The sequence below is a fragment of the Peromyscus maniculatus genome, chromosome 3 (genome assembly GCF_049852395.1).
Source record: "Peromyscus maniculatus bairdii isolate BWxNUB_F1_BW_parent chromosome 3, HU_Pman_BW_mat_3.1, whole genome shotgun sequence".
NCBI classification, from domain to species: domain Eukaryota; kingdom Metazoa; phylum Chordata; class Mammalia; order Rodentia; family Cricetidae; genus Peromyscus; species Peromyscus maniculatus.
Window position 1 is genome coordinate 68,023,795 of NC_134854.1, and position 144,179 is coordinate 68,167,973.

At 45.0% G+C, this 144,179-nt stretch overlaps 1 protein-coding gene and 1 long non-coding RNA gene across 9 annotated transcripts; one reads left to right on the forward strand and one right to left on the reverse strand.

Moving 5' to 3' along the window:
- Positions 1–43,709: 43,709 nt before the first annotated feature.
- LOC143272335 (uncharacterized) lies at positions 43,710–52,500 on the reverse strand. 3 transcript variants are annotated; one of them, XR_013049811.1, is made up of 3 exons: positions 50,252–52,500; positions 49,822–49,991; positions 43,710–47,274 (listed from the first exon to the last, which is right to left on the reverse strand). It is a non-coding gene; the product is annotated as an uncharacterized LOC143272335 (long non-coding RNA). The 3 variants fall into 3 exon arrangements; XR_013049810.1 differs by having other exon boundaries at positions 50,128–51,013; XR_013049809.1 differs by having other exon boundaries at positions 49,822–51,013.
- On the forward strand, positions 52,137–105,613 carry LOC121827958 (uncharacterized). 6 transcript variants are annotated; one of them, XR_013049807.1, is made up of 4 exons: positions 52,137–52,529; positions 53,562–53,648; positions 103,552–103,667; positions 104,058–105,613. XR_013049807.1 is itself a non-coding variant. In XM_042273270.2 (3 exons), the coding sequence occupies exons 1-3, from the start codon at positions 52,498–52,500 to the stop codon at positions 59,961–59,963; spliced, it is 1,083 nt and encodes a 360-aa protein (XP_042129204.2). In that variant the 5' UTR covers positions 52,368–52,497; the 3' UTR covers positions 59,964–60,529. The 6 variants fall into 6 exon arrangements, 4 of the variants coding, with proteins under 4 accessions (XP_042129204.2, XP_042129208.1, XP_042129205.1 ...); XR_013049808.1 differs by lacking the exons at positions 103,552–103,667; positions 104,058–105,613 and adding an exon at positions 58,160–58,878 and having other exon boundaries at positions 52,150–52,529; XM_042273270.2 differs by lacking the exons at positions 103,552–103,667; positions 104,058–105,613 and adding an exon at positions 58,995–60,529 and having other exon boundaries at positions 52,368–52,524.
- The last annotated feature ends 38,566 nt before the right edge of the window (positions 105,614–144,179 follow it).

Below are 144,179 nucleotides of genomic sequence, written 5' to 3' on the forward strand. Positions count from 1 at the left end.
TTTCTAGGTAGTTATGTAAATGCTTATGATGCATGAGTTTCCATATATGAAAACGAAAACTCGGTCAAACGATTGAGCCGTCATGATGTTCAGCAAGGTGAAATGTTGCTGTTTTCCTGGCACACATTGCTTCCTAATAATTATTGTAGAGTGCTTCATTAAGTACCTGTTCACTTATGCTCTCATTCAATTCTCATGGTGACTATTGTGCATTTTCAACATTATTACCAAATCGAGGGGAGACGATCAATGACTCTTTCTAAATTATGGACTGAGTGAGACTGAAGTGTCTTTAATCTAGGTTTACCATTGTGTTATCCTCATCAGAGAGTCCTGCTTGATTTATGTCTCTGACCAGTGGGTTTTACTCTGAACCTTGCCTCTTTAATATTGGAAGAACAACCTCAAACACACATTTATTTTATTATAAATCACTTGCTTAGAATTCTCTTTCAGGTGAAATGAGCGTAACTATGTAGATTAAGACATCTCTTTGTCCTCGCTGGTGAGTTTTGGCACATCCTGGTACCCTACACCCTACTGTCCTCCCAGGATCAGGGGCGGAAGCCTTGGTATGTCCCTATAGCATTACAAGTTTTCTTCCAGCCTCACATCCAGCATGCCTTTCTTTATTTCTTCATGTGGCTGCCTCTGTCTGTCATTCATGTTACTCTTTTTGTGATGGTAGATAGAGAACGAATTCTTAATTTTAGAAATTCTCTTCATTTGGTGTGTGTGTGTGTGTGTGTGTGTGTGTGTGTGTGTGTGTGTGTTGTGTATGTGTAAGTCTGCACGTGTCCTGGCACAAGTGTGACGGTCAGAGAATAACTTGTGGGATTCAAGTTATTCTGTGGCCTTACTCCCTGACTGGCCCGTTCTGACACTTTCAGGTGGATGCCTTCCCTTCTCACATGCAGAAGGTCTTGAAGGCAGAGGCAGGTGCTTAGGGAAATCATAGGAGCAAGTGGAAAATTAGAGAGATGATCAGGATTAGATCCAGGGGAAGAAAGAACACAGGGCATGGATCTTTGTTTAAGATAAAGAATAAGGGGGGTCAGCACGGCATGGGGCGGGGTGGGTGGGAGGAGGAATGTTGCTTTTGCTCTAGGACATACGAGTGAAATGAAAGATGCTAGTGTGAAGGGGAAAGGAGACGTGCTTTGGAGGGCAAAGGAGACAAGGGAAGTATTGGAAACACCCAGAAGTTAAATTGTGTTTAATAACCTTCAAGGGTTGCCAGTAGAGTTAGAAATTTTCTTTGTAATGAGTTTTTCTCCTGTTCATACAATGCTTTTAAAGTTATGTGCATAGAGCTTTCCTGGTGAGAATCAAGTGAATCATGACTTCAATAGGGAGCGACTGCATCTCGACTAGATCCTCCTGGAGACAGAGGAAGGAGAGGTCCGATGTACAGGCCTTTCTGGCAGGGTGTGGATAGTGCAGCATTGCTGGATGTAGGGAAGGCTCGGTGCCACTACAGGTGTCATAGTGAGACTCGCGGACTTCCCTCCACTCATCTTTATTTGCAGAGAATGCAGCTTTCACTCTGGGTTGATGTCAATCATGGCATCTAAAACTGTGGCTCATGAACCCATATGGGGTCAGAAAAGTGAACAGATAGGTTGGGAAAATTTTTGCAATAGTGAAAGAATGCTGAATGCACAAAAAATTAATTCAAAATGAAATCTGTAATGAACCCGGGGTATCTATGGCAGTCCACACTCATGCTATATCATGTGACTTCTGGCAGCCTTGGTCCCCAGCACACAATAGGAACACTTTGCCCTGTGCATGCCACAACAAGGAAAGACAGTGGACACTGCATGAGATACCTTGGCTCAAACTGGGCCTGTCCTAGACTTTGAACTACCCTGTTTACTTAAAAGCTTTCTGTACTTAAAAGCTTTCTGCTCTTACAGAAACATAATGGTTTAAATATGGAAAATAAATACTTGAATATCTTCCTGCCATCACTTCTCAGCATATACATAATCAAATTAATACAGCTTCAGATTCTATGATCATTTAATGCTTGACTTTTTAAAAACTATTGTTTGAGTTGCCGACTTGAATTTCATTAAAAAGAAATCTTACAGTGAAATTTGGCTGGGATTTAGAACAGCATTTCCAGCAATTTCTGAAATGGCCCTAAGCATACTTCTGCCATTATGTGCTACATATTTAAGTGAAGCAGCATTCTTCACACTGACAATTATAAACCCGAAATATCTATCAACTGTAAAATGTTAATGATGCCCTGTCTCCTACAACATCGAATACTCAGCTAAAATTCAATTCTTCATGTAAAAATAAATAAGCACATCTCTCATCTGTGTGCAGATTTGACTTTTTATTAAATGGTAAAATCATATGTATGGAAAAGAACTGTTTTACAATAAAAGTTCCTTGTCTTTTTTTTTTTTTTTTTTTTTTTGAGAAGCTATTCCTGGGCTCTAGACCAGACTGACCTGGCCTTGCTATGTGGCCCAAGGTGCCCAAACCACGTACAACAATCCTCCCAAGTGCTGTGAGTAGGAACCTGAGCCATCATGCCTGGCTAAAAATAAATTTATGATTTGTTATCATTAAAATGATTAATCTGGGGGTTGGGGATTTAGCTCAGTGGTAGAGCGCACTTGCCTAGCAAGCACAAGGCCCTGGGTTCAGTCCTCAGCTCCAGAAAAAAAAAAAGAAAGAAAAAAAAGATTAATCTGTACACAAATTTCATAAACCTATATTATGGTGGTGGTGGTGGTGGTGGTGGTGGTGGTGGTGGGTCACATAAAACTGTCTTGGGTGAAAAGTTGGTCAAAATTTTAAAAAACATAAGAAGCTCAGCTGTAGACATGGAGTTACTGACAACCCTCCAACCTCTGCAGAGCTCCAAGTTGGCCACCAGGAGGCAGTGTTGTTAGGTTCTGGGTCTAGCCCTTGGCTCTGGGTGGTGATATTTCAGAGGGGTTCTGGGGAGCTCCTGTGTTTGGAATCTGTTGCTAAAGGAGCAGAGAGAGGAGGACAGGGCTGAGGACTGAGGTAAGCACTTAGGGGAAGCGTGGCAGGTGTGATGTCAGAGAGAGGGTACCGCTGTAAGAATCCTGACACTACAAAGTGGGCTTCTTATGACATGAATTCCCATCTCCACCAGAATTTCAGAATTTCAGAAGGAAGCCCATGCCAAGGGCTGATTCTTACCGGAGTACATTGGGCTTCCATGGTTTAGTCACGTGAATACGATGAGATATTTGCTAAATAAATGTCTAGGGATGTCAAAATAGTAGCAAGCCATTGTGAGCTGAGGGTCCAAACTGCTGGAGAGGCTCCCCCTTGATTTGTGTCCTGGGCAGCTATCTTCGGGTTCACGAACAGACTCACCTGCTGCCTACCAGAAGTACAGTAATATGTTTGCTGTGGAAACTGGTGAGATTCTCCCTGAGGACCTCACCACTCTTACAACGCTAGCTTGTAAGATGCCTAGGGGTTAGAACTTTATTCCATCACCAGTAACTCTTGCTCCATAACTCTCCAGAGATGTGCTCTCTGGCCAGGGCTCCATGGCAGGCTCTCCATGCTCACACTCACCCATTTGCACCACAAATCTTGAGTGAATATTTTTCCTTGATGTAGTCTGTCCCTTTCCTTCTGTGTTACCGCCTAGGCAATCTCCCCATCCTGTTGTGTGACATGTTCCTATGAATCTCAACATTCTCTCTAAAGTGAAACATTGTCCCTGGAAGGAGGGGGACATGTACCAGCATCAGGTGGCAAACAAAGGGTGGCTTATCTGGGAAGAAAAGAAACCTGGAAGTTCTTGGGGCTCCCTCTCCACAGTATAAGAGTAGCTGTGGTCATGGTGTCTCTTCACTGCAATAGAACACTGATTAAGACAGTTCACCAATCTGGACATTGGTGCAATTGTTGTTTTGGTCTATTGTGGGCTCCTTTTCCGTGGTGAATAGGTGTGAGCATGCGTGTCTGTCCGTCCGTCCGTCCGTGTGTGTGTGTGTGTGTGTGTGTGTGTGTGTGTGTGTGTATGTTGAGTCTCCCTAGAAAAATTCACACAACACCTCTACGTCTGTTCCATTGTGCCTACCTTGATGAGCCCATTTGTCCTTTTTGAAGGGTTGGAATGTCAGAGCAGCTTATGAGTTTTGATCACCTATTCCTTTAAGAGCTGTCTAGCTTCTCTGAAGTACTATGAGCTCGGTGAGATGCATTCACCCTCAGCATCCTTCATCATTATGGCCAGAAAGAGCATCCCAGAAAGTGTGTGTGAAGTGCTCTGCGACTGAGGTGGTCCACGGCTCTGCTACTGAGGATAAAACTGGGATCGTGAGAGCGAGCTCTGCCAAGAATAATTTTTGTTTTCTCTAGGAGAGACACATAGAAACACCAACATTAGGCGCATGGCTGTTTATGTAAGATACTCTTGCATGAAACTGCAGCTTAAATACATAGAAATTCTGAATAGGCAGAACAAATACTGCTTTTCTAAGGTCTTAGTTGACAGATTAAATTGAGCCTTACAGTGGCTAAGTGATGGCCAAGGTCACGTGGATGATCCGTGATTGCTCTTGACAAGATATTGATAGCTCTCAGCTTGGACTGACTGCCTTTTCCCAGTGAACCCCATGCTTCATGCTTTGTTGAGTGAATGATTGACAGATTCACATGCCTGGGTACTTAAGATGTGGCTCTCTGACCCTCCCCACAGAAGGAAAGGGTGGAATTATTTGAATGTAGGCTTAAGGAACAGGTGCTAACAGGAAAATGAAGTGATGAGATGCCTTCCAAGATTCTTCACCAGAAAACAAAGTGCTGGCAGTTAATGAAGTGAATGTGGAGGTACATTGTCCCTACTGATGAATGACACATTGCTTTGGGCAAGCAGGTAAACTCAAGGAGAGTGTCTTTCCCATCTACACTTAAAAAGTTTAGCACATGAATAATTGAGCAACTTCCTGTCACACTCAATATTTATTTGTTTGACTGCTCAGGGCAGAAAAAAGAGGGGGAAAACACTTTGAAAACAAGCTGTGCATTAGCTTGGAGGTGGTGTGCCTGCCATAATTATATTTGCAAAGGAGTTTATTGGTATGTCTTGTTATTTTCTTGTTGATACACTGAAGTGAAATATAACATAAAAATAAGAAAGAAGAGCAGGGATCTGCTTGCTTGATGCATGTGTGGGCTACAGATTAGAACCTGCAAAAACCTGCCTGCTCACTCGTGTAGTCTTTATCCAGTGCTCAGTCCACGACATCGTTAGAGTGAGTTTTTAAACCCAGTGCTTGTCTCAGTCAAGGCCAAAAGAGGACATGGAGCTTTGCTGGTACCCAGTGCTCCATAACTTTTTTATCAGGAAAATGTTAGCAGCACTGGACTGTTTAAATCTGAGCTGTGTGCACATAAAGAGGCAAGAGTTTGTATCTGTTCCTAGTCTATCTAGCAAGGCTAGGAAGAAGGGCCTCACTCACAGAACACTCCACTAGACTGCCTGGTTCTGTTAGCTCTCTCTAGGGTCCTAGGTCTGATGGTGAATTAAGGTCATGCTTGTGGGAGGGAGAATGGTTTCCAGCAATAATAATAGACAATCCTGCTATACATATACAAAGGAAAAGAAACTGGTGTGTGGAAGAGAGGCCTATCCTCCTGGGTTAACTGTGGCATGGCTCACAAAAGTGTTAGCCCAGTTGTTTTCTCTGCAGGAGTGTGTTAAAACAGAGACCTGCTCCTAACTTGGGCTTTTAACAAGCAAAGTTAAATAGAAAGGTCTAGACATTAAATACTGATTTTTTTTTATCATTTTGACATTGCATACTTCTCACTTCCTCCATTTCACACCTATAATCTATCTGTGTACCCATCTATCCATCTCCCCATCCATCCACCATCACCTACTTATCAATCACTCATCACCCACCTTCCTGTCTCTTTGCCATCCTCCTCATCATCTCTGATGCCGTTGGTTTCCCACTGACATCCCAGCTTGCTTCTCTTCTCTATACAGGTGCTAACTCCACTAAGTCAACATGGATGCATGTGATAGTTTCTTAGCCTGGACAGCTAGATTTTTCAGAAACATGGAAGACTGACAGATGAGGGAGGCAAGTTTTCCCATCAACCATACTTTAAAGCTTTATCTGACTGTCTTTATCCCTTCCATCCTTATTCACTCTCTTGCCTTCTCTGTTCTTGTGGTGTGTGTGTGTGTGTGTGTGTGTGTGTGTGTGTGTGTGTGTGTGTCTGTGCGCATGCGCGCATGTGCAGTAGAGCTCAGTTATAGACCCACATCACCATGTTTTTACCCTCTGAGGTTAGGTCAGTTGGCTGAGTGCAGAAGGAGGAGAAGGAATGATTGATAGATGTTTGCTCACAGAAGCTGATCCTGGCCGCCTGGGACTCTTGTTCTACTTTCCTTCCTGGTCCTGGCAGTGGCCCTTCCCAGCACATGGTCAGCTCTGCTGGTCAGTCCCCTTCCCCCACTCCAGCTCCTACACCATGTCCTCTTTCTGCCCCACTGTCCTGCCTCTCACTGGCGAAAGTCCTTTGCACTTCAGCCAGGGCCCAACCTCCGTCCAGCGCACTGTTGCAAACCCTCCCTAGAAGGCCATTTGGGCAGGCCTTCTGCTCCCTGGCCAGGCCTTGTCCGAATGGCAATCTGTGTGGATAAGATATCAACAGGAACGCTACCTATTTTGAAAACTATACATATGTGACTTAAAGAAAAAAAAAAAACATGAGGGATTTGCTTGTGACTCCTTACTCATCTAAAGCTGTTGCCTCAGTGAACACTCGTTTATAATTCCTGTTTCAAGGGGTTGTTTTTTAAAACCACTAAGAATCTGGGCTATGCATTTCCAGGTTCTTTGTGTCTTATTCAGGGAGCTGAAGTAAATGCAAACAGATTTGCAAGGAAATTTTATCCAAAGCAAAGCAATAATACAGCTAAGAAAAGAATATGCTGCCAAGAGTGACATCAGGCCACATGAGTGAAGGCGCTCAAGGGTCCTGATTACTGTTTGGGGCTTCGCTTTATGGAATTCAGGCGGAGTTTATTTACTGAGGGGCATCGTGGGGGTGATTCTCTGTTTTGATTGACAGACTTGAATATGTAAGCTATTGCTCCCTGCATGTGTTCCTTCCCACTGTACATCTTATTTCAGTCATATACTAGTGCAGTAGTGATATACACAGACATAAAACGGTAAACAGGGTGTTTTTTTCTCTAAAAGTTCTTTCACAGTGGACATTTTGCTTCCTGCCTGTGGTGGTTGGCATGAGAATGGCCCCCACAAGCTCAAATGTTTTAATAGCTGGTGCCTGGTTGGTGGAACTGTTTTAGAAAGGGTTAGGAGGTGTGACCTTGTTGGAGGAGGTGTGAGGTGTGCCACTGGAGACAGGCTTTGGGGATTTCAAAAGGCCCCATCATTCCCAGTGATATATTCTCTCTCTCTCTCTCTCTCTCTCTCTCTCTCTCTCCTGCTTGTGCTTCAAGATGTGAGTTCTCGGTTGTTCCTGCCACCTTGTCTTTGCTCCACCATCATGGACTCTAACCCTCCGAAGCCATGAAGCATAAGTTCCAAATTCAATGCTTTTTAATTTTTTTTTTTTATAAATTTCCTTGGTCATAGTGTTGGTCACAACAATAGAAAGTAACTAAGGTGCTGCCTACACACTCAAAGATGGTCTAGGCTGTGTTGCCCACCATCTCCCATACCCAGATACATTTTTAAAATGTATTTGAATTGAAATTAACTGTAAAAGGGAGTTTCTGATGGTTGCGGCGGGGAGGAGAAACTTCATCTGTTGTTTGGAGTGGTGTGTGTGTGTGTGCTGCTTAATACAGATAAGTGTCATAGATTGCCAGTGTGTTGCTAGACACATGGCTGTAAGAAGGGTCCATGTGGATAGTTCACGGAAATGAGATGGACTTCTTTCCATGTCCCAGAACACTGGGGAGGAGCAGAGAGTACAGTGTGGGTGACTGACAGGGCTGTACTTGGAAGCTAGGCATGGTGAAAGGTCTTGAGGAAGGAGCAGGCCAGGGCAAGAACCAGCATGTCCCCTCTACTTGCTACAACCTTGACCTTCTGCAAGGACGGGAAAGACGTGTGGGAGTGGAAGATGCAGAGGAGGGCGAAACTGGAGCTGGGCAGACAGGAAGGACGGCAGACGGCCCCGGGAAGCAGAGGGCGCCTCTTGTCACCACAGCCTGCTATTAAGGTGATTTTCCCAAGATGCTTTTTGTTCCCTTCCTGAGGATGCTCTCCCTCCTTTGGAGCAGGAGGGGAAACATGGCCGTCCCTGTCCCTGTGAAAGCCCATCATTAAGACCAAAGATAATCGGAAGAAGTAATTTTTCCTTTAAAAAAAAAAGTAAAACTAAAAACGAAGGTGAAATTTAGGTTTCTACAATTTAGAAAGGGGGTGGTGGTGGGGAGTTAGTCTTTCCTTATGCTGACTCCTTGTCCCTTAGAGCTGTTCCTAAACTCTAAAGGAACATTCCAGTACTGATATTTATATCAACTCATGGTCACTCTTGGTGCATGTTACTTGATCTATAGGTTCTTACACTGCCTCTGCTTCCCGGTGGGAACAGAGTCAGGCAGCCTGGAAGGTGCTGGGTGGCCTACCCAGTCTTTCCCTGCCTGGCTCTGCCTCAGTGTTTCATCTTTCCCTCCCTTGCTGTCTCTCTGCCCCTCCCCCCCATCCTATGCTCACTCACAGGGGTCCCAGGAATGGAAATGCTTCCCCCACAGCATCTGCTCTTGGCGTCTTTGACCTATCTTCAGTGAGCCCCAGAAATGGAAAAGGCATTGTGGGAAAGAAGGTGCCTGAGCACTAGCTGTGTGCAAACAGGAGCCACGGTTCACTGAGAGATGGGGAGAGGAAAGGGAGGTGGCGAGGGTGAGAAGAACGGGGTGTATAAGACAACAGGGAGGCTGCTGGTGGGGAACAGTGTGGTTTTAAGTTCACCTATTGTAGCTTTAGACAATCCTGAGCTTCCTCTGATAATCTCCCCCTACTCCCCATGGCCTCCATGCTGGCCCAGGAATCTTTCCTGAGACCCTCCTGCCTCTGGAATCTGGGGTTAACACATGTGATTGGAGGAGGTGGTGCTGGGCTTTGTTCACATTTGTAGTTTTGAATATGAGAGGGTAGAAGCCGCAGGAAGGGGCAACCCAGGCTGGACTTGGATACCTGTGCCAGAGCCCAACAAGGTGGGGTGTTGATGACCTTGAATTCAGGTCCGTGGAGCACAGGATGCTGGTCATTGATGAGCACCTATCCCACTCCTGGAGTCATCCCTAAAGCTGGTATGATTTCCAGCTCCCCTAACAGTGCTGTGAGTTATAGATGAGTCCCGTTTCACAGAACAGAGGAGGGCTGGAGACCGTCGCCTACTCGCCTGATGTCACGTGCCTGTCACATGTCAGGACCGGAATCTAAAGCAAGTCTGGCATGTTCTAATGGACGAGTTGCTGCTTCTCCCGGGACTCACACTGCTCATCTGGGAGCCATCCTACACTGGGCTAGACCCAGGCAATGGTGGGGTGAGGCTTTGTGAACTGTGCATGCTGGCCCCACAGCCCCACTGCCAGGGCCATCGTCCCAGATGGTGGGTCCTGAATCTGGACAAGGGTAGGAATTGGCATTGGCGCGCCCAAGGTTCTGCACCTTGTGCTCTCTTGTTCTCCCAGAAGATTCTTCCTGGACTCCTGTGGGACAGAGGAGCCCGTGGGGGTGGCGTGCTCACTGTTCACACAGGCTGCTGTCGACGGACCTGAAACTCAAGCTGACTGACGAAGGTGGAAGATAACCCTGCCTCCATCGTCAGGAAACAGCTAAAAATAGACGCCCTTTGTGGCCTGGCAAAAAGCACCCAGACAGGGAAGGCGTCCTGGCCACAACCCTGACAGGAAACCTTCCATGCTCAGCTTCTGACCTGCACTTCAGTCCCGAGTGACCCTGATTCTGAACAAGGGTTGAAACCAGGGCAGGAATGTCACATGATACAAAGTTTCCAGAGCCCCAGTGTTCAGGCTGCCTGGGTGATGTGAGCCCCGGAGGAAACTTTTCCTATCTTCTCCCAGAAGCTCTAGGGTGAAGCCAGGAGAATGAAAGGAGAGGCTGCTGACCCCAGTGAGGCTTTAGGGTCTCAGCATGCTCTGCGGGTGGATGTCACCCCCATACCACAGTGCATGTCCGGTGCATTCCTGGCTGCACCCAGGAGATGTCACCCTGACCAGAGGAGGCACTCCCTCAAGGAACTTAGTCCTGGGTGGGAGGCTTCTAAACAAGCCAGCCCCACAATGGCAGGCACCATTGACCTCTGAATAAAATACAATCTGGGGATACAATGTGAAGGGTGGGTGATGAGTTTCTCAGGAGCGTTTGAAAAGACTGGTCAGTTGTGGAGATCTTTGAACCAGAAACTCAGTGGCAATTGGGCCCAGTGTTGGGCAGGACTGGAAGGAGATGGAGGGAAAAGGCTGAACCAATAGGCTGTGGAGAGAGTGAGGACGCGGGCAAGTGGGACCAGGCAGCAGGCATGAGGATGCTTGGCTTTACTGCCGCTCCGAACAGCATGCTGACTGCATAGACTCTCCCCTACAATGATTCAGATCATCCACCACTGGCAAGAGCTGTATCCCTGTATCCATGGGCAGGAGGCAACAGAGGTCAAGGGTGAAGCAACCAGAGCCTCTACAGCCAAGTCCAACCCAGGTCGCCATGGAGTCTTCCCTAGACCCCCACGCTCACCTTCCCTTCTGTTGGGCACCTGCTGTCTCTCTTCCCTCTGTGCCTTTTGTCCCCAGAGTGTGAGCAGCTGAAGTCACCTTCTTCCCAGTATACACAACAGGCTGCCCATCGACCTGCGCATAGAAACCAAACACAGGAAACCAATATGCCCGTGAGGGTGCATGGCCGTGCATGTGCGTAATTGAACTTGAATGGAATGCTTGAGAAAAAGAGCAAGAATGAAGATTTGACTTTGTTGGGCTAAGGCCTGGCCAAGCTTACTCTTCTGCCTGGACACTGTACTGCACTGGGAAGATGCTCTTGCTGGGTCCTAAGTGCTTCGGGAAAACATGTTTATTTCCCCATTGTAGAAATTCATATCAATCATAAAAATTAGGAAAATACAGAAAAGTCAGCAAAGTAGCTGCTGTTAATTACAGCCAGTTTTATATTCACTTTAAAAAGCCAGAAGGAATAATAGGGGGAAAATATGATAAAACAGTAAGAGATAAAGAATGGCCACTGTTATAACCATCATTTTATGGCTGCCTATTAGTCCCATAGAATTGATGAATCGTGGTTGATTAAAAATCCACCTCACTGTTGTATATTTAAATTACATCCAAGTTTTTCCATTTTTTTTAAACAGAGTAATTAAGTAGCATCCCCCTTGCTTACAATAGTCGCAGAATCTCTGGCTCTATTCCCCCCAAATGCCATCACTGAATGAAAAAGTGCTAATAATTTGAAAGCTCTGAATGCTTATCACCAAAGAAAGTACTGGGTTATGTGAGAGCCGAGGACTGATTTGCCAAATAGACCATGGGGGTCCTCATTGTCCACTAACCCCTGGGCGTGTCTCTGAAGGTCTAGCCAGAGTTCATGTTACCCTGAGTGGAGGTGGTGGCATCCCACAGACTGGGGTCCCAGACTGAATAAAGAGACAAAGCAGAAGGGCAGCAGAGCCCAGCATTCATCTCTGCATCCTGCCTGTGGGTTTGACCTGCGACCTCAGGTCCACACTGCCGTGCTCGCCCCATGATGAACTGCACTCTTGCGGCTTGTCAAAGCAAAGCTTCCTCTTCTTAGCTGCTTTTTGTCAGCTTTTCTGTTATAGTAATCAGGAAAGTCACTAACACTCAGGGCCACCCCTGGGCAGCCTGTGCGGAGAAACCAAGGCCCAGACATGGAGAGAGGTGGGGCGAGGTTGGTGTGCCCAGAGGCGTTCCCATGATACTGAGACACCAGCCAAGGCCCCAGAAGGACAAGGTTCTCAGATATAACACGATGTAGAATGGACCCCAGATGAGGGTCTGGCTGCTCCCTGTAGAACTGAGTTCAATTTACTTTCAGTGGGAAAAGTTTAGGAAGGGTGTGGGGACTGTCCTCAGTTTCTCTATGTGTGTTTCATCAGCAAGATGAATTGGGTGTCCACTGTGCTGCCAAAATTAGCTCCGTTACTTAAATCCAGTCCAAGGCTTAGAAGCTCTTGACTGCAAATGCTACCTCCATCTAGAAATTTTCAAAGAAGACCAAGGTACAATACATTTCCCATTTAGGGATTGGTTTCTTGGTCCAGAAAGATAAATTTCCATGCTGCCGACACTGGGAGATCCACTCTGGTGGTTAACCTTGGCTGTCAAATTGGCAGTCACCTCTAGGGTCCCCTACAAGGCAAACTTCTGTGAGGAGGTTTCTGGATTGGGTTAAGTGAGGTAGAAAGACATGCACTAAACATGAGTGATACAATTCTGTGGTGTCCTAAAAGACTGAGGACTCATTGCAGGCTGCTTCAGGGAGCTGCACAGGTCCTTACTTCGTCCCTGATGCCACTGACACTTCAGCTTCCTGTTTATCATACCTGTTTGCTGGATATTCAGTTTAACAGACTTCAGTAAAAGTATTACAATAGAGAATGTTGGGGTGGTGGGTGACAATGGCTTTGGCCATTTTCCCATTTTTCATTTTGACATTAAGATGCCTTTGGGTGGCTTATTTTCCCCGGGGCAGTGGAGTTTATGAGGTGAGCTGACTACCCGCACAATCTGGAGGTCACTGTTCGGGTTGACAAGATACCCGTGGTAGATCACTGTGTTCTCTTCCCCCGAGACCACACCTTATCAGCCCCTCCCATCCCTGTCCCTTGCCTCTCTGGGCTCCTGATCCAGCCTCGCTGCCATCCAGCCCACCACCTCTCTCTTCACCTCTGCGGCCGCCTGCAAGGGTCCCATGAGCCTTCACTTCCACCAACCAGCCCACAGGCTGGGACACCTCCCCTGGAGCCTGTCTCTCCACTTTCTTCTCAGGACAGTTTCCTTCCCTCCCCCCCCCTCCTCTCTGATGACTTCTGCTCTCCAGGGTTGGTCACCTTCATTGTCATCACAGCACCCTGCAGGTTTGGGGCCCTTTTGTTTGCTTTGGAGTTCATCTTCAGAGCCTCTGCACAGCCTGGAAAATGTCCCAGGTGCCCCGAGAGCAGGAGTCAGGGTTTGTTTGCATTTGTGTGTTTCTGTACCTGTCAAAGGGTTCAATGAATACTGAATGGCACACTCGCCAAGCTCCTGAGCTGCTTTAGAGCTGCAAGTTGCCTGTTGCCACTGGGGGGATTTCAGTGAATCCAACCAGCACGTGTTTGCTATTTCTGCATTTTCTATGTTTGTGACACATTAACTGAGTTTATGTATAGATGTGTGTGTGGCGTGTGCTTGCTGCGTATGTGCTAAGTACATATTTGTCATTATGTGCATGTGCATACGTTTGTTGCTCATGCTGTGCGTTTTATTGTGTACACTGTGCACAAATTCCCATAGACTGCAACTTAGGTCCCCTCTGAACTTAGCTGTGTGTTGTGAGAATTGGTTCCGCCCATGGCTTTGGGGGTACAAACCCTAGGGCGTGGCTTTCTGTCTGCCTACATGACCTCTTAAGAGCAGAGGGAGTCAAGGGGTGCACTCTCTCTTGGGTGGGGAAGACCAGGTCAGGCTGCTTGAAGTAGTGTGTGATCAGTCCCCAATTTTGCAAGGACTCTGCAACTAGATTTACCATATCCTGTATTCATCAGCGTATTTCCCCCTTTCATACCTTAATAAATCTCTGATACCCCTTAAACAGACTCTCATGGATTTCGCTTACAAGTGGCATCCACATGAACAGACCCCACACACCCCGACTGGGCCTGTTTAAGTGGCTTCCTCCCACGGCCTCCACAGCTGCTGGCACACTTCTCACACCAGCCATCAGCCTCCAGTCGCTGTTTCAGAGGACTTTCCCTACCCGCGGCAGGCTTGCTCAGACCCACCCCAGAGGCTGGAGTGCTCGACACATTGGGATGCACGAGATGCTTGGGACTGAAGGGCAGTATTTGTGATACTTTGTTTTCAGGAACCCTAACAGTTGTGCTGAGGAGCTTGGGGCCTGGGAAGTGCTGTCTCCTGGCTTCTCTGTGCTAATATTGCTTCTGTTTCCCTTGCCCCGCCATCTAGCCAACCTGTTCTCTCCCAGAACTTAGTCAGCGCTCCACCCTGCCACACCCCAGACAAAGGTGGAGGCTGGGTGAGCGCGCACTTTGCCAAATGAGCCGTCCGCAGGCAGCAGGGCACTCACCTGAGCAAACTCAGTAGACTGCCGGCATAGCATCACAGGGGCATGGAGTCACGCTGGATGCTCTTTTGGGCACATAGTGAGTGGCATTGGGTGGGATGTAGATGGGCATACAGCATCCTTGGTGGCTTATCTCTTGGGCTGCAGGTAAGATGCCAGGGACCTTTCCTCCAGGGCACCTCCCTTGCTAGACCTCCTGATCTTCCCTCTGGGTGGAATAGCACAGCACAATCTTGAAGGGTATTTCCTGGAGGGGATGTGTATGAAGCGTTTAGACTAGTCTATGAGAAAGATCTATGACCTGAAAAGACTTGGCTTCAAATAGTGTTTTTGGTACTGTACCACTGTCTTTATCATTTGTGCTAGGGAGGTGATGGGCACCAGGGACTATAAATCATCGTCTCCCTGTATGAGAGAAACAGCACGGAACATATTTATTTGCGTGTCTCTGTTAGTTATTTTCCTGTAGATGTGGGAAAATACCTTGACAAAAGCAACCTTAGGGAGAGGGGGTTTGTGCTGGTTCACAGTTCCAGGACACAGTTCCTCATATTGAGGACATCACTGGCAGCGAGATCTGGAGATGGCTGGTGACAGTCAATGAAGAAAAATGAACGCTGGCGCTCAGCTTCCACTCAATCCAGGACCCGAGCCCCAGGACTGGTACCACCCTCATTTGACCCAACCAAGCCAGTCCCTCACAGGCATGGCCGGAGGGTCGTATCCTCAGTGGCTCCAGGTCCCGTGAGGCTGACAATCCATTTGAACCATTTCTCTCTGTCAGTGTACTTCCTGGAAATTACATTACTTGACTTTATTTCTCTCAGGAATCTCACATCCTCTGTTCTTTTTTTTTTTTTTTTTTGCATCCTGCTGGCTGTCTTTTTAATTCTACTTTTTAATCTGTAGGTGGATTTACAGACTCATCCTCAGAACGTTGCGCTTTAACCTGATCCCAGGCGTAACTCTCTTGTCACATAAATTTCCTCTGTCTGATAGCATTGTGTCACCAGGCATTTACAGACAGAAGCCCCTGGAGAACGTCGGAATCAATGAGATTAAATGTTAAGAACGACAGTCACTTGATTTCATAGGGAACAGCAGTAAGTGGCAAAGGTTATTAATTATACAAAACATGTTTCCCACAGAGCAGTCATTGTCAAAGCAAGCTGCCTGTTGTGGCAAGCCTGTCAGGCTGACTGACGAAGGGTAGAGAGGTAGCGAGGGCCTCCATGCTTTCTTCAAGTTCAACTGAGGTCTGTAAGAAGATGGAAGAAATACTAGAACTCTTGCCCTTGAGGCTGGGTCTACATGGTGCTGAGGACACTTCATTCTGGTTTCTCAGCTTGACAGCTCAGTTTTATCTATGTCAACAGGTTATGACGGTCACCAGTATTCAGGTACCCTGAACACAACTTCAAACAAATCTTACATTTCTTTTAACTTTTCCCTTTATTTTTATTGTAAGTGCATGGGCATTTTGCCTGCTTGTGTGTGGACTGCCTACGTGAGGTGCCTACAGAGATCAGAAGAGGGCATCTGATTCTCTGGGACTGGAGTTACATATGGTTGTGAGTTATCATGTGGGTGCTGGGAATTGGACCCTGGACCTCTGGAAGAGCAAGCAGTGCTCTTATAACCACAGAGCCATCTCTCCAGCCTATTTATTTATTTATTTATTTATTTATTTATTTATTTATTTATTCATTCATTCATTCATTCATTCATTCATTTATACTGTTTGGAGAATTTCACACATGCATCTTATGTGTTTTGTACAGGTCTACCCTACTGCCTCCCCTCCAGTTCTTTCTTTATTCCCCCCACCGACTATTTCCTCCAGATTTCTCGTGCTCTCTCTCTTTTAAACCCTGAGTCCATCTAGTGTTTTCATTATGTGCATGGGTGTAGGCCCATCTACTGGAGCATGGTGACTTCTCAAGGCCATGTTCCTAAAGCAAACTAACTCCTTCTTTCTCCACATCTATCTGTTGTCAACAGCTCCGCAGCTAGAGTTGGCACTTTCTGATCACCTACCTACCCAGCTCCAGATTGTGTCTGGCTTGATCTTGTCCAGGTTTTGTGCATATGGTCACAGCCACTGGGGTTTCCTATGTGCAGTTGCACTGTTGTGTCTGGAGAACACTGTTTCCATTGCCTATGGTTTTTATAATCTTCCTGCCCTTTCTGTGATGATCTCTGAACCGTGGGAGGAGGGGGTATGATACAGACATCTCATTGCAGGATGGGCACTCCATACCCTCTTTTTCTCTGTACCTTGATCAGTTGTGGGTCTCTGTGTTAGTTGTTGCCATCTACCACAAAAGAAGCTTCTTTGATGAGGGTAGAGAGATGCACTTTTCTATAACACTAAGTCTTTAGGAGTCAGTTCAATACTGCGCCCACTTAGTCAAATAATAGTAGTTGGTTCTCTTCCTAGAGCACATGATCTATGTGCAGTTTTAGATTCTTGGCCCTGCTTTGGTGCCAGACACAAGTTCCTTCTTGTGGAGTGGGCCTTAAATCCAGTCAGAGAGTGGTTGTTGGCTCCCACAACAGTAATGCACTGCTGTCCCAGTGAGCACATCGTTCAGGCCAGATGTTACTGTAGCTAGCAGGATTCACAGTGGTTAAGTTTGTTGAGTACTTTTCTTCCACAATATCATAAATAGAAACTTCTGGTACTATGAAAGTTAGCCAGTGGGGATGATGTGTCCAGGTGGTTACCAGATTGATTTCCCCACATTCCATGACCTAAATATGTGGTGTTTTCAGTGGTAGTGTCTTGCCATCACATTCTGGAGGGTAACCAAGAGCACGGCAATAGGCTGCAGTGTTTGGGGGCCTATGGGCTTCCATTGATCAACAACTGGGCTTTTTATTTGGTAGCTAATGTTGTTATGTCTTACACTTTTTAAAAATGGAAAAAAGTAGCTATGGATACCAGCTAAAACTATGCAGCCAAGTTCCTTTTTGAGGACAGGTAGACTTAAGTAGCTGGGACCATATTTAAGTTAAGTGAAATCAACAGGCCTTCAAAGTCTTCCTCTTATAAGCAAGCTTAATTCCTTAAAACCTATGCAATTGCTAACTAGAGGTGATAACAAAGACGTATTTCTTCCCACCATGATACAGCTCCTCTGCAAACCAAGTCAACAACAACAACAACAACAACAACAACAACAACACAAGTTGAGTCTCTTTACAAAGAAGCATATGGGTTCCTAGCATAAGGTCCATGCTAATGTTTGATTTGGATCTCTCTCTCTAGAGAATACCAAGACAGTTTGAAACATCAGTTTTATCTACTGCGGGCCTCCCCTTGAATCTATATTTCTGTTAACCTATTGATAGAGACTTCTAACTTAATAATTACAGTGCGAAAGTCCAGAGTATTTTAATGTGATTTTAATTTATTATTTGTGAATTTTATACATGTCTAAAATGAATTTTGGTCATATTCATCCCCCTACTGCTGCCTTCCACTGCTCTGGGATCCCCAAATGCCCACTTCCTAATTTCATGCCCTCTTTTTAAATAATCTTCTGAGTCCAGTCAGTGCTGCCTATGTTATATGGGGGTGGGGCCATACACTGGAGCACAAGCAGGGCCCACACCCATGAAGAAAACTGACCCTCTCTTCCTCAGCAGTCATCAGCTGCCCATAGCTCCTCAGCTAGGGGTGGGGCTTTGTCATCCTCCCCAATCCACATTGTAATGTTAACTGGCTTGATCTTGTTCAGGTTTCCTTCAGGCAGCCACAGCTGCTGGGAGTTCATGAGTGCAGTGGTCCTATTGTGTCTGGAAGACAGTTTTGTAGCAGTCCTCCTCCACCTTTGACTCTCACAGTCTTCCCGGCCTACTTTTGTGATGTTCCCTGAGCGTTGCTGTGTGTGTGTGTGTGTGTGTGTGTGTGTGTTATAAAGGTCCCGTTTATGATTGACCACTTTAGAAGCATGTATTCTCTGCAATTTGACCAGTTGTGAGTGTGCATTAACAATGATTCACTGCAAAAGGAAGCTTCTCTGATGAGGTTAAGTCCAAAATCTTAATTTATGGGATTTATATTTGTAAAATTCACTGGATACATTTTTTATAGATCTTCAACCATTATTCTACACTACAGGGGTATGTGAGAGGTGTTTATGTAGATTAAACATAGGGCCATACACATGATAAGCAAGTGTTCTACCACTGAGCTATATCCTCAGTTCTACTATTTCACAGTTGAAAATCTATTCCCACTCAGATTCTGCTCGCCAAAGCTGGAAAACATCATTTGGTTCTTTTGGAGGCTGGCATATGTATTAGTTACTTCTCTGTTGCTGGGATAAAACACCATGGCCAAGAGACTTAGAGAAGAGGGAGTTTATTTGCAGTTATGGTTCCAGAGGAGAAGAGTCCATCATGGCGGAGAAGGAGAGCAGCAAGTGGCAAGCACTGTGGCAGGAACAGGCAACGGAGAGCTCACATTCTCAAATATGCACACAGAGCAGAGAGAGTGATCTAGAAGTATGACAAAGCTATGCACTCTCAAAGCCCGACCCCAGTGACAGACTTCCTCTAGCAAGGCTGTACCATGGAACCCTCCTCAGACAGCCCCTCCAGTTGAGTGTTCCAATGCCTGGGCATTTTTCTTTTCTTTTCCCCCAGAAATAAAGATGCTGATTTGGGGCTATATTGTGTGATGCTTCCTCTGGGAGTTCAAATCCCTGAATTTATCCTTTTTTTCCTACATTTTTTGAGGACAGCCAATTCCCTGATGCTCCTTATTTTGACTAAAATATTTAAGGTGGCAAGTCACCTAGAAATCTTTCTTCTCTACGAGTCTGATTATAGATGGGTTTAAGTAGTGTGTTCATGTGTGTGTTTGTATTATACTTGTGTATGTTTGAATACATATGTATAGTGCATATGTGTTCCACCATGGGGAAGGACACAGGACTGACACTACCAACACTGTTGTGTTCTTTGAGTCCTTGGACAGAGGAACCTCAGGACAGAAGTCCTGAAGGATGAAGGATGGATGAAAACTGGCTCAGGTAGGATCCGTTGAGCACTGGATCATGAAAGCATGTGGTTGGCACAAGACACTGAGGAACCTAACTCAAGGCTCACTGACAGACTGAAGGCCCAATGCCCAGTCAACGTTTCCCCTCAGTTAAAACATTCCAATGCACCTTGCCAGAGTGAACCAATGTGGTCTCAAAATTCTGAAGGTGTGTGACTGTTCTTTCCTCTTCCACTTGATTAGCTTGGGTACAGTGTGGTGCTGAGGGTGGTTGGAGGATTTTGAGACCTCTAAAGGTTCAATTCCCAAATCTTCAGTATCTACAGATTCAGTCCTAATTACCTCCTCATGAAACCTCTGAATTTAGCGTTCTGCTCCTTCCCTAGTATTCTGGGGTCAACACAGCATGGAGCCTTCGTTCCTACTGTTAACATTGATGTCCAGTCTGCAATCACATTATGTAGTTTTGAACTTGACCTGGGTTTGTAATAAATATTTGCTGAGCATATAATATATATACACATACATACATATGTATATATGATAAAGAAGGCTTTCTTTCTTCAGAAAAAGTGAAAAGCATGACTGGTGATCCATTTCCTCCTGACTGTCATTGACAGTCTCAGGAGAGCCACTTGGGAGACTATTGTTAATATGCAGTCGTTGATTTATAACTGTGATTGTGAACTGAGTTCAAGGGCTAGGCTAAAGTGAGCAGTCACCATTAACATGAAAAAAAAAAAACCTAGTCTGCCACCAGATAGGATGGTTACAAATAATCAAGAATTTTGTAAATCCGTAATTGAATTGTTTGCATGTGTATATGTCTATGGCATGCCTGTCTGTATATACACATGTGAATTTGAGCAGAGGGTATGTGTATGTAGGTAAGGACACAGGGGTGTGCGCATGTGTCTACAGGCTGACAGAAGTGTCAGGTATCTTTTTTTTTTTTAATCACTCTCTGCTCTATGTATTGAGGCAGGGTCTTTCTCTTAAACCTAGATGCTTTTCCTAGTTAGCCAGATTGCTCATGGGATACCCTGTCTTCACCTCCCACATGCTAGGATTGCTGTGGGGCCATTTATGTGGCTGCTGCAGATCTGAATGAACTGTGGCCCTCACCCTGGCTAGGCAAGCACTTTACCTACTGAATCAGCTCCCAAGGCCCCACATAGAATTTTTGTTAATGAAAACTATGTGATAGAAACAGGACCAGAGCTGAGGGTCAGAGTGGAGAACACACAGGTCAATCCTGTGTGCAGCCTGCATCTTGGGATGTGTGGGGTCCACCAAACTTCCGGGGACTGAGTGTTCACCCACACTGGGCAGCTGTGAGGATTGGGAGGCCCTCTGAGGGAATTGGAAGGGCTACATCTTCAAAGAAGAGATGGAGGCTGAATCTACCCTATGAGGCTGGAAGGTCAAAAGGAAACTGAAGACCATGATGCAAAAGGCTGAAAATCCTTTCTGCTCTATTTGCATGGAAAGCACAAACAGGGAAGAACAGCCCTTCAGAGTTGTTCCAGAGGCCCATAGCTGCACTTTCTCACCCAGAGGCTTGGGGCTCGAAGTCCTGAGATGGCAGCTTACAGCCCTAGCCATTCAGACAGAGGCTAACAGCTGTATGATGGATCTAAGAACTCAGGTCAGAAGCTTATTGCTCTGGGCTTTGAGTGGCAGTGGCTCAGTGCCCAGAAGGTAGTATTGATGCCCCAAGCTCCTGGTTCAGGGCCCCGGCCCTCATTCTTGGAGACCCTCTGTCTACAATCCCCCTCCTCCTGGGATCTTGAGATTCTCTTGTCTTGTGGTGGTTTCAGCTCTTCTGTTTTATTTCCCTGGAGTTTTCAGCCTTATGTAGTTTCTGAGTCTTTCATGGTCTCTGTTGCCACGCAGTCTTCTGCTGCCTTAGGTGTGAGTAATCTGGGCCTTCTGGATTTGCAAGTCATTCTGCAGCTCCCTTCCAGCTGCTTATGCTCAGTGTCTAGGAGTGGAAGCCCCAGAGTTTTCTCCTCTTCCACCATCTCATCTTGTACTATCTGAGATAAAGACCATGGTAGGCAATAAAAGATCACCCAGGGGAGGCGTTTGTTGAAGTCTAATGTCGCAACACAAGGGGAGAAGTATATTAGAAGGAAGTTTCCAGAATGACCTGAGGAGGCTGAGAAGCAAGCTTCTAATATGGCCAGAAAATGCGTGTGGTGGGCTTGTGCCCAGATTCCAGTTCTACCAATCACAACACTGCATACATACAGCCTTCAGTCCACCAATCACAACACTGCATGTGTATAACCTTCAGTCCACCAATCACAGGCTTTTTGAGTCACAGGGGAGGTAGTTCTTCCCTGGCCTGAGTGAGAAATGATATAAGAGAGCACCATCTGGAGCTGCTGGAGGTGGGGTCACGCAGAGGTCACCAAGCTTATAGCCGAAGTGAAATCCTTTGGAGTTGGTATAAGACGCCTGGAGCAGTTGTGACTGGAACAAAGCCCCCAAGGCAGAATCATGGCTTCCGCAGCAGCTAGAGTCTTGACAGCTGGAGTGGCATTTCATCAGTGTCTACAAAATGTGTAAAGCCGTTTGTCTGCTATGGAAACAGTTTGGCTGGTCACCAAAGAAAGGGCTTTTTCTCTTGACAGTTTCTCACTCCAGGCAGTGGGCACAAGGAAGAGTGCAGCAGCTGTCAATCAAGGTGCTAATAAGCCCCTCCCAAGAGTATAGACTGTAGACAATCAAAGGCCATTGCTCAGATCATGAGAAGGTAGAACTGTATACACGTTCTGAAATATAGAAAGATAACATAAAATTAATAAAAAGTGCACACCCCACATTAATAACCTTACTGTCTCTAGGAAACTAACCAGAATGTGAAACAAGATTTCTGTTTAATCTGAAATATTTTAAATTTTCATTTAAAACAGACTAAAAGCAAATAAAATTGTTGACAGCAGGAATATAGGTTGTTTCTCATCATTCATACTATTTTGTATTTTTTGTTTCTAAATTTAAAAATAAATAAGCCAATATTATGAAAAGTGATACTAAATATTAAAATGTTACATCTAATTTTAAAATACTAAATTTAATTAAAATATTAAAAATTCATGAATCATGGAGATAAAAGGAGAGTGTCCACTATGTGTTTAATATGAGTCTTAGGAGAAAGAAACAGAAAGGTTAGTGATCAGGCCATCAACCTTTTAAAATGCAAAAGTGATAATTTTTCAGAATTGAAATCCCCAAATCCTCAAATTTAAGAAATCTGGTATGGAAGATATAAACAAAAGCCTGTCACTTAGAAACATGCTACCCAAAGTACAAAATAAACATCGGTGTGGAAGGTGACAATCTTAACATTTGTCAAGAAGATGAAGATGGAGCAACACGGAAGGAGAATAGTCTGTGAGCAGACCCCATGAGGACAATAGTAAAGATCAAAGGAGATTAAGAGTCTCCAAAGCCCCTGTCACCCAGGTTCCCCAGCACTTTTGCTATGTCCTTCCTGATTGTGACCAAATCAAAGTGTCCCTAGAGAAGCAATGCTGACAGAGGTCGGTCAACAGACCAGCTGTAGACCAGCGTGGACTCCTGCAAGACAACCATTTGGAAGAAGGAATTTAAAGTCAGAAGCAAAAGGTGTGAAGGCAAAGCTTCATCAGAGGTTGGAAAGCTGCTAGTCTGTCCGTATTCTGGTTAGAGAGGGGAGGAACCCAGGGTGGGGGCTCCTTGTGGCCGTTTGGGACTATCCTGGGCTTATTCCGATCTGGGCATGGGATGTGACGGCTTGTTTCCTCTTAGTTCTCCTAGAGCCATTGAGAATGCCAATGGAAATCCAAGTCTTCACACTCACTCTAGAGGGAGGAGCCATGGAAAGGGCCGTTATGTTGCCCAGCATCATCCCAGCCTTGGATCCCCTAATGATGGATTCAAGATGATTTTTGATTTTCTTGGCCTTCAGGTTCTGAGCAAAGGGGGATATACCTACATTTCACCATGTGACCTCAATGAGCAAGAATCCTACCATTACCCTGTAAAATCCTCCTCCTAATAATTGTCAGCAGAGAACCAAGGGAAGTGGATTCAGACCAGTTTCTCAGCTAAATAGTGGACAAGGACTTGGTGCTCTCACTTACTTAAAGTTGGGAAGGCAGAGAATATTGGAGCATTCTGACTGGAAGGTATCTTGCTTAACTTTAGCTATCAACTTTGACACAACCTAGAATTCTCTGTGAAGAGAATCTTAATGAATTGCCTAGATCAGACTGGTCTGTAGGCATGTCTGTGGGGATTGTCTTGACTGATAATTGATATGGGTGGATCCTGCCCACTATAAGTGGCACCATTCCCTAAGCAGGTAGCCCTAAACTGTATAAGAAAGCCCGCTGAGCATAAGATTGCCTGCTAGCTGGCAGGCAACATCTTGCATAGTTCCTGCCAGGCATCTTTGGCCCTGAAGTGAGTTTCTTGGTTTGAGGTAATGCTCTATGGAATAGTAAACAGTTTGCCTTCAGATTCCTGCTCTGAGTTCCTGCCTTGGCATCTCTCCATGACGGACTATGACCTAGAACTGTAAGCCAAATAAACCTGATCTTTTTGGCCAAGGTATTTTATGACAGCCACAGAAATGAAACCACAGCAGGAGGGTCATGCTCCTTGATGCTGTGGGACAGGGAGAGGCAGGTGCCTGGTTGCCTGAAACAGATAGGAGAATACACAGGAGGGTCGGGGAATGCCCTGGGCTGGGATTTAGAACGCAGAGGCATCACCCACTTTGAGAATATAATCTCACATCAAGATGGGACCTGTCACACTAGCCACTCATTGTTTCTTGGGTGCAGGCCCCATCTGACCTGTTGAACAGTACAGAATAGGGAGTAAGGATTGAGAAATAATAAATAGGAAAAACAGAGACATATACATAAAAGAGAAAGACAGAGATACAGAATAGCTTCAGGTGGGCTCTGAGTCAATACCACAGCAGCCTCAAGTTTGTTTCTCAGAGTCTTTATACCCAAAGCAGGGGAGGATAAAAGACCTCCCCCTCTCAAGGACACCATGGTTGAAGGTATAGACAAGCTTAAACACCTCCTTAATTCTCAAGACATCAGGTAACCATGCCTTACCGTAAAGCATCTCGTTATACAGCCTTGGAGAGTAAGACATCTGGTAACCACGCCTTTGGCCAAACATCCTGTTATCCAGCCTAAGAGAGCAAAGAACAGCTTAAACTCTCTGACCTTGAGTCAAGATGGAATCAAGTCATAAACTGGGGTCCTTGTGGGCTCCCACATCTGGGGATGGAAAGGTACAGAAGTGGGAAAGGACAGAGCACTCCCTGTCATGGGGTAGTGTTTCCTAGAACAGAGGAAAGACAGTGAGCTGAGCTCTCCATGGCCTCCTGCAGAGAATGGCTGGGAGCTTTCTATGTAACAACTTGTGTTTACACAATTCAAGACCTGAAGTAAGTCTGAGTCTTGTCCTTCTACCAAGCCAGCCCTATTTATTTCAATTTATAATTTTGGCTTGCTTTGTGCTATCAGATATCAATAGCAATGCTGAGCACTGGGGATGTCCAGAGGTGGAGAGAGGTTCTGGTTTTAGAGCAGCCTGACCAGGAGCCCTGGAGTGCTCTGGCATGGGGAGAGCTGGTTCCCTCTCTGCTCTTAATGAACAATCCCCGGCATCTGCTTGTCATGAAATTATCTGGTGTGCACACTTGTTTCTAGTGTCAATAATAGACGACAGTTTCTAATTCACGGGGGGTCACCTCCAAATGAGGTGTTCCTTGCTTATACCAGGAATTGGTCATTCTCGAAACAATGTAGAGAACGCAGCCAGTGATCTGAAAGCCCACTTCCTATTTACAGTCTTGATGGCTTATTTGTCTTCCTCTGAATTAGTAACAGACCCTCAGGTGCCTGACCCTGGGAGCTATCTGATTCAGAGGGTTAAGCACCACGTTTCCAGGGGATGTTACTGGCTTTCTTTCCCTTTAAATTTTATTTTGACAGGGTATAAAATGAATTTGCTAATTAGTTTTTCCTTTCTGGCTTGCATTGTCTTATTGCTATAATCTGTCTCCAGTGAGACCAGCCAAATTTGTCAAATATTAAGCAGCAGTAGCAGCAGCAGCAGCATCTACAACAAAACAACAACTTGCAGACGGTATGTTGTTCAAGGGGAGATGGGCCAGGTGGGTGTCTTCCCTTCCCCCTTCAGCACAAGAGCTATAAAGGATGTGTCATCACTAGGGTCCCTCCACCTCCTGCTTGTAAGAATAGTTTCCCTAACTCACTTGGAACTCATGTATACAAAACAACCTAGCCATTCACAAGAACCGGGGATGAGATCTTGTCTCTATATGTTGCTCTTAACAAACACTGACAATTGTGTGTGTGTGTGTGTGTGTGTGTGTGTGTGTGTGTTTCACTTGTTTATAATTTTTGGAGGATGGTTAGAAACTCTAGTTTAGGAGGATAATTCTTGGTTCATATTTAGAAATGGGAAAGCAAGGCTCTGGAGTTCCCAGGTGTGTGACTGCTAGTTAACATGAATTTAAGTGGGAAATTAATGTATATTTATTTTTAAGGGGCATTATCCTTGTGTGTTTTGGGAAGCATGCTGTGCCAGAGCTGGGCTTCATTCCAATGTGTTCTCCAAGTGTTAAATTATAAGTGGAGATGGAGGGCAAAACTTCACCAGGTGAGCCTTTTCAACGTATAGTAGTACATCAGCTCCTGCTCTAGAAGGACTTTTCAGACCCGCCAGTTCTGCCCTGTCTATCAGAATGAGATGCTTACTTACTGCCATGTGTGTGCTTTTTAATACCTAGGTACATAGACTTTTAGAAACTTGCGGTTGGAAGGCCATTTTCCTCTTATTGAGTACATTCTGAATAAGGCCAAAGCTCACTTAAAGAGAAAAACCATCATCACTGTTCATTCTCCCCCGAAGCAAGAGGCTCTGCTGTCGAGACAACCAGAGCTGGGCCAATGATGTCCAAGCCATCAGCTCATCCCAGGTAGCTATAGCTAGATTCTGGAAATGTGCCTGCTGACCTGAACTGTTCACAGATAGGGCTTGGTAATTTGCTTTTAACACAGAAGAATGAGACAATCAGCCAAGTTCAAGAACTACTGATCCATTCCACTCTCAACAAATGAGTGAACTCAACTGTGTAGTCACAGTGACTCATCAATCAAATTTGCGGAGGCTGTGGATTTGACTACAGCAGTGACTTCTGCTCTCTGTGAATGTCTTATGAATTCTCCTGATCTGACAGAAAGTGAGGGGTGCTACCATCGCCCGCAGCTTGAGAAGCCATATGGAGCCAGCAGCAGGTTCTCTAGTGATTTCCACTCCTTGTCTGCATGTCCTTCTCTCACATCCTGTCAATTAAGATCAGCTTCCAATCACGGAGTTATTTATTATCTCTGAAGAGGGGGGAGTGTTGAGGTGGGTAAATGTGAGAGTGGATGGTTTACTGCAGTCATTGACCAATAATGGTGCCCTGGGATAAGTAAACAAAACACAGAGAGTTGAAACAAACAAAATTACGGAATCATCATGGATTTATTCATGATTATTTTTCCTCCAAATCACTAGAAAAATAGTGAAGCTTCAGAGTGACTTCTAGTGATTCCCGAGTCCTTGGCATCTGTTCCCTTGGATGGTGCTCTGCACAATGAAAGGGCCAGGAGAGCCGGCCGCAGCAGAAGTCTGTGGTTTCCAAGGTTAGATCATAAAGGGTCTGTGGTTTCTTCTCGGCTCTCTCTTGTTTCTGCTCTAGAACCAGTCACAGCATGTCAAGGACAGTTCTGAAGTCCCAAGAAGAGTCCTGCATGGTGACTAACCACGGCCTCTGCAACAGCCGGCATTCTCTCACCAGGCTCCTGAGTATGTCATCTAGGAAAGCGTCCATCAGGCACCCCATGGACATCCTCTCCTGCCGAATCCCCCCATGTAATTCTGGAACAAGGAAATTGCAAGATAATAGCTGCTTTTGGCTTTAGGTCTAAGTGAAGGGATAATTTGTTATGTAGTAGTAGATAATTAATGTGAATGTTGAATGACTACCTCCTATGATGGTAATCTTGTTTGCCAAGGAATAATTGTGAGTTTCTAGAATTGAATACAGGGAAAGGCCAGATTTGCAACATGGAAAAATCAAGGCCAGTAGGAGAGATTCCTTCCAGGGCAGGGCATAACATCTCTACAGAGATCACAACTGCTCAGGGCTTAGACTCTCTACAGAGATTACAACTGTTGGAATTGAAAAAGAAGGAACATGAACAGGGATCTGAGTCCTTAACTCCTAAGGAAACAAGTATCATGACATCTCTTTCCCTCAACAGTCTACGGCACTATTCCTTTCATGAACCACAGGGAGCATTTTATTCCTCCTGGGTAGTATGGAGAACAACTGTGCACCACAGAAAAGCCATTTTGTGTAGACACTTCTCTCCCAGTGACAGAGAGCTGGGCATCAGGGAGAAATGACCTTCCTGGCGAAGAACAAGGCAGTGACTACCTTCACCTGGAGCTTGGTGCTTCCAGCTTCCAGCCAGGGACTTCTATGCACATGTTCGGTCCTATCTTAGTCATATTAGGAGACACTGTCCCCTGTGACTACTGTTAGCAGTTATCTCAGACCGAGTAGTTTGAAACTGCACATAATTACCTTGTAGTTCTGGAGCTCAGAGGTCCCACAGTACGCAGCAGGCCCAGAGTCCAGGTGTGGCAGGGCTGGTTCCTCTGGAGTCTCTAGGAGAGGATCCTTTTTCTGAAACCTCCAATTTCTTGAGGTTGCCCACATCCCTCAGCTTACCTCTTCCTCTGTCCCCCAAGTGAGCAGTGTGGCCTCCACCAACCTTTGGGGTAAAAACCCTCTTATTGCAGCAGGGGTAGACTCTTCATTTCTGAGGGGCTGAATGGCCAGTTAAGGCTCTCCTGGACAGTTCAGGATATCCATATCATAGGAACTTGAACCACATCTGCCAAGGGAGGTCAATATTTATTGGTTACAGGCTGACCATGACAGCTGTTTCTTTTTTTAACATATCAAATTTTTATTATTTATCTTTTATTGTTTTTAAATTGTGTGTTCTGTGTATGGGCATGCTCATGTGGATGCAGGTGTCTCTGGAGGTTAGAGGCATTGAATTCTTTGGGGCTGGCGACACAGGCAGATATGTGCCTCCTGATATAGATCCCAGGAGAGGAATTCAGGTCCTCTGGAAGAGCAGCAAGTGCTCTTGACTGCTGAGCCTTCTCTTTAGTCCTCACTTTCAATTGTAAAAATAAAAAATCATAACAGGTTCTCTAATGATCTACCCCAGGACAGCCCCTTCCTCAAAGTCAAATCCTTACATCTTTTCTCAGATTACTGTCTATTGAATAATGAATGCTTCCATCTAAAAAAAAAGTACCCTGTCTCTCTGTACTCGATCTTCAGAGGGTGCCTGTGCCTATGAATCATGCCTGATTTTCTTGGAGGTCCTGATTGAATTGCTTCAAAGAACTCACCTTGTGTCTTTGATGGAGTTAAGAAAGCCACCCTAGGACATCCCTCGGTTTTAAGTGGACATCTATAAGGACTTATTCTTAAGGCTTAGAACACTGCCTCCAACTTGGGGCATTTCTGGGTTCCGTGAAGAACTTGCCTTTGCCTCTGTTTGGCTTCCCACTGTGGACTTCTCTCTGTTGGGGGAGGGGTCCTCTGTGTCATTACTGTCTCCGTGATAAAATATCTGACAGACTCAACTTCAGGGAGGAAAGATTTCTTAGTCTCAGTCCAGCAGGGAAGGCATGGTGGTGGGCGTGAGTGGCAGAGCTCTTCACACCAGGGTTAGGGACGGCTGCGAAGCTGGGAAGGAGACCTCCACACCCCATCACCTAGAGCAACCCACCTCCACCAGCCAGACCCTGCTCCTCCCAAAACAGCATGGGTGGCTGGGGGTCAGGTGTTCATACACATGCGGGGACATGGTGCACTCAACTAATAGAGTGACCATTTTCCATGCCCCCTTGCTAGTCAAGTTTCTGTATGGTTATCTCCCCGTTAAAATGCTGTCTAATATTTGTTTTGTTTTTCTTCTGTGATTGTGTTATATTTTTATTAGTTGACAGACACTTCTGGGGCATAACAAAGTAAATACATGCCAATCCAACATGCTTGCTCAGAGGCTTTGTCTAGAATTGTGGGCACACCTGAACTCTTAGGGAGATCAAACAAGGAACAGGATCAAATGTTAGATCCTGGTCTCACCCGAGCATTCCCTGCCTCATTCTGCACAGGGATCCTCCCTGGGGCTGGATGCTATCCCTACCATTCTTTTATTATTATTTTTAAAGATTTCTTTTCATGCATGTGTCAGAGTCTGTGTACCACATGTGCGTGGGTACCTGTGGTCACTTCTGTGTTCACATCACTGCCCCACACAACCCACCTGTAGTTTCCCATTGCCTGCATCCTGGAACCTCACTTGCCTAATGTGGCCTTTGAAGCAACATGCATCACTTTTGATGATTTCTCCTGTCCCCTTTATGTACAAAGAGTTGCAAGGGCTGGTCCAAATCTAAGGGAGAGTCACTGAGTACAAGAAGGTAGCCAGCTCATGATGGCCCTTGTCTGTTTACTGTTGTGGGTCTGGTCTCAAGCCCCTCCCACACATTCCTTCTGGACCTTTCATGCCCTGTGCAGACACCCCTGATGCTGCCTTCCTGACTGGAACAGATCCAAGCCTTCCCTGTTTGTCACTGCCCATTACCAAGGATAATGAGCTCATAAGAGATACAAAGGTGTGTTCTTCTGTCTCTCCTCAGTGCCCTCTGTGATTTTTATGGAGAATTGAAGTTGCCACTAACCTGTTTGTCTCTCTAGAGGGTTCTAGAACATGTGTTCTCAGAATAAGGAAGCAATGCTGGTACTTGACCCAGCGTCACATAGGAGACAGGCCAACAGCAGGGCATGGCTACCTCCTCTCTGACATCTTGAGCTTGGGGGAGAACACCTTCTTTTTCTTCTATTATTTCAACATCCAGAGAGGTCCCTCACCATCTGTCATCAGTGAGCAGCACGGATAAGCTTTGAGATCGGTTCAGCCCATGTTATAATTAAGAATCATAAAAATCCCCTGAAACCAGATCATGTTCTGATTTCTGCTCTTTTGGAGCTAATTGAAAAGGAAAGGCTATGACATGACATCTGATTCCTCCTTTATGGAGCTAGAACCAAGGATGAAGGATAGACAACAGAGCCACATACATGAAAAGATGCAAAGATAGTCTAAGTCTATTTGGTATTGTTAGGAAACCAGTTTCTAAGCCAAAGTGATGCCTACTCTGTTTCTCCACTGTTAACTGCCCCTTTATCCTACTTGGGAGAAGATGCATTGGGAATGACTGTGGAGATACCCTTTCTCTGCTTCTGCCCTCTTCGTCTAATTTTACCATTGATCAGGACCTTGCTCCCCACACCCGATTTGCTGTGCTGTTTTAATGGTGAATGCACTTTTCATCTTTCATATTCTTTCACTGTAATTCCTCTACAGGAAAGAGCCCACACTTCTCCTCTTGAGTTTCCTGTTCAGGCATCTGTGTCTGTCAGCACTGGCATGTGGGTGTTTACTTTACTCTCTGCGTTCAGCACCACAGGATATTTTCAGTCCTCTCCCTTTCCTTGTTAGTAAATTCTTTCCCCAACACTGAGAAGTCTAGTTCTCATCATCTGCAGAACTTTTGTCTGTTTAACTCCAGAGCACAAAACAAAATAGTTCCCAGACTCTTGGGATTTTCCTTATATTTGCAGCTTATGAAGGACTTTGTCCTTCAAAAGGCTATTTATTTGTCTCCTCTGTTTTCTTTTATTCCTTCCCTTTACCCAAAGCCCAAAGTCGAAGTAGTAATACTTTAGACCAAAAAAGCATGGAACTGTAAAGGAAGCTTGCTGTGTACATCAAACATAGACACTCACCAATACATTTTGTTTTTCATCCCTCATCCCAACTACCTTGACATTAGTTTTCCAATTCACAGCCAACCAAGTCTTGTGGCTAGCCGGTCCAGGCCTTCCATTTTCAGAGCTTGGGATTTCAGCTATCTATGGACACAGGACTATTGTCACAAATGTAGTGTGACAGGGCATCTGCATAGCAGTGGGTTGTGCTGCTTTGTCAATGAGATGACCTCTGAGCTGCTGCCCTTCCCTCCCACAGAGGAGATACCCTTTGCCACCTAGCTGTCTAGTCAAGGGTCTAGACATGGAGCACAGAAGCACGGATGGAAAACAAAAGCCCCAGAGTCCCCACTTTATGGACCCTTCTTTACTTTTTTTTTTCTTATTTGTGTGTGTGTGTGTGTGTGTGTGTGTGTGTGTGTGTGTGTGTGTGTGTGTGTATGGATGCCTCATGTGTGCAGGTGCTCACATGGCCCTGAAGAAGGCACTGGATCCTCTGGAGTTAGAGTTACAGGTGACTGTGAGTCACTTGATGTGGGTGCTGGGAACTGAACCTGGGTCCTCTGCAAAAGCAGTAAGTGCTTTTAACCATGGAGCCATATTTCCTGCCCCATGAAATATCCTTTGTGTGCAGAATTTTTCCAATATGGAGAGAAATACAAAGCCATACAATGAAATTCCCACCTCTTCATGCATGAAAAGCTTGAGGGAAACATCTGATATAGGAGATTCCAACGAAAAGAACCTAAACATTTCCAGAGTCTTCTGTTTGGTTTCTCAGCACACAGAGAGTTTGGTTTGCTGGTGATGGGCGTCACACAAAGTAGCCAGTGGCAGTGGGTTTTTATCTAGGCTTCTTTAGGAAAATAGAAACAAGAAAGATTAGCAAGTCTATAAGATCTATAAGCAGAACTTGTCCTACCTATTTAAAATCAATTCAGTGAATAAAAAACAGTTTATGCATCAACTAAATGATTACTATGCATTTTTCTCGTCCCTCATGTGATACAACTGCCTCCTCAATGCTGTCTCACAACATTAACCTAGAAACATCTTTAAAAGTATTTTGCAGATAACACTCCATCTCATGGAACTTTCAAGGGGCAAAATATAAGAAAAGGTTACTCCAAGCAGCAGACTAATTTCAAGTAAAGAAGAGAAGGGCTGTTTATGTGCCAGAGAAAGACCTCTGAAGAAAGGAGGCAGTTCACATCAGAGGAACTGGAAATCACACACATTGGGTTGTTTGGGGTTTTTTTTATCTATGTAGTTTCACTTGTGATATTAACATAAGATATTTGTATGTCACTTAAAACACAGCCAAGCATTGTCCCCAGATTCAGTTACACTCCATGGTCGTCAGACTTTCAAACAAATAAGCAAACAAACAAAACAAAACAAAACAATAGGTTGGAGAGATGGCTTGGGAGTTAGGAGCAGATACTGCTCTCCCGGAGAATACGAGTTTGATTTTTAACCCCTCATGTTATGCATTCACAACTTCCTGTAACTCTAGATCCAAGTGTATCTGACACTACTGGCCTCTGTGCACCTGTACTCACATGCACACACTCACACACATGTACATAACTAGATTAAAATAACTAAAGCACCATCACAGAGACGTAACAAATTTTATCAAATATTTTGGTCTATAAGTAGAATCTGAACGAATAGCTGGTTTGATGTATACATACATGTAAAATGAAACACCCCTCTATAACATGACTTCATAGTTGCTGATCACTAATCCTAAGAATCAAGAGGCGGCTCTTCCACAGGCAACAATTCTTAGGAAGATTTCCAAACACATAGTCTAATTTTCTGTCAATATTTTTAAAGAATAGAATTAAGTTTTCAGTCTGCATTAAGCCATGATTCCATATACTCCAGATTGCTGAGGGTTAGGGTATCTTCAAATTCAAGCTGATTTATTCGAAGCCTCATTCACTTGGGCATCTCTTCCTTTAGTGTCTTATTTTAGAGCCCTCATCCTAATTATCTGTGGGCCAGGCTCTGAGTCTGGCCAGGTGTGATGGCTGTTAGCAAAGGTGCCATCTTGGGGCCTGTGGGGAGTCTTCATCTCTTCTACTGAATACTACTTTTTGGCAACTCTTTGCTGCATTTTCTGTTCATAGCTCATTTTTCTTTCCCCTCTTACCATGTCCTTATTCTCTCACCCTGCAACTTACAGCCTCCCATTTCCCTTAAAGACACAACACAGTACTTGTTTCAAAGCCCATGAAGATAGTGTCAGGAGACATTTTCTATTCTAAGCCATTAAAAATTCCATTTTGAAGATGGGTAATTGTGGAAATCTTCAGTACAGGGGAAGTTTAAAATGTTTCAAATAAAATGTATAATTTGTTTTCTGTGACATTCAGGAAGTCAAAGATCTGTAAAAGAGGTATTCTTTTAGTAATTTATAAGGAAGGGGGGGGTTTCTAGAAACCAGATCATAAGGAAATGATAGAACCTTCAGGAATATCAAAGTTTTTATGTTTCCTGCTCTATTATAAATTCAAGGGCGATGGTGTAGATGCAAATGTGCAACCACACTGGTATTAGAACTGACACATGAACAGGAATAAAAGAGACATCACTGGGAAGTACTGGGTGAGCCACAAGTTACCATTATTAATATGTAGATCATGTTCCATAGTTGCTGAAACCCAGCCCTGTGTCTAATTTTGGAACTGGAGGTTGAGATGACTGAGAAGTTTCCCACTGTGTCTGTTTCATGTCTTTCCTATTCATTAGGTGACAGGCACTTGGTAGTCACATTTCTTGGCTAATGTGGATGGCATTGATGAGAGCATGTGAGCACACCTCTGACACACTGGCTCTGTGTCCTTTGGATCTGTACCTAGGAGTGTGATTGCTGGATCTCATGGTGGCCAAGTCACTGTGTTATGAGTAGCCTCCTTTTACTTTTCCATAATATCAGGATGTTCATGTGTATGATTTTTGTTACTATGTATCAGTGAAAATTAATTTAACTAAAAAAAAAAGTACCGTAAATGTGGTCATAAGCTTATGGGGCTATAAGCCATGTGTGAACCTACTACAATTATGCAAAATGGAAGGAGTAGCAAACTGTCTACAAGTTCCTAGGTGTAAACCCATGGATTAGTGCAGCTCTCAGACCTCATCTGTGGAAGGTGGTTAATAGAGAAACTCACAGTTGGTCAAAATGCAGAGAATAAGTACCTGTGGAGTGTTCAGCCACAAATGGGACATCTATGCCACCCCCTTCACCCTGATCAGGGGCCACCATGAAAGAAGAGCAGAGAGATTGTAAGAGCCAGAGGTCAGAGAGGATCAGAGTGCTCTTCTGGACATGAGCAGACTGTTGCATGCAAGAAATCACAGCAGCTGTGCCTGCCTGTACAAGACCTGTACAAGATCAAGCCTTCAGCATTCCAGCATAGAGGGAGAGGGGCTTGTGTGCTATAATTGCTATCTGAGGAGCTGTGAGTAGTTGGTTTCTGCTGAAGGATTCAGTTTTTTTTAAAGGGTGTGCCTCCTGGTAAGTTTACAATCCTCCAGTGGATGGTCCCATACCCAGGAGGGTAGATCTAGAAGGAGTTAGGGAGAGGAGTGCGGGGTAAATATGATCAGAATACTTCGTGTGAAATTCTCAAAGAATTAAAAACATTTTTAAACAATCAATTAAGTAAACGGAAAATTGAAATAGCAACATACTCAGATTCATTACAACCATTGAGTGCAACCAACACTCCTGTGGCTGTTTTTGCATCTCCAGACTTTACTTGTGAACTGGGGCATCATAGTCCTGAGGCAGATGGAAGCCACTAGGTCATGTTGTGGTAAACAGCTGGATGGACTACAGGTAGTCCAGCTGAGGCCCCAGTGTCCAGGAAGCCTGCATCCACACCTCACTTCCTTTTCCATCCCCAGCTGCTGCCCTTCATCACTTCAGGTCAGGATCCAGGACCTGCTCTGAAGGTTGCCCAACTTGTGAGAAGATCACTGCTAAGACTCTGTTAAATGTAAGCACTTGATTCTTTTCATATAAATGTGAAAATACTGACCTTCTCCACTGGACTGTGAAGTTCCCCCACACTATATGGTCATCTTGTCTGTAGTCCTAGTGGGTCCTGGGTCCCAGTATTGACCACCTGGGAGGTATTCAGTTCTGGAATATGAGAGCTCTGGCCATTCATATGGGCCCCATTCACTAATCAGGCACAAATCCTTCACATTTGACTAATATCAGGTAGCTGTTTATTTGCCCAGCATTTTTTGCTTGGTACGTGGGGGTTTTGTCTAGTCGAATGAAACCTCTGTGGCTTGATGTTCAACTTCTTGTGTCTACACATACAGGTGTTTCCCGGGAGCACTTTTGTGGGAGGATCCTAAAGCCAGCCCTGGCTCCTTCATGCTTTCCTGGGTTGATAGGAGACAAAAGCCAGGAAAATTTGAGAAAATTTCTCCTCCTCCTACAGTTTGGTAAGTGGTGCTAGCTGCAGCTCCTTTCACATCTCTGTGGTTTGAGGAGGTCCATCTTTGTCCTCTATCTAGAAAGTTGCAGAATGCTCTGTTTCTGAAAACTTGATGTTTGCTGGAGAGAATAAAACCACGCAGAAGAACCAAAGTTGTATTTCTGGTTTCTAAGACAGTGGGCCTCTGCTCTGTTTGAAAACTGGTGGGGCCCGAATTCACATGCTGTGATCTTATAACTCCAGAAATGATGGAATGGGGCCTTTGGGAGGTAATGACATCCTGAGGGTGGTACCCTCATGAACAGTTAAGTGCTCTGATGAAAGGTCACCTTGGGAAGGTTCATGAGCCAGGAAGTAGCCCTCAGCAGACATGGAACCTTCCAGGATGTTGAAATTGAACTTCAAGCCTTCAGATCTGTGAGAAAACAATTTCTGTTCCTAAGAAGCCACTGGCCTGGGCTATCTTGTTATAGCAGTCCACACGGGTTCAGATTGTCCCAAGAATGAGGAGACTGGAGACACTGGGTGAATTCCAGGGAAGGAGCACTGATGGGAAGCACCATCCTAGTAAATGTCTAAGAAAGGAGGACCGAGCTTCTGTGTTCTTGATGTTTGTGGGTGACTTCAGTGAGCTTCAGTCCCTTTCAGGAACAAGTGATCCTGTAAATACAGGAGGCAGGAAGCAAATGCTTTTGACATATCTTATAGATCCATGTGTACATTTCAGTGTGTGATCTCTGGCCTTCATATATGTAGCTATAGTTTTCCTGGCCCATGATCAGGACAATTCTCTCTTACCTGCCAGTCCCGCAGCTGCTCAGACCCAACCAAGTAAACACACAGAGACATATTTCTTATAAACTGTATGGCCATGGCAGGCTTCTTGCTAACTGTTCTTATATCTTAACCCATTTCTATAAATCTATACCTTGACACATGGCTCGTGGCTTACCAATATCTTACATGTTGGTACTCATGGCGGTGGCTGGCAGCGTCTCTCACCCAGCCTTCCTGTTCCCAGAATTCTCTGCTTGTCCCGCCTATACTTCCTGCCTGGCTACTGGCCAATCAGCATTTTATTTATACAGAGCGATATCCACAGCACATACATGCACAGTTAGGAAGATGTTGGTAGCTTGGTCATCAGAACAGTAGCATTGAGAGGTAAGTATTTGAGGAGATGTTCCTGTTCTCATCCTCATGGAGGACTGGCGTCATTATGGTAAGGACTTGTTAGTGTGAATTTTCCCTCTTCTGCAATGTAACAACATGGTATGTATCACTCACTTCTGTTCTACCATTTACCATGAGAGAGGGCAATAGCAAGGTATCTGAAAAACCTAATTCCAAATACCGGCATCTTGCTCTTTATCATTCCACCTGCAGAACTGAGAAACTAAGTGAAAGTACATTTCTTTCTTTCTTCTTTCTTTCTTTCTTTTTCTTTTTCTCTTCTTTCTTTCCTCTCTCTCTTTTCTTTCTTCTTTCTTTCCCCTTTCTCCTTTCTTTCTCTTTTTTCTTTCCTTTCTTCTTTTCTTTCTTCTTTCTTTCTTTTTTCTTTCTCTCTCTCTCTTTTTCTTTCTTCTTTCTTTCCTTCTTTCTTTTTCTCTTTCTTTCTTTCTCTCTTTTTCTTTCTTCTTTCTTTTTCTTTCTTTCTTTCTTCTCTTCCTTTCTCTCTTTTCTTCTTTCTTTCCTTTCTTCTTTCTTTTTCTCTTTCTTTCTCTTTTCTTTCTTTTCTTCCTTCCTTCCTTCCTTCCTTCCTTCCTTCCTTCCTTCCTTCCTTCTTTCTTCTTCCTTTCTCTTCTTTCTTTTTCTCTATCTCTCTCCCTCTGTCTGTCTCTCCTTGTTTCTCCTTTCTTTCTGGTCAATTTCTTACTCTATTATACTGTGTTGAAACACATAATCATATATAATTTCATAACTTTATTCTGAAATTTTGATGTGGAGCAGAGGCCACAAATAGTTACCACCTTTGTCTCCAATTCTTTTCTAAGTTTAAGTGCCTTCATTTTCCTAGTTAAGCCAATGTTTTGATACATTATCTGCTTATATTTTTAGTACTGTAGCTATTGACTTGAAAGGTTCACTGCTATAGTCTATTGCCATTGACCTTGAAGGTACACCAGAAGTTGATGTTAAGATCTTATTGCTGGAAATACTACACAGTGTGGTCAAAGGACAGAGAAAAATCAAATGGGTCCTGAACAGATGGTTCCTCCATGCTGACTGGCTGCTATAGTACAGAAATATGCTACATAGTTTGCTGGAGTGGCACACTAACAGTCTCCCTGGGATGTGCACCTTTGAGCTATAAAAGACAGCCAGTGTGGCAAGATAGACCTATTGTGGCCATAGTGGCATGAGTGTCATGGGAGTGACTGTCTTAGTTACCTTGCTATTGCTGTGAAGAGACACCATGAACAAGGAAACTTATGGAAGAGTTATTAGGAGAATAGAGTTTCAGAAGGTGAGTCCATGGCCTATGATGACAACAGACTGGCAGGCATGGTGTTGGAGCAGCAGTAGAAAGCTCACAACTTGAGACGACAACCATGAGGCAGAGACACACCTCAAAGTCCACCTCTAGTGGCACACCTCTCCCTCCCTATAATGCCAACACCTCCTAGTATTTCCCAAACAGTTGTCCCAACCGGGGTCTAATTATTCAGGTTTTATCAGCCTGGGAATATTCTCACTGAAACTACCACAGGGACCAACCAATTTCTGTTTGGAATTAAGGTGCAGCCCACAGGAGGAAAAGTATGCTTCATACTGTAAATCTGGAGAACAACATTGGCTGGCAAACTCACAGACCCCCAGCGTGACCCTACCACAATTACTATGGTAAATGGCCATATCAAACTGCCCTCTGAACTCACATCTCTATATTCGTAGGTTAGTGAACTCTCATCCATCATCAGAGAAGTTTCTTAGTTCAGGGAGCTGTACAAAACACTGGAAACAGTAAAAAGGCAGAGAACGGAGTTCCCAGTCACATATGTCATATTTATATACACCTTCCTCTGAGTTTCAGAGACCATTCTGGAAGAGGGTGTGTAAAGATTTTAAGAGCCAGATGTCCAAGGAGGATTGGCATAACGTGGCATCTTCTGGACATGACAGTCCTGTTACACTTAGGAACTCTGAGGTCAAGCCAGTCAGTCTTCTAGCATGGAAGGGAAAGGAGCTCACTGGCCCCTCCCCCAACTGAGAAGCTGTTGACTGTTGATAGTTTCTGGAGGAGGAAGAGTCAGTTTTCTTTAGGGTCCTGATGCATGAGTAGGTTGAACAAAACTCAGTGGATAGCCCCACACCCATGAGAATACGGACATGTAAGTTGACCTTGGTAGGTTACCAAAAAAAAAAAACAAAAGACACCAACTTTGGTGAATGTGAGATCAGGGAGGATTTAGAAAAAATGAAGGGGAATATGATACAAATACAATGCATTTACATATGAAATTCTCAGATACTTAATTAAAATGTATTATTTAATAGTTCATTGTTTAATGCTAAAATTTTTATGAAATCTTTCATTTTTAAAGGGAAAGCATGTGACACTCTCACTGAATTCTGCTCAATGACATTGGAAATCACTGGCACTAAAGTTCAGCTCTATGCACATTGGACTGAAGATTTGGCTGTGGAGCCAGATGATGGGTGGGGCTCAGTGATGCTTTTCAACCATTTTCTTCAATCTTCAGAAATGTGAAATGCTGCCTTGTGATCCTTAGTGAGGTCTTTGACAAATGTTTCATCATCTTTAAGAAAAATTGAATGTTAATCACCATTTGATTTTCTTAGTATTTTGGGGAGTACATACCTTGACTGTGAAGTACCCTGAAATCTGAATGAAACATGAAAAAATGGAAAGTCATGGGACTCGGTTACTTAATTTTGAGAAGATTCATTATTTCTTCTCTCTACCCCGAGGGCCTTGCAAGAAAGAGCACTGGGGCATGGCTATTGACCCCTGTAATTGTTCAGGTGAACTATTCTGGGCATAGTGGGAGCAGAAAGCCTTTGCCACACTGTTCTGGAAGCTAACCATATGTAGTGGCTGATTTACAAACTCAAATATAGAGGCCACGCTACTTGTCGAATAGGTACAGTTGCTAAAAATATAGGTCCATAGAAGATCGTTAGAATGCTTTTAAGAGCTATTTCATATATAAGGTATAACCATACAAGCTATCAATTTTCATCAACTTGTATATGAAATTTGAGTGAATAGCCTTGCTGTCTGACCCCTCTTCTTCCATGTCCAGCATACATAACCTTTAGGTAGATAGGCAGAGGAGCTTGGTTCCGGATGTACTGATGTATATCCCACTTGTTCTTGACCTCCTTGTCACTACAGAACCTTTTCCCAGCCTCCACGTTGAGATCAGGTGTGAAGATTGCAAGCCTTGTATGCTAATGTATTTCCATCTGTAGCTGTGGCTCTAATGGAAGACATTAGGAACAGAGCCAGCAGGTGGCCCGAGTCTCATCACTTGAGGGACAGAGAAAGGAGGAGTGATGTAAGCTCAAGGCTAAGACTGCCTATATTGCAACACCTGGTCTCAAAAATCCAATCGAATATTAGAAATGAACACATAATGATTGACTGAACAGTTAGAAATGTTGGATATTGAAAACCATATGTTAAGAAGTCTCCTATGATTTGGGTACCCAAGATCCTAGCTGGCACATAACATGCAACGATACAGGCATTCTTTGATGTAACCAGAGCTTCTCATTTCTTTCTCACAGTGAATTATGCACATCTCTAAAGTTTTATTCCTGACATGGACCAACTAACCACTTGATTTGCAAAAAAATTGAAAAATATGTATGTGGATAGCACAAAATCATTATTAAATATATTTGAAGTATGGGAAAATAGTTGAATATATCTCAATCTACTTTCCTTTGGTCATCGAGACATGAAACTTAAGAAGGTATGTGCAGGATAGTTCCTGACTTTCTCCAGTCTGGAAGAAGTAGGTACTTGTATAAATCTGAAACAAAAGGCCGACCAGGGTTTTGCTGCTCTAGTGAGAAGCAAGCATGCTTGTAGGGCTCTCTTCTGTATTTTTTTTTCCAGATGAGGGCAGCACAGTAGGGATTGGTTTAACATGAGATATGGGGCTTGGGGAAATGTGTGGGTCACATGGGGTTGTAGGAGAGGATAAAGCAAAATACCCTGGGATGTCTGCTGATTTAAAGGCTCAAGGTATTGCTCTGTGTCACTACATGTCCAACATGATGCTGTTATGTCTGTGATTGTGACTCCTTGTAAGAAGAGAGATCAAGGGGTGCAGGCACAGAAGTGCCCAACTAAAATAGGCATACATGAAATATGTGTCATTGCATAAATATTATAATATTAAGTATTGAACCCAGCATAAAGCTTCCATTAAATAATTACCAAAATTTATTTTACCATTTTTAAAATAAAAATAAAATCACATCATTTTCACACTCCTTTTTTCTCTCTTACCGTTTTAATTCTCGTACCCTCAAATTCATGGCCCTTTTTACTTAAAATTTATACTTATCAAAAATTGTGTAAATGTATACCAACAATATGCTAAGTCTGCTCAGTAATGCATGTTATATTTTTAGGTCTGAACTAGGTATTGGATAGTCAGTTAGGGGGCTCATCTCTGGGAAAGACCAATTATCCCTCTTTCAACAGTGCTTAGTTGCCTGCAGCTCTTTGTCTAGGGATGAGTCCCTATGAGGTTTTCCCCATCCACATTAGCATGTCCAATGAAATTGTCATGGTTTCCGTCTCATTTAAGCAGCCATATCTTTATAGATTCGTGGGTGGAGCTTCCACACCATTTCTAGGCTACAACTGCCCTGTGGCTATAAGGATAAATATGGAGAATATGGTCAGGAATTACAATGGTTTAGTAAAATGTCATAGTAGTTTATGCCATAAGATCCCTGACTGCAGTAGCCGTGAGTAATTGGCTAGGATAACAGTAACAGGCAATATTTCCATCCTGTTGAACAAAGAAAGCCTTAATTAAGTCCAATTACATAGACAAGCTATTGCCAGACATGAGTGCCACTGTTACAGCCTTTAGGACACCCTTCCATGTTGGTCATTTTGTGGTTAATGGGCATCACTATTGATTGCATCCCTCCCTCGGCAGCCTTTATAGCACCTGTGAAAGCTAGTCCTCTGGAGGAGGTTTTAGTGTGACATCAGCCCATATTATCTGAGTCCCATGTCCTAAACGCCTGATGATTTCAGCAATCGGGCCCTGCCTTCAATTTCTGGGGGAGTGAGCAATGGCAGCAGAATTAGCCCATATTGTTTGGGGAGTCTCTTGAACCTCCATGAGCAGCAACACATAAAAGAGGTTCCTTATGCCAAGGTCCCTGTTTGGTTTCAGGATACATCCTTGCCTCCTTTGGGGACTTGGTTCATTCTGGGATAATGCAGGGTCAGGGTTTGATCCCTGACTCCTGGGGTTTAGAGTGTGCCCCTGACTGCTATGGGTTCATATTCTGACAGGGCCTCTTTGCAGTCAGGCTTTGTCCTGAAGTTCTCTTACTTAGGTTTCATCCAGGCTCCATTGATTTCAGGACTTAGCCAGGTATTCTTTTGTATTAGGTTTGAGCCCGTGCTCAGAAACCCAAATAATTTGTGGTAGAACCTCCATGTTCACACACCAAGGCTCACTGATGGAGTTCTCACCATTTTTTGAATCACGAAATTAATCCATATATAGGCAAATGGGATGTGATAAAAGCTTTGGTTAAGATGATCCAGTACTATCACTAGGAAAGGTGACCCCTTCTTTGGGTGGTCTGTTTTATGTATAACTACTGATATTTGTGAACTGCAAACATCCTTCCCTCTGATGCATAACCAAGGGCATTGTATCCAGAGTTTGAAAGCTCCTGTCCAGGAGTAGGGGCAGTCAGCTAGCTGCAGCTCAGAACTCCTTAGAATGCCACCTGAAAGTCTATGCAAGAGACAGTGAAACATTTGATTGTTGGCCTTTGTTTCCATACTATCTGATGGGCTCTCTTATTTCTGAAGGGATAGCATATGTGCAAGGTAAACAGAGTGAATCAGACCTAGATGGAAGGAAAAGACCTGAGTCCGTGGATGTCCAACTGTAAAGAAGGGCTGTTGATTTACCAGATCATTAAAAGCCACAGGATGTTTTCCACAAAAGTCTGTAGGGTCCAGAGAGGAATGTACATTGACAAAGGCCAGGGGAGGGGAGGCAGAGATCTATGTATTTTTCCAGTGAATTCTCCAACAAATCTGCCACCTAAACTTTGTAAGATCATCAGGGACAAGTCTAAGAGTTGCAACATGTCAGCCTCTAGTTCCTCTAATTGAAGGAGCACAGCACATTTCACTGTTCCTTTAACAGGAATCTGGACCTGTGTTTAGGGTCCATGCATGGGATTTCACTGGGAGTGCATTCGTCCTCATGTGGAGTCTCACTGGGAAACTTTCCAGATTCTTGGTGCCCTGTGGCCCACACAGAACCTTTGTTCCTTCCCTGCCTTGCAGCCCGTCATCAGCAACTCTCTAGAAATTGGTGCTAATCTGATTCTGGAGCCGGAAAGCAGGGATAGCAGCCCCTCCCATTAGGAAATTTTATCACAGTGATTTCATGACTAGGGAAGCACTCCTGCCTACTTAGACCTTTTCTTTAGTTTTCCTTGAGAGACTCCAGCTTAAAGATATAAAGCATGGATAGAGGTGCAGTGATCTTCAGGATGAGGTCTGAGTATTCAGATATGTGTTGTCTACACGGACACAGCAGGTGAGAAAGAGATGTGCTAGCTACCCACACTTGCTGTTTGTCAATGACCGTCACAGCCTGGTCTTTAAATCTTCAATCCAATTCTGAAAACCTTCTGTTAGAAGTATAGGGAAAGGGCCAAAATGAGCATTCCAGGATAAACCATGGTTGCAGATGAACCTCATGTTTATTGAATACTGTATACACAATGCTACAGCATGAAATGCACAATAAAGAATAATATAACACTACACTGCTTCTGAACTGTTTTATATACAGAATATGAAGACAGAGATTTGTAGAAATCACTATATAATTCCATCTTTCTTTAGGTAGGCTCTTTTGAGATTTTGAGGAATACTCAGTAACTACTTCTAGACAGTGAACAAGCCAAAAACATTCCTCCAGAGGAGGGCCTTCAAGATTTCTCATTACTCATTAGCATTAAAGTTGTCTGTACTTCTGGTCCATCACCTTCTTAACCCAATGGGTTACTTGATGTTTCTAATCAGGTCAGGTTGAGGACCAAGGTCAACAGGGAATAGGAAGGGAACCTGGGATGTCAGGCTAAGAGGGTTTGGACCACAGTCTGGTGAGGCTTGTGAAGTTTATGAGGCTGATGTCACATAGCAGACCACTCATGCTGGCTGTTGTGGTGGTTCCAATTGCCTGTGAGGTCTTGGTGTTGCCTAAGTCACACATGAGATCATCTTGTCCTGGGTCTCTTGTAGACAAGATAGTACCTGGACAAATAATGACACTTGGGTGCGGCCCACACACCCATCATGGCAAAGTCTGCCCAGGTTGCTTCTCTAGTGTGACCCAGACATCATGAAGGCCATGTTTTGTGGTCCTGGGTCCTCTTAGTTAAGCTTATCTCTTGAGTTTGATGAAGAGAGGTGAGGTCCACAAGCCTCAAAGTTAATTTTGACCCAGGCTTCATGGTGGTAAGTTAGCTCCCAACTCACACTGACATTGATTGGCTTGGCAGGATCGCATTGATGTCACTTCATGGTCTTTTTCCATGATGTCATTCTGCAGACCACCACCCCATGGTGTTAAAATGTGTCCAACCTTCCTGGAGTAGTATGTGCTCTAGGTCACACTTGAGATCAAAGTGCTGTTCTTCATCTGTTGTAGTCCTGATGAACCCTGGGCACAGGGATTCCTGGGTGCGGCCCACACACCCTCTATCCAATGTGTGCCCATGTTATTTGATTTTCAAATGTGACCCAAATGGTCACGAAGGCTGTGAGGTTGTCCTGACTCCCTGATTTGAGCATGGTTGCCTGAGCTGGGTGATAGGTGTGTGTAGTCTACACATCTCTAAGGTAATACGTGGAAATTCAGTGATTAAACCACCAATGCTTTTGTTAGTACAGTGGGTCCATTCTTGTTAGAAGGTTTCTTGTGGGCTAACTCACATCATCTTCTCCTGTATTTCTTGGAGTCCAGACAGCATGTGGTCAGACTTGAAATAAAGGTGTGGCCCACACACCCCTAAGTACAAGGTCTGCCCATGTTGGTTGATGGTCATTTGTGGCTTGGACACAGTCAAGTATGTCATTTGGTCCTGGCTCCCCTGTATTGGTAATGGAGTCTGGGTTGGAAGAAGAGAACGTGTGGCCCAAACACACTTGAAATTTGACCCAAGGTTCTTGGTGGTCCAACAGCTCCTAACTTCCATTGATGTCCTACAAAATAAACTAACATGAAGGTAATGCCTAGTGGTCAGACCAGGTCAGGGTCATGGTTATGTCTATTAAGGCGAGGCTTGGTCCCTTTAAGGCATCACTCCTTTGTGGTGGGATTTTGTCCTGGATTGCATAGAAAGAAGGTACAGTCCACACACCCTTGATGATGATATTAGCCCAGGCTCTTGGGGTTCAAGGAGCAGCCGGGGTCCTTTGAGGTCTGTGTAAGTCCTTGCACCTGTATTAATCATCAGGTTATCATCAAGATCTGGATCTTGAAGGATATGATGTGTCCAAATGTTAGTTAGAACAAGACCAACTATGATTAGTCCAAGGTTCTTGGTTACAGGCTGTGGCCTGAGGTACACTTGAGAAATACTTCTTTCTGAAACAACCAGTCTAAGTCAAGATAAGTCCTTGTGTCAGACACTACAGGGTGCAGCACAACACAGTTTTAGGTATTGCATGTCTACACTGATGTACATCATACACTGATGAGCCCTTGTCGTATTATGGTGAGGGTATCATGCTTGCTCACATGTGTTGAGGATGTTGCCTGGATTGAATGAAGTTTCTGTGTGAGAAGCACATATTTGATACTCAGGTTGACCATATCAGTCATTAGTACAGGCAGTATTGTGGGTGAGTCCAAGGTTATCAATGTTCAAGCTGGCATATGTCTGCATTAATACCTGGTTGGTTGTATCGTACCAATTGAAACTAAGGCCTTGGATCAGAGAGCCTCATGGTATATGCTCTAACCACATGTTTTTCACTTTAGATTTGGTGTGGGCACAGTGCTCTGTTTGGGCCCAGGTCTCTTTGGTGAGGAGTTAATCCAGAATGATTTTACTTTCATAATTGTACTAGGAATCAGGGATTGAATTTGATTGTGCTCATTCTTTTCGTGGTTTCCCTGGGCCTCTGTCATTTCAGGTGTTGGCCTAGGCCCACAAGTCTTCTTGCTTTGGGCCCGGGCTTCTCAAGGGTAAGGTATTAGCCCAGGTCCATATCTTTTCTGGCTTTGGGTCTGGGCTTCTTCAGGGTTAGGGTTTGGTCCAGGCATTTTCCTTTTGTAGTTTAACCTGGGCCTCTTCCATATTTGGGATTGTCCCAGGCCCATATATCATCTCTTTTAGGCCCAGGCATCTTAAGGTTCAGGGACTGGCCCAGGCCCATATTTCTTCATTTGGGCCTGGGATTCTAAAGGGTAAGGTATTAGCTTAGGCCCATATCTCTTCTTGCTTTGGTCTTGGGATTCTTCAGGGATAGGGTTTGGCTAAGGCATACATTTTTTTGTAGTTTAACCTGGGCCTCTTTATTTCTGGGATTGTCCCAGACCCATATGCCATCTCTTTCTGGGCCTAAGTATCTTAACTTTGAGGGATTGGCCCAGGCCCACATTTCTTGCTTTGGACCTGGACTTCTTCAGGGAAAGGTATTAGCCCAGGCCCATCTCTCTTCTTGCTTTGGATCTGGGCTTCTACAGGGTCAGAGTTTGGCCCAGGCATGCCTCTCTTCTTGGATTGGCCTGGGCCTCTATAATTTGAAAATTTACCCATGTCAATATATTATCTGTCCATCGACCTGCCCTTTTCGTGGTCAAGGGTTGGCCCAGGGTCCACTCTATTCTAGATTTGGGCCTGGGCTTCTTTAGGGTCCACTTTCAGCCCACTCAATACTTTTTTTTTGTGCAGGCCTCTTTCACTGCAGGGTTTGTCCCAGGCACACTTCTCTTCTGCATTGGGCCTTGGCAGGACAATGGTCCATGAGAGACCAGGAAACGCCTCTTATTTGAGTTCCTGCATCTTTAAGTTTATGCCTATACCTGGGCTACTTTCACCTCAACCTTTAGCTCAGGATTCTAAAGGTCCATATTTGGCCTTCACTACTTTTGATAGGCTTTTTAGTGTCCAGATTTTAGCCTGGGTACATTGCCCCATTGGATCCTGTACCTGTTTCTCTTCAGGCTTGAGGTAGTTGAATCCATGTATGTCCAAAGCTACATTGTCATTAGCCTTTGTCTATGGTCAGATTTTCTGAAAATAAAAATAGATAGATTGATATTGACAGAGGAAAATACTTGGTGTCCTTTTCTGTCATGTCAAATGTAATCAGAACATCATTGACCTGTCCTTTAGGAACACAGAGACACACAGCACACAGTCCAGATGAAATAAATTATACATTGTACAAATACATCAAATATGTAGGAGAGAAAGTGGTTGGGAAGTCTTTCCTGATATATATCTGACTCTGCCTATAGGTGGAGAGGCTTGAAGAGCTCATGTGGGAAGATTATTGCTTCTAACAGAGAGAGCTAAGAGAGTCCCAACAAGGGGTCATGCAGCCTTTCATCCCGTTCTGTGGTCAGATCCCATGACAGAATATCACAGGGAGTTCAAGGAAACAGCAGAGATTTGTTCCTTATGTGTCTAGAGGATGTCTTGCTAAGGCACTAGGGGCTGTGCAGATCTTCACAAGGCCTCTTTCCTGTGTGGGGATGGTGTCCTCTCCCTGCATGTCATGCATAGCCATGCTCAGTGAGGTGTCTCTCTGCTCCTTTCTAATGCAACTCTTCTTAAGACCACATCTGTCTTGTATATCAAAAATCCATGACATGGAATTGTGACTTAGTCACCCTTTTTCTATAATGCCCCTCACATGTCCACACACTGGTGTGAGATCACATTTTCATCCAAAGAATTTTCTGCAGTCATTTACCTGAAATATATCCCTACCCACCTTCTTCTGGGTATAAATCCTAGTGTTGCCCTCAGAAGTAAGTCACAGCCATAACCGTGGCAGTGACCCTTATGTGAGGTCATAGAGGCCAGGACTCACTCTGTTTGGGAAAGGCTGTCCAAGCCCATGGGTGTCTTTTGGACTGGTACTAGGGGAAGTACCAAAAGGCTTCCCTTATGACCATTTCTGGGAAACAGGCTCATAACTAGTTTTCCTTCCCCTGCAGGGATCACCACCCCCGGGAAGAGCAAGGCCATGGGGATGTGTCATACTCTGCGCCAGTGTGCAAACTTCAAATCTTCATCTATCATTTCTGCTGATTTATTTTATCAGCAAGTTTCTCTAGTCAAGAGACTTGGAGAATGCCATCTGTAGGATCCTGTGGTAAACTTGGCCTTCAACTTGTCCCTTCATCACCATTCAATCCAGCTTGAAGGAGGAGGGCACTGAAAGCAGAATGTCATGAGATTTCCCAACCTGGCTCTCCCATAGTAGTCAATGGCCTCTGAGAATGTCATGAGATTTCCCACACTGGCTCTCCCATAGTAGTCAATGGCCTCTGAGAATGTCATGAGATTTCCCAACCTGGCTCTCCCATAGTAGTCAATGGCCTCTGAGAATGTCATGAGATTTCCCACACTGGCTCTCCCATAGTAGTCAATGGCCTCTGAGAATGTCACTCACTGGAGAACAGTGTGACAGCAGAGCTCCATCCCATCACAGTTTGGAAACTGGATCCTGACATGGGTGCTGGCTCTGCCTCAGCTGCTGTCACCTTTTCTGACAAATACAGGTGGGGGTTAGTAGAAGAAAAGAACTGACGTGCCTGCACACTATGGCTGTCATAGAGGACCGCTGTCCCTGGCTTAGGGCACAACAACAGAGCTTTATCCTGCCCTGGTCTGTAACCTAAAGTCTTTTCACATGGTACAGACTGGGGTCATCCTGTGACCTCATTCTCTGGTGAATAGTGGCTGTGATCTCCTTGAGTCCTTGTTTGGCTAGTCCTTGGAGCATGTCTGCTGATACTTACCGCAACTTTTCCTAGTGCTGTAGCTGAGGCCCTGCTAAAGGTCACTTCAAGGACCACATTGTGTCTCACACCTTTTATCACCTCCACTTCTCTGAATAGCATAAGGAGTTTAAATTAGGCCTTCATCCCAAGAATCCTGTATGGATTCATCCCACCACTTAGCTCCAACTTACTTTCACACCTGAAGTTCCATCTGAACCCCACAGCCCACCCCAGTAGATACTGTGCTCCCTCCCATGAAGACCACAGCTGTTACCATGGCAGTGAGCTATCATATGAGGTAACAGAGGCCTGACCACACCTCTCTCCAGCTTTTGCCTATGTGCCTGAGTATAACATGAAGTGCGACCACGCTTCCCCACACTGTGCTGAGCACACTGTCCCAGCAAAGTGGGATGCTTAAGATGTGGTGATGTTGTCATCTTATCAACAAAGGCTGAGCATAAATTTACCCTCTGTCATATATGTTGGTAGAGGAAGACATGTGACATTATCAGTATCATCTACATGCACTTTCACACATGGATGTGAACCTGCAGACAGGAGCACACACCAATAACACACACACCAAGTGAAAATGTGTATGTAAGTACAGAATTAGAGGGGAGAGTGCAGCCATGGTGTTCCTGTGACAGTGACATTGAGTTTGTTCCCATATTTGTCAGCTATCTGAGTACAAATGAAAAGATTGCTACGCCAGGGAAGCTCAGACGTCAGCACCCCAGAGACTTCCTCTACCATCCCTGGACACACTATGAATGATGGTCATTGTTGGGCATGCAAACAGGAACCCTCCATCCTTCCTTACCTAGGCTGGAGGTTGGAGTCCTGGTCCAGATACATCTGTGTGGCTTTGTTCCAAGGCCCCTCTCCCTGGTGAGTCCAGAGTTTTTTCTCCCTGGGTTCTTGAATGGCCAGTCCCACTGCTATGGGAACCCTGGTCCCTGCTGTTTCTAGTTCTTCCTAGGATGAGCTGCCCTAAGTAAGAGACATTTTAATTATCTCACTATGTCTCAGTCTCCCCATTTAAAGCCCCAATGTAGAAGTGCCTCCCACTGACTGAGTCACTCAGATTAATTTTGGGTAGTATCCAACCCAGAAAATAGCCCCAAACCTTCAAGACACTTGGGCCTGCTTTGACGCCCAGCTGTCCTTGCTGGACTCTGTGTTGCCCTCAGGCCAAGACCACTGCTGTCACTAGGGCAGGGACTCACCCTGTGAGGTCACAGAGGCCTCACCTCATTCTGAGAATCACAAAGGACATCCAGGCCTCAGTCCTCTCCCAGCACGGCCCATCTTGTTCTCTGCTGTGCAAGCATCCCCAGAAGCACTAGCTTTGGGGAATTACGTAGAGGCGTTTCTCATAGACCGTTCTTTCCCTGGGAATCATCCACATGCGTCTCCTGTCAGCCCTCCATTTTCCCACGTGTACCGTCAGCCTTGAGAGGAGGAACACAGTTGACTATTTTGTTTCCTTATCTCAAATCTCTGAACTTCACACTCTGCCTCATCACCTCCGATTCTCTACAGCCATCCTGGTTCATGGCTGTCACTCAGCCTGCAAGGTGCCATCTAGTGGCCCTTGTATCTGGCTCCAAATGTAACCATACACACCTTGTTTCCTAACTTGACCTCTGGGCACCATTCGTCTCTTGGCTTAGTTGGGTTATTAGCTGAATGCTTGCCTGGAATCCCGTGGTCCTGGGTTTTAGAGTGAATAGTATGTAAGTACATAGATGAGTAGTGAATCACTATACACTGTGTGCAGGAGTCACCATAGATGGTGATGCAGCAGGCCAGCGTGTAAGATAGACTCCTGGGAGCACCTGCTTTTCCTTGTGCCATCCTCAGCCAACCTTCCACCTGAGTAACTGTGTGGCTGGGTGATGATGCTGTCCAGAGTTGTGTCAAGCTCTGTCCCCATGCACTTTCAGATCATGCAGTGGTGGGCTGGTTCTGTAAGCCTGCTCTGAACTGGAATCTCAGTCAAGTCCATGCTTCCCATGTGATGGAAATGCAGTCTCTCCACCACCAGTTTCCAGTGTTTCTCATGAAGGGAAGGTGGATGTAAAATGACTGACGTCCAGTACTCAGGATTGCTGGCCACTCATGGCCATGGACTACCATGAATTCTCAGAATGTTGCAAGAGTCTACCATTGATTGTGAAAAGTGTGAAACCTTTGGCTTAGTTAGCCTGCCTCTGTCCTTGGAGATAGAAAGTGCAGCTTCTGGCATGAGGATGTTTAAAGTGAGTCACGTTGTGTGTTTTTGCATTCAGATAACCTCCCATGTAACATGACTCATGAGCATGAGGACCCCATGGGTGTTCTTGGAGATGTGGGGAGTCAGAGTGCCTGGTGGAAGGACAGGCTTTCACAGCAGGTGAAGGAATGGCCACTGTTGTGTCCTGAGCCTGGCTGTGTGCTGTCCTCCCCCTGAGCTCACTGTGGCTGTTGCTGGCTGTCCACTGTGGAACATAGTTTATACATGGCAATTTGGACACAGACAGGCTTGTATCATTTACAGTTGACCTCTCTACCCAAGGCACCACACTCTGCATGGGGTCAAATTTGGTCCAAATCTGATTAAAACCCTGGAATGAGAGCTTGAAGTGGAGTTCATTTTCAGGTTACCTGTTCTAGCATCAAATGGTACACTGGTGTGTCAGTTCTGTGTTGAAACTCACAGTTACATGTGATTCAGGTTAAGTTCCCCCAGGAGTTTGCCTCTCAGTGAACTGAACATTTGTGCCACTATTCAGCCAGCCTGATCTCTCCCAGGATCTGTAGCTTCAAGTCACTGCAGTAGAAATAGTGTGAGCCTAGCTGCCAACCAGTTCCTCATGGGGATTCCACTGCCCCTTCCCACATCATAAAGAACCCCAATTATGTTTTAGAAAGCTCACTTTCTAGAAGAGACCTTGTTACTAGTGTGCAGTTAGATCTGGTCCTCGCTCCCTTCCATCCTGCAGGGCCTCTTCTCATGGATGTTTGCTGTGGACTCTTAAGGGCAGCGGGACCCTTTGGGGCCTCTGTATGTACATGCACCCTGAGCTACACCAAGCCTCAGTGGTCTATTTATCTGGGGACTGTTTTGTCCTCACCCTCTTGGGACACCTCTTCCAGTCCATATTCAGACACAGTTCTGCCTGAGGGCCATGTAGCCGTCCGTTCTCCAGATAAAGAAGTTGTGGGTGCTTCGCTCTGTTAGAGGGGTCAAGCAGACCTCCCCAGTTGGATTTATCAACCTCTGACTGGGTCTGCTGGACACTGAGCTTCCTGTGTCCATCACAAAGTTGTTAGGTCATCTTCTGAACAATCTTCTATGAGTCACAGTTGCCAGGCTCCGTGTTCCTGGGTGGTTTCATGTCTGGAGTTCCTGGATCTGTGAGAGGTGGGCTGGAGCAAAGGCATTTTCTTCAACTCCAAGGTCTCATCACCTCATGGTGCCTGTGGCTCTTCCTGTGGAGTGGTTGAGTGAACAATGGAATCTCTGCCACTGGGGACCAGAGTGAGGCATGTTCTGATGTATTTTGTACTTCCTGCTGCTCAGCCTGTCTCATCTTCACAGAGATGGAGGAGAGTGGCTGTTGCACCAGAGGCTCTGTAGTCTGTCCAGGAGTGGGAGGAGGTGTCCGACAACCTTCTGTAGCATCTGTACCATGAGTGACTTGTGGATAGAGCTTGATAGGAGCTGGTTCCTTATCATGGTGGTTTCTCAATAAGCTACAAATGGATCTACCATATGATACAGTCATAGCTATCATTCCTGGGCACAGAGCAAAGGGCTTCCTTGCTGTGGACACCTGCACATCCGTTTGATTGGCACTCTATTCCTGATCACTAGGGAATGGAATCAACTGCCTTGTTTAACCCTCTGCCCTTTCTGGCTAGCACCCCATGTGAACTGTGCAGTTGCGGCTAACATGATGGGCAATCCCAACCTCATAGCTGGGGAGGGCTCTTATGGGGGGACTCACTGGGAAATACTTCTGGGGGGGGGTAAATATGCTGATAGGCACTCAGGCTATTTGCTCCCAGCTGAAGGCAGCATGAAGCCAGTAGGCGGGAGGGTGAAAACAGGGCAGAGACAGCAGGGTGACGGGGGAGCCAGAGTGATGAGAGCCACAGAGGAGACGTGAAGTGTGTGGACACAGAGACCTTCATGCCTTCTTGTAAACCCGTCCCCTGCAGATGGTGTCCAGTGATCCTGGACTTGATCACTTTAATGTGTTGATCTGTGTGCCTGAGAACTCAGCCTCATTATACCAAACCACATAGAAATAGCTCCCAATCAAGAAGGACCCTAATGGTGCTGGTTTGGGTATAATCTTAAAGGAAGAGACATGGAAAGGCCAGGAGCTCTGATGGACTCCTGTCAAGCCAGGCTTGCCCTCCCCACTCCAAGTCAGGAGAGCCTTTGCAGCTCTCTAGTCCTGGCTTTCCATCTCCCCCGCATCTTCAGACATTCAAATGTCTGGCCTTCATATGGGCAGGTTGGACTGTCTTTCCTTCGCACTGATCCAGATCCACCCTCCTCCTTCACAGGTCCCATCTCCCACACCGGCCACCACTCCAGGATTTGGTGCACACCTCTCACATGCTTCTCTTTGGATGTTGAAGCCTCCTGAGTGTGTGAGTGATGTCCTACACTCCTCTGGGTTTGCCCGGTGCTTTGTTGAGAATCAGAGTAATGCGAGATAGCTGAGATGTAGCTCATGTCAAAAGCGGCTGCAATGATGTTTTCTCACATAGTAGATCACTGTGAAGGTCAATGACTAAGTCAGAGTCTAAGTTCAGATCATCTGCTACTTCACCTGGGGGTCCTTTACCCAGGCACGGGAAGCCTGCCTCCTCTGAACTCACTTTCAGGAGCTGTCTCTCCAGCCACAGTTGACCTGCTATTCTGAGTCTCCATGTGTACTCTGGCTGCTTTTTCCTATTCTTTCCTCCCCTGGAATGTTCTTCTATTCTCCCAGGACTCCCTAAAAATATCCAAAGTCCCAAGACTCTCCATGTACATGGATGGAAGGCATTATTGACATTAGTCATGGAGTTAGAGAGCAAGATGTGATCAGAAACCAGGAGACCACAGCTCTGGTTCAGTTTTTCCTTAACCTTGCTGTCTCTATGGCCTTAGAAAAGTCAGGTGACTTCTCTGGGCCACAGTTTAATCACAGATGGCTTAAAGTCCATTACTGTTATTGTCAGCGTCTCCGTTCTCACCTGAGTATGAAATAAGCACGGGCGAGGAAATATTTTGCAACCACTATCACCATTAGTATCACTGTGTGAGTGGAGCCCTTCTGCACATCCAGGTCTGAAAGTCATGGCCAGCTTATGAGATCTGGAGAGGTCTACTTTGCTAGCATATGTGAGTTTCTGGAAAGAGATCAAAAGACTGCATTGCCTTGCCACAGAAAGGGAATTCCTAGTTCCAGGCATAACAGTGAAAATGAGCAGTCTCTGCCCTAGAACTTGTCCAGGAAAGATGCAAATCTCATAAAGATTATGACTGAGGCAGAACCATTAACCCCAGTTCCCTGCTGGGGACAAAGTCCTCACTGGTCCCCAATGAACACAAAATGCCAGTTAAAATCAGTCTGTGTGAGCGCTTAGGCAAAAATTTGGCCGCAGCCTCTTGGGGGTCAAGCTTCTAGCTTTGGTAGTTTCTAAGCTCCACGTTGGGTTGGAGAGGACCCAGGACCCACCCCGGCCTTATAGCTCAAAACCAGAAAGATCTTGATTAGAAGTAGAGCTCTTGGATGTATTGCTGACTCCTCCAGAATAGTGACCTGAGTCTTTCTCAACCAAGGATGGGAGTTGGTGTGCAACTGAGGGTCAGATGGAGCTGGATTTTCACTGTTGTCCTGAGGGTGATCAGCTTTTACATGCTAGATGGAGGGAGCCTGCCCGGCTTCCTGAGGGTGATCAGCTTTTACATGCTAGATGGAGCCTGCCCGGCTTCCTGGATGTAGGTTCGAAGTCGTCAAGTGTCGAATCACGTTAGTGCAGTCATTTCATGAGTGAGTTCAGCATTGGTTTGGAGAGGTAATGCTCTCTGGGTACATCAGTTATTAGTATTGTGTATCCCATGATGCAGTGTGGGTGTGTCCCACCAAAATCGTGTCATATGCCTTCATTAACACCTTCTCAAGTGGGCATTTTATCCAGCGCCCATCTTATGAATAAGAAAACAGAACATGGAGGAGCTTGACACTTTCGGTGTGTGTTCATGGGAATGTGTGAGCATGTGCATATGAATATGTGTGGAGGCTAGAAATCAACATTCCATGTCTTTCTCGATCGCTTTCCACCTTATAGAGACAGTGTCTCTTACTGAACTAGGAGCTCACTGACTGGCTCCATGGATCCACTTGTCTCTGCCTTCCCAGAGCTGGGATTCTAAGTGTTCCATGCCATAACTGGCTTTTCGGGAGCTGGGGATTCAAACCCATGTCTTCATGCTTTTACAGTAAGCACTTTACTGACTATGCCAACTCTCCATCCTCTTAAATAATTCTTGAAGCTACAGAGCTACTAAGATATAGTTTCAGAACAGCACCAAAGCCTGTCCTCATCCAGCAGTTGCCTAGACCTTGGCAGTGCTCTGACGCCGTGGGAGTGAAAGCCCCTGCCTCCTAACCTCCCCTTTGCACTTGGCATGCCCTGAGCTTCCAGGAGTGTTTTGGATTGACTCACCAGTGTGGCATCAAGGTGGAAGCAGAGCATCTGTGGCCCAGCATGAAAGGGAAATGAGCTGGAGCAGAGCCTCAGGAAGGGACAGTGGTCCTGAAGCTGACCCAGGGAAGGATGGGGAAATGGGAGCCACAGCAAGCTAAAGAAGAGATGGTGGAGAGAGGTGGAGAAGGACGGTGCAGCCAGGGTGAAAGGAGAGAAGGAGCAGAAATGAGAACCAGGCCTTAGAAAACCTTTTATGAACCTGGGGTAGACATCTTATCCCAGGCAATGGCTCATTGGTGTCTCCATACTGAGGTGTAGCTTTGGGTCAGGCACCCTGGCTGACTGGATGCTCGGTGGGCAAGCTGCCTGCTCATTTTTCTAGCCTTGTCCACCCACCTCTTGGCCCTCTTTCCATGTGAGAAAGGAAGTTCTTCTGTGGCCAAGAGGATATGGATCTCCAGCAGATGACACTCAGGTAGCAAGATCCCTGCAGACTCAGGGTGATTTGTTCCTTATGAAACAGGAGAAGGCGTCAAGGACCCCCATTCCTTCATGGACTCAACCACCACATCAGAATCCTCAGCTGATCCTCCCACTTCATTCCACACTCAGGTGGCAAGACCTTATAGGGAGATCCAGACACAGGACCCCTGGACACAGCAAATATCTCACAAACAATTGCATTTTATAAATTTTCCCACATGGCCAAGGGAAATGGCTTATCTCATTCAGTAGGCAGGAGGTGGAGAAGGAGGGTGGGGGAACCCCCAGGCCCAAAGCAGCGGAACTTTCAGGAAGTTACCACATGGCAAAACAGAACCAGCCCCAGAGCCTCCTTGTCATAGGGCCAGTAATGCCAATGTAGGGACCCCATATCCTTATGACATCATCTGGTCCCCACTTCTTCCCAAATTCTGTTTCTGAAGACCTTAGAGATGGAGTTTGAGAATGGATTTGTTGGAAGACAAACACCCAGATCTCAGGAGCCTGTGCCTTCAGTCCAGGAGGGTAAGGCTTTCCTGGAAAAGGGATGTGGTAAAAACAGAGAGCCTGGGATGGATTCAGTCCCCGTGGAAAGGCAAGTCCTGGAGAGGACAGATTGGCTGTGAATGTGAGGGGTGCGAGAGGAGGAAGAGGGTGGAGTTTGAGTAGTCTCTTCTCGGAGAAGACAAGAAAGGGGCGAGAATAGGTGAGCTGAACCAAGGTCCCCACCCCCTCACTATGCCACCAGCAGAGCTTGGGAGATAACACAACAAACCAACCCAACCCAACCCAAACCTACGGGCACTGCTGAGAATGAGAACAGACTCGGAGTTTAGGGAATTCATATTCATGTCTTATATACAAAAGTATCTTAGTAAGGGAAATATGTACACCTTTATAAAAGTGGAAGTTTTGGTCTTTGGTAAATCTACTAGGGATATCTCTCTAATGGGATGGTGTATTTGGAAATAACTCTTCTGCAATTACCAGTAGATGGATGAATATATATATATATACACACATATGTGGCTTTTCAAATTCCACAACCCAGAAATTAAAGCATCAGAAAAGCCCCAAATGGAGCTAGTCATTTGCCCACAGTGCAGCCTGTGAATATTGAGAGAACGATTCTGTTAGCAGTTTGACCTAACCATCAAGTTAATAGGAAACTGACCTATCAGGTTACCAGTCAGGAATCTGACCTAACTGGTACTTAGAAGCAAATTAAACTTCTGAAACAGTGCAGTATTCAGTAAGGGGAAAAGTGCAAATGTACAAGATCTCCATCACACATTGTTTGATACAAGTGTGAAGACTGTACAAGTCTGATTTAGGAAAGACAGGCCTGTGAGGCTGGCGGGCCTACTGCTGTGTGCTGTGATATTATTCCCAATGTACCTACTTGGTATGTATGCAAATGTTTACAGTATAACGTACCAATTCTTATTTTGATAGTATTATATTAAGTGTTTTTAAAGTGCATGTGTGTGTGTGTGTGTGTGTGTGTGTGTGTGTGTGTGTGTGTGTGTGTACATGTTACTGCAGTTCCTGCAGGAACCAAAAGGCCGTTTTGGATAGACCCTGGAACTAGAGTTATAGGCAGTTGTGAGCTGCCCAGTGTGGGCACTGGGAACTGAACTCAGGTCTTAAAGAACAGTAAGCGCTTTTAACCACTAAACCACCCACTGAGTCACTTCTCCAATTTAATGCCTAGCATTATCATATTTAAGGTGGAGGAGCCTAAGAGGGGAAGGCAGTCATTCCGTCTTGAAAATGAACTGATTGAATCATCATTTTTTGTTCCTGTCTGCATTTGAGAAGTGCTTACGTCAGTTGGCCAAGGAGACAGGATTTTAGACACCAGGAAAGAGACACTGTGTGCTTGGAGGTGGTTAGGGGGCGCAGGTTTGTGCCCAGGAGAAAGAGAACAAAGGGGCACCTTTGCATATTCTTTAAAAATGAAAATGTCTTCCCTGTAGACGCCTTTGCACCTACGGCATTCAGCAGAGCAAATCTATGTGCTTAGGAAGTATTTATTGAACTGAAGCGCACACACAGATGGAGATGAGGTTGTAATTTTGCTAAGTTGGTCTGGAAGGGCAGAGGCCCAGACAATGGACTCCTTCCTGGCTGTTTCTGGTGGCTGCCCTGTGAGCTTCCGAGCCCCTCCATGCCTTGGAAGAAACCCCAGTCAGAAAGACTGCACAGTCATGACTAACTGGACACTAGGGACTTCCTGTGCCTGGGGAGCTGAGGTGGAGGAAGATCCACCCACTCTCTCCTGACCAAGTAGAAGAGCAGGTGTTGAGCCAGCTGGTCAACTAGGTCTGGATGGTTTCTTAGGTCTTGGGATGGCAGGAGCACCCCCCAATGAATTAGAACAGATGATGTTCTAGAAGCCCCAACAAGGAGAATGAAGAATACCTGCTTCACCCCCAGCCTATTGGTTTGAGGGTTTTGAAGGGGATGCAGTGTCTTCAAGTGAGAGCCAGGCTTCATTCAGGGGGAGAAGGCAGAGGAGGCGTTCAGAGAAGAGACAGGTGTGGAGAAGGCTGGGGTGGTGACAGATGGAAAGATCTGAGGTGTCTGGAGTCTCAGGAGGTACAAAGTTAAGTGGGCAAGCTTCCACTTGATAAGGGATGGTTTGGGAGTCAGTGGCTGAGGCACACAGGTTGACGGACAGGGAATGAATCTTTTGCATGTTGGAGTGGTGAGACCACGGCAATGGGGAACACGGCTTCTCCAGAAGCCAGCAGGAGCCATCGCATCTTCAGTCCCGTCGGAGGAGTCATCACATCTTCCGTCCCATCGCAGGAGTCATCGAATCTCCAGTCCCATCCCAGGAGTCACGGCATCTCCAGTCCCACCGCAGGAGCCGACACATCTCCAGTCCCGTCGCAGGAGTCATGGCATCTCCAGTCCCATCCCAGGGGTCATGGAATCTCCGGTCTCATCGAAAGAGTCATGGCATCTCCAGTCCCATCGCAGGCATCATGGCATCTCCACTCTCATCGCAGGAGTCATGGCATCTCCAGTCCCGTCACAGGAGTCGTTGCATCTCCAGTCCCATCGGAGTCATCGCATCTCCAGTCCCGTCGCAGGCGTCATCGCATCTCCAGCCCCATTGCAGGAGCCGTCGCATCTCCAGTCCCGTCGCAGGAGTCATTGCATCTCCAGTCCCATCGCAGGAGTCGTTGCATCTCCAGTCCCATTGCAGGAGCCATGGCATCTCCCGTCCCATCGCAGGAGTCGTTGCATCTCCAGCCCCATCGCAGGAGCCATGGCATCTCCAGTCCCATTGCAGGAGCCATGGCATCTCCAGTCCCATCGCAGGAGTCGTTGCATCTCCAGTCCCATCACAGGAATCGTCGCATCTTCAGTCCCATCGCAGGAGTCATAGCATCTCCAGTCCCATCGCAGGCATCATGGCATCTCGACTCCCATCGCAGGAGCCATTGCATCTCTAGTCCCACCGCAGGAGCCATGGCATCTCCAGTCCCATCGCAGGAGTCATTGCATCTTCAGTCCCATCGCATCTTCAGTCCCACCGCAGGAACCATCGCATCTTCAGCCCGAACACAGGAGCCATCGCATCTCCAGTCCCATCGCAGGGGCCATCGCATCTTTAGTCCCATCGCAGGAGCCATCACATCTTCAGTCCCATCGCAGGAGTCATCACATCTTCCGTCCCATCGCAGGAGTCATCGAATCTCCAGTCCCACCGCAGGAGGGCAGTTTGGAGGCTGGGGGAGCTGTGACACACTGAACTTTGACATCCTCTGACAGCCTGGCCAAATAGGGCTTCCTTGGTTGTGCATGTTGAACAGGGACACATCCAGGGGAAGCTCGTGACATGTGTTCACTATGAATGGTGTCCTGCACGAAGAAAGCTCTTTACTTGTAGACAAGAGCTCCAGGAGCACACAGTGCTTAGAGTTTCCACTTTTCTGCCGAGAAAACTGAGGAGCACCAAAGTCCAGCACCTTCTGGATTTCAGTCCTATCATTAATGGGATCAGATTTTGATGCCAGCCTTTGAAGATGCCATGAATCTTGGATGTGAGGTTTTCAGTCCTTGTGCAGTACGAACACCAGAAAGAACCAAGCATCGGAATGCTTCTGAAGGGAAGAAGGTGTCTTAGGGATACAAGAGCAACATTGGAGAGTGACCTCTGTCCTTAGCCACAGCTTAGCCTCTAATTTTGCTGGGCTTTGGCTTCTACCAATAGAGAAGAGTGGAGGGCAAAGGTGACTGGAGACTCGCTGAGTGCAAGGGTTACACTCGGCTGTTGGACTGGGAGCTGGTCACCGTGTTGGTGAGGCCACATATATTGGAGTTTGAGGATCTTTCATCTTGTGCTAGCCTGTTTCTCTTGGAAGGCCTTCCAGTGGTCTTCCTGGGGGTAAATATCCGGCCACCAGCGTCCTCAGAGGGAAGCAGAGAAGTATACTGAGGTGTTTGTTTATTTTTCCCCAGCATTGACATTTTAGAAAAGCACTTGCTTTGGTCCCCTTTGAAATGTCTTCCACTCTGCTGGGTTCCCTGAGTCCATAGCTTCAGCTCTGTGTCCACATTAGAGACTCGGTTGTCCCATATTTCTCCTCTCAGGAGACCCTTGCCCTTGGACAGAAAAGATGACCTGGAGTCCTAGTCACATAATATTCTTGGAGGCACCCGCATCCTGAACATTGTGGTAGTGCCTCTGTTTGTGGCTCCCTACCCCCCACGTTTTCATTGCTTAGACCCCTTTACCTCTTCTTGGTGGGGTTGTATTCCCAGGTAAACTGCTCCTCTGTGTGACCTCATCTCAGGCCCTGCCTCCAAAGTACCTTAGGAAGTTACATGTCTGGGGATTTGGAGCTTGGAGAGTGGGCTGGCCACCTGGCCAAGCTAGAAGAGGTTCTAAGTCTTCCTTATACAAACTGTTCCCCTGTCCCCTGTTTTCAGCCCGCCCTTCAGTCCTACTTTCCATGGATCCTGGGGTGTTCAATTCCTGAGGCTTTTTCACAGCTCAGTGGTGTGAAACGCCTGGCTTTTTATTGCTTTCTTTCTCTGCAGGGTATTGGGTTTCAGCATTTTCCGCTCTGATGTATTATTTAGCACCCATGCATCTACTTTCCCTCCTCTGAGATTTTGTTGACTTTGACACCCCTCATCTGGCATCACCTCCTGGGCACTTTCCTTGTCCTTGCAGGCTCAGATTCAATGCCACACAGGGCTGTCTTTCCACTGGACCCCTAGGGAGACCATAGGGAAGATGAAGGCAGCCTTCTACACCAGTGGTCACATGTTCATCAGGAACTCAACATTTCCTTGAGGCCCAGTGTAAAACAAGAGCCTGAAACCTGAATGCCACTTCTATGACACCTACAATTAACTGTGAGATCTGGAGCCAGACAGCAAATGCCTCCAAGCCTCAGTTTCCTCTTCTGTAAAATGAATTGGTGGATCAAGATCCCTTTCAGCTCAGAAGTGCTGTTGATTATGCAGTGTGCCACATCTTAAGGGGACGTTTAATTAATTTGTGAGTTTAAGGAGATGGGGCTCTGTACCTGCCTCCCAGAAAAATGCCTAGGTGATGAGCTTGCCTCAGGCCCAGAGGTGGCCGGTATGCCACCCAGCGTCACCTGATACTTTATTATCTCTTGTGGGCATGCAATGGCAACTGTGCAGAATACAAACCTGCCAGCACATGGGGTCACCTGGGCTTTCACACCGATTGACTTCTTTTTCTAAGATTCCCTGTTATCCAGAATGCATGTAGATAGAGAGGTAAAAAATCCAAGACCTATTTAGAGAACAAAGATGAAGTGCTGAAAAGGAAGAGGCAGAAGACAGGGAAGGAGGAAGGGAGAGAAGGACACACAGAGAGAAAGCATGATATTTTATTGTTTCCAAGTCCTCTGCTCTCACTTGTGGCATTGAGGTCTGTTTATACACTGGGATGGGCATGCCAAGCTTCTTTCTATGGCATCCATTAGTACTCAGCTCTTTGCTTTCCCATCCCTCTTTCCTTTCCCTACCAAAGATGCTGCATGTGTTGTGCAGCAGCTCTGAGAACCACACTAGATTCTTATCTGAGCAAAAGAAGGGAATTTTCTCAAGAAAGAGTATTTTCACTACTTAAAACCTAGGTTTTCACTGTCTCAACCCAGAACCTCAGTGTCTCTATACAATCTTTGCCTTGAGCTCCAGGACCACTGTGCAAATCATTTTCTCTGTTGTCCCAGGCTAGGTCAGATTACCTTAGAACTCTATAGTCTCCTTCCAGATAAATATCAACATGAATTCATCATTGTATATGGTACAAGATGTGAAAATGAGACCCTTGTTCACTTTGTCTGTGATTCCAAAGGCTGGACATACAAAACAATGTTCTTTCACACATTAAAGAAAAGGACCAGATGAACTGTTCAGGGATTACAGTTCAGGAGTGGACTGTAACTGCCTATGTCAATGCTACTGAATCTCTCCTTCCTGCCTGTAGAAGAGGCTGTGGGGGCTGGGGCTGGGGTCAGGGTTTGAGTATGAAATGGCACACATTGACTCATGTGTTTGAACTCTGGGTCCCCAGCTAGTCCTGATGTTTAGGGGAGGTTATGAAATCTTTAGGAGGTGGAGGGTTGCTGGAGTAAGTATGTCACTGGGGGTGGGCTTTATGGTTTATAGCCTGGCTTTGTTTGCTGATTTCTGTTACCTGAATAAAGACACAAGTCAGATTCCTGCTCCCACTACCATACCTCCCTGCCTGTTTTTTTTTTCTCCTGTCCAAGATGGATTGTATCCCTCTGGAACTGTAAGCCAAAACAAACCCTTCTTCCTTAGGTGGCTGTTGTCAGGGTATTTTTTTATCACAGCGACAAGAAAAGAAACAAATACAGATGGGGAGTGGGGGTGAATGACAGTCCTAGAGTCACAAAAGTATTGTGGTGCCTGATAGACTCTGGGTTAGTTCAGCATAAGGGGATGAATGGGGCTGGGACTTGGTGACTGGGGTCAAGGCTAATGAATGGGCTCTTGAGGAGAAAGCATCATCTCTTCAGACCACTGGACAGAGCTTTGGATTTTCTGAGCATCATTCTCCTGAGACGCACTTATGGGTTGTCTACTGACAGATCCATGCTGAGGGAGCCCCCGTCAGAGAGCTGGCCCCCAATAGAAAGCTGGGATAGGGGTGCTCAGGACACAGTGGAGAGCTGCCAGGGCCCCCTGAGAAGAAGTTTGTGGGGCTGAGGATGTCTCTCAGATACAGAGTGCTTGCCTACTATACGCAGAGTTCTGTTCTCAGCACCGAAAGGTGAGGCTTTGCTTGGTGGAAGAAAGGGGGTGACAAGACCTGAGGATGCAGTGGCTTGAGCTGTTTCTGAAACTCAGCAGCAGAGGTAGAAGGAAAGAGGTACCCAAGAAACAGGTGAGACAGAGATGGACAGAGAGAGAGCGAGAGAGAGCCGGTAAACCAGCATTTTAATATTTGTACAACCCAAGGCACTGACATCAGAACCACAGCTGCACCTTCCCTGCAAATAAACAAACCTTCCCCTTCCCCTAGCCTTGGGAGATGTAGGAGCTAATGTAACGGGGACGAATGACCTGGAGAATAGTCAGGAAGCGACCACAATTTCCTCCTGGTCTCACCGGGCCCAGTGACACTCCAACAGTGTAAGTTGGTCCTTTTTAGTTCACCCATCTCCCTTTTGTTTTGTTTTTAGTTGGCACAATCTCTCATTAATTTCTCACCCTTGAGCTACCATTTACCCTCCTTCTTGCAATAGCAAAAGCACATCTAATGGGGATCCATGCCTGCACCGTCCCGCTCTGGAATAGCCTAGCCATGGTCAGTGCTTGTCTGTCTGGGGAAGAAATGGAAGATGAGAGTCCTACAGCACTCTAGGAGGGGTAGAAGAGGCTAGGCCACTGAGGATCTGGACAGAGCAATACAGGAGGGTGCAAAATCCAAGTACCATGAGCAGTTATGTGCTTGGGTTATGGTTGGGAGAAAACCCCACATGAGGGGGTGCAGAATTCAGGTCCAGCTCTGATACCAAAAAATCGTCACAGCTAGGCTGTCCTCTTGGAACCCTTAGGGCTCCCTCCTGGGTAGTGCTGCTGACTCACAAGAGCTCCTAGGCTGGTTTTGAGAAGTAGGCTTAGTGCCTAGGGAATAAGACCTGTGTGTAAAGAATGTGACATCTCTGTCTCTCCACTCTGTTGTTCAGTTGCATTCAAGACAGTCGTGAACATCAGACTGACAGCATTGTTTCAGAGCTTCTTAAGACACAGATACTTGGGGCTTACACTGCTGGTGATGTGAGAGTTTGAGGTGGGCTTGGGAATGGACGCCACCATTCTATCAGGGCCCCCAGATCACTAAGCATGTGGCCAATTCAACCAATTTGCACACACTAACTGCCTGTAGTTGACTTCATGTCTCCTGCTTTTCCTTCAGAATGTTATGTAATTAAAACTGAGCTCGTGGGCGAGGGACTCAAGAGGGGCAGGGAAGGAACAAGGGTGCAATTAGAGGTTTCTCCAGTACCCTGACAGAGGGTTATTTCAGCCTGTAGTGCAGCAGGTGGGGTCCCTTCTGACAATGCCAGAACAGCTCATGAATCTCCCTCCCATCTCACTAAATGTTTGCCCACACGCAAGACTCTCTTTGCTTCTTGGTGATGATGCTGTGAAACCCTGCCTCCTCCAGCCCTGCCTGCTGAGTAATTTATGGGACCCAGAGGACAAGGAAAGTAATTGGGTTTTGTTTTCCCCACTGTCAGGCTCCTTCTGCTGCAGAGGAGTTCTGATTTCTGGGAAGTCTACTGGTCTGTCACATTCACAAGGAGAGGAGGAGGGTGTTTACAGTCCTCGGAAGAAAAAACAACTTCCAAAGCTGTGCTTTCTTTTCTGCACACAGTGGTGATTAAAAATAGAAGCCAATTAGCCCTGGAGAAGTTGGGTGCCAAATAGCTGGGGTATCTGAAGAAAAGCCCACTCTCCTTGCTATTTTTGGTGATGGGAGCAGCATTTCCAACAGGTGGAATTCAAAGCAGTAACAACCAGTGGTGATTCTGTTTCTCTGAGGCTCACTTGTTCCCCGGATACTTCCTCCTGAAGGATTGGCTGCTAGGTTGGAAAGCAAAGGGGATGCTGACTAGCAGGTGCAGATGGACTTGAACTGTGGCTTTTTAGGTGTCTTCGTGCTCTGTTCCTGTGAAGAGACACCATGACCAAGGCAACTTTTATAAAAAGGAAGCACTTAATTAGAAGCTTGTTTATAGTTTTAGAGGGTTAGTCTATGATCATCATGCTGGGAAGCAGACAGGCATGGTGCTGGAGCAGTAGCTGAGAGCTTCACATCCTGATCTGGAGGAAGTAGCTAGAGAGACACTGGGCTTGGTGTGGTTTAAGCCCACCCCCAGTGACACACCTTTCAAGGACACACCTACACCACTAAAGCCACACTACCTATTTCTCCCCAACAGTTGACCAACTGAGAGCCAAGCATTCAAATATATGTATCTGTGGGGGTGATTCTTATTCAAACCACCACATTAGGCCATGAGGGGTTTCTTGTACAGCTCCAGTGCAGGATGAAACAGACTAGCCTATGGTGGGGCTGAAACTATGCAATTAACTCCATGAGTCTTGTGGGTCAATAATATCATTCATTCACTCAGTTTCTGTGTTCATGCATAAGCACTCATGCATGTGAGGCCATTGGTCAACCACAGGTGTCATTCCTCAGGATGCCATTCATCTCAATTTCAGAGACGGGATCTCAACATTTGGAATCCAACAACTCAGTAGGGTCCTATTGAACCTCAGGGATACACCTGCCCCTACCTTCCCCATGCTGGAATTATAGCCACAGGCTACCACAGCCAATTTTTACACTGTGACTGACCTTGGGTTCTCATGCTTACATGGCAAGCTCTTTATTTAGCTATGATGTCGCCTTAGCCCCACTTGATACAAGATGAGGAACCCTATACCAGGTGTTTCTTTAAACACTTGGGTGTAGTGCCCACAAAATGCCTCATTGTGTGTGTGTGTGTGTGTGTGTGTGTGTGTGTGTGTGTGTGTGTGTGTGTGTGAAGCTGCAGTTTGACTTCCAAACCCTTGTTCTACTGGTTTGGGTATGATCATAAATCTTATAAAATGTCCTGATCCCAAACTTCTTCATTTGCCGAAAAAGTTCCAAGGTCTATCAGTGTTTCTTGAATTTTCCTGGCCAAGAATCATCTGGAAGGGCCTGTAAACCCAGGCCTCCCACTAGAGACTGGTTCTGAATGCCAGGCCCAGCCTCATTTGCCAGAAACACTGTGTGAGCAAGACAGGGAACATTAATTCTGCTATCTCTCATTTAATCTAGTGTACTCAAAATGAATATCCTTTCAATAAGTAATCAATATCATGTAACGAGAGGCCTCCTGCTCTTCTTTGTAGTGAGTCTTCAAGCTGCACTGTGTGTCTGGTACCTGTTGCACCATTCACTATGGGATAGGCACTTCCAAGTGCTCACTGCTACCCAGGACCAGGGCCTTCCACTGGACCATGCTCTGAACCCTAGAATCTGGGCTTCTGACTTGTGTTCCAGGAGGTTTGGGAGATAAAGTCTGGCACTGCTAAGGAGCTCCACCAGTTCCACACTGTGTTAGAACACATGTATTGTGTATTAGAACAATGTTGGGGGCAGGCAGTTATATCAGCAGGTGGACTCCTTCAATGGGTAACTAATGTGCACAGGTGTTCTCAGACCTGCCCCTCCATTGCTTATTTCAGTCTCCCGTTACCTATTTATTGTCTCTCTGTCTGTCTAATTATTTTGAGACTGGGTCTCGCTGTGTAGCCCTGCCTGATTTGGAACTTACTATGCAGACCAAGCTGGCCTTGCACTCACAGAGATCCACCCACCTCTTTCTCATGCCCCTCAATGCCTGGATAACCCTCCCCCTCTCCAGCTGACAATCATAAAGACATAATGGTGCCACAGACGATCCGAAGAAGAGAAGTTTAAATGATCAAAGGCATAAGGAGGCTGGCTGGTGAAGACAAACTCGAAAGTACAAAGGACTTCAGGCTTGAATGAGGAGGCTGAGAGGCGCTGGTGATCAAAGGCTGCAGAGCTAGGAAGCAAATGGAGAGGCTGAACATGAATGCGGGATGATGATCTCCAAATAGCCCAGCCTCAGGGAATGATGGGTGGATGGGAAGAGCTTGCATAGCAAAGACAGGGACAAGTGGTGTGCCTGGCTCCCTAAAGGGCAGGAGCTCAGGCCCTGTGATGCAGCAGTCTCTGTGACACAGATTCAGGCAGTTTGGTTTGAGCTTACAACATCCTAAAGCCTCCCATATTTCCTAAGTAAAAAGTCAAGTTTGTTTTTATAAAGAATGTTTTCCATCTGTCTATCCACCCACCCCACCCACCCATGTTGATTAAAATTCATAAAGGCCTATGCTGTGAGATGAATTTTGTTGCAGGTTTTAACATGTAGAAAGTCACTTAGTATACACAATTCTGTAGAGTAGATGTTGCCATCTGTACTTCGTGAGGTAGACATATTTCAAGAGAGGTTAGGGCCTTGTCCAGATGCATGCGGCAGGCACTCTGCTTTGAAAGCCAGAAGATTAATCCCCATCTTAGCTACTTTCCTGTTGCTGTGCTAAAATACTTTGGTAAAAGTCACCCGAGAGAGAAAAGGTTTTTCCTGGCTTACAGGTGCAAGGTGACACAGTCCATCACGGTGGGGAAGACATGGCAGCAGGTGGTGAAGGTGCGGTGTTGGCAAGAGCAGGAGGCTACTTGTCACGTCACATCTGCACCCATGAAATGGAGAAGGAACAGGAAGTGAGGCCGGACTATAAAAATCCCAAGACCTATTTCCTCAGTGAGCCACTTCCGCCTATGAGATTCCAGCTCCTGAAACTTCCCCAAGAGTGCCACCAGCCAGGGACCAAATGTTTCAATACTTGAGCCTGTATGTAGACCTGTGGCTTGAGACTTCTTTGGGGGGCCAAATCATCCTTTCACAGAGGTCACCTAAGACCATTGGAAAACACAGATATTTGCATTATGATTCATATCGGGGCAAAATTATAGTTATGAAGTAAGAACAAAAATGTGGTTAGGGGTCACTGAAGTGATGCTAACCAGCTTGAGCATGGTGAGCATAGCTCTGTCAGGCCTTGCCTTTCTCCCGTTCTCTTTGCCTTGATGAAAAACTGTTTGATTAGATCCCTGAAGCTAGCTCCTAAGGTCCATTTCCTTATTTGGCCACTTTCTCCCCCTGAGGCTGACTCCCAAGGTCCAGCTATCAAAGTATTGAAGTTCAGCAATCAAAAGTGCCCTTTGGCTCATTTAATTAACATGCCCAATTAAAATGAAACACTTCATCCTAACACAAGATTTCCCCTTGTACCTTTATAAACTGCCATTTTCCTGTGTGCCACATCTGCCTCCTCTCTATCCAGAGGAAATTCTTTGTCTTTGGCTCCCCTGGGGGCAGGGACAAATACCCCTTCCCCTTCCCAATGGTCCCCTTTTCTTCTCCCACATTCTCCATCTCTTGTCTTTGCCTCTTATTCACTGCCCTCTGTCCCTCTGGATCTCCTTTGTGCTAAAAACTTGGTCTTGGGGTCCTGAGCTGAGACTTGTTCTTTAAAAAACTTTCTGTGGCCTGGTCACAAGCCAGTGTTTCAGGGAGGCTTTGGACTGCTGTTACTCAACTGCAAATGTGTCCAATTAGTTTTCAGTGGAAACAAAGAGAAGACTACCTTTAGATGTGCCCCTATTAAGAACCATGCACTTACACACTGCTATACTTATTAAGGAAATCTTTTTCAACTTTATAGTTCACAGTAATGGCCCCCCTGCTGTGTGTCAGTGACAACATTGGACTCAGGCTAGGATTAGAGCCAGCCTGCCTACCAGCCTGCTTGCAAGTCTGAGGTTTCTCCAGCTTAGTATCTTTACAAGTAGTGACCTTTTCTTGCTGTCAGGTATGCAGAGTAAGTCAGGATTTGACATTTTATTCTTGGCATTTGATTGAGATGCCTGAAATATGTTACATGGACCCACAGAATCGTTAGGGTCGGTAACAGGGAGAAGTGGGTGGCGGCTCCCGACCAAAGGCTGAATGTTAAACAACAATCACTCCGGGAGACTCTGGAAGAGGGGCTCGGGTTTCTCCCATTTACTTTTGGTATATCCCACATTTGGGTTGTTTTCACATGGTAACATCTCCATCTGGAGCAGCCTCTTTCCACATTTGAGTCCCATTCTCAATGCCCAGTGCATTTGTTAGAATAGAGGAAGGTGTGCTACAGTAGCAAATGCATTTCAGAATTTCAGCCATGACATGGAATGACTTTATCCCTTTTAGTGGTACCTGCTGAGGACTGAGTGGACTTCTTTTGAGAGTCTCTTCTGTAGGGCTTGTTGCTATGGGTCTCCTGTATGGGTCTCTATCGTGGATCTCTGGCTTGAGCATCTTGCTAGGTTCTTGGGTGTGGGCCCCCTGCACAGGTACCCTGCAGGGCTCTCTTGTAAATCTCTTCTGCCGGGCTTCACTTTGTAGCCCTCCTATGGACATGGGCTTGCTTAGCGCTAGTGGCTCAGTGATCTATCCATTTCTTTACTACAGCTCTGCCATGTTAGAGCCTAAACAAAAAGCAGGAGAATGGGGTGTGGAGGGAGCTGAGGGAGAACATACATGTTCATAATTGACTTAGACTTCAGAAGGGAAGGCACACTGTATTCTATTCATGTCCCCCTTGAGAATGTCAGGTGACCTGGTTCATATACCCTAGGTCTGAAGATAATGAAGAACATATAGATACTTTGTGAGTAGAAATAGTCTCTGTGGTGCCAGATCTGGCTTCAGCCCTCTGGAGTGCTACCTTCTAGCAGTGTTCCCAGAGAACTCCACCTCCTCAAACTTTGCATCGGCAAGGTTAACTGGAAGTATCAAACTGGCAGGACTTTGAACTGTCCTCTGACCTACACTGGCCTCAGACCACTGTCCGGACTGTGAGCTCTGTTCAGCAGGAAACTTGCCATTTTCTCCTCCTGCATGCTGCCCTCACACAGAGCGCCTCATTCTCTGTCCGTGGTGCTGAAAGTTTGGTTCATTCCCCAGTGTGGGATGGTAAATACTTCTCTCATCACATAGACAGGGATGGGCGTCCTGGCTTCTCAGCCACATAGTGGGAAAGGCCATGGAAATTTAGTTCACTGTGAACACACTAATCTTTGGTCAGCAGCGTTGAGCTAACCATGCAGACTAATTCAGGTACTGGCTCTGACAGTTCGTCTTGATTACTGATTGAATGTGGACTCAACTAAGAGTCATGGTCCTGAGTGGGTCTGTGATATCATTTCAGGAAGGATACCTGGGGCATGAAAGACCCTCTCGCAGAGAGAGCAGGTGCTCAGATGTGACAAGTGCCCAGGGAAAGCAGCACTTCTTAAAAGCCTACCCTTGGTTGTTGATAGTGTCTGTGAATTGCTGTCACTGCTGCTGTCACCCCCACTGCCCTCCAGTTCTGATCCTTCTGCACACATGCAGTGTGAGAGAAAAGACACACGAGTCTATTTTATACTTAGGGAAAGCTTTCTCTCCAACCTTCAACTCTTTCCCCGGGCTGCAGCTATGATGTGTTCTAGGCTCCACTGTATGAGAAGGACTGAGCTGGTGGCATGATGAGGGACTCAAGGGTGTAGCTCTTGTGAGTGGGTAGAGGGAGGAAGCATACAGCTTCAGTGAAAGAATAAAGAGATTTCAGAGAAATGAGAATTAACATCTGGAAGAAAGCATAGGCTAATTCCAAAATATGATTTACAAATATGATTCCAGTTATTAACAAAGTACTAGAGAAAGGACAGCTTTGCAAGACCCCAAGCCCAGGGGAGGGATCATAGCCAGTCATGATGGGAAAGAGACTTGTGACCCCAGAAACTGGGTTAGGGACTAATAGATGTTGGTGTTCTGTGTGGCCTACTCTCCCAAGACATGCAGAACTCCCATGTAATATACCTGCAATCAAGGCAGAAGAAGAAGAAGTATGAATATGTCTATCCCTGTTACTTCATCCTAGCACTCCATGGGATGTCTCCATCTAATGATGGGCTGAGCCTCAGTAGTCTGAGACTGGTGTTTAAACCTTCTTTCCACAAAACTAAGTAGCTGTGGGAGACCTGAGGCAAGAACCAAAAATGACACATTGCAAGGTCACTGCCATTAAATGACAAGGCTGGGTATGAGTGGGAAGTAAGCATTGCCTTTAGGGATGGTGCTTTGGAGGATGGGTCTTGCTTCTCCCCAGAAATCACTGCCTATAACTCAAATGATCAACTTGTGATTTTCCCAGATCTACAAGCTAGCCATGCCCAGGCTGTAGTGGCAACTGAGTATTGCAGGGTCCAAGACTGGCTGGCAGTGTGGCCCACACAGGGCTAAGTAGTGACTGAAGAGACCACATAAGAAGTGACAGGAGAAAGAATCCAGGAAAGTGAGTATGAGATCATCTGAATTCTGCTGTTCAAAGAGGAGCCCAACAGATAGATCTGCCTGACAGTCAACTTTGGGTCAACTTTGCTATAGAATGACATTCAGCTGCTTAGGAAAACTATTCTGGGTGTTTCTGTGAGATTAATGTTTAAACAGGTGAACTTTGAGCAAAGCAGGAGTACCTTCCCTAAGGGTTCATGTCCTCAGTTGAAAGTCTTGCCCTTCTCAAGTCTGAGAGCGAATTCCTCCTGGCTCCCTGTTCTGGTCAGCTTTACATTGCTATGACAACATGCCTGAGAAAAGGATTGGGCTGACAGTTCTGGAGGCAAGAGTCCAAGATCAGGTAGCCCATAGCTTTGGGAATGTACCAAAGGGTAGGCATCCTGGCAGAAGTATGTGACAGAGCCAAGAGCTTACACAGGAGCTCATGAGCTAAAGAGATGAGCCAAGGTCCCAGGTCTTCTTGAAGGCACCATTTCATATGCTAAGGACCTCCACTAAGCCTGCCTCTAAGGCTCTCCCACCTCTTATCTCTCAGGGACTGCATCATTACCACACAGGAATGCTCCTTTTCTAGATTTGGAGCTTTGACTTCCTGCTTCTGCAGTTACTCCATGGTTTCACATGGGACTATCCTATAGGACTTGGACTTAAAGTCTGCCTCCCTCCTCCCTCTGTCTGTCTCTTATATTGGTTCTGGATCTCTAGTCAACCCTGATTAGTATGGAGTGTTTACTGATTAGCTTGTCCCTCCAACAGTGGAGCCTGGTGGAAGCCTCTTCAACAGATGCAAGGTCTCAGTGAGGAGCGGGGAGTAGACCAGCATAGTTTGTCTACTTAAGGTTTCTTTTCCTGTTGTTTGGTTTATTGTTTGTGAGTCACTGAAACAGCTTTTATTCAACAGAAGGGCATTAGAGAATCTTTTTCCATGGGCAGCATCAGACACTTGCAGACAGGCTTTCAAAGTGCCACCTACCGTCTTCACTGGCTTTTTCTTGAGGCTCTCCTGAAGCTTTATCTGGGGGAGTATCGGATTCACAGGATTCTTTACCCAAGTGGTGTAGCTGAGGTCACTAGATGTGGTTTATTAGGCAGAGTTCCCAGAGTACAGCCCTCTTTCTGAAGATGTGAATGCAAGAAAGAGATCACATAGTACTACCATCCTACAAATCACCCATGATGCTCAGAACAATAGCAATAAAGGTTATTAAGGTTATCTCATCATGTTCAGTTTTTCCCCATCCCCATCCCCTCCTTCTCCTCTCCCTCTCTCTTCTCCCCTTTTTGTCCCCCTCCCTTATTCATTCCCCTTCTCTTTGTCTGCTGGTATTGAGAATGGATGATATCCAGGTATAATGATAAATATTGTCAATTTGACAGAATCTAGAATCATCTGAGGGAGGAGCCTGAGCATGCCAGAAGGGGGAAATCTCAATTACATTAAATGATGTGGGTAGAATCATCTTAGCTGTGGGTGGGACCATTCCCTGGGCAGGGGATCCTTAGCTATATAAAACAGAGAGAGCGGGCTGAGCTGAGCTGAGCTGAGCTGAGCTGAGCTGAGCACTGGGTGTGAATTCAATTCATTGCTCTTTTCTGACTACAGAGAGAACATGACCATCAGCTTCAGGATCCTGCTGCCTTGGCTTCCCCACCATCACGGACTGTACCTTCAACTCTGAGCTAGGATAATCTCTCTCTCTCTCTCTCTCTCTCTCTCTCTCTCTCTCTCTCTCTCTCTCTCCTCTCGTTTTTCGAGACAGGGTTTCTCTGTGTAGCTTTACACCTTTCCTGGATCTCGCTCTGTAGCTCAGGTTGGCCTTGAACTCACAGAGATCCGTCTGCCTCTGCCTCCCGAGTGCTGGGATTAAAGGCGTGCGCCACCACCCCCCGGCTCCCTTTCTCTCTTAAATTGATCTTCTCAAAAGTATCTTATCACAGCATCAGGGAAAGGAGCTGAGGCAGCAGGGCATCTCGCATGCTGGGCAAACACTCTGCCACTCTACTTAGCCCAGTACCCACCTCTCCCTGACAATGCTTGTTTTCCCTTCTGTTTCTTCCACACTGTCCTGTCATCAGTTGCGCACGTCTGTGCTGTTGGCTTCTCTCACACCACTCCAAGATTTCACACGGTCTCGATCTCCTCCCTTGTTCCCACTAATATGTGACAGTATCCACTTGTGTACACCCACAAGAAACACGTCTAAGATGTGAAGAAAGGTAAAGACACAGCTGGCAGTTGTTCCTAAATTTCCCTAACAGCCCTTAAAGACCCATGGAGGTATGCAATTAGCTGTGAGAGAATGCAAAACGCTACGTTTCAACTGTGTGTTTTCTCCTACCTTGCTGTGGAAGTCAGACCATGTGTTTTGAATACAAGAACTAAATGCCTCAAGGAAAGTCTGGAAACTGAGTCTGAACATAGAGGTACCATCATCCTATGGACCTTGGAGCTGTGTGGGGAACAGTAAGCATGCGCTGTATGCACGGGCAGTGATCTAGTTCACAGCGGCTGGCTGCCTTGTGCTGGCGTCCTTGAAGGAGCTAGAAACTTCACGGACCGTATTGTAAGCTTTCTCAATCTTCTTCACATTGAAAGGTAGTTTTTGCAAACGTGGGGCTCAAAGTGCTGAACAGTCAAATAACTTTCACTTCTGGGGTGTGAATGCTGTCTCCTTTGAATTTATTTCCAAGCCTTCTGTACAAAATTCCTGTCAGCCATTTAACCTGGCTGCACTGCTCTCCAGCTCTCCCTGACATCATCAATTTGCTGCAAATCATTTTGAAATCTGATGGTTTATTAATGTGGTATGCCACTCTGATCCCTTCTAGTGGTCTAAGACTGAGAGACCCTGAGGTGGGGAGGGCAGAGGCCACTGTACAATTCAGCCGTCTTTCCTCTCTCATGAGTCTGAGGGCTCTCACCTTGGTCACTCAGATAGTACCTGGGGTACCTGGAGCCTCTGAGTCACTCTTGTTTCTGCTTCTCACACAGCCTGAGGTTGGGTGCACAGACATCACTCACAGTTTATTCTCATGGACCATGTTATTCAGACCTGTCTGTCCTTGAATAATGAAGGAGAGGAGAGCCTCTGTATGCCCCAAATGTCACCTGTCCTTCCAACAGTGACCTTCACGTCCAAAGGCCATTTGCTCAGTGTACTCTGTGAAGTGATCCCTGTGTCTGAGGCCTGTGGAAGGCAGGGCAAGCAAGGAGGCCTCTACAAGCAGAAGGGTGGAAGGGAGGAGGGACCTCACACCCCAGACTGAGAAGAAGCTGGCGGTAGGCATAGCCTGTCTCTGAACTCACTCTGAGTCTCCAGCCATGTGGAGTCAGAGGACCTCAGCTAGGGTGTCTGTCTGCAGAACTGGGTTCTCATTTGGGGTTGGTCAGAAGCAGCATGTGGGGAAGTGCTGTTCCCAGGTGCCTGATTTATGCCGTGTGGTTGGCGGGGGTAACTCCCAGCTCATCTCTTTTGTGAGCATGGACAGTGAGGAGCCTAGTCTTCATTTGGTACCAGCCTTGTGACACTGTAGCTAATTCCTCCACCTTCTCTCACACTGACTCCTCCACCCATGTATCAGCTTTTTTCCACCTCTGTGACAAGAATGCCAGACAGAAAGACCATGAGAAAGGAAGGCCGTGCTGCTCATGGGGTTGCCAGAACATCATGGCGGCAGGAACCTTGGCATAGGAGGCTGTTCACATCATGGCTGACAGAAAACAAAGCTCAACGTAAAAGTGACCAGTAGGTGTCAATTTTAAAGGCTGTCACTCCCTCCAGCCAGGCCCCACCTCAGCCTCTTAAAGGTTCCACAGCCTTCCAAAGTAGAAGGAAGGAGAGAGAGAGGGGAAGTTTGAGAGGGAAGGAGAAGGTATGGAGAGGGAAGGGGAATGTGAAGAAATGGTGTGGAAGAGCAAGACAAAACTCAGAATCCCTTACCTCATGCCTGTGTTTACCAGACTGGTGGAGGCTGACACCCTCCTGAGCCCACGCTGCCCTCCAGAGGTTAGCACCCTCCTTCACTTGCACACCTGAGATTCTCCCCAGCCTGGCTTGCTATACTTTCCTAAATCAGTCTATACGTATTGTCAAAAGGAAAGCCCAGTAAGGAAAACATTTTTTTTTCTTCAAGTAATTTACTGGTAACGGGATTATGGGTAAGCCAAGAGGACAAAGAAATCCACCTTAACACATCCAACAAGCATTCCGTTACCCCAGCCCATGGCTTTGCCTCCAGTCTCGGCTCTCTGCCTTCCCAGGCCAGCGTGTGCACCTTCACTGCCCCTGTCCCAGGGTTCGCCACCATGCTCAGCCAGCCCCTGTGCACCGCAGGCTGGTTCTCAAAGACCTTGTCACCTCTGTCCTTGTACCGCCACACCTCCCCCCTCTTCCCTCATAGCGCGCCACACCATTGCCCACTTAACTTTACGATGATTTAATTATGATAATTTAACAACGTTTTCAACCACCCTAGACACAAGTAGAGAAAGCATTCCGTTTTTGTTCATCTCGTCCCATTTAAAATAGCACACTGTCTAACAAAATAGAATACGCTCAACAGATATCCCCTGAGTGCAAGAGCAGCTAAGTGAGTGGAAAATTCTCAGATGGATCTGAACCAGAAAGGAAGGTGAAACTAAGTAGATGGGCCCTCACATTGGTCACCCCTGCCCCATCATTCCCCACAGCATAGGGACCCAGTGTGTTTTGTGTTCACCCTGGTGGCCCCCACAGCAAATAAACAACACCACTCACACAGCCTTGACACAGCTGCTGAGCCTTTCAGCCTCTGATGCTATGATGCTACTTGCTGTTTTTTAAGCAGACCAAGGGCTAAAGCAGTGGTTCTCAACCTTCCTAATACTGTGACCCTCAGTTTAACACAGTTCCTCATATTGTGGTGACCCTCAACCATAAAATTATTTTCATTGCTATGTCATATCCTTAATTTTGCAATTGTTATGAATTGTATTGCAAATATCTGATATGAAGAGTATCTGATATGTGGGGTCATGAGCCACATGTTGAGAACCACTGGTTTAAGGAGTCATACACACTTTGTTGTGAAAGACAAGGGGGCATCTGAAATGCAGGACTTCCACAGTCCAACTTGAAGGCCCATGCTTTTTACTCAGCTAGAACCTGTATTTGGCATCTCTCCAGCCTTCCTCACTTCAAAGACACATGTTTGTTGGGCATACTGCACACTATTGTGTTCTGTCGTTCTTTGGTCTGTGTTAGTTGTGTCCTCCAGCACTTGGCTTCTCCTCTGCCAGGGGAGGCTGCTTCTTGTTAGCAAATATTTGGGTTTGACCTGTGATTTGCTGACATGGAGAAAGCCTTTTCATACATGTACACATACATGCACACACATACACACATACATATACACACTCACATACACACACATACATATACACACACACACATATGTATACTCACATCTCAAGACTTGCTCTTCCTAATAACACAGCTTGGATAATTTTAATCTTTTGTTTCTGAAAATATTATGACTGGGTCTGGAGCGACATCAATGGCCTAGCAACGAAGAAACTGTGCTGCTTTTCCAGAGGACCTGAGTTCAGTTCCCAGCACACATGTCTGGTGGCTCATGACTACCTATAACTCCAGCTCCAGGGGCCTGATGCCCTCTTTTGGATTCCAAGGGCACCTGCAGTCACATGCCTATACTCACAAGCACATATATACATAATTCAAAAATAATAAAAATAAATCTGAAAAATACTGTGACTTGATTAATTGACCTCAAAATCCACTATTGGGCTGTAACTTGTAGTTTGAAAAGCTGTAGCTTTGTTGACCCAGCGTAACTATTGCAGATCAAATCTGGTACTCACAGGCCACAAGATGGGCATTGATAAAGGATGCAAGATAAACACAGCCCAGAGCATTTCCTGAAGGGTGCTGAAAGGTTCAGCCTCTGTCAACCTCTATTTCGTGAGCTTCCTGCAACAACACGTTCTTCTGAGAACCCCTAAGTGGAACATTTGTGATTTCTGAGGCTCTTCTTGGTTTAGTTTATTGTGGTTCTTAAGTTTTGTTTACATCTCTGGAATTTCCTTGTCTCTGGCTGTCCTGTTCTGTATCCTTACCAAGGTCCCTTCTACCCTAGTCCTCCCAGTGGCCAAGAAAATCTGGACATCCACCTTCAAGCCTGGCCCCTCTGTCTGCTCACAGGTACCTGAGAGGAAACCACTTTTAAGAAATGGTTCTCTAGCACCCTCTGGGTGATAGTTCACAGATCCAGACAGCACCATTCCAGGTACTGCGGACACAGTTGGATCATTGATGGTCTGGGAATCAGACAGACCCCCCAGCTGTTGAGAATTATTAGTATGTTTTAGTGAGTGCTGAGTATGCTCTGAGCAAAGGCCAAGAAGACACCAGTTATCTCTACAGGGTCTCCTTCCTCCTTGTTAGGCCTAAGCATGGCATCCCACAGAGCTTTTGCATATTTGGCTTTCTTCAGTGGAGTGAATGATGGGACCATGAGGGTAGTGGGTGCCATAGTGATAAGATGCTTTACCCCTTCATAGGGGTTCTGATGGACCACATGAGGATATCATACTATTTGGGAAACTGGGTATTTCATTATATCATTGCTTCTGAAAGCAAAGTCTTCCCCAGAAAAAAATCACTAGAAAAGCTTAGTGCATAGAGACAGCATAGAGGTTGAGAACACATACTGCTCTCACGGAAGATCCAAGTTCAGTCCCCAGCACCTAAGCTGCTCCAGACATGTGATGCCCTCTTTTGACCTCTGCATGCACTGACTGAACGCACACGTACATGCCCCCCTAATTATAAAACTAAAGTAATAAAAAGTTTAAATATCCTCATCTCCAACCCCGTGCAAAGTAACTTATATAAACCACCATCCATAAGTTAGTTCTACTGTAGTGAAATTAAGAAACAAGTCCAAATTAAACTCCTTTACATAGTCTAGAAATTTTATTATTAATCTTTCAATTGAATAATTGAGTTTATGAAAAATAGAAGAGAGTTTGAATATTATTTATTAGGCTACTGCTTCAAACTGTTACCATCAAAAGGTCATTTAAATGGTGAGAATGTACTGCTTTAAAAGCACCTCATCATGAAATTTTAATAGTTGACTATCCCACGCTTTTCATTCAATTATTGCACAGATGAATTATGTATAAGGGTATACCTGTGCTTATTTCCTTATTTACATTTATGAGTATGTCTGTATGCCCACGGCATGCTTGCTGGGGCAGCGGCTGGAGGCCAGCTGCCCTCCACGTGAGAGAATGTCTGTAGCTGAGTTAGAAGAACCTGGGGAATCTGAACAACGGTCTAGGACTTGATGGGTACTGCAAGTGCTATCTAGAACTCCCGCTGATGCAAAGCTGAAGACCTCAGAGTCAATATTATCTTAAGTCAGTCTCCAAGTCCCCACCCCAGTGATGTGAAGACATATGGGCTTTTGCTTAAGGTCCCAGTGCTGGGCCCCCTTGGTGCCTTCTAGCACAATATGGCACATTAGCTCTGACCTTGGTCTATGTTGTCTCTGGGATGCATTACAATGGCTGTCTGGAGCAACAAATAAAAGGATCCTCCTGGCAGCCAGTCTCCAGCTGAGCATGGAGTTGTTCCTGCTGGGCCTGCCAGGGTTTCTGTTGGATCCGGGAGCCAGATTCTCACTCAAGTGAGTGCCCATGTTTCAGTCTCAGGTACCGACCCAAGCATGTCTCCTGGGAGCCCAAGGCCTAGGAGTTTGCCTGTGCCTAATGTTCCATCCTGTGGGAACCAGCGTCTCTTGCCCTTCTGTACTCTTGTGTTACAAGGCTCCCTGGCTTGGGCTGCGTCTCCTAATTCTGCATAGTTGATTTGGAATGATGTTCCCAGTGAGAGAGCTCAAAGGCCCCTCTGTCTTCTCCTTCCTGCAGGGGTAGATTTGTCCTCCTGAAGCTTCCAAGACTCACTCTATCAGGTAGATTCTTAACACAGGTCTGACCAGTTCTCTTTCTGCTCGTGAACTGTGTTTGTGGGGAAGGATGCTACTGCATGTTGGACTTCTTTGTCTCAGCTGGCTGTGTCCTGACTTCCTGTGTCATCTGGCACCCAAGCCTGTTCTGCACTGGGTCCACCACGGCTGTTCTCTGCTCTTCCCCCACAGAGGCTGAGGTGCTGCGGCCTCAGCTGGCACCTCCCTGCTGATGGGCAGAGGAGATGAAGCAGCCTTACCTCCTGTGTGTGTCCTTCATCCTTCCTCTCCTGAACTCAAACAGAGTATATCCAGAGCTGGTGTCCTGCAATCCCCAGTTGTGTTTTCCCCGTTGGCTTGGTCGTCCTGTCCCTCCTGTCCTGTTTGGAGATCCCATTCTCTGTAAAGAAGGCTTTTATAGATTGGTTCAGCCATGAGGGTGGAAGTGGGGCCACCAGAAAGTATCCCGTCTATGGCAGGCTTTGCCTGGTAGTGAATCTGACCTTGCCAGACAGTCCCTCCCACCGTGTTTCCAGCCCTAAGGTACCATACCCACCCACTTCTGTCCTAGCTTCTGAGACAAGCATGCATACCTGGGAGACGAGAGCATCTACTCACCACAGCCTTTCTGAACCTGTGGCCGAGAAGCCCTCGTCTGTCCTGACTGTTAGTCAGCTTGTCATCAATTTCATAAAAGCCCAGCCTTTCTAGACAAATGAAGTTACGTGACCTCTGTAATGCAGATATTGATAATGAAGGGTCCAGGAATATGAAAATATTGTGTGTTTGTAGCCTATGCACATTATTTCTGAGTGTATTAGGACTGATAGAGGCTTTGACCCCTTTGCCCTGCATTCTCCCAGGCAGAGGAAAGGCAATTAAAATGAACCCATGACTATGAAAACATTTTAAACGAACACCCTGTAATCAGAAGTCATAAATCCTGGATCCCCCTCCATCTTGGAGGTGCCCAGAGGGTGCTAGCTCAAGTCTCAGGACACTAAGATGCCTCAAATGCCGTAAATTTCAGTATGTTCTCTCTGTCCTGTTTATAACCTGTGGCTATAAAAAGGAGCTTGTAGCCCTTCCTTGGGGCTAGAGTCAAGTTCTTCTCTGTAACCTTGACTAGTCAGAATTTCTTTTCCCAGGGTGTTTTTGAATAAATGTTGCTTCTGGTTTTAGACTTCAGTGTTCTACTCCCTGTTATTTGCGCAGACCCAGGAACCCACGATATTAATATAGAACAGCTTAGGGAACACTAAGAAGCAAATAGTGACCAATTGTACTGTCAATCCTCTGCTTCCTCCTTAGAACACATGCTGCATATAGGTGCGGGACTTCTCAGAGCCTTTGTGGTGCTGCCTCTTATTCCTACCCAGCTTCACAGACCTGCTTGGCTTCAGCTTCCAGTTTTTGACACATTCAGTTAGAAACCACTGATGAGATGTTTCCCAGAGTACATACCAAGAAGCGTTGCGTGAACATAGTGAAAAACACCTGACCCATGGGAAGATCTCACACTTCCCATGACCCTTTGCTTCTCTCTCCCCCTTCCTCTAGCCTGAGGCTGAGAGCCGAGCCTTCCATAGAGAGCAGCTTCACTTCTGCTCTTCAGTGAAGGAGCATTATTTCAATACTTAGTGACGCCGTAAGAAACTGGATCCACAGGAGATGTGGTGAGTGTGTTTTAAGGCTGTTCTCAGAGCTGCAGACCCCTGGTGGACAGAAGCCTGCTCTCATTTGTGGACTGTCCTGCTGTGAGGTTGTTCCCAGGGTGTACCATCATCCCAAACTAGTTCCCTTAAAACAGAGAACAGTCATAGGTTGCTGACTTCCCATGGGAGGCCTTACTCTTTTGGAGGAGGGGGATGGGGAGGTTGGAGGGAGGAGGATAGGAGGTGAGTGGGAGGAGGGAGGAAGGGGATCTGTCATTGGTATGTAAAAATGAATATTTTTTTAAAATAAAAAGAAACAAGAAAAATCGCCCAAAAGCAGGGAGCAGTGAGCAGTCTGACCTAAAACAGTGGTACTTATTAAGAAGGGACAGGGCTCCCTCTGGAAAACAAGCTCAGTGTGAGAGACCGTGAGAACACTGGAGGTCCCTCTGCTGGCTTTGAAGAGGGAGGCTGTCCTGTGGAGAGTGGAAGCAGGTCTCTACAGGCAGCAAGGCTGTAGGAAGGACCTCATCTCTTTTTGTCACATTTTAACTCCAGATGAGAACATAGCCTGAAGAACACTTGACTTCGAGAGAACTTGGGCCTCACGGGACAACCACAAGCTTGAACCTCACAGAGTGTGAGCTGACGAGCGGATGTGGCTTTAGGCAGCCGAGTGTGCGGTAATAGATACACCACAAATGAAAATCTGTGAATGGTGCTGAGGCTGGGAGAAGTGAAGTGATTCTCCTGAGTTCTCAGAGGCTGCATGGGCGCTGTGCCGGTACTCAGGTTCAGGGCACGCATGTCCACGCTGGGGTTCCTTTCAAAGGGTTTTTTTTTTTTTTTTTTTTTTTAAAGAAAAGCAGTGTTTTCTGTAAGGTTATTCAGGTAAACCTGCAAATCTTCTGCTCCCCCCGCCCCCGCCCCGTGGCCTTGAGTGGGTGGACTGGTGAGGCAGGAGCAGAATGGCCTGCCCTCCCAGCTGGCAGGCTTTGGGCTCTGCCCCTCCAGCACATGTGTGCTGTCCTTGGTGCTGACTCAGGATCCTGTGGCTTCAAAGTTCGAAGCTGGGTTCCCAGCAGGGGGCGCCCATGTGCATTCCCAAGGCCTGTGGCTCTGAACCAGAGAGGAAGTGGTGTCTATGTTCTCATTCCCAGATGCCCAGCTCCATCTGTCTGTCCTTTCAAACTTGGCATCTGGTGAGAGGATTCAGGGAGAAAATGGGCTTTGGAAATGAAATCCCTGTCAATATTTCATCACCATCTTCTACTCCAGTACACAGGCCCACCCCCTGAGCATAGGTACTGAAGTTTACCCCTCTCAATCCATCTTTAAAAATCTGACTATTGGCTTCTAGATCTTTCTGTCACTAACTGGCTGGTCTGTCATAGATTCAGAAAGCCACATGATGGGATTTGGGGCATCCAGGCCATTAACTTGCTGTGCTGGACCGGCAGCCTCCCAGTAATGGGGACCCAGACCACTGTGGCGAATCCTCATCAAAGAGTTTTATAAGCATTAGTTACTGCTCTATCTGGTCTTTGCCAGAGCCTGTAGATGATGCAACTCTGAAAACTATGGTTCAATTTAACTTCTAGCTTCTAGAGCATAAAATGCAAACCCAAGATAAGTGACATCATTTGGCACATGGGGGGAAAACCCCACAATTACAATGTTTTGTCTTTGTGGGAGGAACATAATGGACTGTGTAGGTCAGAACAAAATTTATCCATGTGGAGTCCTTGAAACACACAGTAATGTCCCTCAAATGGAAGTAGATGCACTCCCTACGTTTGTTATCTTATTTCCCTGTAAAAATTGTTAGAGCATGTGTGTTCAGTTCAGTCAGGGGCTCTGGGCTCATCTGGCAAAATATTATAAAGTTCCCATTAGACTGTAAGTGAATGTGTGCTCTCCACAGCCTCTCCCTGTCAACACAGGCTTCAAGTAGATATGTTTGGTAGATGTTAGGTGTATCTACTCATGTGTGAGTGTTGCAAGTTCTGACAATACATCAATCCTTTGTCAACAGAAGAGAGGATGATGTTTTAGACACCTGTCTTATTTAAGGAAGTGCTGTCCTTGGACAGGTAAGGCTAAAACTCAGTCTGTAGAATAGGACCTGGGAGAGCTTGGCTCTCACTTTCTGAAGTCTCCTCTGTGTTACAGATTATCAAATACACTTGCACCACAGAAGAAACATGTCAGTTAACTTACTAACATGTTCACTGATTCTCCTGACTTGGTTTAAACAGAATCCCATATTGGTGGATCACAAAAATGAGTTCTTTACAAAATCACAGTCAAATAATGAAATGAAATGGGAAAATGTGATCTATTTGAGGGTTTTAGGGGTTCCCAACTCTAGCAGATTAATTCTCACATAGTGGAGGCTGTACAGCTCAGCCCAACCTGTGCCACATGGGAATTCTAGAATATTAAAGTTCCCAGTGCACATGGGAAGGGAAGAAGAGCAAAGCCACAGCATTTACAAACAGCTGCCCATTGTTCTCAGCACTGACCAAAGGGAGCACCAGACAGGAGCAGGCTGGACTCCTCCATGCTGTGGGCAGATGAAGATTATCAGTGACAGAGGGGATAGAGCCAGTTTTGTCACTGTTATTTAGTTTGGGGTGTGCGTGTGTGTGTGTGTGTGTGTGTGTGTGTGTGTGTGTGTGTGTGTGTGTGTGTGTACACATGTGTATGTGGAGACCAGGTATAATCTCCAATTTTCCCAGGTACCATGTACTTTGTATTTTGAGACAGGGTCTCCCATTGGCCTAGAATTCTGTGAATAAGCCTGGATTATTGAGCCAGCAGGCTCCATTTCCCTATTTTTGGGAACTGCAGGCACACTCCACCTTGGAGGGTTTTTGACACGGGTTCCATGGGTTAGACTCAGGTCCTTGCCGCTGTGAAGCAAGCACTTTACCTATCTTCCCAGTCCTAATGCTAGTCTGTGAGCGGTCAGAAAGACAGTCCCCAAAGCTGCTTTGTGAGGATGTTTCATTGGGCTGCCCTCTTATCTTTCCTCTTTCCATCCCATGTCCCTTTCAGTCATAAGTGTCCTGAAAAGGGACCTCATTGCTCAAAGCCTGAGATGCTGACGCTCTTGGTCTTCTGCATCCAGGGAGACTGTTGCTATGGAATCTCCTCCCTGCTTCCTGTGCTGGGGAGCCTGTCCCATGATGCTCCCAGAGAGAGGTAAACTATTGGTTCCCTTTAAGAAGGCTTGCTGTTGGACCGGTGAACTTCATCTTCAAGGAAATAGAAAAACTTGCACATAGGGTGATCCTGAGATTTGTAGAAAATGGTATAATGACTTGACTATTATAAATCAGGTAAACTTTAAAACCACTTTCAGAAGTAAAATTATGTTAAAACTTTAAAGTTATATCCATAGACATCCAAACTAAGTGAGCATTGTTTTAGTAAATATTTGAAATGTAACATTCTTCCCTGGGTGCTGAGGCCCCTGGGGTTACAGAATAAATTTTGCTAAGTAGAGGATATTTTTAGTTCTCCTTTGATTTTAAAATGACAAAAATTGTCATTATGTTCACAGGTAGATCTTTTTGTTTCCCTGAATGCTAGATATTCTAAAAATACTGTCTTTTATAAGACAGAATGCATAAAATCTTTTGGAATATGATCAAATTTGGATGCCCAAAATTACTGACCTTCTCCAAGTCATCCTATTCTGCTAAAGAATACAGATGCATCCATTAAAAATGTTGAAGTGTTCCAAAACACAATTTTAACTTAATCAAAAAGTAAGTTTTATGAAGTCACTTTATAAAGCTAAAAGATGCTTCATTTTACTGACTTGGCCCCTTGCATCAAAAGAATGAATTTCTCCTCTCTATCTGTTGTATTTTCAATAATTATTGTTATTAGAGTTATTTTTATATTGGAATCCTTTTTAAAATTTATATTCACTGTGCGTTTATATGTGTGTCTCTCTGTGTGTGTGTGTCTGTGTCTGTGCATGCATGCCAAGACACAAGCGTGGAGGTCAGAGGATGACTTTATTTTTGGTTCTCTCTTTTCCCCCTTTATATGGGACCTTGGGACCAAACTTGGGTCACCAGGCTTTCACAGTAAGCACTTTTACCTTCTGAGACGTCATATCAGCCTGGAAACTCCTTAATAAAAATATTTGTTTGCACTGGAGAACATTTAAACCCTAATCTTTAAGCAATTTTGAAACATACAACAAATTGTTATTAATTATAGACAACTTTCCATATAATTCATCAGCTCATTCCTTCTGTCTTCCTGAAACTTGCTAACTCTGATTAATAACATATTTTCTCCCCGCTGCCTGCACCCTCTGTAACCACCACATTGCTAAGGACCAAGATAATGAATATGTGCTTAATAATCATGGAATGTGAATAACTATTGAAACATTACACAGTGATCCTCTGATACATATTATTACTTGCTAGTCAAAAACAAGACTTTTAAAAAGATTTGGATCTTGCCAGATAGTGGTGGTGCATGCCTTTAATCGCAGCACTCAGGAGACAGAGAGGCAGGTGGATCTCTGAGTTTGAGGCCAGCCTGTTCTACAGAGTGAGTTCCAGGGTTATATAGAGAAACCCTGTCTCAAAAAACCTCAAATAACCCCCACCCCAAAAGACTTGGATCTCATTTTAAAGAGATTATAATCAAAAGTTTGGGCATGTGTTTATTAAACAAATTTATGATTGATGTGGAGCCTGGGACTGAGTTGCATCTGAGGGGCCCAAGGAGAGAAAGCAGATATCAGCACCAAATGTTTCTTAGAAAATTTTATCCTCCCCTCCCCTCCCCTCTGCCCCCACTCTTTCCTTCCCTTCCCATCTCCTCCCTTCCTCTCTCCTCCCTCTCCTCTCAAATTCTACCTCTCCTCCCAAATTCATGATCTATTCTTTATTATTGTCACATATATGTATACACATATATGTATGTATATATACATATAGAAGAAATACAGATATAGATATATATGCACACATATATACAGCCTACTGAGTCTGTTTAGCTTTGCTCATATGTTTATGTGTGCAGGGTAGACTGCTTAGGATTGAACAACCTATGGGAGTTAATCCTGGAAGAGACTGATCTCCCTCCCAGCAGCCATTGACCACCTGCAGCTCTTCATCGAGGGCTGGAACAATATGGAATTTCCCTGTTCTTGTTGGCATGTTAACTGATATTGTCATTATGCTGGTATTCTTCAGGCAGCTGTATTGTTGAAATTTTATTTGTAAATTTTTTTTGTCATATCTAGGAGACACTGTTTGTCAGCAGGTGCTTTGGTCCTCTGGCCTTTAAAAATATTTTCACCTCGTCTACAATTTTCCCTGAACCTTAGGTGTAGGGGTTGTGTTGTAGGTGTATTGATTGGGATTGGGCATGCCATGGTCTCGTATTCTTTGTATTTTAACCAGTTATGGGTATCTATAATAGACTTCTGGTTCAAGTAGATGCTTCCTTGATGAGAAGTGAAAGCTACACTCGTTTATGAATAAGGATAAGCATTTAGAATACAGCTAGAGATTATTCTGATTTATGAAAATGGCAGCAGTAGGTTCTCCCCTCAGGTCCACGAGCTCTCCAGCCACAGATGGCTGACTAGGTTTACCATGTAGGAATGCCCTCCTAGTAAGTGGGAATTGAGTCCAATTAGACAACTGTTGGTCACCCCCAAAGTAAAGGGGCCACTATTGCACAGCTGTAACTATCTGACCGGTCCAGTCACTGTCATGGTTCACGGGCGTCACAGCTGGGTAGGACTATTGGTTGTTCTTCTCCTCTGGCAGCTTGCAGAGCACCTTTGGATACGATAAGCACCAATCCTCGAAGAGGAAGTTTCCGAATCAGTTCCAGCTCAGCTCCTCCAAGTTCTGTGTCTGAACTGTGTGGTGTCTTCAGCAATAGTGTCCTACCTTCAAGTTCTGGGAAGCAGCCAAGGTAAATAGCAAAAGGCTATATTGACTGGGGAGACTCTTGCATTCCCCCAACCAACACAGTGGGGGAAAGTTTCATGATTGGCATTGAGGTCTTTGTTAGGTAGTGCATGTTTCTTGGAGGAAGGACTATCATCCCATGTGATGTAACTCTATTAAAATATGTGCACATGCACATTCATATCTATATCTATATCTATATCTATATCTATATCTATATCTATATCTATATCTATATCTATATCTATATCTATATCTATATCTAACATGTATGTGTGTGTGTGTGTATATATGTACATGCACACACACACAATAACTAAGGTTGTAAAATAATGTTTCCCCCTGGCCTTTTAAAATATCCTTAATGTTATTTATCTCTCCTTTCTCCGTATCTCCACCTGTATTACCTTTCTTTCCCTGCCCAGTAAAGTCCCCCACTTTCCCATCACCCCCTTTGCAGCACTGTTTCCTATTGTCTCCCTTACTAGGGCTCCTTTCCCCCCCTCCCCATGGTCCCTTTTTACTTCCCTGGCTTCTTCCCATACTGCAGGTTATGTGCTCACATCTAAAGATTTGGAGCTAAGAACTGCAGATGAGAGGACATGTAGTGTTTGTCTTTCTCTGTCTGGATTACCTCACTCAATGTAATAATTTCCAGATCCACCAGTTTACCTGAAAATTTCATCATTTTATTTTTATTTACAACTGAATGGTATTCCATTGTGATATCTGTATCACAGTTTCATTATTCAGTTATCATTCAAAGAACATCTGGCTTGTTTCTATGTTCGAGCTATTGTGGATAGAATGAACATAGCTGAACAGGTATATATGGAGTAAGATGTCTAGCCCTTTGGACCTATGCCAAGGAGTGGCATCCCTGGGTCATATGGCAGATGTACTTTGGAGAGTTCTCTCTACTGACTTCCAGAGTGCTTTCATCTCTTTACGGTATCACCGACCGTGACTGAGGCCCCTCTGCCCGCATCCTCACTAGGATTTGTGTTCAGTTGTTTCTTTTTGATCTTAGCCATTCTAACTGATGAAATCTCAAAGTTGTTTTGATTTGCATCTCACTGATTACTAAGGATGGTGAACTTTTTAAGGATCATTCTTAGCTATTTTTATTTCTTCTTTAGAAAATTCTCTGTTTAGACCCATAGCCCTTTTTTGAATGTGTCATCTCTTAATGTTTTTGAGCTCCTTATATATTCTGGATATTAATCTTCTGCCAAATGTATGGCTGTCAAAGATTCTTTCCTACTCTATGGACTTCCTCTCCACTCGATTATTGCCTTTGTTGTACAAAATGTTTTTTTTGTTTGTTTGTTTAATGAGGTCCCATTCATCATTTGTTGGCCTTAACTCATGACCAGGCTGACCTCAAACTCAGAAATCTGCCTGCCCCTGCTACCTGAGTGTTGGGATTAAAGGCATGTGCCTCTACTGTCCACCTTAATAAAATTTAAAGGACATTATGGACTATGGGAAAGTATATGTGAATCATACCTCTGATAAAATATTTAAATGGGAGCTGAAGATGGCTCAGTGGTTAAGAGTGCTTACTGCTCTTTCAAAGAATCCAAGTTCAGTTCGCAGCACCCACATCCAACAGCTCACAACTATTTGACACTCCAGGTCCAGGAATTCTGACTCCTCTGCTGAACTCTGAGGGTCCCTCAATGTGTACAGATCTCATGAACTCACACACACACACACACACACACACATACACACACTCACTTATATACACATAAATAAATACATTTTAAAATGTTTATTGTATTTTATGTGTATGAGTATGGTGGTTTGAATAAGAATGGCCCCCTTAGGCTCATATATTTGAATGATTAGGAAGTGGCACTCTTTATTGGAGTAGGTGGGGCCTTGTTGGAGGAAGTATGTTACTGAGGGTGGGCTTAGAGGTTTTCAAAAGCTCAACTCAGGCCTAGTGTCTCTCTCTTTTCCTGCTGACTGTACATCCAGATGTAGAGTTCTCAGATCCTTCTCCAGCACCATGTCTGCTATGCTCCCCACCATGATGGCATTGGACTAAACCTCTGAAACGGTGAGCAAGCCCCAGTTAAATAATTTCTTTTTATAAGAGTTGCCTTGGTCATGGTGTGTCTTCACAGCAATAGAACAGTAACTAAGACAATGAACATTTTTCTTGCATGTATGTATGTGTAACATGTGCATGCCTGGTGCACACAGAAACCAGAAGTAGGCATCTAATCCCCTACAACTGGAATTACAGATAGTTGTGAACTGCCATGTTGGTTCTGGGAATTGAATCCAGGTCGTCTGTAAGAATAATCAGTGCTCTTAACTGCTGAGACATCTTTCCAGTCCCAATAAATAAACATTTTAAAAATATTTAAATGCAGACTATCTAAAGCACTTGCAAGTCAACAAGAACAACAAACAATCCAGTTTAAAAATGGTGAAGGTGTTCAGTAACTGTTGGTTAAAGGAAGTATAAGAATGGCTGATGGATGTTGCTAAGAACCATCAATCATTGGGGAAGTAAAACTAAAGTCATACCCACTGAGGATGCCCACAATAAAAATGAGAAAACATCGGCTCATGTGCAGACAGACTGCAGCTTCATACATTGCCTGCAATGTAAGATGTGATGGCCCCTTTCAAGGATGTTTCTTAAAATAGTGAAATAAATTCCTGGAAGTTCTTATGGTTACATTTCTAGGAGTCAACTCAATAAATAAAACTATATTACTTAAAAAGACTTGCTGGTGAATGTTCACCAGAAGCATTACTCAAGATCCCAAACTGGAAGCAATCTAAGTGTCTACCAACATGGATAGATTTCCAATACATGCCAAGTGAAAGCACAAACCATCCTTATTAAATGTGAACTTAGAGAGCCAGAAAGCAGCCCATCTTAGTCAGAGGTGCTGGTGCTGTGATGAAGCATCACGGCCAAAGGAAAGCTGGGGAGAAAGGGGTTTATTTAGCTGACACTTCCACATCCCTGCTCATTGGGGAAAGTCAGGACAAGAACTCTATCAGGGCAGGAACCTGAGCTGAATAAGAGGTCATGGAGGAGTGCTGGCCTGCTCCCCTTAGCCTGCTAGGCCTGTTTTCTTATAGAACCCAGGACACCCATCCCAGGGGTGGCCCCACCCACAATGGGCTGGGCCCTCCCACATCAATCATCAATTAAGAAAATGCCTTATAGTCTTGCACACAGCCCCATCTTATGTAGGCATTTTCTCAATTGAGGCTCCCTTCTCTCTGATAAGTATACTTTGCATCAAGGTGACATCAAATTAACCAGCACTTGACCCCTGTTTGTCTAGGACAGAGCATGGAGACCTTGATTGATGGGAGGTTGGAGAGCTTTGAGGTGATGGGGACCATGACAGAGAGTGTGTGATCCAAAGTTACATTTTTAAGTTTTAATTACTATGCCTTAGAAATCCATGAAACAAAAATGTCTCTGATCTGCAAGCCCTTTGCCCAAGGACAGATAGTTCCTGAAATGCTGGAGGCTGTTGTTTATGGGAGATAACAAGCCATATGTTTTCATTCCCTTAAACAAGTTTGTTTGATCCATCTACACCAGATGTGCTTGATCACATCTGGGTGGGAAGTCCACAGGCAGGAAATACACCAGGATGCATGCTTGTCCCTGACTAGATATAGGCTGGAGGTGTGCTTGCTCTTGATGGGACCTCGCGGGAAATACTTAAGCCATTGTAAACCCTGATTTGGGGGCTATTTTTTCTGGGAAACCAGAGATGGACCTGGCTACAGCCCATCCCCCTGGCTAGTATTTAATTAAAGTTTGGTTTAAATTTGGCTTTGAACCATGGTAGTGGTCTTATTCTTGATTGGCAGGATTAACAAGAGAACTACAGAAGTTGTGTAAGTGGACTGTCAGTCACTGGTTTGCATGCATGGTAGTGAAGAGGGTAAGGCTTAGATGTTGCCATGTGTGTGTCTTATTGTGCTATCATTCTAGGTTAGCCTCAGCACCTTCTGTGACATGGAAAACATGGCGCTGCCACAGCGAGGTGCTCCTGAAGACTTCTCACCCATTTCTGTGCAGCCCAGTGTTGGTTTTCGAGCTAGGTTTATGGGGACTGAAGACCTCATTAGTGCACAATGTTTCTGATTGTGAAAGCGGCTTTCCTTCAGGCTGTCATTAGCCATCCCTGCCAGAGGCCACCTCTCACACCAGCTGGCTACCAGTCTCAGAGGGTTCTTGGGCCATTTATCACCCACACAACATCTGCTCATTGTTTTGCCTTCCCTGTCTTATGAAGCAGAGGTAGAGCAGGATTCTGGGTCTGGCACGCCCCTTATCCTTGGGTTCTGATCAGTTTCTATGGCTCAGAGCTAATATAAACCTGACCTTCCCTCCCTCTGCAGCTGGAAACAAGATAACAATGGCAGGCTGGGGCAGGGCGGAGGCTTTCCATGACATTCAGCCTTCCAGCAGGGTTTCTCACAAAGGCTAAGTGTGTCACCTCACATCAACAAGGAGGAACAGAGGAAACAAGGCAGACCCTGCACTCCATGCTTGGCAGAGATCAACTTTTCCTTTCCTCCCTGATCTATGAGCAAAGGATGCTTTCTGTACTTGAGCCTGTCAAGGCAGAGTCACTGTTCCAGTTTCATTCCATTGCTGTGATAAAACACTCTGACCAGAAGCAACTTAGGGGAGTAAAGAGTTTCCATGGCTTATCCTGCCAGGTCACAGTCCATGGAGGAGCCCTGCTTGCTGGCTGCAGGGGGTGGTGGGGTGGGGGCTTCAGGGAGTGATGGGGACATGGGCAGACCAGCTCAGATGCCTAAGTTTGCTAAGGATGGTTGGTTTGCTCACATGCTCAGGAAGCAAATAAGGCGTAGATGTTGCAATGCATATATTTTGTTGTTGATGTCTCTCTATGTTGGCCTTGGCACCAAGTTAGCTAGACTTCTTAAATGTCTACCAACAAGTGAATTCAGAGTTTGGTTTACATGCAATTCTATTCAATAATAAAGCAATGTGTTACTGTGGTGCTCCCTCACCAACAGATTACCAGTACAGGCCAGGTAGAAGCATGAAGAGTTCTCATTATATGTGAGCTTAGAGAGCCAGATAGCAGCCCTTGGTTGCCTAGGAGAGGGCCTGGAGGCCTTGACTGATATGGGGCATGGAGCTTCTGGGGGTAATGGCAGCACTGACTGAATTACAGAATCTAGTGAGTCTCCTCCTGACAGATTCAAGAGCATAAAGAATTCAACCACAGATCAAGGAGGAAAGGACAATCTGGCCTCTGCCAAGCACGGAGAATGTGCAGGCCACCTGCTTTGCCATCTCTGGTCTTTCTTGTGCTGACAGGTGGCACTTCGCCTGTATACAGAATCCTGCTAGAAGGCTGAATGCTCAGAAAGCCTCCTTCCTGTCATGATCAGCTGCCCTTTTATATAGTCCAAGACCTCCTGCCTAGGGACGGTGCTGCCAGTGTGCTGGGTCTTCTTGCTTCAATTAACAGTCAAGACAGTCCCCCACAGACATGTCCACAGGCCAGTATGATCTAGGCAGTTCCTCGGTGGAGGCTTTCCTCTAAGTTGACACTGGGCTGTGTCAAGATGGCATCGCAGCTAAGGAACTACACCCACTGTCTTTGCTTCTCCGTTACTTGTTTTCAAATATCGAACAAACAAAAGTGCTGATCCTGTCTGCCCCCTCCCCAAATTGTCGTGTCTCACCCAGAAGTATCATGAACATGAAGTTTTCCATTCTGAACTTGTTCCTGTGTGAGCCAAGGGAAGCCAGAGACTTGGGGGGTTGTTTTTAAACTTTTTATTTATTTAATCATTTATTTTGCTTTGTCTGACAATCTTTCAGGGGACGAGCTGTCTTTTTGATCTTATAGGGTCCACATGAAACTTGTTGACAATAGTAAATTGGAATAGAATGTTAAAAATAACTTATAAATATTGTGATTAATGCTGTAGTCCACATTCCCTAGACCACCGAAAAGAAAGTGAACATTGGTATTCATAAATAATCGGAATGATTTATTCATTTTTATGATTAACTTAGTATTCTGACAGTCAGGAGCCTGCATGGGAGACAGAATGAGAAAACATAACCAAATAATTTATCATCCAAACCAGGGTGAGAGAGCGAGAGGCTATTAATCACTGTAGGACAGAAGGTGTGGGGCAGACACAAGCTAACAGAACGTCTCAGATGGGCCCTGGTTTACCTTATCTCTATTTGGCCATCCCAGCTCAGAGACAACTCTCCGAGCATGCAGATTAATTGACTTCTCTGACAAGCTGCCTTGGGATTAAAGGAGACTGTGTGTGGTGGAGGGGTCTACAGCAAGGAATTAGTGGGAGCAATGAGCAGGAGAGAAAATTCTAGAACATGTAGGGTCCTCCCATGTTTAAGCCCATACATGCCCCCAAAGGGTAGAACTAAAGGATGAAGGCTGTGACTCAGAGATCATGGCCTGGGCAGGGCTGGCTCCTGAGACCACAGTTTTCTGGGAGCTCTGCCTCCCACAGTTACTCCTCTGGTGGAGTCTGTGTCCTAATCTTTTCCTATAAGAAATCCAATTCAGTTTAACTTGGTTCACCATTAAGTGATCTTATCTCCAAGGACAATCACCCTCTGAACTGCTTAGGGGCTAAGACTTCAACGTACAGATGTTGGGGAGCACAATTTCGCTGCCAGCAAAGTTTATTTCACACACCTGTGATTGAAGATAGATATTCATCAGTTTCGTCCCCTCCTCAACTCTGCCTCCCCCCACCCCCAGCTTGGCTTCTGTCTTCCATGTGGTTACAGGATTCTGAGCAGCTTCCACGGACAGAAGCAGAGCAGAGGAGCATGAGACAGCTGAGCACCTTGAGATGGAGGTCTGTTCTTTTAAGCCCATTCCGTGTGCCACTCTATCTTGCAGACCCTAGGCTGAGCTGACACAGGAGCTTGGTTGACGGCCATGTTGATATCCCTGCTCTGTGGCCAGTGGAAGTTCCCTGCTGATGATTCTGCCTGCGATGGAGGCACTGTTTATACAACTCCTGAAGATGGAGAGCATGCTCCCGTGTAGCAGGTGCCCCAGAGTCTCTCCAAGGAGGAAACAGCGTAAAGGACTTGTGGGCTCACAGGCTAGGTTTATGGACCAGCTACTCTGCCTGTGGGACTTTCAGGCAGTGAGGGAAGGGGCTATACAAGACACTGTCCTGGTCCCAGCACCATCCCAGGGCCAGAGGAGCCAACTAAAGCACCTTAGGAAAAAGGCAGAGAACAAAGGCAGGCAGCAGAAACCTGAACTAAAGCTGCACCTTCTCCCTGGGCTCAGTGGCTCCTCCAATCCTGCAAGTGCGTGTTATTCTGTAGAACCCAGAGGCTCTGCCCAGGGCCATGCTTCTGGGGACCTGTCCTTTTCTAAGCAGCCACTGCCAGTGCTTTCAGATGAAAAGGGCAAGTGATCTAATGGAGACATGGCTCCAGTTTCGTTATGAATTGCAAAAGTGGCCGGCACTATAACCAACCACAACAAAGTGGCTGATCTGGGCTCAGAATCCATCACTCAAGACTTGCCTCGCAGAGCTTCTTCCCTAGCCACAGCTGTCAGCCTGAGCTCTGGGGCAGCGACTGCATTTGTCCAGCTGCATGCTGGGAGTAAAACTTAGTGGGACACACAGCTTCCTTGGTCACCAAGGAAAATCCAGGCTGAACAGTGTGCATTCATACATGTTCCCAGTGCAGGGGGACTCTGCGGGTTCAGAAGGTGCCTTTGAGAAGAATATGATTTCTGCTTAAAGAAATGGCAGACTTTAACTTCATAATACATTGTTCTGAGAACCTGTGAGAGGGAAGCTGCTGCCACAGAGCTCAGTCAAAACATCCTACTCAGACTGCAATTTGTGAAGTCATATTTCATATCAGCCACCTCTGTCCGCTATGCCTCCTGGGCTTGATTGGGGGCTGCAGGGTGGAATTGGAAGTGGTAAACACTGTGCCCTGCAAACTGAGACCTCCCCACATGGACATGGTTTGCTCAAGGTAGCACAGGCTTTGAAATCTGAGAGAAGGACTAACTTTAAGTCACAGCAACCTGTCTGCACATCTGGAAGAATTGCTCACTCCACCCTTCATGTCCTGTGATTATTGGTTCCCTCTGGCACAGTGCAGACAGATACAGACCTGTTCTCTGCTGGTGCTATCTCTCAGCAGACAGAGCAGGTGCGAAGGTCATGACCGCCAGTGCTGATCACACATGAGCTCCAATCCCAGCCTTATAACAACATCCCTGTAACACTGGGCAGGGTCTTTGGTTGTTTTAATCTTTGATTGTAGTGTCAATACAATAATAGTAACTGTCCTTCAAGATACAACTGTTGATATAATACATGGGAGACATTCAACATGCAGTAACTGCTTAGTGGTGGATGGAGTCAAGCTATCCTTATAGCTGGAGCTTTGCTCATTTTCATTGTGTCCATGGTTGATGTCTAATAAATACTGGTTGAGATGCTGAATAGACAGTCACTGGAGATCAAAGTAGATAGATTTATGTATGTTCTACTACCTTCCAGAGTAATGAAAAAGAAAACCAATGAGAAGAAAGGGAACATTTCATGGAGGTATTCTGATGAGGAAGTCTTGACATATGTAAATATGCTCAATTTTAAGATCTGCAGAAATACACACATACCTCAGACATACTGAAAGATGAAGAGAAAAGCAGACCCAGTGGTATGATGTGGACTTTGGCACTGGAGTTCTGAGCTCAAATTGTAGCTCTACAGTATCATAGTGATGTGACAGTATTAGCTATTAACCCACCATCTTTGTGTCACAGTTTCTCTACCCATGAATGTTTCCCAGGAAGATGAAGATTAAATGGTTATTACACATCAAACACTTCACTATTAGTTACTATGATGAGTCATTGTTGCAACATTTGCCATTGAATTTGGCCATCACTTCAAAGATGCCTGGACAGTCTGCTTTTTGCTGTGGGACTTAAGCCTCACATGAAATCAGTCCCCAGGTCTGAAATGACAATGATGGTGAGAGTCATATCTGGGAACTAACAAGAGGTCACTGACTAAACAGGGTAACTGTGTGGCGGACTGGGGACTCAGGAGAGGTCAGAGACTGACTCTTAACTGAAAGATGCATACAGGAGAAGGGCACCCCACACTGTTGACACAAGAGCAAACACAGCTGGGCAAACCTGTGGGGGTGGATAAGTGAGGAAGGTAAGGGGGAGGGATTGCTAGTCTGACTCCAGTGGATACTTCATAGAGTAGAGAATTGGGACCAAAGAGTCCCAGGAGAACTCTATGTGCATCAAATGGCAGAAGACCTGGTCGGAAGGAGTGTTGTGGAGAATATGGCCTGTTGCTTCTGTGTCCTCAAGAGGACAGGAATACCACTTGAGAATTTCAGGATGTAAATAAAGCCTCAACTGTTGTGGAGCCTGATCCAGACCCATGGTGAGCATCAGAATGGAATGACCTTCCTGGTTTCCTCGAAGACTCTATGTCTCTTCTTCGTGCACAGGCTTGTCTGTGGGGCCTGCTGAGCAGGCAGCTCTTGGATGAATCCAACCAATGGAGTAAATGCAGTGCATTGGGTCTTAAGTGAAGCTCTAGAGATGCCTTGCAGACATCGCATAGGATGGATTCATCAAGGATGAAGAGAGGAAAGGATAGACAACAGAGGAGTAGATGCAGAAAAGCATGAAGGGGCTGCTGCCTGGGGAAAGGAAAGATGGCTTAGAGCAGAATAAGGCTGGGTGTGGTGCTGCTCACTCTCAGCTCCTCTTACAGATTACTGACCTGCTCATCCTTCCTGCATGCCAATCATAGTGCCCTAGACATTGGCTTGATTTCCATAGAAACCTTCTTTTCATGAGGCACAGTCAGAGGGTTCTATAATCAGCCCAGAAGGCAAGTTAACCATCTCCCCAGGAAGGGTTTTGCCAGTACTTCCCAAACTCTGTGTACAAGGAACCTACCTCCTTTTCCTTGGGCCACACTTTTCCCTTCCCCTGCTCCAACCTTTCCCACATAAACCCCACTTGCTTTTTCTATAACCATTGTTACACACACACACACACACACACACACACACACACACACACACACACACAAAAAAAAAAAAACCACACACACAAACACACAAACACACACTCATACACCACTAAATATATAAATGCAATCTACTCAGTCTGCATAATGATAATTGTATATATGTTTTCGGGGCTGACTATTTGGTTTTGGATAAACAAATGGCGCACTCTTCCCTGGGGAGACTATTTCTCTCATTCTCTGCATTCCTTAGTTGGCTATAGTTCTTTGTGTAGGGTTGTAACTCATGAGCATCCCCCATCCATGTTAGCAAGTCTGTTGGTGTCATCCTTGTTCAGGTCTTAATTAGGCAGCCATATTGGTGAAGCTTAATTTGGGTGTAACGTCTAACTTTTCTAAGAGATACAGTCTCACAGTCAACTTCCTCTGGCTCTTGTAACCTGTCTGCCCCTCTTCTGCAATGATTCCCCAAGACTTAGGTACAGGAGTTACATTGTGGGTGGATCAGTTGGAGGTAGACTCTGGGGCACATTCACAAGTGACAGTGGGTAGGAGCCTAGAGTAAAATATTTAGGCCACTGTAGGAAGAAGGCTCACCCATCAGACTCTGGGGTTAACCAGTCTTCTGGAAGAGAACCAGTCCCAGAATATTCCTCATAATAGATACCTGTCCCCACTCCCTGTCATAGTTAGCATGGCTGTCATCTCGAAATAGCCTGGAGTTCTCTGAGGGGAACTTCTTGAGGAATAATCTAGATCAGATTGGCCTATGGGCATGGCCATGGGGCATTGTCTTGACTGATGATTGATGTAGGAAACCCAACCCACCGTGGGCAGCACCATTCCTAGGCTAGTGGTCCTGGGCTGTATAAGAAAGGCAAGTAAGCATGAGCCAGAGAGTGAGACTGCAAGCAGCAACCCTTCATGGTTTCTTCTTCAGGTTCCTGTGTTGGCTTCCCTCAGTGATGGACTGCATGTGACCTGGATGTGTAAGCCAAATAAACCCTTTCCTCTCCAAGTTGCTTTCTTTCAGAGTATTTTACCAAAGGAACAGAAAGGAAGTTGGAACACTCTCTGTGGAGACTGTGGCTCAGAATTGGGCTGGTAGGGGCTCAAAGCTCAAAAATAACAACTTGAGAGATAGTTGCTCTCGACACACCCTCCACATTTCCTCATGACAAGCAGAGACATGAACCTAGGAGGTACCTAGATCCTGAGCAGAGAAGGAAGAATCCCTAGTTAATAGTGCAAGCTGTCCTGTCACTGCAGGAGCTTTCTGTAGAGATTGGGTGGTGTTTATCACAGAAGGTGACAGGTGGGCTGGCCTGGGCCACAGCCTTTGGAAAGGAAATGGAGGTATTCAAGGCTGTCAAAGGAGAATGGGCTTGACACAGATCCTCAAATGGACTGGGTAAGCATGTGTGACAGAGTGGCAGGGGTCAGGATGTAGATTAGGACGTGAAGGCACAGGTTGGACAGACATTGTGTGATCTGGACCTGGTGGGTGTATGGATTTGGCACTCCCTACTGGAGGAGGTGAGTCTGGGACCAGTGCTGGAGCTGTCCCTGTTCCCATATCTGATGTATTCTACTGCCCACAACACAGCTTGATGCCTCTTTTCCAGCTTGTTTTGCAAAGTGTTGTACTGACCGCCACCTGTGAGCCCATCTGTGCACCGAGAAGAGCGGACGCCTCTGCCACCGCTCCCCTCCACACAGGTGTGTAGGTCCTGGCCTGGTCTGGGGATGACACCAGGAGACTGCATGGGGGCAGGGCTGCCACAGGCCAGATGGGCAGGTTCTGGCCGTGGTTGGCATTGTGCTCATTTGCTTACCCTCCTTGCCATGCACAAACACTATAGCACCATACATTCAACATGCACCCCATGCAGATCAGCTGATAAAGCGTTTGCCTTGCAAGCACGGAGATCAAAGTTAAATCCCTAGGAGTCATGTAAAAACCAGGCATGATGGGCCACACTTATTAATTCCAGAACAGGAGAAGCAGATGGTGGATTTCTAGAGCTTCCCGACTAGGCAGCCTAGCCTACTAGGTGGGTTCTAGGCCAGCGAGACCCTGTCTCAACAAACAGGTGGGCGCTACCTAAGAAATGATACCTTAGGTTGTCTTCTAATCTCTACACTCAAGTGTACACTCTTACACACATACACACAAAAGAAGTGAGTGTGTGGGTTGCACGTTTGAGTTGTAAATTTGGGTGTATTCACTGACACTGTTACCTCTTGCATGCACAAAAGGGTCAGAAAAACAGCTGCATGAGTGTCTGAAACTTGGCTCCTTTAGTCTTAGACTGGAAGAGGTAAGTACCAGCATAGTTATCCAAGTGTAGGGCATAATAGGATTGGCTGAGGAGAATGTGGAGGCTGCATCCTCCAGGAACAACTGGCCTGTCTGTGCACAGAGTTTGCCCAAGACCAGGGGAGGCTCCTGGAGACAGGGTGAGGGGCCTTTGCTGGCTGGAGGGAGAAGGCAGCAGTGGCAGCCATCTCCTTTCTCTTTGGAGGTTTGGGATGAGACCTTCTTGGTGAGATCTGATGGTATGAGCTGTCTGGCTTTCCCTTTCTGAGACTTTGATGAGGTCACAGTAATATTTTCACAAGACGAAGTTCTGTGAACCCTACTACTAATTTTTTGCTCCTGTGTTTGGTTTGATTGGGGCTCACAGATGTGAGTCTTTGTTTTGACTGAAGCACAGAGTGAAGCTGAGGCCATATGCTTGGAGTGAGTAGGTTACATACTGAGAGTAACACCTCTACAATATCACAATTGATTGTGGGAGGAGCTGGAGAACCCTGCTCGCTGCTCATGTGTGGACAGCAAGGGCTGCATGGCTGCACACCTGCACACACATCTGGATTCACAGCTGCACTCTGCTGCTTACAACCTATTTGAAAACTCAGGTGGCTTTCCTGTGTGTAAAGTGGCATCAGTTAATTGCGTGAAAGACCTGACGGATTTGCATTGAGATAATGCATGCAAAGCTTCTGGAACAGTCCCTAGCACTAAGTGCTCCTTTAAATTTTAATGATGATAGCAGTTTTTATTTCCAAAGCCAGTAATGCCTGGATCCAAAGCAGAGTTTTTCTAATGATGGAATTTCATGCCCTGTAGGAGAAAAGATATTGTTTTAATACCTCCACTCCCCTCAAAACAAACCCCAAAGCCACACATTTTTTGACAAGAGTATCTCCTCTGAGCACATCTAACTGTGACCTTACTAAAGCACATATCTTCGGGGTCTCAAGGGTTCTTTGAAGCTTTCCCTATTAGAAAACACACAGACTATGGTGCCCACTTGCAAACACACACACTTACACCTGCATACACACAAACATGTACACATGTACATTCATGCACACACATATCATTTAACAATGAACATAACTTGATAATGTATAGGGTGCTTTCTGCATGCTATAATATCGACCCATTTTTAAACATCCTAGGTATGATGCTCTGGAGAGAGAACTCAGTTGGTAAAGTAGTCGCCTTGCAAGAATGAAGATCTGAGTTTGATCCCCAGAACATACATAGAAGTCAGGTATGGTAGTGAATGCTTGTAACCCCAATGCTGGAGAGGCAGAGACAGGTGCACCTCCGGGCTGCCAGCCCATATAGTCTAGCCCAACCAGTGAGGTTCAGGGTTAGTGAGAGATTCTGTCTTAAAAAAAATTAAGATGAATGATGCCTGAGAAACAGCAGCCAATGTTGTCTTGTGGTTCCCACATGCAAGTATACACACATGTACCTACATACACATGTGCACACACACAGACACACAGAGACAGAGAAACAGACAGGAGAGAGAGAGAGAGAGAGAGAGAGAGAGAGAGAGAGAGAGAGAGAGAGAAAGACAATTAGAAACAGAGACACAGGCACACACACAGACACACAGAGACAGAGTCAGTGTGTATGTCTCTGTGTGTGTCTTTGTGTGTGTGTGTGTGTGTGTGTGTGTGTGAGAGAGAGAGAGAGAGAGACAGACAGACAGACAGACAGACACACAGAGTAGATTAATAAATTCATTCACTGCCAGGCGGGGTTCCTTCTGTGAAGACTGGTGTGTGTGCAAGGCGGGGTCACATGCAGATGCCCCCTTTCCTTGACTCTGTTCTGCAGGGCAGAAGCTGGTTTGCATTGGAGCCTATGCATGTCACCCATCTAAACCACTCCTGTGGCATTTCCTTACCTCCTGGATATCACACTGGGCTCCCTCAGAAGGTGACAGTGAGGTCCATGGACAGGTGCCATGCAGATATGGTGGGGTGACAGTTGTCACCTAGGGTGGCTGATGTTTCATAAGTCTGGGCTCTGAATGTCAAGGTCTTTTGGCAGGAGCATGAAGTAGAGAGAAGGTGGGTTCAACTGGATATACCCACCTTCTTGCTCATGAGCACGAGCAGCTGTGGAAACTGAGGTGATTGGAGGCTCCCTTCACATGGCAGGATAGTAATGCAGACCCAGGGCTCATTGTTTCTCAGCTCATTGTTTAAAGGTAAAAATGACCCTTGTATTGGTGAGGGTTTCCTGGAAAAGAACTAACAGGCTGTCTCTGATGTGTAAGGAGATTTGATGTGCAGAATAGGCTCTTACAGTTTTAGGGCCTGAGATTTTTCAAGATCTGAGCGTGCAAGCAGGAGACCCACAAAGAAGGATGGTGCAGACCAAGTCAGGCTCAAAAGCCTGAGAACATTAGAGTCGATGGTGTCAGTTCTCATCTGAAAGCCAGTAAGTGCATGACCCCAAAAGGACCGAGCTCCAGATCAAGCCCAGCAGCAAGGGAAGTCCCAAGTCCAGTCCAACGAGGCAGGTAGGAGGCCTCCTCACACTCTGGGTGGGGGAAGAGTTCTTTTCAGATTTACCGCTGGTTGGACAAGGCTCACCTACACAAAGCTTACCTATGGCAAGAGCCACTACTTGTCTTAGTCAACTACCTAAAATACTAATCTTATCACTTAATACCTTCACACATACTCAGAATAATGCTTGACCAAATAAACAGGTGGGTTTTTGTGGCCCAGTCAAGTTGACACACAAAAGTGTTCTCCGCCAGCCTTCCTCTCCTCTCCTCTTGAGCTACTTACCTATTCTTATGTCATTCTACCCCATAGCCTGATCTCCATAGGTAGGGAGGCAGGGGCCATCATTGGCTCTGTCATGAGGTAGCAAGTGGGTCACAATGGTTGATTACACCTAGTAAAATTCTGTGAAATTAGTTCTCCATCAACAGAGGATCTCCGAAGAGACATTGTAGTTAAGGTTTTGCAAAAGAAGTTCTTTTTTTTTTTATTGTTTGAGAGTGTCAGACATGCCTATAATGTGTCTTGATTTTGTCCACCTCATGGGCTTCCTTCTAATCCCTCCCTTCACACCCAGTGTTTTCCTCTCTCAACTTCATGTGCTCTTTTGTTTTGAAAACTGAGTCCACTTGATGTTGCCTAGGCGTGTGCACATGGGTGTGAGACTATCAAGCGAAGCACGAGAAGCCTGTCAGGAGCCACAGATGTTGACAAGATATCTTATAGTAATATGTTAGGCAACTGTGCTGGATAGATAGCTAAAGTCATCTGAGCAGGGAACCTCAATTAAGAAAGCCTCTATAAAAGGCTTGTACACAAGCCTTTAGGACATTTTCTTAATTAGTGATTGATGGAGGAGGGGCCAGCCTAATGTGGGTGTTACCATCCCTGGGCTGGTGGTCCTGCATTCTATAAGAAATCAGGCTGAGCAAGCCATGGGGAGCAAGTCAGTAAGCAGCACTCTCCATGACCTCTGCATCAGCCTTTGGATTCCTGCCCTGTTTGGGTTCCTATCCTGTTATGAATAGCATTATGGAAGTGTAAGCCTTACCTCTCCAACTTGCTTTTTGGTCATGGTGTTTCATCATGGCAATAGAAACCCTGAGTAAGACAGCAGCTTTTGGTCTGAGTGACAAAATTCCGGATATAACCAAGTAAGGGAAGAAAGCCTTAGTCTTGTGATTCTAGAGGTTTCAGTCTATAGTCAACTAACCACATTCCTATGGACTAAGATGGAGCACCATGATAGTAAAAGTCTGGGATGGAAAAGGCTGCTCACCTCACAACAGCCAGGAGCAGAGAGATGGCAGGGGGAGAGGAAGGGTAGAGCGTATATTACTCTCCAGAGCCAGAGCCAGCTCTCTAGTGATCTACTTTCTCCATCTAGGCCACAATTTCCAGTTTCCACCAACTCCCAGTAATCCTTTGAATGATGAATCCGTGATTGTATTGAATCCTTGATTAGACCTTCATGATCTGCTTCTTTTCAAAAAAGCCCTATAGGTAAGCAACCAAGACCCCCAACTCATGTACCTTCCAGAGAAGGCATTACAGATTCAGACCATAACAATGAATATATATATCATAGAAGGAGTTGTTTCATGCTGTCTGATCGCCTCTCACAGCCACTTTGTAAGAGAAGGGCTTCTAAAGCCATCCCCCAGAGAGAGAAAGCAGCCTGATTTACATGTGACCTACATCCTGGCCTGGCAGGAAGAATGTGCAACCTGGATTCATTACCTTCTGGCACCTTCCAACCTCAGTGGCTGTGCCTCCTCTTCCTTTCTGACAAATGCAGACATAATGCTCTAGCAATTGCTGGGTACCCTAAGTAGTTGATCGAGAAATGGTTGTTAGAACTCATTCCTGACTCCCGTTTTTTTTTCTCCCCAGGTCTCAGTGCTTTTCCTAATAATTCCTGACCCAGGATTGCTTCTATGCCATTAATTTCATGCTTTGTACCTTTCTAACCACATAACTGCTATTATTGCCCACCTGTGACTCCTAGGAGTAGGACATTTATCAGAAGTCTCTTTTTGAGTAAATAACCAACTGAGAAATTTATATCTCCCAGGATAGTGAAGAACTCAGGAGTCATCAATCATGGCTGAATGTGTGTGATTTAGATAATCTCCCAGAGACAGTACTTGGAGACAGAAGAGAAAAAAAGGTTGCAATGCTGGAAACTTTATCATCCATGTCCCTGCGAGCAGGAATGATACAGTGGCATGGGGCCAGCAAAGCAAGGCTGGGAGCCAGGGTCTTAGGGATGCTGTGGGATGTCAGACACTCAGCCCCCACTGTCAAAGTCACACAGTCCTTGGTAGAGTAGCTGTGTAAACACCCGCTTCTCTGCAGATGGGGTCCTTGGCTATAAGAGGTACAGATGGGAGGCCAGGGATGGGAGCCAAAGAGAAAAAGGAGCTTTGTTTTTTTCTGGCCAGTCCCTCCTTCATGGCTTAACTTCTGGGCTCTCCACAAGGCCTCAGCTCCTGATTGGTCCAATTGCCTTCCTTATCACTGGTCATTAAATTTCTTCCCGATGGCCTTTTGCGTCTCTTGATGCTACTTTTTTTTTTTTTTTACTGTTTTTATTTATTCTTTGAGAATTTCATATAATATATTTTGATCATATTCTTTCCCTTTCCCCAACTCCTCCCTGTACCTCCCTACCCACCCAATTTCATGTTCTTTCTCTTAATACACACACACACACACACACACACACACACACACACACACACACACGACAAAAAACATGGTGTCTGATTTATGTTGTTCAACTATGAGCATGGAACCTGCTCGGGAGTGTGGTTGATATACCCAGTGCCACTCCGTTGAAGAGAACTAATGCTCCCTCTCCCATCAGGAGTCAATTGCAAGCGGCTTCCTGGCTAGCGGTAGGACTTGGTGCTCACTTCCCCCTCACTCTGGGATGTCGGCTGACTTGAGCTTGTGCACATCCTGTACATGCTGTCATGGTCCCTGCGAGTCCTGATGTGCTTCTGCCCTGTTGTACCTGGGAAATGCTGTTTCCTGGAAACAGCTACACCTCTGGCTCTTCCAATCATTCCTTCCGGATGCTTCTTGAGCTGTGGAGGCAAACTCCTGTCCCTGCCTTGCCATGTGATTTAGGGAAATGATGATTTTATGAGACAGAAACTTCAAGGCATATGGAAAGGGCAGGCTTCCACCAACCTGTCCTTAGAAAAAAGATGAAGGACAGGGATGGCTAGAGGGAGCCTTGCAAAGCTGTGCTGGTGAATCACAGCACTGCCTAGGTGGAGCTAGGAAGTCTCCCAAGGCAGCAACCAATAAGGGGGCTCCCAGTGTGATGACCTTCCTTCCAGATCACTGCATGTGGAGCTCAGACTCACTCAGGCAGCAAGGGCTTGGCTCTCAGCCTGTACCAAAGACAGTGCAGACTTCACTCAGACAGGGCCAAAGACGCTCTTCTGCGCTCCGTTCCCCCCTCCCCCCCCCCCCCCCGCCTTAAAGTCAGCCATCCAAAGCTAGGTTAAAATTAGCTAGCATTTAAAGTCTAGGATGCACAAATGAGAGAAAATGTGTATTTCATTTTGCTGAAGCTTACTTAATGCTTCTAATATGATCTGCAGTTACATCTATTCCTCTGCAAATAATTTCTGTTTTCTTGTTCAACCTTGGATTGGTATTTTTAAACAAAAATTTCAATTTTTTTGAGAATTTCATCCATAAGTACTCTATTTGTATCATTTCCACCTTCTTCCTTTTCCCTCTTCCAATCCCTCCTGTGTTCCCCTACTTCTCAAATTCACAAACTCTTTTTCTTTATTGTTGTTTTATACACACACACACACACACACACACACACACACCCCATACTGAGTCCAATTTGTGTTCCCCATATGTAGATATGTTGAGAGCTGGCCACCTGGAGTTGGATAATCTATCAGGGAGCTCATCTCTGGTGAAGACTGAGTCTTTTCTCAGCAGCTATTGATTGTCACTCTTTACCATCAAGGAAAGAACCCCATGCCCAGGTCACATGGCAAAAACACAAACAATGTGAAAGGCCAAAACAAAATGCCCTGCCCAAAACTTACTAGTCCTATAGAAATGTTCTCCAGAGCCGGGCGGTGGTGGCGTACACCTTTAATCCCAGCACTCGGGAGGCAGAGCCAGGCGGATCTCTGTGAGTTCGAGGCCAGCCTGGGCTACCAAGTGAGTTCCAGGAAAAGGCGCAAAGCTACACAGAAAAAAAAACAAAAAACAAAAAACAAAAAAAAAAAAAAAGAAATGTTCTCCAATGATGTTTTGCTACATGAACCCCAGGACACAGAATTCAAAAGAACAATCATGAACATGTTTGAAACAAAGTAAACTGTGCTCGTCCACAGATAGCTATGGCCTCAGTTTGACTGTACTAGAGTGAATCACGAGTCAAGGATCTTCAACAAGGTCAGTGTTTGATCTGAAATAAAGAAGAACGTGTGTGGTGGTACCTACTCATATGCTCTTCCTTTGGGGGAAGCTGTGCCTTCAGCCTGTGTGTTCTCCATTTTTCCTTAAATTAACTGTGATTTTATGTTAATTCCACCTGTGATTCTTAATCAAATAAACAATGCATGAAAAGTTCTTCATCTTATGGGGCTGGAGCGATGGCTCAGTGGTTAAGAGCATTGGCTGCTCTTGCAGAGGACCTAGGTTTGGTTGGTTGCATCCATATGGTGACTCAAAACTATTTTTAATTTTGGTTTCAGAGTATCTTCTTGTCTGTAGGGGCATTAGGCACACACTCAGTACACAGACATACATGTAGTTAAAACAGTGATAGACATAAAAAAATGAATTTTTTTTTAAATTCTTCATCTTATAAAACCTCCAAGTAAACAGGAAATCCTCTCTGCCCCAGGTTGGCTCATTCATTCATTCACTGGTTCATTCACTCAACATGTTTATTGCCATGCCGCTCCATCTAGGCAGGACGCTGGAGGAGGGATTAATGAAAGTGGGGGGAGAGGGATTCTCTCAAGGGATGAAGAAAAGGAAGCCATGCCTAGAAGGGTCTCAGGGTGGAGGTGGAAGTGACAGCCACATTGGACATTACCCCATCTTTGAAGACCCCATGATGTCTGTGCTGATGGGTTCATTCAAGCCAGCTGCAGGGCTTCCAATCAAAATGTGGTCACAGGTGAGACTTCTCCCTGGCTCTGTGACTGATCCCATTGTGCTGTTTCTGTGCCTGGCAGTTTCCTTCCTGTGTTCTGCAGGCCTTGGTTCAGCAGGCTCTTGGTGTACCTCATTCCACAAGGGAGAAGGACAAAGGGAATAATCAAACACCCCAGGAAACCCTGCAGCATGAGAAAGCAAGATTGAGACAAACCACAAGGAGTGGAAATAGACAGCAAGGCAGGTGAGGGGGGAACTTACCAGGAATCATTAGAGAAGCAAAGCAGACAGTACACGATACGCATTATTCCTGAGTTCTAGGGTTCAATTAGAGAACGTAAGTTAGACTTTGCAAGTTCAGATAAGAATGCTTCCAGGGATGTGTTAATAATTCAACGCCAGGGTTCAAAGCAAAGGCCGAGGGGCCATCCAACACTCAGAGCACAAAACTGGAGATGGGGGCACCCCGAAGAAAGGGAAAGGGCATGATGTTTAATGAGAGCAAGTCACAGAAAGATCAGAGGGAAGCAATGATCAATAAATAATCAATAAACGATCAATAGTCAAGGAAGTAATAGCAAAATCTACCCAGACGCAAATGAAATTGGGGTCTTCCATTTCAATAAGGTACTCCAGAGTAAAGGGATAAATGAAAAGGTATGCCTGGATGGATATGTATGCATACCTGGATATGCATGCATGTAGGATGGTGTAGTGTGTTACTAGGAAAAGCACCAAGTGGAAAGCCAACAAATAACAAGACTCTAGCAGGGGCCAGACATCTCATCAGTGAGCAGACAGTGAAGAAGCAGTCCAAGGAACTTGTTGGGAAGATTACCTTAACATAACATCTGTACCCAGAAAATGCTCCATTGTTCCCAAGAGCAAAATAGAATCCTGTTCAGTTCAAAGAAACAGAAAAAATATTACCTTTTAAAACCTTCTGGAAGAGGTGCTTGAGTTTATATTCCAACAACACAGACATAAAAGTCATCAAAAGAGTAAAACTAACCCCAAGCTTACAGAAAAGAAATCCTGAGGTGACAGTTTGGGTACAGGTAGTGAAATTAGATGAGGAAGCCAGTGGCCTCAAGGACAATGTGGTAAGACTTGGAAAAGGAACAGAGTCCAGTCAGAAAGTAAGAATAAGGGATGCTATGTATAGTATTCATATCATCTCCCACACTCAAAGTCAAGTGCATTTGAAATTCAAGGAAAATATTGTACAAAAATTTATAGTCTAGACATCAAGTAAACTTTAAGTGTCAATGTAGGGACCCTAGTCAAGTATAAGGAGGGGAAACTCGTTCACTTTGATCCTATGCACAATGGTTTTAAGTGAAAAAAAAAACAGTGACATTAAGATTTTAGAAAAGACAATATCCTGGTTAACACTGACTGTCAACTTGACACTGCCTCTGAAGAGAGTCTTAAGTAAGCACTTGACTTTATCAGGTTGGTCTCTGGATGTGTCTGTGAGGGACTGTCTTAACTGATGTAGAAGGGTCCAGCCCACTGTGGGTAGCACCATCCCTAGGCAGATGATCCTAGATTGTATAAGAAAGCTAGCTAAGCATGGATCAGTGAGCTAGCCAGTCAGTGAGCCAGCAGTTTCTCTATGGCTCCTGCTTCAGGTTCCTGCCTTGACTTCCATCAGTGATGGACTGTGACCTGGAAGTGTAAGCCAAATATAACCTTTCCTCCCAAGTTGCTTATGGTCAGAATGTTTTATCACAGCAACAGAATGAAACTGAAACAGATAGTAATATTTATGCTAACATGATTACATTGTCATCTTTTCAAAATTTTAAATGAAGTTTCAACACTGCCTAGAAGCCTTAATTATGGAAAGTTGAGAGTAAATATTATCAATCTTGATAAAATACAAAGATATGGCACACAGAACTTGAAAATAGCATGGTTCAAATATATTCTTTGCAAGGATGGGTTCTACAAATGAAAAAGGCTGACAAAATGGATAGAGCTTCAGAAAGGCCTAATTAGAGGACCTGAAAAACCCAGCATAATTACGGCTTCTTGGACAATGGGAGTTGGTATAGGTGTGCTGAACCCTTGGCTTTCACAGCGAAGTGGTTGGAAAAATCAATATCAAGGCAGCAAATTACTTAAGAACATGGGACTAACTAGCAGAAAGATAAAATGCAAGTGGACAAAGGGGCTGTCTCCTGGAATGGGGTTCAGGGCCGGGTCAGAGGCCTTTTACCACTTAAGTTACAGTTTTAAATTTTGCTCAAGTATTGCTTTGATAAAATTATTTATTGAAATTGGTTACTGAACTAAACTTTGAATGTCTTCACCAGATATGGCAAGTATAGGAATTGCCTAGCAACCTGGGATCCCACCTCCAACGAGCTATACACACACCACTTCAAAAATTACAATGGGTCATTCTTTCCTGGCAATTCCTCAGTCATCTCCTTTGGTCAGCAGATACATTCTGGAAAATGCCCTGTAACTAGGTGCAGTGGAACAATCTATCTTGGACTGGGCAGCAATTTTTGTCAATGATAATTAAGAATAATCACATATTTAGAATCGTGTGCCTATGTGTGATTGGGTGGGCATAGTTAAAATCAGATGCATTGTGGGAAAAGACATGTGTAGTAAAGAAAAGCTTATATAACCAGAACCCATCAATCAAAACAGAGGTTCACCCATATCCCACCCCTAGAAACCACTCTTTTGTGTAGACCCTCAAAGGGAGGCCTTGAGAAGTAGTCCAGCAATCTTGACCAGCTTCATTCTTACTCATCTGCTCCCTTGCATATGTCTAACATCTAATATCACTTTAAATAAAACCCTGTGATGATGTGGTGTTTGTATGTGCAGTCTCAATTCTTTGAATTAGACACCAAGAACATGGCTACTCCTTGTTCTGGCTTCCTTTCTGTTGCTGTGGCTAACATCATGACCAAAATCAACTTGAAGGAGAAAGGGTTTGGAGTCCATTTTGAGGGAAATCAGGACAGGAACTCAAGCAGGAACCTTCAGGCTGGATCTCAAGCAGAGACCACAGTGGAATGCTGCTTACTGGCTCATGCTAAGCTAGCCTTTTCACATAGCCAAAGTCGGCCTGCCTAGGGATGGTTCCACCCACAGTGGGCTGGGTCCTAATACATCAATTAGCAATTAAGAAAATGCCCACAGACATGGCCAATCTGATAGGGGAAGTTCCTCTGTTGAAGGTCCCTCTTCCCAAGTATGTCAAGTTGACAGGCAAATGAACTAGGACACACCTGATCCAGACAGGACAACCAGTAACTGATAGGCCAGTGTCTGTGGAATGTTGATGTAACTGTATAATCAGGATGCATATGTATACTTATGCACATACGTACATTAAAGCATCTCATCTTGGAGGTAAGCTTGTTAAGATACAGAATGGTAAAGGGAGGCAAAACCTTTCGTCCTGAAGGAAATCTCCTTAGCACAGGCAGCAAGCAACTCAAAGGCTTCAGGGAGTCCCAGATTCATTAGGCCTTCAGGCAACTGAGGGAAAAGAGCGTTTATTTTAGTTTACAATTCCAGGTCACAGTCCATCACTGCAAGAGCAGAGAGAATGCATGCATACTGTTCTCAGCTCCCTCTCTCCACTAATAGAGCAGGAAATGGTGCTGCCCACAGCATCTGGGTCTTCCCTTAGCAATTAACATAAGACAATCCCCCACAGACTTGCCCACAGGTCATCCTGATATAGACAACCCCTCACTGAGACTCTCTTCTCCATGATTCTAGATTGTGGCATGTAAATAATGAAAATAAACCATCTCTGTTGTGGTTAGGATTAGATAATAAAGTCAGTTTAAAGCATTGCTTGTCAAGTACTGAGCCCTCATTTTTACATATTATATGAAGGTATTAATATCTCATCCATTAATGTCTGGATGGAATCCATTATAATTCATTAATAAGCTTAAATTAATATACCCTTGTTGTGAAGGTAGATCAATGATTCTTTGACTCAGTATACCACATAAATATGTATTTTTTAATTACCAAGCTTACATGATTTGATAAGCTTTCTCTAGAGTTGAAGAGATTATGCCAAGGTTTTGAAGAAGATATGGATTGAGAATTTTATCTTTATCCCAGGATATCAGATGATGAAGCAAAGTCTGAACAGAAAGCAAATGTGATGTGTTCTCATCCCTACATGAAACCCAGAATGGCCAACCCCGTGGAAGCAATGTGGCTGCTGCTGGGGGCAGGAGATTGACTAGTCATGGTTTAAGGATACAGTGTTTTAGCTAATTGAGATTCATATCTTCTGAACAGAAAGCACGGTCCTAACATCTAACAATACTGTATTACATAACTAAAATGTGACACAGATCTTACGTTATATTCTCATCACAAAATAATAACATTGACAGCAGCAACAACAGCAAAGAAGAGTGAGGAGACTTTGGAAAGCAATGGGAGTGATGGTGGCCTTGGTGGTGGTGAGTTCGTGAGTGCATATTTATCCCTAAATTCAGAAGTTCATATAACACACATATAGATTCTTATAGTCTATTGTATCTCAATCAGTGGTTATGCAACTGGCTGAGAAAGTAACTCTGAGGACTTCTGTCAAGATATTATTCTGGCACATAGAAGACTTTTAAACAATATTACCCACTCCCTAGGTAGAATGCAAAATTAATCATACCACTGAAAGAACCTGTTTCCCACATTTCCTTTTTAATGGCATTTAAATCAGCTCCTTAGATTTGAACTGACACATCTAACTATCTGTACTTATTAAGATGCAATCTAGTTTTTAATGGGATCCTGACATTTAACGACTTCTTAGCCTATGTCACCATTATCATAAGCCTTACAAGTCGTCCTCATGAGTCGTTGGTTAACACCTGAGCGAGCATACATTTAATACAACTCTACTGCCTGTTAGGGTCCCATTTGGGCAGAGGAAAGAGACCACTTAGTTACTTGGTCAGCTGCTGTAAGGAAATTAGTTCAGAACCTATGCAACATGATAGTTGGGGTTCTGAAACAGAAATCATCAAGCACTAGTATTGTGGGTCTCAGGTTTCACAATATATATTATTATAACATATTATAAAAATGAATTTCAGCAGATGAAAAGTCATTGTAGAGAAAATTAGCAAAAGACTGTGAGAAGCTTATGACAGTATAGAAATATTTGCTATAGGAGGAAAGCAGTATTCTGAAAGAGGACCATGTGGGAGCTGGGGTCCCTGGGCTCTGAGTTGGTACCTGTTCTACATAGTTATTTTTGTCAACTTGATAGAAGCTAGAATATCTGGGAAGAGGAACCTTGATTGAGTAAATGCTTCCATCAGATTGCATTTTAAAAGTCTGTAGGGCATATTCTTGATGAATGGGTTGATGTGGAAGGGTCCAGCCCATTGTGGGTGGTTCCACTCTTGGGTAGGTAGTCCTGTGTTTATAAGAAACCAAACTGTGCAAGCCAGGAGCAGCAAGATGGTAAGCAGTGTTCCTTCACAGCCTCTGCTTCAGTTCCTGCCTTCAAGTTTCTGTTTGAGTTCCTTTCCTGACTTCATAATAGACTATAAACTGTAAGTTGAAATACTTTCCCCCCACCTCCACCAGCAAGATGCTTTGGCCATGTTGTTTTATCACAGCAATAAAAAACCAGAGACAGTGCCCCTCCTCTGTGGACCATAGACCCACAGACAGACCTCTGAGGAGTGTACTAGGAGATTGAGAAAATACTGAGAAACACCTGTGAAACTCTCAATACCAACAAAAAGGAAGCTAACAGGTGGTACTGACAGGAAGCAGAAACAATCAGGATTCAGTCCACAGATTATGACTTCCTTCTTGCTCCAGATTCCTGGTCTCTTTGGTGACCCCTACGGACAAGTATTGACAAGAAATTAACTGAGCAGAGGGAAATACTTCATAGCCCTTTCCCCAGCACTCAGCAGAGCAAAGAGTGCACAGTGGTGGATTGGGAAGAAGACTCCAGTTATTGGCAGTTACGCACCTGTGGTGGGTTTTCCAGAGCCCCACCCTAGGAGCTGGACTATGCCTGGGAACTTCTTCCCCAGAAATTGCCATTGATTGCCATTGGCCTGAGAAAGTTTTTACCAAGTTTCCACCATTAGCAGAAGACAAACCACATCCAATGACTGGTCACAGAATGCACAGATGCCTATCCACACTAATGGCTAATCTTCATCAACTTGTCGCACCTGGGAAGAGAGACCTTCAGTTGAAGAATTGCCTCCGTTAGCTTGGCCTGAGGGCATGTCTGTGGGACATTTTATTAATTGACAACTGATGTAAGAAGGCTTAGACCACTATGGGGGGTGCTATCCCTCGGCAAGTGGGCCTGGGCTACATAGGATAGGTAGGTGAACAAGCCAGAGAAGGCAGGCTGTGAGCCATGTTCCACCACAGCCTCTGCTTCAGTTCTTGCCTCCAAGTTCCTGCCTTGGCTTATGTCCTGGTTAGTTTTTATTTGTCAACTTGACACAACCTGGGCACCTCAGTTGAGAAACATTTCTATCAGATTGGCCTGTAGACAAGTGTGTGGGGGAATTTTCTTGATTGATGGTTGATGTGGATGGGTCCAGCAACAGAAAGCAAAGGAGGACACTACTCTTGTCGTATGCAGGAAAACTCTGAAGGCCCATCCCTGCGTGCTGGTCTCCCACATGATCAGCTAAAAGCTCTAAGACTCACATCTTCGCCTGATTTTGTTCTCTTTTGTCTGGCTGCCTTCAAGATGTCATTCCTGTGGGTGCATTGCCTGTGAAGGCCAGAAGAGGGAATCAGATCCCCTGAAGTGGAGTTAGAGGTGGTTTTGAGCCACCAGATGTGGGTGCTGTGAACTGAACTTGAGTCTTCAGCAAGAACCACATATTCTCTTGACCATCTCTCCAGCCCCTGGGTATTATTTTTGTAATTAATATTATTCTCTTTGATTTCTTGTTATACTAAAACGTTGGATATTATAAAGTACATGCCAATGGCTCAAACATTTTTGCCATACATTTTTATGATCCATCATGATCAAATGAGTCTTCCTCCCCAAATCAGACACTTCATCTCCTAATTTTAATTAAAGAAACAAAGCATATGGCTCTCTTGTTTGTAGCACGCCATCTGATAGCATTTTGCCAAATAGTTGAAGTATTTTGTTTTTAAGATTATGAAATATGTTTTCTGGTCTGTTTGTCTTTAGTTTCACAACTTTGGTGATTTTATAGCATAGGATAGAAATACTTTCTCTGTTTTCTGACAGAGTGTATTAGGATCAGGTAATAAAGCCCATAAAAGTTGGAGAGTGTGCAGAGTGTGCCTAAGTGTTTACAGCGCCACTCAGGCTGTCCATCACTCAGGCATGTCTCACACCCTGAAGCATTGGTGGTCTGTAGTTTTGCAAAATTTGCCTACTCACCTGAATTTCACACTTTACAGCTGAATTTGTTTAAGGTATTTTTTTTCAACATTTTAATAACCTCTTAGGATTCTGGCCCCCTCCTTCCCCAGGGACTGAGTGCTCCTGTCCCAAAGACTTGCTGTGAAAATGGAATGGACTGAATATTTCTGTCCTGGTTGAGGGCTGCTGTCTTGGGGCCTTACTATGGAAGTGGGATGGACTGAGTGATCCTTTAATAGAGACAGGGTGTTCTGGTCTCAGGGACTCACTATGGAAGTGGATGGACTGAGTTTTCTTGTCTTGGGACTGAGTGCACCTGTCTTAAGGACTTAATACTTCTGCCCCAGGGACTTGCTGTGGAAATGTTATGGATTCTGGAAGTTTACATTACTTTATCACCTTTATGAAAATTTTCATTTCAGGGTTCTTAAAGAACAGTGCTGCATCCTCCGCTGGTCCATCTCCATTCTTTCTTCAGTGTGTTCCTTTTTTGTGTGTGAAGATTTTGTTGAACTGCAAATGCTGGGGAGCATTTATTAGTTTTACCTGAGAGGTTGTTATGCAGATGGTGTGAAATAAACAAGGGATTAAAATTCCTCTACATTAATATTCATCAACCCAGACATCTCCAGCATATCTGCTCTCTCCAGGGCCAAGCAAAGAAAGCTGAGTAGGTACCATGACTGCTGGGTATCCTTCAGTTAGTCATTACTAATCATGTAATTATCAGCCCCGTTTTCCCTAAAGGAAAAAGCAATGTGCTGGAATGATCAATGTGGGTGGAAATGAAAAACTTCTAGGTGTGAAAAGATGCTGATTTTTCTACAGATGCACCTCTGCCTTCTCGAGGCTCCCCGGGATCTGCGGCTGATCACATAATCATCTCCTGTCTTGCCTGATTCATTATTTATCGGGTGTCTGTGTGTTTTAAGCATTAACTAGATTTTATGCTCCTTCAGGGAAGACTCAGTCTTGCCTTTCACCTCCTTTTACCCTTGTCTAAATATCCCAAAGCAGTAAGTTCAACTCCGCAGGGATGCAGGATTCTGGCCAATTAGTCTAAAGCGTGTAGCAGCCAGCTTTAGCTGCCAAGCAGGCAACCCAAACCTTCCTCTGAAACCCAGCGGTTGATTTAGCTTCCACTGCACTGGGCTGGTGACTTGGATTGTGCTGTGTTGAGCATCATTTGGTCCCATCTGGGCTTCCTCGTGTATCTGTGGTCACCTTAGTTCTTCTGTGGAGATGACATGTCCAGGGACTGGTTACATCCTATAGAGAGCACCAAGAAACAGAAGGGACTCAGAAGAGGCAGCTGAGGTCATGGCTCAGCCTTACAGGCACTCTGTTTTGATGGAACAATAAAAAAAAATCACATTATAGAGGGAGATGGTACAGAAGGAATAGTTACCATTTCCAAACCACAGTCTCTAGCAAGTTTGAATTACTCATCATATATTATAGTTTAACAATCTAAAATATATAGCGTGATAATCTAAAAAGGACCCCATTTCCCTGGCTTTCTTTGGTGTGGTAATTTTTGATATAAAAAAATAAAAAGAAAGAAAAGAAACAATGTTTGAGACCTGGGCATGTAGCTGGTGACATCTGTTCTCCCATTTCTCTCCACATTTTCCAGAAAAGTCCTAGAAATGACACCATCCTACTGTTACAAGGGCTGTCGCACCAGTACAAGGACAGCTGTGGCCTGGGCATCGATTCCTATGGTCCTGGTGGAGGAGCTATGAAATGAGTCACAACCTCTCCTAAGCACTGAGTCGGCCAGGCCACACCCACGCCTTCCGGGCCACACCCATGCCTGCTAGGCCACACCCATGCCTGCCAGGCACACTCATGCCTGCAAACTTATCTCCTGTGCTGTTCTTTGAGGTATGTGACTTTGCATGAAACTTCAGGGTCTTAGAACACAGAGACCCTTGGGTCACCCTATGATCTTAGGATAGCTAATTTCTCTGAGCCTTAATTTTCTCACCTATCTGTGCATGGCAAATCTCAGAGTTGCTTTGAAGGTTAAATAAACAGCATGAATTTACCCCTGGCACATTAGGCTTCTGATAAAGTCCTTGGCCATTCTGTACCTTATCTGCTTGGATTGTATTGATTTCAGTGGTGTTAAGGTTGACCTTTCTCTTTTTCCTGCTAGAGAGAGGTTTGTTTGATTTGTTTTGAGATGGGTCTCATGTAGCCCAGACTACCCTCAAACTCACTATGAAGCTGAGGATAACTTTGAACTTCTGACCCTTCTGACTCCACCTCTGGAGTGTTGATACCTTGAAACAGGACAACCTACTGCCAGCACCCTGTCTCCCAACACAGGAACACAAGGCTCAGTCTTCATGTGTCTTCTTTCCCCATTTCCCACCCCTCACAGTTATACTTAAATGCTACCATCTGTCCTAGCCCTCATCCTCAGGTGCAGCTCTGCTCCCCCATGGAACACCTGTCACGTGTTTAGAGCGCTCACTGTGAGCAGTCTGCTCAGGTTCAGTGCCAGACTTTTAGTGCCAGGCACTTCATTTTAATCATAGTGAAGCACCCCGTGGATGGAGACCACCTCCTGTCTTCTATCTGGTCCTTGTCCCCCTGCTGCCTCAAGAATGGAGTGAGGCAGACATGGAAGGGAACACGAGGCTAACTCTACTTGCCTCACCAGGATAACAATTTGAACAGGAAAGTGAGAACTTCAAGACCCTCGGGGGCAACAGGATGCCAATCAAGAGAGGTTGGTGGGCTTCAGGGTGCCGACCAAGGGATTGTATTATAACTCTAAAGCTCTTAGAGGGCTCTAGAGCGCCAACCAAGAGCAGACCCGTATAGGGCAAGGCTCTAGAAAGCAGCAAACACCAAGAGAATGTGACCGCCAGCAGCAGTAAGAAGCGCTGGGAGCCTCTGTGAGTCTTTCTCCAAGTGAGTTCTCTGCTTGGGGTGAAGACTTGGGTGCAGGGAGCTGTTGGGTCTCTCTCTCTGGTGCTGCTTTTCCTTCCTCCTCCACTGAGCTCACCTCACGTCTGCCCTTTGTCCTGGAAGCTCCAGAGTGTCTGAACTTATGGGGTGTCATTTGGGTCCTGATTAAATGTGGGTATAGAAATACGGTTCAAAATGGGCCATCTGGGAAAGCGCCACCAGAAGTTTCCTTTGGTGATTGTGGAGGTCTGTCCAGGTTGCCACCTGGTGGCTTAGTGTGCAGGGCTCCAGCTGTTGTACAGCTGAAGGGTTTGTTTCCCTTGTGGCTCTCTTGTCTGCAGGCAAGGCTTGGACTTCCTACCCCATCAAGAGTGCTGGATCCAGCTGGAAACTCCTCATGTCAGAGGCAGGGGTGGGCTGGGAGGGCTTTGGTCCCTAACATAGATGTTCCTTGGCATCTGACTAATGGGAGGTCAGCACCTCCACCACCAGCTGCTGCTCCAGTTATACCCAGAGAGAGAGAGCAGCCATTCACAGCTTCCGGTGGGCCATTTCTTCACTGAAGTGCTGTTGCATTCTTTGATTGCAGTGTTTTAAACCCTGGCGTTGACACAGGACTGCCACTCCAGCCCCTGAAGATCTTCCTTGCTCTTGTGAGGGAACACCATATACTAAACAAAGAGAAGGGTTGAGAGTGCCCTCTGCACATGAATAGACATCTTGACCTCAATCTCTCGGTGCTTGCATCTGAAGGGATGTCCATAGTGCTTGTATGAGTTGCTTTCAAGTCTTTTGTGTCTTTGGAAAGCTTACCTATTAGTATCTGATATTTGCCTCACAGTCATACAAACCCGAGCTTTGGAAGCGTGAAGTAGACACACCTCTCCAAATTCACCCCTAAACATAACCTCTTGATCTGTTTGTTCAACATTGATCCTGTGCACTGGTCTTCAGGTTTGAGTATGTCCCTGTCTCAGGATCCTTTCCTTGAGTGATTGGGTGAGGGTCCCAGGTCCTTGACTCCTCTCTGATGCTAGAGGTATATGAATGTCAGGAATTATGGTGGCCTTACGCCTGCAGTCCAGGCTCCTGAGAGGAGCACATGTGAAGACTTACCTTCACGTATACCCACAGCAGGGACAACACCAGGGAAGGCCTTCCTGACGGTGATTCCAGTCAACCAGAGATTTCAGCATAAATGCCTGGGCTCTGGCAGCCTCAGCAGCTAGGCAGGTCTGCTTGTCTCCCACACACTTAGGAGGCAAGTTGGGCTAGAGAGACAGCTCAGAGGGTAAAAGTGCTTGCTCAATGAACTTGGTGGCCAGAGCTTGATCTCCAGGACCAGTGGTGGGAGATGACGACTCTCACAATTGGTCCTCTGATCCCTGTTCATGTGCTATGACAGAACAGAACCCACACACATGCACACACGCACATGAGCACATGCGCACGCGCACACACATGTATACACAGACACAATATATGTATATATGTTATTAATAAGTGAAATAGAATGTTAAAAAGAGAGAGAGAGAGTGATGCAATGGTGAAAAGCAGGGAGGAGACTTATCTCATGTGGCCATATTGTGCAGAGGAACAGATAAAGGGGTCCTATGGCCCCGAGTCCATCTCAGGGGCACTGATTAGAGTTTTATGCTTAAATAGAGGAAGAATTGGGGGATGTAGCAAGAGGTCTGCATAATTAATCATCTCAATTTGGGTGTGGTCTGGCTGGTCATTGTCTTGGTAAGGCAGTCTAATGAAGTCAGTTCGGTTCCTGTGAGACAGATGACTGCCCCTGCCTCGCAGCCCTGCCTTGGTGCATAATCATGATCATCTGAAGCCTAGTCCTTCTCGATAGACCTGGCTGTTCCTGAGACCCACGGTGACAGCAGCCTTGAAGGGGGATCAGCCAGTTTGGACAGACACTCTGATGGACATGCTGGCCTGCAGAGGTCATCAGGTAACCTAAAGTAAAGGAAACTGGAACAAAACAAAGGCTGAGGTGCTAGGCCTCTGTCTGGCTGAGCCCAGCTGGGGAGCTGAATGCTTTTTACCAATGTAGCTTGCGAGTATGTGCTTACCACTAGCCACAGAGGTTATCCACCCAAGTAGGGAAATAAGACATTCCCGAATGTCTCCATAAAAGTCCTAGTTCCCTGAGGACCTGAGAGTCACGCCATAAAACTAGTTTCCCAGGAATAGGATCAGCAGCTATGGGCGTAATCAGCTGCTCTGAACCCTAAAACTGACAGAACGTTCTAAACCTAATGGAATAGTTATCAAGCTAACTGGTCCACAGATGCCAGGACAGTGGACAGCCCTCTCCTAGGCATCTACATATCAAAAAGCATGAACCCCAGACACCAGGTGAGGGTGGAAGTGGGGTTCCTAGATCCTTGGAAAAATGTGTTTATCACCAAGTTTTGAACTAAGGACCACATTTCCCAGGAGACTGCTGCTATCTCCTTCCCTAGGAGCAGAGAAAATCACTATTTCCTTAATATCCCTGCTCTGGGAGGAAGTGGGTATTTGACCTTCAGCACTGTTCCCTAGTCCTTCAGCATCCCAGGGCCTGATGGGAGCCATGAGGGAGCCAACACATCTTTTATTATTACAGTTTTAAAGAGATGAAGATAAAATGCATAAAAGATGAATCCTAAAGTCCCAGCCAGCAGTCCAGCACAGCGTCTTTGGTGATTGTCACTCTTCCCTCACCCCCTGTTTGGGCTAGTTCTGCCTCTGCCCAGTGTAGCGGCTCCATTGACTTGGCGACTGAAGCAAGCTTGCCCAGGCTTCTTCAGAGCACATGCCTGGGCGGCCAGAGATGCCACAGGCAGCCACAGCGCAGTTTGTCCAGTGTAAGGCTGGGAGCTCGTACACTGGGAAGGTGCTACTGAAGTGAGTATAAATGCACATAGTAAATATGCAAATCTGTAGAATTAGCATAAGTAAGTTGCATCGAAGTCTTGTTTGTTTGTCTCTGGGAGCTAGGGATATAGTACTATTCAGGCAGTACTACATTTACCATCTCTCAGGTTATTTCCTGCCTTGCACATCTTTCCGAATGGGCAGAGCAGTGAGTTGCCTGCAGCATCTTGATATTATCATCTCTAGCTTGATTGGGCAGTTCTCTCTCTCTCTCTCTCTCTCTCTCTCTCTCTCTCTCTCTCTCTCTCTCTCTCTCTCTGTGTGTGTGTGTGTGTGTAAGTGTACATGTTCAGATTCATGTGCACATATGTGCATGTATATGTGGAAACATTGCTGGCTATATTTATGTCAACTTGACACTAACTATAGTCATCTGAAGAGGAAACATCAATTGAGCAAGACTATAGGGAAATTCTTAATTAATGATTGATGTGGGAGGGCCCAGTCCATTGTGGGTAGGAACTGTTACTGGGCTGGAGCTCCTGGGTTCTGTAAGAAATTAGGCTGAACACACCATGTGGAGCAAGCCAGTAAGCAGCACTCCTCCATGGCCTCTGCATCAGCTCCTGCCTTCAGTTTCTGCCTTGTTTGAATTCCTGTCCTGGGTTCCTTTAGTGAGGATTACAATGTGTAAGTGTAAGCCCAATAATCCCTTTCCTCCCCAACTTGCTTTTTGGTCATGGCGTTTTGTGTCAGCATAGAAACCCTAGCTAAGACAGAGGCCAAAGGTTAACCTTGAGTGTTGTACCTCAAGATATCATTACCTTCTTTTGCGAGACAGGGTCTCTCACAGGCTTGGAACTCAGCTAGGCTGGCTGGACATTGAGACTTAGGGATCTCCATGTCTTGGCCTCCTGGATCCTAGGATTCCAACCATGAACTGTTACAGTCAGTTTTCTTACCTGGGACATGGGAGTCAGACTCAGGGCTTCTTGTTTGCACTGCAAATCACTTTGCCAATGGGGCCACCTCGCCAGCTCCCAGACAGTCACCTCTGAGCAGAGTGTGTGCGGCTGATTCCTAAGAAGAGTAGAGACTTCTCTGTTAGTATCCACAATACATGGGGTGACTCACCGAGGCCTTGGCCACCCCCTTCCCCCAACACAGCTGTCAACCTGCTGAAATTGTGCTGCCTGGGGCCCAGACTTAGCTTCCACATTCAGATTTAACGTCTCCTTCCAGGGGCACTTCTTTTTATTTATTTATTTATTTATTTTTTTTATTTTACAATACTATTCAGTTCTACATAACAGCCACAGATTCCCTTGTTCTCTCCCTTCCTGTCCCCCTCCCCTTCCCCCCACCTCCTCCAGATCAAGGTCTCCCCCGAGGACTGAGATCGACCTGAATTGTTGAAACCAAGGTTGGATAAAGCACAGGGACAAATAGCCAAACGAATGGAAACACATGAACTATGAACCAAAGGCTGAGGGGCCCCCAACTGGATCAGGCCCTCTGAATAGGTGAGATAGTCGATTGGCTTGATCTGTTTGGGAGGCACCTAGGCAGTGGTACCAGGTCCTGGGCTCGTTGCATGAGTTAGCTGTTTGAAACCTGGGACTTATGCAGGGACGATTGGCTCAATCTGGGAGGAGGGGACTGGACCTGCCTGGACTGAGTCCAGGGGCACTTCTACACCTCCCCTCTTGTGGCTTAGACATCAACTCCTCTCTGTTCTTCGCTGAAGCTCCTGCTCCCTAAGCCTTGTAGCTCTGGCTAGCCTCCTCACTCCCAGCCTCTGACTTCCCCTCATCCTTCCAGTCTCTCACACCCCCTCTCCTGTCTGACCCAGCTCAGCCTCACACCTGCTATGAAGCCCTTCCCTCACCATGTTCCTCCTCCATATCTCTAAGGCTTTCTAACTGTGGCATTGAATGATGGGCTTTTGGCATTGAATTATATTCTGCCTTTAATTATTTAGAGTTGTTACATGCTAATGGTGATGCACCAAGCCAAATGCGGCAGTGCCCTCCTCCTGTTTGCTGTCTAATGTTTTATTCACACTAGACATTTAATTCTCGAGTGTTGACTGGCCTGTTGATTGATGGTAGGCATTTAGCACTCCTCTCTGTCTGGGCTCCTATTGAGACCACTGTGAATGCCCTGAACGGGTCTGTGCCACCCTCGCCTTCAAACAGGTCAGTAGATGTGGCAGTCTTCTTAGTGCTTCATCTCTGTGTACATTTGACATGTGCAGTACTTGTCTTGGAAATTTTAAAGCGATCTATTATCTGTGCAGTTTCTTCCAATCCATTCATTTGCACCTGAATTGTATACATTTGTGAAACTTCAAAGAAGAGGAATTTCAAACCACACAAGATCTTACAAGTTAGGTAAATTGCACATCACTGGGACATGGGTATTTTTGGATCAGTTATTATTATTTTATATAATTTATTTCAACTGTGATTTTTTTAGCATATACTTTGTAGTGAGCTTAAAATATTCTTCTAACAGCCCCATTTAATCAGTCCATTGCAAGGGAAAAATGTTTCTGTGGTCTCAGCTATGTCCCAGATGCTGCTCTGGGTGGGGGGGGGCAGAAATGGAGGCACAGGCATGACTCAGCTCTCCAGGTATTACCCCTACCATGGGAAATTCTGAACTGTCTCTGAGACAGACAGTCTACACTGCAGCAGCTTTGTGGAGGGTACACCAGGTATTGTGCTAGCAAAGGAGGTCTGCTATATAGCCCATGAGATGGTAGCCATTGTGTTCTCTCTGTCTGCCCAACCCAGATTCCATGCTGATGCATCTGCCTCTCACATGGACAGGTGCTGAGACAACATCTGTGCAAAACACATGCAGGGATCTCTTTCCTATGCATGTGAATTCCTATTAGCATGACACTGGGGAAATTATTTTAAGTGTCATGCTTGTCACTGCATGAAGACAAAGTACTAAAACCCCTATGATATCTGACATACCATGGGAATGAGTGGGATCCAGCTGCAGCATCTCCTCAGGTGAGACACTCTTCAACCTGGTGTGCTTTGCTGTCACAGGAGCATCTCACCACATGTGGTTGGAGGCTGGTCTCTGCTAACCAGCCCACATGGCATCATCTGGGATGTGAGCTCTAGAATATTGCAGAAGTATGGCTTGTATGATTTTATTTATTAGTTAGTTTGTTGATGTGTACAAGTGTTTTGCCTGCAAATATGCCTGTGCATCACATGAGTGTAGTGCCTGCCGAGGCCAGAAGAGGGCATAGGATTCCTTGGAACTGAAGTAACAGACAGTTGTGAACTGCCATGTGGGTTCTGAGAACCAAACCCAGGTCCTCGGCAAGAGTAGTAAGTGCTCTGAACCTCTGACACACCTCTCTAGCCCCAAAAGCATGGCTTGTAAAGAAGGGGGCTGTTGAGAACAAACAGGGGTGAGGCCAAAAGGGTGGCTGATGGAGTTCTGGTGAGGGTCAGCCCCCTACTCCTCTCCCTTGTCCTTAATGCATGGACTCCCCAAACCATCCTACTCACTGGGGGAGCCAGCAAAGGTGGCTCTCCTACTTTTCTTTAGGTGGTTGTGATAAAATACCCTGACAAAAGCAATTTAGAAGGAACAGGTGAATTTGGTTCACAATTCCAGGTTACAGTCCATCATTGTGGGGATGGCAAAGTGGCAGGAACCGGAAGCAGCTGGTCCCATCCACAGTCCAGAGAAGAGAGAAATGAAGACATGTATGCCTACTCAAGTTCTGCTTGCCTTCTCCTCATTTACATAGTCCAGGGCCAGAACTTGGGGTATGGTGCCATCCACAATGGGCATAATCAAGAAAGTCCCCTACATAAATGCCAATCTAGACAATAACCCACCCAGAATCTTCTGAGGCAATCCTAGGTTGTGTCAAGTTGTCATTTGAATTAATCATCAGAGTAACCTATTAATACAATGTTCCCTCCAGCATTTCCCCAGCGCCTCCTTGCCTGGCCCGCTCTGGCCATTTACCCAAGAGGTTCTCTAGTCTCCTAATCAACAAAGAGGAACTAGACAGGAACAGCTCTGTGTTACCCTCCTTTGGTTACCACTAGTTATATATCAGAATAACAACTTAGCACTTGTAGGTAGGCCTTCTTAAGCTTCCACTTATGGCCACCTTTCTCTCAATAAATTTTTCACATGACCACCAGGATATAAACTACTTATATGAACCAAATGTTCACTGATACTTAATCATAATTTATTGGCACATGTATGATTTTACCACTTAACTACAGATACAAGTAACTTTGCATGCTGCAGTGCTTGGATGAGAAATGTGCCCCATGGGTTCAGGTTTTTAAACAGTTGGTTCCTAGATGATGGTACAGTGTGGGGAGATTTATTTAGGTGGTGCAGGCTTGCTGAAGGAAGTACCTCACTTGGGGGCAGGCTTTGAGATTTCACAGCCTTGTTCCATTTCCAGTTCACGCTCTGCTTTGTTTCTGTAGTTGAGAATGTGAACTCTCAACTTCCTGTTCTGGCCACGTGTTCTCATGCCTCCCCACCATAATGGATTCTCCTGAAACTGTAAGCTAAAATCAACTCTTTCTTCTATAAGTTGTTTTTGGTGTTTTAGCAAACCAACAGAACAGTAATTCATATGTATGCTGATGGTGTGGATGTGTTCATTGGTGTGACATGATACACCCAAAGGTTTACTGGCATGGGGCTTACAAGCTGAAGAATGATGCTCTAAGTCCTCATTTTCTGTCATCAAACTGGCATGTTTCAGTAAGAGCAGAAAGCTTTGTCAGTACAGCAAAAACAGTTCAATTTACAACATGAAATAGTCTAGAATCTGAGCCAAGGGGTTTCAGTGTTTGTGGGCGTTGGTGGTATGTTGGCTCACATAGTGGGAAGTCACACTCAGAGCTAAGTAGTGCATTGCAATATAGGTATGGGCAACTGCAAACACCTTAGGTTCTTATGAATTTGAATTACTCCTTCCCTTATTCAGTCACATTGCTCCATGTGGGTCAGAACCCACCTCTTATCTCTGACTCATTAGCACCTCATTTGGAATAGTGTGGGCATGATGGTCATAATAGCTGAGGACAGAGTTCCCACTGGGAAAGGTATGACTGCCATGGGTCCTCCCTAAGGCCCACAGAGACCAAGAGAAAAACTCAAATAGAGCTCTGCTGTCCAAACCACAACTGCCCGGATGTCTCTGAGTGTTCACAATTTGAGTACTTGCGATGCTTTCAAAAATTATTTAATTTGCTGGGAGGTGGTGGTGCACGCTTTTAATCACACTTGGGAGGCAGAGCCAGGCAGATCACTGTGAGTTTGAGGCCAGCCTGGGCTACAGAGTGAGTTCCAGGAAAGGCTCCAAAGCTACACAGAGAAACCCTGTCTCAAAAAAATATTTAATTTTATTAAATAATATATAAATAATATAATTATTTTTATATACATAACAGAATATTTATATAATTTATATAATATAATAAATCTATTAATTCAAATATCACAACACATACATGATAGAGACAGAGAAAGAGAGAGAGAGGTGGTGGGAAGAAAGAAACCCATTTCTCAGTTAGGGTCACTATTGCTGTAACGAAACACCATGACCAAAAGCAACATTAGGAGGAAAGGTTTATTTGGCTCATATGTCCACAGTCCATTGAAGGAAGCCACATCAGGAACTCAAATGAAGTAGAAACATGGAGGCAGAAACTGATGCAGAGGCTGTGGAGGGGTGCTGCTTACTGGCTTGGTCCTCATGGTTTGCTCAATCTGCTTTTATATACCATCAGTCCCGGGGTGGTACCACCCATAATGGGCTGGGTCCTCCCATATCAATCACTAATTAAAAAAAAAAGTCCTACAGGCTTGCCAAAGCCCTCCCTATTTTATGGAGGCATTTTCTCAATTGAGTTTCTGTCATTTCAGATGACTTTAGCTGATGTCAAGTTGACATAAAACTAGCTACCCGACCCCAGCTCTATCCAGTTTCCAAGGCCCCAAGCCTTGTTCATGGAAAACACCTCCTCTCTTTCCCTCCTGGAGTTTCAATCATATTCCATTGTGCAAGTTGCAGCAGAGACATAGGGCTTGTGCATGTTTAGAGTACATGAGACAAGGGTTAACTGGAGGCCAGGAATGATGAGTTTGAATAAACAGTACAGAAATGATAAAGTAGATGCAGAGACCTGTTTGGTCTAAATATTTAGGCAAAGACATTTTTACTTTAAAATTCTTTAAAAGAGAAAGTAGATGGTTCAGTAAATAAGAATGCTTGTTCTGAAAGCATAAAGGTCTGAGTTCAAATCCCCAGCACCCGTACAAAAATTCAGGCATCAATGTGCATGCCTGTAACCCCAGCATCAGGAAGAAGAGACAGGTGGATCCTGGGAGTTCTCTGGGCAACCAGCCTGGCCAAAATGGTGATTTTAGGTTCAGAGAAAGACCCTGTATCAAGATGATATAGCAGAGTATCAGTAAAAGATGCTTAATATCTTCCTCTGACTTCCACATACATGTATATAGATGTATACACCCACACACTTATACACATGCTCCCCACATGCATATGGCACACAAACAAATAAAATTGGATTATTTTGTCTTCATAGTAGAAATACTTCAAAGCACTAGGAACAGCAGGTGTTCTTATGAAGCAAATTAACTGGGACCATTAAATTCCAGCCTCTGGCTCATGGTTCTGTAGGTTTCCAACAAGGATCAGGTGACTTCTGGTTTTGGACCTTTGCTAAGGGCACCATGATGGGATTTTGTAGTGAGATGAGCAGCTTGCCTCAGAAGCCAGCAAACACAAAGGAAAAGAGAGACACAAGTCTCCCCGTTTCCTTTGAGGTCACACACCAGGAACATCATGACCTTTCTCTAGGCCTTGCCTCTTGAAGACTTTACCATCTCCCATGGACCATGTCTTGAACTTGGGCCTATAGGGACCATTGTACAAATGGCAGAATGCTGTGGTTCTGTGTAGAGGATTCACTTTTTAGACAGCGCTGCAAAGGGTGGTTGGATTTGGGCTTTTGTGGAAGAACAGATTCAAACACTAGCCATAATCTCTCTTAAGACTGCATCAGCCAAAATGTTCACATAAGCATGAGGGCCACCTACTCGAGCCCCTCTGTTTTTGTGGATCACAGATGTCTCTGGTTTGGAACAATGGTTATACGCGTCTCCAGGAGTCTCATTGCTAACTGGAAATTATCACGTCTCCCAGGACAGTGCAATAAAGAAAAAAATGGCATTTTATGTTGACATAATTATTGTGGTTTATTTTCAGGATGTGAATTGTAATGATTCAACTAACTAAATTTAACACAATGTAAAATTCCATGCAGTCACTCGAGACAGTGGTACAAGTAAGGGTGTCAGAGAACATCCAAGTTGTAGAGCTTTCAAACTTTCTCCAAACTTCGTGGGCTTTTGTTTTCTATGATACTTTCATTTCATTCAGATAATTTTTCCTTTTTGTAAATTATATTTCTTTATTGTTTGAGAATTTTATACGTGCATATAACGTATTTTGATCAATCCATCCCCAATTCCATCCCCTTGAATCCCTTCCCTATCCCCATCCCTTTCAAATTCATGTGCTTTTTTTTAAAAAAAATCTTTGTGTCTTTTGAGATTATAATATAGTTACATAATTTCACTCTTCCTCATTTTCCTACCTCAAAACCCTCCCCTATACCCCTCCTTGCCCTGAAATTTATGGCCTCTTTCATCATTGATATATATGTTTACACACACACACACACACACACACACACACACACACACACACATATCATCCTCAGTCAGTATGTTACTTGTATACTTGTATGTGTGTTTTCAGGGCCTTCACAGAAAAAGTCCAGTGTCATGAATGTGTTCTCTATTTTGGAGTTATTAATCAGTGCACTCCCATATATTATAACACCAAATATTACAGGTTATTGCCAATGCTCTTGGTTAGTCTCCGGAACTTGATGGTAAGACCCCATTGCTGATGACATCACATATACTTGAGTCATAGAACATGGAAAAATCAAACTGGCACTGATCTGGAAACTTCATCCCTGATGGCTAACTCTCATAGTGCCACAAGTTTCTATTTATTGTATTGGAGAAGAAAAGCATGAAATGTTCTTAGCCAACTGTTAATGCCATTGAGCTACAATAACATTTGTACAACAGTGGCATGAACCTCATGGAAGAAACCACCTTCTGATTATTTTAAAGGCCTATTCCGTAAGACAGAATCATGCCTGCCCTGTTAACTAGGACACACTTTCTTTTTAGTCCTGGAAATGTTGTTTAAATTAAAATTTGTATATAAGTTAATTTTGAAATAGAAAAACGGGATTGCCTTCCTGCCTGCTGCTTGTTTGAAAGCATGCTTTATCTGTGACCATGCCCCCATTGTGATACCCATTGTTCTTGAGGAATCTTGAAAATTCCCACCTTAAAGCATAACTTAACTCTCTGATCTTGCTTCAGGATCTTTGTGTCATTGCTTTGAAGAGTCTGGGATCCAGAGTGAAGCCACTCAAATTCATGCCAGGCTCTGCTATTTATCAGCAATGGGATCTCGTTCATGAAATCTGACCTCACAACACCCGCTGATCAGACAGCAAATGAATTCATTGTATTGGGTGAGGTAGCTCATGGTAGGGCTGGAGCAGGGTCTGATGCATCGCAGGGCCTCAGTGAGTTTTTACACTTCTTAATGAACCAAGAGCTAGCAACCTTTCAGTGGTGCATAGCCTAGCATGGCTTATTGTCCTAGTTAGCGCTAACTAGATAATATGCAGCTCTTGGATTAATATACATACATTTCAAGGTAACAAACAGACTTGATTGGGCATGAGAGGCCTTTTCTTTTTTTTTTTTTTTTGGTTTTTTCGAGACAGGGTTTCTCTGTGTAGCTTTGCGCCTTTCCTGGAACTCACTTGGTAGCCCAGGCTGGCCTTGAACTCACAGAGATCCGCCTGCCTCTGCCTCCCGAGTGCTGGGATTAAAGGCGTGCGCCACCAACGCCCGGCATGAGAGGCCTTTTCACAGCTTAAGAGAGGTAACTGAAGTGAGATAGTGGGAACAGATGTGGGACAGTGTGCACAGATGTGGGACAGTGTGCGCAAGCATCGTATTGAGCCATAACTTGCATTGAAATAGTATTTGGTAAATAAGTCTCTGTGTTCTTTGTTGGGTGAGTGCTGAGTTCTTTCTCTCCCTCTCCAGTACCTCTCTCTAGTATGTATGCAAATTCCAGGAGGTCCCCTATCTCACTTAGCAAGAGATTATAACTTAGGATTTCTTCACTCATCTCTGGAAGCCAGAGGAGGGTTACATGTAAGTTTGCTGAAGTGAACTGACAGGAGACTGGGGGGGGGGCAGTGCATCCTCTGTGTCCCCATAGGATTCACATATAATGTTGTTGGTGTAAAGCTCTCAAAACAAAGTGAACAAGAGCCACATACGAGTGTCTGTGGCCCAGGAACATGGCACAGGCTGTCCTGGGTGACATGCTCTACTGTTGAAATGGTTTGTCATAAAGGTGTACAGATAGACTGCAGCAAAGCAGGGGGCACTCAGCCATAGGCTTCAGAGCTGCCTAGTAACTGGTGACGTTACCAGCTTCTGATTTGGTGAAAGAAAGCAGCATGCTAAGAACACACTCCAAGGCTTTACTTGATAGTCAAAAGGATGTTACGTCATATGGAAGTGGGCCACAAATGACTGTTAACTCTTAAGAGACTCTTACCTGAAGGGTTTCGACTCTCCACACTAGGAAGTGCTAGTCAATCAGTCTGCAGAGTCCTCCACATAGGTGCAGCTCTTCCTTGGAACGTCAGTTCACAGAAGTGAAGGGCCCGATGACTGAAGCTCAAATGCACTCTTCATAGGGAGAGGGAAGTAGGGGCTGCCTGTAATAATGGAGGAGGCAGGATGGCTCTCAGAGAAAATGAGTGACCCCATGGACAGACAAAGGCTCTCTGCATTTAGGGGATGGTGCTTGCTGCTCTTGATCTTTCTCAGTGACACTTAAGGAAGACAAGCATTGGTGTATACAATCTTTAGCTAAAAAAGGAAACTTCAGAGAAACCCTTTTCCTGAATTTCCTGGTTCCAGGGCCTCTTGGTCTGAAGCCCAAAGCAGCACATTTTATGGTTTTGCTTTCAAAAGCTCAACACATTCAATCCAATTCCCAACTGTTCACGGAAAATAACTAAGGGCAAGTTTGGCATGACGCTGCTTCCATCTTTTTTTTTTTTTTTAAACCTGGTGCTCTTCTGCCCACACAAAGCTCCAGTTGGTGGTTGGCTGTTGGGTATTGTTACTGGTGTGAACTGCTAACCATTGCAAAGAGCTCTTAAAGACCAGCCACAGGCAGAGTTGTTAAGACCAAAACCAGGGCTCTGGGGGTCCCAACAAGCTCAGCAATCTATGCCCAGTGTGCCAGTTAAAGTAAGGAGACAGAGATGAGATTTATCTAATGTGGCCACATCAGAAAGAGGAACAAATAAAGGGATCCAGTGACCCCAAATCTGTCTGCAGGGTCCTGACAGGAGGTTTTGGTTCGAATAGAGGATAAAAGGTATGCATGACTAAGGAGGTGTGGTCCAAGTGTGGTCCCGCCCACCACGGACCCATTGCTGTCTCAGCTCCAGTCTGTCTTTCATGGTGGTCTGAGAAGTTGTCAGAACCATGTGAAATCTTGTCCTGTAAGGCCAGTTCCTTCTCCAGCTCCGCTAGACTTCAGCTTTTCTCTCACCCCAACCTAAGATTCTAACTCTTAGGATAAATCATTTCAGTAATCTTAATGCCTAACTGTCTCTCTTTAAAAGTATCTTCTCTTCTGCCAAGACAGGAACACGGGGAAGTGGCTCCATGCGCTTATAGAGACGTCGTATTTCTTTTTTCTTTTCTTTCTTTCTTTCTTTCTTTCTTTCTTTCTTTCTTTCTTTCTTTCTTTCTTTCTTTCTTTCTTTCTTTTCTTTTTTTTTTTTTTTGCACATGTCAGATAATGACGATGAACAGATCCAACATTCTCAGAGGAGGCAGCTTCTCTTGGGTCTAAAACAAATGCCCTGCAAAGTTCTTGCTTTCAAATATTCCTATGTCAGTTTGTTTCTGTGTAGAGCTTGCTAACAGGTTGGCTTCCAATTTGTCTGAAGTGACCACATAAAGGACCAGTGTAAACAGATATGTATACTTTTATATTCTTTATTTTAAGCGAACATCTGTGCCTCATATAAAAAGGACTTTGCAAGCACCCATTGTGAGTAGCTGGTCAGACATGTACTGCTGTTAGTTCTGAGTTAAGCTCTATTCCGGTGGCATCTTGGGAGGAATGCAAGGCCTTGGGAGTGTCAGTGCACAGAGTAAGATGATGGTAAGGGGAGAGTGTGAAGGATGCCAGGGAGAGAAGCACAGTGACTCCTGAAGCCAAGGCTGAGCTTCTGAACAGAGGGATATGACTCCACTGTACACAGAGGGTCCAGCTCTGCAGGCCAGAGGGACTGGGAACGAGATGCAGAGTCGGTGAGAAAACCACACAGACTTCTTTTCTGAGGGAAAAAAGTTTCTTCTTTGTTTTATTATTCTTCCTGTTGCTTGTTCTACTCTGTTCTTTTTCTGTTCTGTTCTTCTACCCTGATGTTGCCCCTCTTTCTCTTTTCTGACGATTTCCTTCTACACTACTTCCTGATGACTTCCTTCTACATTACTTCCTGATGACTTCCTTCTACACTACTTCCTGATGACTTCCTTCTACACTACTTCCTGATGACTTCCTTCTGCACTACTTCCTGATGACTTCCTTTGACTTGTTTTATTTTTCAAGCAATATAAAAATTATAATACAGTTACATTCTATTTTTTAAGCGTATGACTACAATGAATAGAAGTAAAAATACGTTTCCCATTTCCCTTACACGATTAAACATTCTACATATTACAGATGAAAAGCAAATTATCCCCAAGAACCCACATACAGTTAAACATTTATCTTTGAGACTTCTCATAAATCAGGAGCCTTTCAGCCATAACCATTTACATAGGCAGTGGTTTTTATAATTGCCAGAAAAACAGGTTACTAGTTTCACCTTTTGTATTTTGGAGTCCAGTCCAATTATCTTAACTAACCATCCAGTTCTTTGTTTTCTAGTTATATGAAGTCAATTCTCTAAAGATTTGTTTTAGCTGTGATGCACCAAAACCCATGAACACATTTCCCAATATCAAAAAGAACTTGAGTTGACTTCTGGGACTTGATTATGTTCCTTAGTCATTAACCTAAACTGTAGTCTACATGGCTCCTCAAGAGAAACTCTTTTTTTTTTTTTTTTTTTTTTTGGTTTTTCGAGACAGGGTTTCTCTGTGTAGCTTTGAGCCTTTCCTGGAACTCACTTGGTAGCCCAGGCTGGCCTCGAACTCTCAGAGATCCGCCTACCTCTGCCTCCCGAGTGCTGGGATTAAAGGCGTGCGCCACCACCGCCCGGCGAGAAACTCTTAAGTCCTGGCTGTGTGACACTCCCTTCTTCCTATTTTCCATCCTCTGCAGCCCCTGCTTTACTGGGGTGGGGGCAGCACTATATCCTTCCTTTATCTATATTAATTTTCCCACCAAACTAACCTCTATCATAATCCCTTACTATATTTGTTAGAAATCCTTAAACATCAAAGTTCTATTTCAACTTTTTGTATTGTATTATTATTTACAATATTATACTTATTGTATAAAATCATTACTTCAGTTAAATAGTACAGCCTAAAAGGAAGTCATCTTCATAATAATCTTCAGGTAAAATGCCCAGTAGAATGGGATATTTCCATGAAATAATCACACTACATTAAAGGCAGTGGGGATCCCCACCCTACCCATTCACACCGTGCCAGATACTAGAGAAAAACGGCAATGGCAAACATATAAAGGCACAGCAGCAGCAAGAGATATTCTGGAGTCAAAGCCCCCAGGGCCTTGACTATCTGCGATTCACCCATCAATGCCTAGCATTCTGGTGACCTAACTCCTGAAGCTCAGGTGCCACCTGCTGCTCCTCTGACTTGGTCACCAGCTACTATGGAATGACTAATCCCTACAAAGAGTACTAATGGGACAGAGACAGCCTTTTTAAAAGATGTTACTCATTAAAGATTGTGGCTCTCTGAGTAAGGCACTTTTCCTCTCTGTTCATCAGAATCTGTGGTAACAAATACCAGGAACTCTAGTATTCAAGGTATAGAATTCTTTGAGGACCAGAGGTCTCCATTGTTCCTACTGTGTCTAGTATTCCCCTTTGCCTTCTCTGCTCTTTCCCCTCTCTGCTCTTTCCCCCTCTCTTCCCTTTCCTTTCTCTCTCTCTTTCTTCCTTCCTTCCTTCCTTCCTTCCTTCCTTCCTTCCTTTCTCTTTCTTTCTTTCTTTCTTTCTTTCTTTCTTTCTTTCTTTCTTTCTTTCTTTCTTTCTTTCTTTCTTTCTCTCTCTCTCTCTCTCTCTCTCTCTCTCTCTTTCTCTCTTTCTTCCTTCCTTCCTTCCTTCCTTCCTTCCTTCCTTCCTTCCTTCCTTCCTTCCTTCCTTCCTTCCTTCCTTCCTTCCTTTCTTTCTTTCTTTCTTTCTTTCTTTCTTTCTTTCTTTCTTTCTTTCTTTCTTTCTTTCGTATACCATGTCCATGGGCACTGGATCCTCTGGAACTGGAATTACAAGCAGTTGTGAGCCATCTGATGTGGGTGCTGGGAACTGAACCCAGGTCCTCAGCAAGAGCAACAGGTGTTCTTAACCACTGATCCTTGTCTCCAGCCTTTCAGATTCTTAATAACATCTTGCTTTGATATTATCATGCATGGCTCTGTTCATGGTTTTATCTTTTAACCTACCCTGGTAGACCATAGGCCCTGGAGGTCCAGGACCTATTGTGTTTGCTAATGACCAGAGTACCCGTATTCTCAGGAGAGTAGTCTAGCATCTCCCTTATTCTGTCACTCACAGCCTCACTGTGGTCCTAAGAGCACCCAAGAGAGTCCGAGAGCATCCTCCTTTGCTTTTCATTTATTTGTATTTTTGCTGAAACCAGAGTAGGTACACTGAGACGAGCAGAGAGGACAGTGTGGGGACCTGGGGGGATGAGTGACTGAGTGACCAAATCCCTTGCTCAGTTCTGAGAGGAGAGGACTTCAGTTGGTTGCAAGGCAGGGAAATCCTTCTGACCTGGTGGCTGGCCAAGGGTCGAGAGGTCCCAGACAAACACTGGCACAGCATACATCAGTGCTTAAATCCTTGGAGCTGCTTGTCCAGCGAGCTCTGCAGCTGCAACCGTTTTCATTTGCATCTGAATGTGCTGCTTTGAAAAACCTGGAAAATCAATTAGCCTTCGTGAGAGCATGCAGATCACCATTTACTAAACCTACCATTAGAGAGAAAGGAATATAAAACCAAACCAAATGTAAAACATGTTGCTTAAATGGGTATCCACCCCTGGGCTGTCAAAATGTTTACTCCCACATGAAAAGCTATAATTCATGTGCACGAAATAACATCTGGGGTCTCCCCAGTGCCCATCTGTCCTTCTTCTTCCTCCTTCTTCCATCCCAACATTTCTGTCCCCTTCCTACCTTCTCCTTGTACAGGTCTACCCTCCAGACTATTCCTGTCAACTCCAGTGTGGTGGCTGCTGCCTTGAAGGGTGGCATGGCTGCAGTGAGGCTGAGACGGGAGCCATCGGGGCAGGCTGGACTTGGTGCAGACCACTCACTCACTCCTTCTCATGTTCCTTGAATGGGCACCATAATTCCGTCAGCATGCTGTTTTTAAAGACATAAATCAGGACTCTGAAGACATAGATGGACAGACAAATTAACACCAGAGTCAAAGTACTGGTCAGTTGTAAGGAGTCATCTTGATGCTGAGAGAAGTTTACTTTCTTCTTGGTTCAGCTCCTTTGGGGCATAACAGAAAGACATGATAAACTAGAGAATTTGAGGCAGGCGGCTATCCCATCAGATCTGCTTTAAGTCTCTCACTGGGCCAGAGTTAAGAACTTCAGGACAATTAACAAAAACCACCGCCAAGATTGCAATATTCCCTTTCTTAGAGACATTTTGTTTTATTTAAGATTTGTTTATTTTTATTCTATTTTATGTACAAGTATATTCCTGCATATATATTTCTGTGCATCATATATATTCCTGGTGCTTACAGAGGATTCTGGATCCCCTGGGACTGGAATTAAAGATGGTTGTGAGCCACCATGTGAGTGCTAGGAACCAAACTCATGTCCTTCGAAAGAGCAGCAAGTGCTCTTAACTGCTGAACCTTTCTGAGAGACATTTTAAACAGATATGCTGAAATAGCTGGAGAGCCACGCGAAGGCAGAATTATGTGTGATCTTTGAATCTGACCCCACCAGCGCCCCTTTCTCATCTGTCAACCTGGACTCTTCCTCAAGAACCTCCAGAACAAGATTATCAACCACGTTGACAGTTGATCGGTCTCAGTCTCCTTGTGGCTGATGTATAATGAGAATTCCTTTGCCCTTTTTGACCTGTTTCTATCTTGTCAGCATTCTTATTTCCAAGCCTGTAGGATAAAGCTACAACTTTCTTTATGAAAAAAAGGATTCTTTAGATAAAAATAAGCAAACACAAATATTTTGGTATAAATTATACCTTTTGAATAGTATAATTTCAAAAGCCACAAATCATATATATATATAATGTATACACAAATACACACGTACATATGTATGTGCCTGTATCCCATACACACATGTAGCCATTGTTAAGGCACTTAGATGTGGTTCTCTCTCTTGAGATGCCCACACCCACTCTTTGGGTGTGCTCTATTGCTGGATTCTTGCATTTCATTGACTCACCCTGAAATTCTTTTCTGTGCAGGATGTCAGGATCCAGGCTACACCTGAGTGGAGGTCCTGGGGGAGCCCCTCAGGCTGCATAGCTGGCAAGATGAGTCACGTTTCCTACTGCTGTTGCCATCTTGAGCCTCAAAGGTAGGCTGCCTATTTAAGAACAGCCACAAATGTCCTTTTACCGTTACTTCTACTAGATCCTGTACGCTTGAGTGTCTTGTGTTTTTGCTTCCACTCACCTAGAGATTTTTCTGGGTTCTCTTCTGGTTTATTCTTTGGCCATCATTCAGGATGTTTGATTTCTACACATTTGTGAATTTTTTTCTTCAATTTTCCATTTACTGTTGATTCTACAGTTTTCTATCCCATTTGGACTGGAATGATATTTGGCATGACTTCAGTATTCCTGGAGTTGCTGGGTTTGACTTCATAGTATTCTCAGAGTTGGGACTTGCTCTGTGGCCTTACATACGCTGCGTCCTGGAGAACCAGGTGGTCTTGAGAAGGACGTGCGTTCTGTTGTTGCTGGATGGAGTGTTTCTTCTGTCCACGGGTCTAATGTATTCCAGCCACTGCCTCCTTATTGAATTCCATCTGGGTGCTCTGTGCTTTATCAAAGCAGGCTCTCAAAGCCCCCCACCGTGGGTGCATTGTTTTCATTCTTCAGTGCCACAGACATTTGTGTTGCACACCTAGGTCTGTTAGTGTTCACACACACACACACACACACACACACACACACACACACACAATTACCATGTCCTCACAAAATCTTCTTCTTTACCCTACTCAGTTCCTACTGTTTAAGGTGCTTTTCTCCTTCCTTCCCCTCCCACTCTTCTTTGTTGTAAGGAAAAGTAACAATATTTCTGCTTTCTGTCTTGGATAACTCAGAAGTTGAGTCAATTAACTGCTGCTCTGGTTCTGTCACTAATTGGCCATGGGACATCAAGGAAGCCACAGAGCTGCTTTGACATAGTTGTTTCCTTGTCTGAGAAAGAGTAGCATTTGCTGAACACACTTTCTACCGTTCACACTTTCAAATTGTACAACAGATTGAATGCAAAAGTGACCTCAATTTTAGGCAAGCAAAGCAATGATTTTGTGCAATTGCCACAGGACCCTCTATTAAATATGAGGTGTTATTCTCCTGATCTGGGTGAAAATAGGCGAAATTACTTGTTGTATAAGTACTAAGCAAGGTCTTAACCATTGTGACATCAAATACTATGGTTCAAACTTGTTATTTAAGTGACAACTTAATTGCATTTATAAAATTGATACATAGCCTCAATAGAACATTCAGATACTCCAGACCAACATAAAGAAAGCAACAAATCCCCTCAAGAATGACATTTTCATTTGGCAAATAGTACTTCAAATATTTTATGCAAATGAGGAGAAAGAGGAAAAAATTGAAGTATAGATTCAGAATATAAATATTATTTTTCATTTGAAAAATATTACACTTGATAATCTTTCTTTTAAATAGGGAAATGATGAGAAATATTCAACCTTACATCACTCAGCAACTGGTTTCTAGAAATGTCTTCAGATACCTTGAATGCACCACTCAGATAATTTTGGTCCCACCTGTCCCCTGCTGCCAACTTACCTTGGCTTGGACCAAATTTTAAATACATAATTGGCAGTATTCTGTGCACTTTACCCAAGCACAGATGAGAGACGAGACCCAATGGTACAGAGGACCTAACACCCAAGGGAGGATTTTTTGAGAAATGAAAAATTCGAGTCAATGCTAAAGGACTCAAGCAAGCATCCATAGTCACCAAGGCTTGTCTCATAACATGCATATCTCTCCTTTTTCTACAGACTGCTCTTACAGAGTTCACCAAAAGTTGATTGAAGGTGAGTTATGTGCTCAACAAAATCATAGTATACCATATAAGAAAATCAGTTGTAGCTTGAAAATATTGCTGGATGGTTAAGAGCACGTCCTGCCCATGCAGAACATCTGAGTTCAGCTCCTGGTACCTGCATTGGGCAGCTCACAACTGAACTGCCTGTAACTCTGGTTCTGGGGCATCCATTGCCCTCTTCTGGCCTCCATGGGCACCTTCACTCACAGGTGCATATACCCACTTACAGGTACTATAAGCATATAATTAAAAATAAAATATAACAAGATCAGTTGCATTCCTAGATAATAACAATGGCCAATCTGAAAGGAAATTAAGAAAACAACTCATTTAATATAGAATGCAAAGGGTTAACCTATTTAGTGCTAAACCTGACCTTTCACAGATGTGAAAGACTAGGACACTAACCACTCTAAAACTTTGATAAAAATCCGAATGATTTGTTTCATTCAGAAACAGAAACTAACCTAAGTTTCATGTGGAATTTAAAGGGACAGCGATCGCCGGGCGTTGGTGGCGCACGCCTTTAATCCCAGCACTTGGGAGGCAGAGCCAGGAGGATCTCTGTGAGTTCGAGGCCAGCCTGGGCTACCAAGTGAGCTCCAGGAAAGGCACAAAGCTACACAGAGAAACCCTGTCTCGAAAAACCAAAAAAAAAAAAAAAAAAAGGGACAGCGATCTTGAAAACTATTTCGAAGTTGAAAGCCTCACAATTTGTAACTCCAAAACTCATTACAAAGTGGCAGTGGTCAAGGTGGTGTGGCACTGTCGTAAAGGTGAGAATGTAGACTAGTGGCACAGACTAGAGAGTCCATAACCAAGCCCTTGACTAGCTGGCTAAACAGTGTTTGGTGTGGATATCAGCACTACACAATGGAGAAATGATAGTCCAGTCCCTTCAACACACGACATTGGAAAAAGTGGATGTTCACATACAAAAATGAAAATATGTGTACACCATATGCAAAAGTCAACTCAAAATTTATAACTGAAGTAAACCCAAACTCAGTACTGAAGGACTGCTAGAAGAAAACATGGAAAATCTTCAGGACGAGTATTCAGAAATGTTTTCTTGGTGTGATAAGAAAGGCATGGGCAAACGGGATGGTGCCAATTTATAAATATCTGGACATTCAAGGAAAGAAGGGAGTAAAGAGGAGAGAGTGCATGCAAATTGTGCATCTGGTAAGAGCTTCATAGCTGAAGTATATAGAGGGAATGCCTATAAAGCAATACCACCAAAGTTGTAAACAGTCTGAATATAAGTTAGGCAAAAGAACTGAATGGACACGTCTCTAAAGAACTTTGTACAGTGGTAGACAACTGTACCAAGAGGCAGTCATCAAGACCAGTAATAACAATGCAAAATTAAACCACAATGAGATGGCATCTTATCCACGTCAGGATGGATGTTATCGATGATAGGTCGCTTCTGTCAGCTTGATATAAACTAGAGTCACCTAGGAAGAGGACCTCAGTAAGTGACTGTCTGAATCAGTTTGGCCTGTGGGCATGTCTGTGGGGGTTGTCTTGATTGTGTTAATTGAGGAGGGAAGGTTTGTTCACTACACCGTTCCCTGGGTTTACATCCTGGGCTGTAGAAAAAGGAGAAGGTAAGTTGAGTACTAAGTGTGCACGCATACATTTCCTCTGTTTTCTTGACTATGGGTGTGACTAGCTGTTTCTGGATCCTGCCATCTTAACTTCCTGCTTTGATAGAGTGTACCCTGGAATTGTGGGTACAAATGAGCCCTTTCTCTCCTAAGTTGCTTTTGTCAGAATATTTTATCCATCAACAGTAAATGAAATCAAGCCATTATTAAGTCGACAGTGTTGAGGGGTTGCTAAGAAGTCAGAATATTGGGCATTGTTTGTGGGAATATAAAATGGTGCTACCATCTTGGAGGCACTTAAAAACACTGAACATAGAATTGCTGAACCTGACTCACCAATCACATTTCTGAGTATGTATTCTAAAGATCCTAAAGATGACTTTGAAATCTTTGGAATGCATGTATATTCCCATATTCCTGTGTACCTTCATTCCCTATATAGAAGATACGGAAGCAAACCAAATGTTCATTGACATCAAACATGGAGCATACAGGGATATAGTAAATAGCCTTAAAAAAAAGACATCATCTCATGCTACTGTCTGGATGACCTTATGGAGATAATCATTGAAGAACAAATATTGTGAATTTTTTGCTCGTGTGAAAGTTCCAATTCATCAAACTCCTGTGAATATAAAATGGAAGTTTATTGTCAAGGGCTTGGGGCCTTGAGAATGAGAGTTTCAGTGTACAGAGTTGGAAGAGTTCTAGGGATGAGTGGATTTATCAGCTAGTGAATATATTTACCAATGCAGCTCTGAAGTGAACACTTGAAACTGCTGTGATGGTGAATTCCATTCCAGGTTGGCTTACCTCACTAGGAATGAAGTTCTGTGAGTCATCTACTCTGCAGTCATGACTGAAAATACGAGTTGAAATCATGCTTTAGAATTTCTTAGTGGTCTTCTCTACAATGTACATTATTAGAAAGAATCTTAAAATGTTCAAATTGACTCAGTTTTTCTCTTTACTCCCCCTAGGGGTGTGGGTCATAGTGGGGACAGGACATTATATTCTTTTATTTCTTTATTTTGCTGGTTTTTTTGTCTTGAAGGTAGGATCTAACTATGTAGCTTAGACTCGCCTCATGCTCACAGTCCTCCTGCCTCAGCCCCAACACCCAAAATTTACCATTCCTTAGACATGCTGTACTATGGACAGATTTTATGTTGTCCACAGGTTAGCCATTTCTCCTTGGGTACTCACTGACACTTTGATTGGGTATTTACTTATCTAGTAGGCACTCATGGGAGAGAGCTGGCATGAGCTGGCCTCCTTCTGCTGTTTTTCTCATTTGTGATCTTCAGTGAGGGCCTTGACCATTTGTTGATTTGGCAACTTTGATAAGTTCATAGACCTGATTCTGACAAGGTTTTGATATTTCTGCATGTCTGTGTGTTCCTGACTTAATTCAGTAAGTTCATGGGTAGTAATATTTCATTTGCTTAAGTAAGCCACTTCCCAACCTGTACCACATGGTTAATGCTGGACAGGGGTTCATTTTCACATGTAATATGTGGAGTCTTTTTGCCTCAACATATACACACAATATGGAGGAAACAGAGTCAGGGCAAGGTACAGCCTGAAAGCAATGGTTTTATATACTGTGGGGTCACTTAAAGCAGGGTGCCGTCTGCTCTGCATAGACAGTTTCCAACTGACTGACTTCTCTTATCCTTTTGTTTGTGACTTTTATGGGTTACCCGGGACAAACATTCACTCACCCAAGACAGAGCACCAATCACAGACCAAAGAGAATTCCACCTCAGTGTACTTTTGTGAACCAATGAGTTTACTGGGATTATTTACAGGAGCATGGGTGTGGGGTCACTTACAGGAGTGTGGGTGACTCAAAGGCAGCTGCGTCACCAAAAGCCACTCCAGCATTGAAGATGGCTTCTGACAGTTGTGTTACCAAGTTCCCCTCAACTTGCAGACAGCTCCATCAAAAAGTCTTGTTTTTCTCAGCAATTGTTTGCTGCTTGTATAACCTTTGGGTAGAGGCTTGTAGAGTCCTGTAATTTTTGAGCTTTGTGAACTTCCTGGGCCTAGTGTTTTGTTAGCTTCCTGGATCTGGTGAACCTTCTTCCTTTGCCCTAGAATAAATGTCTCTCTCATCATGAGGAAAAAGCTACACAACTTCCTCAACATCCTGCACTTTGTAGTTAAAGTTAGGGCATCTCAGGATTTCCCTTTTATCAGGAAATGATAAACCCAGGAGGTTCCATCCTTCCTGAGAGAGAAGAGGCCAAAGATCTCGCTTAGCCTCTTCCCACCAAGGGGCGATCCAAGGACATGTCTAGTATCTAGTGCATGGAAAAAAGCCTCACCAGATTCTGACTGTGCTGGTGACCTTTATGTTCCAGAACTGTCAGCTTCCAAGCTTGTGGTCATCTGTCATATCCGCCTGAGATGGCCAAGATAACAGTCTATGCTGAGGGTAGCTTCAAGTGAGTTGACATGGTAAGCAGAGGGACCCATGTCTGACCTCCAGGAAAGTCTGGTGAAGGTCAATTGGGGGACCAGGTGAGAATGGAGGTTGCCCTGAAACCAGGCTGCTAGAAGTCAAGCCTGGAAGGAAGTGTGTGATTTCAGCCTAGCTTTATCTGCTCAGAGACAAGGACCCAAGGCTCTTTCTGCCTGTGCCCCAGATCAGTTGTTTCTGAAAGGAGATTCTAACACCCAACACCCGGATGTATTTACTGTCTTAAGGGTGAATGAAGGATGCTAACGAAAGTGGGACTCTTGGAAAGCTGGACATTGTGCTTGTGTTGGAACAAATACCAGTGGCTTTGCAAGATGGTCAATAGAAACTATTACAGTGAAAATGTGCTTGTCTATTGACAGACAGAAGCATCTTTGGCAATCTGGCCTCCTGAAGTGATGCTGCCGTCATGAGGTTGTAAATGGAGGTGTTGACTGAAGTGTTATTCACAGAGCTGGCAAAACAGAGAGACTGGTGTATTGACTGCCCTCCCATGAGCAGTGGGACACATCTAGGCCCAGCAGTTTGTAGAACAGTAAGGGCTGCTAGGAAACTAGATGACAAAGTGTGGCTAAGAAAGACACTTCTGAGTAGCATGAATTTTGAAGAAGTCTGAATTTTGAGGGTTCTCTGTATGTGGCTGTGTGTGACATCATCTTCGAGCATGAAGAATCACAGGGGAGGATGCTACTGAAGTTTTAACATTTACCTTGAGGGAGGAGCTTGTAGCAGAGAGGATGGAAAATAATCTTTGATTTATTTCTCGATTCCCTGCTGTGAATCTGTTGATTTACCTTGTAACAAGCAGCAGGTACACTTTGTAGTTTGAAGGGAATGCATAATAAAATGTTAACAAGTAAAGTTGCATCCATCCATCTCTAGTTCAAGAAACAAATGTGGAAAAATTGGGGCCTAAGGAATCTCTCCACTGCCTATAAAATTTCTGTGTCATATGCCCCTGCCTGGCCTACAGACTCATTCAGCACATAGTCCTGGGTCCCTGGTATGGGAACAGGATCCAAGTTCTCATCCAGAATCCCATGGGAGAGTCAGCCTAACCTTGGAGTGCCTCTCAGACTGGCATTCTTGTCTCAGTGGGCTCAGAGCATCACTCTCTGGAAGGGATGGAAGCAGATGAGACAGGGCAGGTGACAGACTATCTTCCTGAGGGTCTCCATTTACCCAGCTCAAACACAGTCTCAAGGAGACTCTTCAACAGCTTCCATATCACATTGTAGCACTTCATGGGATTACACATTAGACCTGTCCAGGAAGGTGTTTGCCCATCAATCACAAGGCAGGAGGAATTGATGATGTACTAGTGCCTAGATCAGAAGGAAGCACCAAGGAGGCATCACTTTACTGTCTCTCCCAGTTTCATTTCTGTGCTGTGAAAGAATAATCACAAAAATGCAACTTAAGGAAGAAAAGAGCGTACTTGGTTTATAATCCCAAGTTACCGTGTATCATTTTAAGGAAGTCAAGACAGAACTAAAGAAACTAGTCACATCACATCTATAGTCAAGAGTGATAAATATATTCTTGTCATTTCCTCCCAGCTGACTTTCTCCTCTCTTCTACTGTTCAGCATCTCCTGCCTAGAGAATGGTGCCATCCACAGTGGGCTGAGTCTTTCTCTATCAACTGTCAAGTCACCTGCCCTCCATACATGCCCAGAGGCCAACCTGATATAGTTAGTTCCTCATTAAGGCTGTTTTCCAGGTTACTTGAGGTTGTGTTGACAGTTAAAAACCCACCAGTACACTCTCCGTCATATAGAACTCACTTTTAGTCATCACTATGTCTAAACTTTATCTATGAAGGTCT

Excerpts from the sequence above, each read along its gene's own strand:
- LOC121827958 (XM_042273270.2), top strand. The coding sequence starts at position 52,498 with ATGGAATCTCTGCCACTGGGGACCAGA. Across the intron at positions 52,525-53,561 it reads CTCTGCCACTGGGGACCAGA|GTCCCATCTCCCACACCGGC; the intron begins GTGAGGCATGTT and ends CCTCCTTCACAG. Across the intron at positions 53,649-58,994 it reads TGTTGAAGCCTCCTGAGTGT|GAGTCATCGAATCTCCAGTC; the intron begins GTGAGTGATGTC and ends GTCCCATCGCAG.